Genomic DNA, 144,179 nt, shown 5'->3' on the forward strand with positions numbered 1-144,179 from the left:
CGTTGATATTTCTTGTTAGTTTAGATACCGTCGCGAAGAGAAATCTAGGGTTATTCTTGTTGTTTTCTATTAGTGTCGAATAGTATGCGGCTCTAGCTTTTATTAGGGCATGTTTATATTTGACTATGGCGTCTTTCCATGTGATTCTAAACACTTCTAGTGAGGTGGATTTCCATTTTCGCTCCGCTGCTCGAGCTGCCTGTTTTAGAAGACGAGTGTGTTCGTCATACCATGGTGATAGCTTTTTCTCCCTAATTAATTTTGTTTTAATTGGAGCTACACTGTCTAAGGTATTGCTGAGTGTGGAATAAAACTGTTGTGTTGCCTGTTCCAATTCATTGGGCTGCAGTGGCATAGTGTTCGGTAGCTCCGGCAGTAAGTTTATAAATGTTGCTGCAGTGTCGGATGTAATAGTGCGCGTGGTTTTTGTATGGCGCATCTGATGTACATTGTATAAAGTAATTTCATATATTAGTAAGAAATGATCTGAAATGGCGTCATTTTGGGGGATGACTGCCAGATGTTCTATGTTTAATCCGTAAGTAAGTATTAAGTCTAAGGTGTGTTTACAGCGGTGGGTAGGCCCTGTCACATTTTGGGCTATACCTACTGAATCTAGTATGGAGTCGAACGCAATTTTCAGTGGGTCTGATTCATTTTCATAATGAATGTTGAAATCACCCACAATTACAAATCTCTCGATGGTTAAGACTAGTTCCGAAAGAAACTCAGCAAATTCCTGAAGAAATTCTGAGTAGGGACCCGGCGGTCGATAGATGGTCACTAATTTAAGCTTTGTTTTATTGCCTATAAGATTATTGCCTATTTCACCTATCAAAGCCTCGAATGAGTTAATAGAGGTGGTTGGTTTTACAGTAATACCTATGTCTGTGTCATATATTGTGGCTACTCCACCTCCACGCCCTGTGATACGGGGCTGATGAACATAACTGTATCCAGGAGGAGCTGCTTCATTAAAACTTACATATTCGCCTACTCTAGCCCATGTTTCTGTTAAACAGAGTGCATTTAGTCTGTTATCTGAGATTATTTCGTTTACTATCACAGCTTTTGATGCAAGCGATCTAATGTTTAAAAGTCCTAGCCTTAGCTTAATATTGCTGCTCACTTCATGTTGATTATTTAATTTAATTTTAATTAGATTTTTAAAACATATCGCCCTGTTATTCTTATACCTGCCATGGCTAACAGACACAGTCTCAATGGTTTGGTAGTTAGGGAAGTAAGTTCTACTTAGCTGATTTGCGTGGTTTGTTGTGGCTGGTCAGGCCCGACGTAGCACGTCCTCGATGTTCCTGGAGAGGACTGCCGAGCCTAGGCGACTGGGGTGAAGTCCATCTCGGCGGTAGAGTGATGGACGCTCTCGGAAACTCTCCCAGTTGTCGACGTAGTCCACGCCGGCGCTGCTACAGGTGTCCCGGAGCCAGCTGTGGAGACAGAAAAGACGACTGTATGACTCGCACCCTCGCCGGAACGTTGGAAGCGGACCGGAGACAACAAGCCTGGCCGACGTCTTCTTCCGCGCGGTGTCCAGAAGCGAGCGGTAGTGCTCCTTCAGGATCTCGCTGCGCCGGGCGAAGGTGTCGACAGCCCCCACGTGAAGCGCCTGGAAAACATGACACAGTGGGGGTTCTTTTAGCGCCTGGCAGGTGAATCTTTACGTGTCGTGTTATCGAGTCGCCGATAACAAGGATACCGCCCTTATTCTTCTTCGGTGCCGGCGCTGGTGAGGGTGGTGTCGGACGCAGGGGTGAGGGCGAGGCGGAGGACCTGGAGCTGAGCACCTCGAACGGATTCGCAGAGGAGAAGTCCGGCTGAGGTAGGGGTGACGACGCCGGCTGCCTTCCGCGTCCTCGCTGGCGCTCCCAGCCTGGTGCCCGGGTCAAGATGGCGGTCGCGCTGAGTCGCCGTGACGAGGGAGTGGAGACGGCCGAGTAGGCAGCGTCGCGGGCGGCCTCGAGCCTGGTCTTCTCCTGGGTGAGCTCCGCTTGCTTCTCCAGAAGACGCTGGATCTGCCGACCCAACTTGTCCAGCTCCGAGCCGAGCTTGACGAGAGCCCGTTCCTCCGCGGTAGCCATGAAAAACAGGGGAGACAAAACAGAGGGAGAAAGAAAGAAACAGGGGGAGAAAACAGAGGGAGAAAAAAGAGACGAGAAAACAGAAACGAGATAAAATAATCAGATGTCGGTAAGTGTATTATACTGATTTAGAATTGTAGTGTTTAATGTAAGTGTATTAGGCTATAGCTAAGCTATGCTAATGTGATACGTGAATCCGCGTTTGCGTGCGAGCGTGCTGCCGTGCGCCGGTGAAAACAGGAAACAGGAGTGTCGTCATCTGAACACAGAAGCAGGTGCAGAGACCACAGACACTGATCAGTCAGAGCATGGGTAATGCATTGTGGTAGCGAAATCTTATTTTTGCACAGGGAAAAATGGAATAATGTTTGAAGAGTTAATGTAGAACTAGAATATATGTAATATAGGACTATTCTGTTTCCTAAAATATATTTAGGTTAATATACTTTTTGGCATACCGTCCTCGAAACATATATGAATTTGCAGCGCTTTATATACTGCACATACGGTCTAAACCCGGTTGCCAGATTCGCCGTTTTCACTCCAAATTGGGCTTGTTTGAAACTCCTTCAAAGTTTTTCGTTTTTGGGCTACTTTTCACTTGGCCCACCGCGGGACTTACAAGTCAACAATAACAATCCATGGCGATATAATACTTAAATAGTCTCAATTTTAACACTCTAACACTTTGGGCTACTTTTGGCTTCTGACGGGCGCATTTTACACTGACTGAATATTTATGTAGGACCTGCCAACCCTGGCCACACTTCGCTCGTGTTGACTGCAAGTGCACCAACTTATCAGTCCACAGAGACAAGCTGGAGCCTTACAAGTGATTGGAAGCTCTTCTAACCAATACTTTACTTCCTTCTGAAGCTAACCAGCCCTCATTTGCCACGATTGCTCAATTATATTTTTTTATTGAGCCCTCGGAAAGTCGCGCTTCATTTCCAATGTGGGTCCGCTAGCATAGCAACATAAGCTAACCTTTGCTAACCTAAGCCAAGCTCCCCAGAACACACTATTCGGCGAAACTGAAGCAGTCGTGGATTATTTTGTTCGTTTTTATTCTGATTGTGGATACTTTTGAACATAAACCGATAACTTTTTATGGAATATATGAGCAATTTTCGGCATTTTCGCCAACCCGGAAGTGAGACCGTACACCCGCTACGATGCGACTCGGTGTACTCGTGAGTAAAAATTGATAATTTTTCATAAGCGATATTGTACAAAATATATATTCTAATACTGTCTATAATCTAATGTTTAGTATTGGAGCTTTTGAGTGCTGGAGTACTCTGTATCGTGTCGGATGCTACCGGAGTTGGCTACGGTAGCTTGCATAGCCTGTCGGACTATATTGGACATAAATGTCATATCATATAACGTTCATAATTGGACATGGAATTTATTCATTGGAATTTTCTGGTCTTTCTGTAATATGTGCAACGTTGTTGTTTGAAATAGCTCATCGGTTTCGTGTATGGAATTTGTTAGCATGTTGGCTTGGTTGGCCAAGGGTGTGTACTGGCTGTGGCATACATTGGAATGTTGAACTTGACATTCCTTGGAACAAAGTGGAATAACTTTGCAATGCTTGCATGGATTTGCTCCATTTTTTCTGTGTTATTAGAAAAGACCATAGCGAAATATATTTCAAATTTATAGACTGAATGGAATGGAGCTATGTGAATATACATGCTTGTGATGCTCAAGGTCAAGTGCATTTCTGACATTCCTGGCATATTAGCATCTGTAATAGAGGTTCTAAAATAAAACAAACCAAGGAATATGGTATTGAAGTGAATCAATATGTTCCCCCAACTGTCTACTTCAGTTTGAGCCATGAATTATCATTTCCCTATATGTACAACTTGAGATATCTAGTTTTATAGTGGACTATGTCGGGAATCTGAGGAATTTTAAAAATGGCCGCCTGGAATGTGTGCACAATAGAGTTAAAATGATCTAAAAAGGTGAGCTTCTGAACAAAAATACTGGATATGACTGATTAGTTTTTGATCAGTGTATCTTAATAATCCATCTACTGTCTTTGCAGGTTTGCAACCTACAACCACCTGATGGCCTTCTGGGAACTGATTGAACCTGCAACACATCAGATGATACGGGTCACCAACTCCAAACCTACATTTCTTTTAGGGTCTGTCTGCATTTGGATGCCCAAAGACAAAGTACAGGCCTACCTGCCAGAGGAGTTTGGGAATTTTCAGGACACACAAGTTATCCTGGATTGTACAGAGCTCTGCTGCCAAACACCATCATCCCTGCTGTTACAGAGTGAAGTCTTTTCCAATTATAAGTCTCATTGTACCTTCAAGGCCTTAATTGGAATGGCACCCCATGGTGCCATAACCTTTGTGTCTGGACTCTATGCTGGGTCTATTAGTGACAGGGAGATGTTCAGACAGTCAGGAATTATTCCTCTACTTACCCCTGACATGGCAATAATGGTGGATAAGGGCTTCCTGGTAGACGATCTTGTACCATGTAAGATCCACAGGCCAGTTTTCCTGAAAAGGTGCACACGAATGTCTGCACATGACGTAAAACACACACAGTCCGTAGCCAGGCTCAGGGTACATGTTGAACGGTGCATCCGACGAGTAAAGGAGCACAAATTGTTTGACACCGTCATCCCCATGTCTATTTCAGGCAGCATAAATCAGCTATTTACTGTATCTTGTCTGCTTGTGAACTATCAGAATGGACCACTTGTAAAGACATGGAGCAAATTTTAGAATGTATGCATTTAAATATCGAAAATATGTAAATATGTTTTGATGCTTTAATATTACTGGTCTTAATAACCTGCTGTAATAAACCTTGGCTTGGAGAATCAAAAATCCTTCTCATATTTTTTTTATGTCTGCACTTAAAGGAAGACATAAAAACAGTGGAATTAATGCATTGACAGAAAAAACAAACAAATCACTTCTTAATGAACAACAGATAATTAATCTGACACTATACAGGTAATCATTGTATTTATGTTTTACTGCAAACACTTTTGTATGTAATGGTAAAAGAAAAAATGATCCGCTTTTTCTCTAATGGTGTGCATCACTTCTTGATTTTTGTAAACTCGCTCAACTAGTGTGTCCTCCTGAGCACACACAACAAAATCACACCATTCTAAACCAGTCAAGAGGATCTGTCCCTGAACTTGCCAGCAGTACTTGTGTTGCCTCCGAAGTTTCAAAGCACCGCTTGACATTTTCAGATAGGGGCAGTCCACATAACTCTGAATGTTGGGGCATTTGACTTCTAAGAGTCCAAATGGTGGATTCTCAGAGGGATCGAAGATTACTCCATCAGGGGAACAACCCAGCCATGGAGCATCAGGGTGAATGACAAACCCACATGGTGAATAATTCACATTTTTCAGAATGCAGTACTCTTGAACTGCAACTGGCTCCATATGAATTCCTCCCCTCATGTCCTTGGTCTGGACAGTTCCCCTGTAGATTCTCTCTGCCAAATTATCTGCAGAAGTATGTCCTCGAACATGGTTTGCCTCATGGAAACGTGTAGATCAGGCATGTCAAACTCAGTTTGGCTGTGGGGCCGGATCCAGACCTTCTGTTCTTAGGTGAGCCGGATCAGTAACTACAAATCAACTCCAAATATTTCGCTTTATTTTTCAGTACTATGCTTTATCATTCAGCCTACATTTTATAATCATGGATGAAAAGGGATCTTTTCTAAGCACAACACATTAAAACAATGAAAAAAAAAAAGATTTTCATGTTTGACGGTGAATGTGTTAACAACTGGTTTATTTTAACAGTTGAGTGAATGCAGTTTTATACCTGAAGCAACTCACCACATTAACAAACTCAAGTGGGAGCTATGAAAAAAATATTTTCGCCTTAATAGACATACTGCTTTGAAATAAATAAAAAAAGAAATACAAATAAAAGTTATAGCAGTGCATGGGTAATAAAATTAGACTACATCAGATCAAACTACTAGGCTGGGCCTACTGAAGCTGAGAACATACTGCACAATATTAATTATCTTTAATATGAAACCAGATGAATCTTATTTTTAATGATCTGTATTCATGAGTGCAAACAAATTTCGTGTCATCACACTTTTTTTCTCTCTCTCTCACTGCATTCCTGCAGTCTACTTGCTGCTGCTGGCTCCTGTAACTTGGCATCTTTTTGCCTTCACAAGTGCATCGATATTAGGTGTCAAATCCTGAGTAGCAGCACATTTAACAATGTCATTCAAGTGTTTATTTGTTAACCTTGAGCGCTGCTTTGTTTTATTATTGTTCATTACAGAGAACACCTGTTCACAAAGATAAGTAGTCCCAAACATGGATAGAACTTATGCAGCCATGGCTGTTAATTTGGGGTAACCTGGCACGAGATATTGATAAAACGTATTCAATTCCACGGACCCAAATTTATCCTTCATAGCAGAATCGCTTCATAGCGGAATTGCATCCTTTGACTGAAGCTTTAACTCGTGTCAGTGCTGCATGCTGTCATTTACTTTCCTCTAGCGACCAGAGAGAGCTTTTGATTTGTATTCATTTTTTAAAAATCACAACTTTTGATAGAAATGAGCTAGAGACTTGATTCATTTTTTGACATACTCAGAAATTTATGCCGGGCCGTATTAAATAATCCAACGGGCCGGGTCCGGCCCGCGGGGCCCTATCTTTCACATGCCTGCTCTACATCTTACTCTCATCTTTCTCAGACCATGCCATTCTTCACATCAACTCTGCTCCTGTCTTGCAGCTTCAATCCTCTGCCCCATGCTCAATCACACTTCCAGGGACTTAACATGCACTTCTTCCTCTTCTCACAAAACATACGCACATTCTCATCGTCCCAGCCTATAGTTTTCCATAGCAAGGGGTGCTTCACTGGGGGCACCTGGGATGTTCACAATTTCTCTCACTGCTGCTGGCTTATCATGGAATCAAACCACACTCCCTGCCTCTACAGGCCCAAAAGCACATTCAACTAATGGGACTGCAGTTCACATACCCATTGTTGCAACCAGAGGGGCAATTACAGGACTAAAACTTCTTATAGACCTCTCACACTCTTAGCATGGCAACATTGGGCATTTCTCCATCCAACGCTTTATAATGTCAACTTCTGAAAAATATTAAAAGCAAAAACGTGTATAACCATTAAATCAAATTACTGCCACAATATAATCTAAACTTCATTACACATCACATGGATCAAAGGTAATATTTTTTTATTTTTTTATTTGCCTTTATTTAACCAGGTTAGTCCCTTGAGATACAAGATCTCTTTTACAAGAGAGACCTGGCCAAGAGAGACCGAGCAGCAGCACAAATTACAACATTCAAGATACATTCAAAATCTCACATAAAATTTATTAAAACACGCACACACAGATGATCTGGACCTGACTGATTTTATCAGAGTCTTAAATCTGTTCAAAGAAACAAGGTCCTTGATTTTTATATCAGCCTGTAACCGGTTCCATGTGTATGGAGCAGCAAAACTAAAAGCAGTCTTTCCTAGCTCTGTTCGAGCTCTAGCACTAGGACTACCACCATTTTAATTCCAAACTTTTCTACCTGGCCTCCACCAGGGGGCAGTTCTGGGGACATTTGCATCCCATTAGGCCACCCTTTGTTATGCACATGCAGCCATTATAGGTAGACGGGGAGTGGGTGGAGGGGGGGGGGGGTGATCAGTTCATTGTTCTGCTGGATGTGTTCACTGACTCAGATAGAGAAGAAAAAACTCTGGAGATTGAGGGAGATTGTCTTTGTGTTTGGATGAATATGGATGTCCAATGTAGCAGCAGTTGGTGAACCATTGCAGTGGTTATTTGAGCTGTGTTTTTTCTGCCCTTCCCTTTTTATAATAAAAATAATAATCTTTATTTCTATAGCACCTTTCATACATTCATGCAACTCAAAGTGCTAAAAACTACTGAAAATAAGGTTTGTGGGTGTATATGTGTGTGAGGGTGTATGTGTGTGTGGGTGTATATGTGTTTGGGTGAATATGGATGTCCAATGTAGCAGCAGTTGGTGAACCATTGCAGTGGTCATTTGAGCTGTGTTTTTTTCTGCCCTTCCCTTTATATAATAAATAATAATAATAATCTTTATTTCTATAGCACCTTTCATACATTCATGCAACTCAAAGTGCTAAAAACTACTGAAAATAAGGTTAAAAAATTACTTTTCTCTCCCCCTCATTTCTATCCTGTCCTGTATGGTCCACCTGTATGGCCCCCATTCTTTGTTATGCACATCACAGCCCAGCTGAACGCCATCCCATGAACGGAGAGCCAACTGCTTTTTCCAGAAGGAAAGTGACTAGTCGCTTGCAAAGTTTCCTCTGTTTCATCTCTTTGGAGATACTTCAGACCATACAGGAGTGGACTGTCCAGCATGCACGCCAGACACAGCAAGAGCAAGAAAACTGGTTCATGGCCATCCCTGAACTAATGGCGTTCATCGCAATCCTCATCCTGCGAGGGATTGTCCGCCTTCCAGCGGTGCATGACGCATGGTCTGCAAAACTGGGAGTGCCCTCCATCATGAAGATAATGTCGCGAAACCGCTTTCAGGACATCATGCGGCACCTACGCTTTGACGACAAGGACACACGCCATGAACGAGCTGCAACTGACCGGTTTGCTGCAATTTCTAATATTTGGAAATCTTTCGTTGGCAACTGCATCACTTCGTACCACCCAGGAAGGCATATCACCATAGATGAGCAACTTTTCCCATCCAAGACCCGTTGCTGTTTTCTTCAGTATATAGCCACAAAACCAGACAAGTTTGGGATAAAGTTCTGGGTGGCATGTGACCTGAAAACCAAGTACGTATCCAACATCATCCCATATCTTGGCAAAGACTCCAGTCGTCCCACAGGGGAAAGACTGTCAGAAAATGTGGTGATGAAGCTCATGGAACCATTTATGGACAAAGGAAGAACTGTTACCACAGACAATTTTTTCACCTCACTGTCACTAGCAAGGCAGTTGCTGGGCCGGAAGACCACCCTCCTTGGCACAGTAAACAGGATTCGTCGTGAGCTTCCAGACTCTGCCAAAAAGACTTTGGTCCGTGAGGAATTCAGCACACAGGTGTTTTCAACCTCTGGTGCCACACTGACCGTTTACGCACCCAAACGTAGAAAGACTGTCTGCATCATCAGTAGCATGCACAGTACGGTGGAGACTGGGAACACACAAAAAAAAAGCCAAACACAATCACTGACTACAACTCCCTAAAATGTGGTGTGGATATAATGGACCAGATGGTACGAAAGTACACTGTGCGTTGCGGAACACGGCGTTGGCCAGTCACTGTGTTTTATAATATGATTGACATTGCAGCACTGAATGCCTATGTGCTTTTTCAAGCATGCACTGGGGTAAAGGAGAGATGGTCTGAGTTTTTGGTCAATCTTACAGAAGAGCTTGCACAGGCTCATGTGGCAGCCAAGGAGGTGGCCAAGGAAAAGGCTCAGCAGCAGCAACCACCCACACCTGACACAGGGAAAAGGGCATGGTGCCAGGTCAAGTGTTGTTGCAAAAGTAACCGTGCCACTAATCGTTGTGTGTCTTGTGATAGGTTCACATGTGGCAAGTGCAGAAAGGAGATGATGTGGCAGTGCCAGGTGTGTGCAGAATATTCATAGGTGTATTTATATATACACCTATATACCAATAAAGCTAACTTGAATATAAATTTCTGGCAATGTTGACTTTTTTTGGGGGTGGGGGGTGGCTTCACCAATTCACCTTCACCTTGTTCCAGAGGACCATTTCTTCTGGACCTGCATATTCCCACCTCCACCCCTCCCCATACAAACACACAAACAGTACTCCTACATTTAGAATCAATGTAATGGCCTCATTTTCATAACACTGGTATGGCTGAACAGGCTACTCTCTGTGTGGTGATGGTGGTGGTACAGAATTGTTTTCTGATCCTTACATAAAAATAAAGTCCTCCAAAGAAAGTGTGGGGGGGTGGAGGTAGGCCAAAAAAAGAGAGTAGGGAGAGAAAAGTAAATTTTCTATTTTTGTTTGCCAGTTATGGCTGTTGTGTTTTTGAAAGAGACACACTGCAAAAAGTACCATCTTGATAAGTTAAAATTGCTCAAGAATATTATTCTATTTCAAGTAGCTGAGGGTTTTTTGTATAAATTTATGTAAAAATATCTTTAACTATACCTATTGACAGTTTTAACTACTTAAAATAAGGTTAAAAAATCAGAGCCATTTGAATAATCAATATGCCACTATAATTCAAATATTATGTTTGTGTCAATTTCACATTATTTCAACCTTCCACAAATCAAATCTCAAACATGGTCCTGAGTTGAGCAGACTTCTGCCAAGAGAGGTTGCAGTCTCATGAGGCAGCCAAGGGTGTGTATTGAAAGGTGTGTCAACAGCAACCACCCACAGCTGACACACACCTCATTTACATAACACTGGAGGTAAGAAGGGCTTATCACACCTGCCAAGAGACCAAGAGTCTAGTTGGGACACTGTCGAAAGCAGGCGGCTTGGTAGTTCTAGTGGGGTACTGTCGAAAGCAGGCGGCTTGGTAGTTCTAGTGCTAGGAACAGCAAGTTGCAAAAACTCACTCGAACGAAGACTGAGCAGACTTTGCCTTCTATTCAGAAGACAACATAAATAATTAGGCAAATTCCCAATTAGTGCTTTGTAAATAAAAACATACCAATGTGCAAAACGTCGTGCCTGCAACGAAGTCCAATTCACTTTTGTATATAACAAACAATGATGAGTAAGAGGTCGACAGTTTGTTATAAATCGCAAAGCACTATGATACACACTGTCCAGTATGCTCAAACAGTGCACAGGAGCATTCATATACAAAATATCTCCATAATCTAATACAGGCATGAACGTTGCTTCAACTAACTTCTTTTTTACAATAAAAGAAAAACAAGATTTATTTCTATAATAAAAACCTAACAAAAGTCTAAGCTTTTTAATTAGATGTTGAATATAAGGTTTAAAAGATAACTTATATATATATATAATCTAACCTCACACAGTCAGCAGTTGAATTCCTTGGTTTTCAAACCTCCATTTCTCCAACGGGTCCCGGCTTCACACCCTAAAAGTAGTGACACATTTAGCACTGTTTTAATGGTGGCTACATATGGATGAACATACATGTGACATACAAACTGACATGCTAGGTAACTCGCTGCTCGGTGTCTGTGCAGCTTTGGACTGGGGGTACAGCAGGAATATCTAGCTAGGGTTAGGGTTAGGGTTAGAATAAATATTGAAGGTGTGGTCATCTCCAATCACACCCTTCACTAATCACATTGACTAAATCTATAGCATCAATAAAACATGGTATTTGGTGCCCAAGCTTTTGCATGTGCCTACATATTTTATCTCTCTACCTTCAGTGAATTAAAGTGGATGTGTACAGTCAACTAATTTGGGAAACTTTACCTGACTTATTTATTTTTGCTCAATTACTGCTGTTCAATAAAATGTTAACAGATATTTTAATATATTTTTTCTCCTTAGATGGTGTTAAAACACTCGAGCCCTGTCATTTTGGTGAGCACCCATTGCTCCTGTGTGGCAGGATGTGCCCTGTGCAATCATTTGGTTGCCCTTCTTTATCAGACTGCACACTATTCTCAGTTAGGTGAGGATCCAACTTGTAAGCTATGTGCAGGAAGTGGTACATTGAAGCACATCCTGTCGGCATGCAAGGTGAGTTTGTCACAGGGACGTTATACATGGAGGCATAATCAGGTACTTAAATCACTGGCAGGTGCACTTGATAAGAAGCGGTTGGAAGTTAGTGGCATGCCAGTTGCTAGTTCCAATAGAGTAATTAGGTTTGTGTGTGAGGGGCAGCATAGCAAGGAGCCAGCACAGGTTTCAAAAGTTGGCGATAAGTGGGCTGATGCAAGAGATTGGAAACTGTTGGTTGATGTAGGCTGTAAATTGCAGGTTCCAGAGTGTATTGTTGTCACAAACTTGAGGCCAGATGTTGTGTTGTACTCTGAAAGTAAGAGGATAGTGTATTTCATAGAGCTAACTGTTCCATTTGAGGACGAAGTTGATGCAGCATATGAAAGGAAAAGGTTGAAGTATGCAGATTTGGTGGCTGAGGTAAGAGAGCGGGGCTGGCAAGCATATATTAGACCTGTAGAGGTAGGGGCTAGGGGTTTCGTGGCGAAGTCTGCCACAAGACTACTGGCTGAGTTTGGATTTAGAGGCTGTGTGATGAGAGCAGTGGTAAAGGAGTTGTCAGAGGTAGCTGAGAGATCTAGTCAGTGGGTGTGGCTAAGAAGGGCTGAGGGTAGGTGGGGTAAGGATAGTACTTGAAGAGATAAATTGTTTGGTGGGTGTGATGTTGAGATATGGGTAGGATTGTCACTTGGCTTTTCCGATATCCGTCGGGTAGCAGGGTTGTTGGTAATTTTGCGATGGGCTACATTGTGAGCTTGGAGGGGGGTGGGTCTGGGACGCCAGACTCCACTGATGAGCCTTCTGGAGGTGTTGGGGGCTCAATTCATCGAAACACCAACGAAGGGAGGTGCCTTCCTGATGACCCCAAGGAAAAGCTTGCAAGGTATTGTGTGTGTCCATGTCACTTTGTTTTGAAGGTCAGTCCAGGTTTGTTTTGTGGTCTGAGTACTTGGCAGTTGAGGCAATGGACCATGAACATAGTGCGCTGTGCTTCTGGATCCTTGTCGAGCCAGTATCAGATTGTAGCTGCTGCTGTGTTCTGTTCAAGCAACTAGTGTGTGCATTGGGTGTGTGAAATCTATCTTGTCCAGTAGTATTGTGTAGGTATTATTAGATCATGGTTGTTGGTTGGTTAATACATCCTAGCCAAGCCTGTTGCATGACTCCGGATGTTAGGTGCAGGATTTATCATCTTCCTGTTTTATGTTACTTGTAAATAAAAACATACCAATGTGCAAAACGTCGTGCCTGCAACGAAGTCCAATTCACTTTTGTATATAACAAACAATGATGAGTAAGAGGTCGACAGTTTGTTATAAATCGCAAAGCACTATGATACACACTGTCCAGTATGCTCAAACAGTGCACAGGAGCATTCATATACAAAATATCTCCATAATCTAATACAGGCATGAACGTTGCTTCAACTAACTTCTTTTTTACAATAAAAGAAAAACAAGATTTATTTCTATAATAAAAACCTAACAAAAGTCTAAGCTTTTTAATTAGATGTTGAATATAAGGTTTAAAAGATAACTTATATATATATATAATCTAACCTCACACAGTCAGCAGTTGAATTCCTTGGTTTTCGAACCTCCATTTCTCCAACGGGTCCCGGCTTCACACCCTAAAAGTAGGGACACATTTAGCACTGTTTTAATGGTGGCTACATATGGATGAACATACATGTGACATACAAACTGACATGCTAGGTAACTCGCTGCTCGGTGTCTGTGCAGCTTTGGACTGGGGGTACAGCAGGAATATCTAGCTGAGAATAGTGTGCAGTCTGATAAAGAAGGGCAACCAAATGATTGCACAGGGCACATCCTGCCACACAGGAGCAATGGGTGCTCACCAAAATGACAGGGCTCGAGTGTTTTAACACCATCTAAGGAGAAAAAATATATTAAAATATCTGTTAACATTTTATTGAACAGCAGTAATTGAGCAAAAATAAATAAGTCAGGTAAAGTTTCCCAAATTAGTTGACTGTACACATCCACTTTAATTCACTGAAGGTAGAGAGATAAAATATGTAGGCACATGCAAAAGCTTGGGCACCAAATACCATGTTTTATTGATGCTATAGATTTAGTCAATGTGATTAGTGAAGGGTGTGATTGGAGATGACCACACCTTCAATATTTAATCAGCTTTGCTTATATTATGGCAGTAATCTGATGTAGTGGTTATACACTTCTATACACTTATACATTAAAGGAGTGGTTCCCAAACGTTTTCTGCCGTGCCCCCCATTAATAGATGAGAATAATTTTGCGCCCCCCACTGCGCCCAATATTTTGTTGAGTGAGAACAGGATATTTTGTTTTGCCAGAACAGGAACAACTGTATGTGAAGTCCCTGGAAGTCTTATTCAGCAAAGACCACAGGATTAAGGCTGCTTTTGCTTCTTTAGTTCAGACTGCCATATTTAAATATCTTGCGATAAAACAGTAATTGTTATGACTGATTAGTGCATGTTTGTACATACATACATACATACATACATATATACACAAACACTTGTGTGTGTGTGTAACCATTGATCCTACTCTCAAGTCATGTGGCTTTTCACTTTTCCTCATAGACCTATGACAAACTGCCCTCACGCGGACCTCTCCTGTCACCTTGTTTTTCATTGACACTGTGCAGGGGGGAAGATGAATAAAAAATATAGCCGCAAGCGGCAATTGGCGGGTTCACACACGAATAGGCCTCTTGGCCTCAATAGGCAGAGGCCCAAAAGGTCCTTTAGACCCTAAATGTGAAAAGAAGCTATTTGAGTGGAAAAAAATGCACAAATAAATCAATGTGCAAAAAAAGGTTCAATTAGGGCACTAAAGGCCCAAAAGGATCAAAATAATGTGTATTGGGAAATTGAGTCAGATCACAGAACTAAATCACAATGCTGAGATCAGCTTTGTGTGTGTTTGTGTGGTGTTTCATGTAATAGTTTTCAGTCAGTTCCGGAATATGGCCACTAGATGGAGGCCAAGTACTACCATACTGATATCTCATTAATCTCAGTAATGAAATAGGACATTTTGGTGACTTAAAGGTTAATTTCTGGTCAGACAGTGTACTTTATTAAAAAAAAAAAAAGATTCAGTTGAGGCAGTAAAGACACAAAAGGTTCAAAATAAATTGTATTGGCAAAATGATTTAGATCACAGAACTAAATCACATGCTGAGATCAGCTTTGTGTGTGTGTTTGTGTGGTATTTCATGTGAGAAATAGTTTTCAGTCCATTTCGATGTTTGGCCACTAGATGGAGCCCAAGTACTACCATACTGATATCTCATTAATCTCAGTAATGCAATATGACATTTTGGTGAATTAAAAGGTTCATTTCTGGTCAGGCAGTGCACTTTTTGTTATAAGATGCAATTGCAATGTTATAGAACTTATTGATCTGGATCATACAAGACCAATTACTTGTCTGTATTCTGCATAACAAGATTGCAGCATGAGTTTTTATGTTTTCTTAGGTTTTTGGGTACTGTAGCGCCCCCGACAGGCCAATTTGAACCAAACTTGGCATACCTCACAAGGACTTCAGGATATAAAAGCCTTTCAAATTGGGAGTTGATTGCATACATGGTTTATGAGTTATAGCAATATAGGTCATATATGGCATGGCCACAATGATATAATGGGGAAATGGACCAATCAGATAAATAAAAATCCAACATTTTTTTAATCAGTTTTTACCTACAGAGTCTACTGATTATGCTCATAGCAATTTTTCCATAATTGGATCAAATTCCTATGACTAGTTTGTAAATAGCTATTTTCAAACAATAGATGAATGTGACAAAAGTATGCATTTTTTAATAGGACTTGTAATTGCAAAGTTGTCAGGTCTACTGCAAGGAATAAAAAGAAACAAGTTGCATGTTCCTAAGTGAAAATTTGGAGGAGTTATGCATGATTTTCACAAATAGCGCCACCTAGTGGCCAAATGTTTTAAAACTGCACAGCATGACACATAGTCCTGGGATATGCACAGTGGTGAGGTTTCATGTTGTTTGGCCAATGGTAAGTCTGTCAAATGGCCAATTAATTCAAATAAAAATTAATTGGCTCATGGCGGCCATGTTTTTTGAGTGATGATGTCATCATTGTGTGTCTTGATATCACTTGGGCCCCTGATGATGCCTGTAAAGTTTTGGCTTGATGTGACTAACGGTTTCTGAGATACAGTTTTTCCCATGTTATAGCGCCCCCTATTGGACAATCGTGGCCAGCTTTGACCTATGACCTCGGAGTCATGTGCCCTAACAACTGTTAAAATTTTATGAAGATCCGTCAAAGCGTTGCTGAGATATGGCTGTTTAAGTAAATTTGGCCACGCCTTGGAGCTATTGATTGACATGTGACAACCAGACTGTATGCAAATCTCAAAATGTTTTTAAGCATCTTTGATAATGAGATTCTCCTGAATATTTTGACACCAAGGTTGTGGTGATCCGATGAAAAACCAGGGACTAGTATAAAAAAGTAGGTTTTGCATATTATGCAAATTAGCAAAAAATCTAAGTAGGCGGAGCTTAATGGTTCTTGAGGCTTTTTTGTTTGTCTGAAGCCAAGGAATGCACCTGAAGTGGAATTTTGTGTCTAGGCCCTACGGTTTGGGAGATATGGACCAAAACGCAAAATGGTGCGCTATAGCGCCACCATCAGGCCAATGTGGGTCTCTGTGCTTTGGCACGGTCTCGCAAAGAGACTACACCATTCTGCCAAGTTTAGTGTCTCTGGGCCTTACGGTCTAGGCTGCAGTATGCGTTTTATGCGGAGAAAAATAATAATAATAAGAAAGAAATATAGCCGCAAGCGGCAATTGGCGGGTTCACACACGAATAGGCCTCTTGGCCTCAATAGGCAGAGGCCCAAAAGGTCCTTTAGACCCTAAATGTGAAAAGAAGCTATTTGAGTGGAAAAAAATGCACAAATAAATCAATGTGCAAAAAAAGGTTCAATTAGGGCACTAAAGGCCCAAAAGGATCAAAATAATGTGTATTGGGAAATTGAGTCAGATCACAGAACTAAATCACAATGCTGAGATCAGCTTTGTGTGTGTTTGTGTGGTGTTTCATGTAATAGTTTTCAGTCAGTTCCGGAATATGGCCACTAGATGGAGGCCAAGTACTACCATACTGATATCTCATTAATCTCAGTAATGAAATAGGACATTTTGGAGACTTAAAGGTTAATTTCTGGTCAGGCAGTGTACTTTATTTTTTAAAAAAAAGATTCAGTTGAGGCAGTAAAGACACAAAAGGTTCAAAATAAATTGTATTGGCAAAATGATTTAGATCACAGAACTAAATCACATGCTGAGATCAGCTTTGTGTGTGTGTTTGTGTGGTATTTCATGTGAGAAATAGTTTTCAGTCCATTTCGATGTTTGGCCACTAGATGGAGCCCAAGTACTACCATACTGATATCTCATTAATCTCAGTAATGCAATATGACATTTTGGTGAATTAAAAGGTTCATTTCTGGTCAGGCAGTGCACTTTTTGTTATAAGATGCAATTGCAATGTTATAGAACTTATTGATCTGGATCATACAAGACCAATTACTTGTCTGTATTCTGCATAACAAGATTGCAGCATGAGTTTTTATGTTTTCTTAGGTTTTTGGGTACTGTAGCGCCCCCGACAGGCCAATTTGAACCAAACTTGGCATACCTCACAAGGACTTCAGGATATAAAAGCCTTTCAAATTGGGAGTTGATTGCATACATGGTTTATGAGTTATAGCAATATAGGTCATATATGGCATGGCCACAATGATATAATGGGGAAATGGACCAATCAGATAAATAAAAATCCAACATTTTTTTAATCAGTTTTTACCTACAGAGTCTACTGATTATGCTCATAGCAATTTTTCCATAATTGGATCAAATTCCTATGACTAGTTTGTAAATAGCTATTTTCAAACAATAGATGAATGTGACAAAAGTATGCATTTTTTAATAGGACTTGTAATTGCAAAGTTGTCAGGTCTACTGCAAGGAATAAAAAGAAACAAGTTGCATGTTCCTAAGTGAAAATTTGGAGGAGTTATGCATGATTTTCACAAGTAGCGCCACCTAGTGGCCAAATGTTTCAAAACTGCACAGCATGACACATAGTCCTGAGATATGCACAGTGGTGAGGTTTCATGTTGTTTGGCCAATGGTAAGTCTGTCAAATGGCCAATTAATTCAAATAAAAATTAATTGGCTCATGGCGGCCATGTTTTTTGAGTGATGATGTCATCATTGTGTGTCTTGATATCACTTGGGCCCCTGATGATGCCTGTAAAGTTTTGGCTTGATGTGACTAATGGTTTCTGAGATACAGTTTTTCCCATGTTATAGCGCCCCCTATTGGACAATCGTGGCCAGCTTTGACCTATGACCTCGGAGTCATGTGCCCTAACAACTGTTAAAATTTTATGAAGATCCGTCAAAGCGTTGCTGAGATATGGCTGTTTAAGTAAATTTGGCCACGCCTTGGAGCTATTGATTGACATGTGACAACCAGTCTGTATGCAAATCTCAAAATGTTTTTAAGCACCTTTGATAATGAGATTCTCCTGAATATTTTGACACCAAGATTGTGGTGATCGGATGAAAATCCAGGGACTAGTATAAAAAAGTAGGTTTTGCATATTATGCAAATTAGCAAAAAATCTAAGTAGGCGGAGCTTAATGGTTCTTGAGGCTTTTTTGTTTGGCTTGAGCCAAGGAATCCCTCAGAAGTGGAATTTTGTTTCTAGGCCCTACGGTTTGGGAGATATGGACCAAAACGCAAAATGGTGCGCTATAGCGCCACCATCAGGCCAATGTGGGTCTCTGTGCTTTAGCACGGTCTCGCAAAGAGACTACACCATTCTGCCAAGTTTGGTGTCTCTGGGCCTTACGGTCTAGGCTGCAGTATGCGTTTTATGCGGAGAAAAATAATAATAAGAAGAAATATAGCCGCAAGCGGCAATTGGCGGGTTCACACACGAATAGGCCACTTGGCTTCAATAGGCAATAGACCCAATAGGTCCTTTAGACCCAAAAGAAGCTGTTTGAGTGGAAAAAATGCACAAATAAATCAATGTGCAAAAAAATGTTCAATTGGGGCACTAAAGGCCCAAAAGGATCAAAATAATGTGTATTGGCAAAATGATTCAAATCACAGAACTAAATCACATGCTGAGATCAGCTTTGTGTGTGTGTTTGTGTGGTATTTCATGTGAGAAATAGTTTTCAGTCCGTTCCGATGTTTGGCCACTAGATGGAGCCCAAGTACTACCATACTGATATCTCATTAATCTCAGTAATGCAATATGACATTTTGGTGAATTAAAAGGTTCATTTCTGGTCAGGCAGTGCACTTTTTGTTATAAGATGCAATTGCAATGTTATAGAACTTATTGATCTGGATCATACAAGACCAATTACTTGTCTGTATTCTGCATAACAAGATTGCAGCATGAGTTTTTATGTTTTCTTAGGTTTTTGGGTACTGTAGCGCCCCCGACAGGCCAATTTGAACCAAACTTGGCATACCTCACAAGGACTTCAGGATATAAAAGCCTTTCAAATTGGGAATTGATTGCATACATGGTTTATGAGTTATAGCAATATAGGTCATATATGGCATGGCCACAATGATATAATGGGAAAATGGACCAATCAGAAAAATAAAAATCCAACATTTTTTTACTCAGTTTTTACCTACAGAGTCTACTGATTATGCTCATAGCAATTTTTCCATAATTGGATCAAATTCCTATGACTAGTTTGTAAATAGCTATTTTCAAACAATAGATAAATGTGACAAAAGTATGCATTTTTTAATAGGACTTGTAATGGCAAAGTTGTCAGGTCTACTGCAAGGAATCAAACAAATCAAGTTGCATGTTCCTAAGTGAAAATTTGGATGAGTTATGCATGATTTTCACAAATAGCGCCACCTAGTGTCCAAATGTTTCAAAACTGCACAGCATGACACATAGTCCTGAGATATGCACAGTGGTGAGGTTTCATGTTGTTTGGCCAATGGTAAGTCTGTCAAATGGCCAATTATTTCAAATAAAAATTAATTGGCTCATGGCGGCCATGTTTTTTGAGTGATGATGTCATCATTGTGTGTCTTGATATCACTTGGGGCCCTGATGATGCCTGTAAAGTTTTGGCTTGATGTGACTAATGGTTTCTGAGAAACAGTTTTTCCCATGTTATAGCGCCCCCTATTGGACAATCGTGGCCAGCTTTGACCTATGACCTCGGAGTCATGTGCCCTAACAACTGTTAAAATTTTATGAAGATCGGTCAAAGCGTTGCTGAGATATGGCTGTTTAAGTAAATTTGGCCACGCCTTGGAGCTATTGATTGACATGTGACAACCAGACTGTATGCAAATCTCAAAATGTTTTTAAGCAACTTTGATAATGAGATTCTCCTGAATATTTTGACACCAAGGTTGTGGTGATCGGATGAAAATCCAGGGACTAGTATAAAAAAGTAGGTTTTGCATATTATGCAAATTAGCAAAAAATCTAAGTAGGCGGAGCTTAATGGTTCTTGAGGCTTTTTTGTTTGGCTTGAGCCAAGGAATCCCTCGGAAGTGGAATTTTGTTTTTAGGCCCTACGGTTTGGGAGATATGGACCAAAACGCAAAATGGTGCGCTATAGCGCCACCATCAGGCCAATGTGGGTCTCTGTGCTTTAGCACGGTCTCGCAAAGAGACTACACCATTCTGCCAAGTTTGGTCTCCCTGGGCCTTACGGTCTAGGCTGCAGTATGCGTTTTATCAGTAGAAAAATAATAATAAGAAAGAAAGAAAGAAAGAAAGAAAAAACCCGACAATAACAATAGGTTTCCCACACTGTGTGTGTGAACCCTAAATATAGCCGCAAGCGGCAATTGGCGGGTTCACACACGAATAGGCCACTTGGCTTCAATAGGCAATAGACCCAATAGGTCCTTTAGACCCAAAAGAAGCTGTTTGAGTGGAAAAAATGCACAAATAAATCAATGTGCAAAAAAATGTTCAATTGGGGCACTAAAGGCCCAAAAGGATCAAAATAATGTGTATTGGCAAAATGATTCAAATCACAGAACTAAATCACATGCTGAGATTAGCTTTGTGTGTGTGTTTGTGTGGTATTTCATGTGAGAAATAGTTTTCAGTCCGTTCCGATGTTTGGCCACTAGATGGAGCCCAAGTACTACCATACTGATATCTCATTAATCTCAGTAATGCAATATGACATTTTGGTGAATTAAAAGGTTCATTTCTGGTCAGGCAGTGCACTTTTTGTTATAAGATGCAATTGCAATGTTATAGAACTTATTGATCTGGACAATACAAGACCAATTACTTGTCTGTATTCTGCATAACAAGATTGCAGCATGAGTTTTTATGTTTTCTTAGGTTTTTGGGTACTGTAGCGCCCCCGACAGGCCAATTTGAACCAAACTTGGCATACCTCACAAGGACTTCAGGATATAAAAGCCTTTCAAATTGGGAATTGATTGCATACATGGTTTATGAGTTATAGCAATATAGGTCATATATGGCATGGCCACAATGATATAATGGGAAAATGGACCAATCAGAAAAATAAAAATCCAACATTTTTTTACTCAGTTTTTACCTACAGAGTCTACTGATTATGCTCATAGCAATTTTTCCATAATTGGATCAAATTCCTATGACTAGTTTGTAAATAGCTATTTTCAAACAATAGATGAATGTGACAAAAGTATGCATTTTTTAATAGGACTTGTAATTGCAAAGTTGTCAGGTCTACTGCAAGGAATAAAATGAAACAAGCTGCATGTTCGTAAGTGAAAATTTGGAGGAGTTATGCATGATTTTCACAAATAGCGCCACCTAGTGGCCATATGATTTAAAACTGCACAGCATGACACATAGTCCTGAGATATGCACAGTGGTGAGGTTTCATGTTGTTTGGCCAATGGTAAGTCTGTCAAATGGCCAATTATTTCAAATAAAAATTAATTGGCTCATGGCGGCCATGTTTTTTGAGTGATGATGTCATCATTGTGTGTCTTGATATCACTTGGGCCCCTGATGATGCCTGTAAAGTTTTGGCTTGATGTGACTAATGGTTTCTGAGATACAGTTTTTCCCATGTTATAGCGCCCCCTATTGGACAATCGAGGCCAGCTTTGACCTATGACCTCGGAGTCATGTGCCCTAACAACTGTTAAAATTTTATGAAGATCCGTCAAAGCGTTGCTGAGATATGGCTGTTTAAGTAAATTTGGCCACGCCTTGGAGCTATTGATTGACATGTGACAACCAGACTGTATGCAAATATCAAAATGTTTTTAAGCAACTTTGATAATGAGATTCTCCTGAATATTTTGACACCAAGGTTGTGGTGATCCGATGAAAAACCAAGGAGTAGTAGGAAAAAGTAGGTTTTGCATATTATGCAAATTAGCAAAAAATCTAAGTAGGCGGAGCTTAATGGTTCTTGAGGCTTTTTTGTTTGGCTTGAGCCAAGGAATCCATCAGAAGTGGAATTTTGTTTCTAGGCCCTACGGTTTGGGAGATATGGACCAAAACGCAAAATGGTGCGCTATAGCGCCACCATCAGGCCAATGTGGGTCTCTGTGCTTTAGCATGGTCTCGCAAAGAGACTACACCATCCTGCCAAGTTTGGTCTCCCTGGGCCTTACGGTCTAGGCTGCAGTATGCGTTTTATCAGTAGAAAAATAATAATAAATATAGCCGCAAGCGGCAATTGGCGGGTTCACACACGAATAGGCCTCTTGGCCTCAATAGGCAGAGGCCCAAAAGGTCCTTTAGACCCTAAATGTGAAAAGAAGCTATTTGAGTGGAAAAAAATGCACAAATAAATCAATGTGCAAAAAAAGGTTCAATTAGGGCACTAAAGGCCCAAAAGGATCAAAATAATGTGTATTGGGAAATTGAGTCAGATCACAGAACTAAATCACAATGCTGAGATCAGCTTTGTGTGTGTTTGTGTGGTGTTTCATGTAATAGTTTTCAGTCAGTTCCGGAATATGGCCACTAGATGGAGGCCAAGTACTACCATACTGATATCTCATTAATCTCAGTAATGAAATAGGACATTTTGGAGACTTAAAGGTTAATTTCTGGTCAGGCAGTGTACTTTATTTTTAAAAAAAAAGATTCAGTTGAGGCAGTAAAGACACAAAAGGTTCAAAATAAATTGTATTGGCAAAATGATTTAGATCACAGAACTAAATCACATGCTGAGATCAGCTTTGTGTGTGTGTTTGTGTGGTATTTCATGTGAGAAATAGTTTTCAGTCCATTTCGATGTTTGGCCACTAGATGGAGCCCAAGTACTACCATACTGATATCTCATTAATCTCAGTAATGCAATATGACATTTTGGTGAATTAAAAGGTTCATTTCTGGTCAGGCAGTGCACTTTTTGTTATAAGATGCAATTGCAATGTTATAGAACTTATTGATCTGGATCATACAAGACCAATTACTTGTCTGTATTCTGCATAACAAGATTGCAGCATGAGTTTTTATGTTTTCTTAGGTTTTTGGGTACTGTAGCGCCCCCGACAGGCCAATTTGAACCAAACTTGGCATACCTCACAAGGACTTCAGGATATAAAAGCCTTTCAAATTGGGAGTTGATTGCATACATGGTTTATGAGTTATAGCAATATAGGTCATATATGGCATGGCCACAATGATATAATGGGGAAATGGACCAATCAGATAAATAAAAATCCAACATTTTTTTAATCAGTTTTTACCTACAGAGTCTACTGATTATGCTCATAGCAATTTTTCCATAATTGGATCAAATTCCTATGACTAGTTTGTAAATAGCTATTTTCAAACAATAGATGAATGTGACAAAAGTATGCATTTTTTAATAGGACTTGTAATTGCAAAGTTGTCAGGTCTACTGCAAGGAATAAAAAGAAACAAGTTGCATGTTCCTAAGTGAAAATTTGGAGGAGTTATGCATGATTTTCACAAGTAGCGCCACCTAGTGGCCAAATGTTTCAAAACTGCACAGCATGACACATAGTCCTGAGATATGCACAGTGGTGAGGTTTCATGTTGTTTGGCCAATGGTAAGTCTGTCAAATGGCCAATTAATTCAAATAAAAATTAATTGGCTCATGGCGGCCATGTTTTTTGAGTGATGATGTCATCATTGTGTGTCTTGATATCACTTGGGCCCCTGATGATGCCTGTAAAGTTTTGGCTTGATGTGACTAATGGTTTCTGAGATACAGTTTTTCCCATGTTATAGCGCCCCCTATTGGACAATCGTGGCCAGCTTTGACCTATGACCTCGGAGTCATGTGCCCTAACAACTGTTAAAATTTTATGAAGATCCGTCAAAGCGTTGCTGAGATATGGCTGTTTAAGTAAATTTGGCCACGCCTTGGAGCTATTGATTGACATGTGACAACCAGTCTGTATGCAAATCTCAAAATGTTTTTAAGCACCTTTGATAATGAGATTCTCCTGAATATTTTGACACCAAGATTGTGGTGATCGGATGAAAATCCAGGGACTAGTATAAAAAAGTAGGTTTTGCATATTATGCAAATTAGCAAAAAATCTAAGTAGGCGGAGCTTAATGGTTCTTGAGGCTTTTTTGTTTGGCTTGAGCCAAGGAATCCCTCAGAAGTGGAATTTTGTTTCTAGGCCCTACGGTTTGGGAGATATGGACCAAAACGCAAAATGGTGCGCTATAGCGCCACCATCAGGCCAATGTGGGTCTCTGTGCTTTAGCACGGTCTCGCAAAGAGACTACACCATTCTGCCAAGTTTGGTGTCTCTGGGCCTTACGGTCTAGGCTGCAGTATGCGTTTTATGCGGAGAAAAATAATAATAAGAAGATTAGACCCAAAAGAAGCTGTTTGAGTGGAAAAAATGCACAAATAAATCAATGTGCAAAAAAATGTTCAATTGGGGCACTAAAGGCCCAAAAAGGATCAAAATAATGTGTATTGGCAAAATGATTCAAATCACAGAACTAAATCACATGCTGAGATCAGCTTTGTGTGTGTGTTTGTGTGGTATTTCATGTGAGAAATAGTTTTCAGTCCGTTCCGATGTTTGGCCACTAGATGGAGCCCAAGTACTACCATACTGATATCTCATTAATCTCAGTAATGCAATATGACATTTTGGTGAATTAAAAGGTTCATTTCTGGTCAGGCAGTGCACTTTTTGTTATAAGATGCAATTGCAATGTTATAGAACTTATTGATCTGGACAATACAAGACCAATTACTTGTCTGTATTCTGCATAACAAGATTGCAGCATGAGTTTTTATGTTTTCTTAGGTTTTTGGGTACTGTAGCGCCCCCGACAGGCCAATTTGGACCAAACTTGGCGTACCTCACAAGGACTTCAGGATATAAAAGCCTTTCAAATTGGGAATTGATTGCATACATGGTTTATGAGTTATAGCAATATAGGTCATATATGGCATGGCCACAATGATATAATGGGAAAATGGACCAATCAGAAAAATAAAAATCCAACATTTTTTTACTCAGTTTTTACCTACAGAGTCTACTGATTATGCTCATAGCAATTTTTCCATAATTGGATCAAATTCCTATGACTAGTTTGTAAATAGCTATTTTCAAACAATAGATGAATGTGACAAAAGTATGCATTTTTTAATAGGACTTGTAATTGCAAAGTTGTCAGGTCTACTGCAAGGAATAAAATGAAACAAGCTGCATGTTCCTAAGTGAAAATTTGGAGGAGTTATGCATGATTTTCACAAATAGCGCCACCTAGTGGCCATATGTTTTAAAACTGCACAGCATGACACATAGTCCTGAGATATGCACAGTGGTGAGGTTTCATGTTGTTTGGCCAATGGTAAGTCTGTCAAATGGCCAATTATTTCAAATAAAAATTAATTGGCTCATGGCGGCCATGTTTTTTGAGTGATGATGTCATCATTGTGTGTCTTGATATCACTTGGGCCCCTGATGATGCCTGTAAAGTTTTGGCTTGATGTGACTAATGGTTTCTGAGATACAGTTTTTCCCATGTTATAGCGCCCCCTATTGGACAATCGAGGCCAGCTTTGACCTATGACCTCGGAGTCATGTGCCCTAACAACTGTTAAAATTTTATGAAGATCCGTCAAAGCGTTGCTGAGATATGGCTGTTTAAGTAAATTTGGCCACTCCTTGGATCTATTGATTGACATGTGACAACCAGACTGTATGCAAATCTCAAAATGTTTTTAAGCAACTTTGATAATGAGATTCTCCTGAATATTTTGACACCAAGGTTGTGGTGATCCGATGAAAAACCAAGGAGTAGTAGGAAAAAGTAGGTTTTGCATATTATGCAAATTAGCAAAAAATCTAAGTAGGCGGAGCTTAATGGTTCTTGAGGCTTTTTTGTTTGTCTGGAGCCAAGGAATGCACCTGAAGTGGAATTTTGTTTCTAGGACCTACGGGGTGGGAGATATGAACCCAAACGCAAAATGCTGCGCTATAGCGCCACCATCAGGCCAATTTGGGTGTCTGTACTTAAGCACGGTCCCGCAAACAGACTACACCAGTCTGCCAAGTTTGGTCTCCCTGGGCCTTACGGTCTAGGCTGCAGTATGCGTTTTATGCGGAGAAAAATAATAATAAATATAGCCGCAAGCGGCAATTGGCGGGTTCACACACGAATAGGCCACTTGGCTTCAATAGGCAATAGACCCAATAGGTCCTTTAGACCCAAAAGAAGCTGTTTGAGTGGAAAAAATGCACAAATAAATCAATGTGCAAAAAAAGGTTCAATTGGGGCACTAAAGGCCCAAAAGGATCAAAATAATGTGTATTGGGAAATTGAGTCAGATCACAGAACTAAATCACATGCTGAGATCAGCTTTGTGTGTGTGTTTGTGTGGTGTTTCATGTGAGCAATAGTTTTCAGTCCGTTCCGATGTTTGGCCACTAGATGGAGCCCAAGTACTACCATACTGATATCTCATTAATCTCAGTAATGCAATATGACATTTTGGTGAATTAAAAGGTTCATTTCTGGTCAGGCAATGCACTTTTTGTTATAAGATGCAATTGCAATGTTATAGAACTTATTGATCTGGATCATACAAGACCAATTACTTGTCTGTATTCTGCATAACAAGATTGCAGCATGAGTTTTTATGTTTTCTTAGGTTTTTGGGTACTGTAGCGCCCCCGACAGGCCAATTTGAACCAAACTTGGCATACCTCACAAGGACTTCAGGATATAAAAGCCTTTCAAATTGGGAGTTGATTGCATACATGGTTTATGAGTTATAGCAATATAGGTCATATATGGCATGGCCACAATGATATAATGGGGAAATGGACCAATCAGATAAATAAAAATCCAACATTTTTTTAATCAGTTTTTACCTACAGAGTCTACTGATTATGCTCATAGCAATTTTTCCATAATTGGATCAAATTCCTATGACTAGTTTGTAAATAGCTATTTTCAAACAATAGATGAATGTGACAAAAGTATGCATTTTTTAATAGGACTTGTAATTGCAAAGTTGTCAGGTCTACTGCAAGGAATAAAAAGAAACAAGTTGCATGTTCCTAAGTGAAAATTTGGAGGAGTTATGCATGATTTTCACAAATAGCGCCACCTAGTGGCCAAATGTTTTAAAACTGCACAGCATGACACATAGTCTTGGGATATGCACAGTGGTGAGGTTTCATGTTGTTTGGCCAATGGTAAGTCTGTCAAATGGCCAATTAATTCAAATAAAAATTAATTGGCTCATGGCGGCCATGTTTTTTGAGTGATGATGTCATCATTGTGTGTCTTGATATCACTTGGGCCCCTGATGATGCCTGTAAAGTTTTGGCTTGATGTGACTTATGGTTTCTGAGATACAGTTTTTCCCATGTTATAGCGCCCCCTATTGGACAATCGTGGCCAGCTTTGACGTATGACCTCGTAGTCATGTGCCCTAACAACGGTTAAAATTTTATGAAGATCGGTCAAAGCGTTGCTGAGATATGGCTGTTTAAGTAAATTTGGCCACGCCTTGGAGCTATTGATTGACATGTGACAACCAGACTGTATGCAAATCTCAAAATGTTTTTAAGCAACTTTGATAATGAGACTCTCCTGAATATTTTGACACCAAGCTTGTGGTGATCCGATGAAAAACCACGGACTAGTATAAAAAAGTAGGTTTTGCATATTATGCAAATTAGCAAAAAATCTAAGTAGGCGGAGCTTAATGGTTCTTGAGGCTTTTTTGTTTGGCTTGAGCCAAGGAATCCATCAGAAGTGGAATTTTGTTTCTAGGCCCTACGGTTTGGGAGATATGGGCCAAAACGCAAAATGGTGCGCTATAGCGCCACCATCAGGCCAATGTGGGTCTCTGTGCTTTAGCACGGTCTCGCAAAGAGACTACACCATTCTGCCAAGTTTGGTGTCTCTGGGCCTTACGGTCTAGGCTGCAGTATGCGTTTTATGCGGAGAAAAATAATAATAATAATAAGAAGAAAAAACCCGACAATTACAATAGGTTTCCCACACTACGTGTGTGAACCCTAAATATAGCCGCAAGCGGCAATTGGCGGGTTCACACACGAATAGGCCACTTGGCTTCAATAGGCAATAGACCCAATAGGTCCTTTAGACCCAAAAGAAGCTGTTTGAGTGGAAAAAATGCACAAATAAATCAATGTGCAAAAAAATGTTCAATTGGGGCACTAAAGGCCCAAAAGGATCAAAATAATGTGTATTGGCAAAATGATTCAAATCACAGAACTAAATCACATGCTGAGATCAGCTTTGTGTGTGTGTTTGTGTGGTATTTCATGTGAGAAATAGTTTTCAGTCCATTCCGATGTTTGGCCACTAGATGGAGCCCAAGTACTACCATAGTGATATCTCATTAATCTCAGTAATGCAATATGACATTTTGGTGAATTAAAAGGTTCATTTCTGGTCAGGCAGTGCACTTTTTGTTATAAGATGCAATTGCAATGTTATAGAACTTATTGATCTGGATCATACAAGACCAATTACTTGTCTGTATTCTGCATAACAAGATTGCAGCATGAGTTTTTATGTTTTCTTAGGTTTTTGGGTACTGTAGCGCCCCCGACAGGCCAATTTGAACCAAACTTGGCATACCTCACAAGGACTTCAGGATATAAAAGCCTTTCAAATTGGGAATTGATTGCATACATGGTTTATGAGTTATAGCAATATAGGTCATATATGGCATGGCCACAATGATATAATGGGAAAATGGACCAATCAGAAAAATAAAAATCCAACATTTTTTTACTCAGTTTTTACCTACAGAGTCTACTGATTATGGTCATAGCAATTTTTCCATAATTGGATCAAATTCCTATGACTAGTTTGTAAATAGCTATTTTCAAACAATAGATGAATGTGACAAAAGTATGCATTTTTTAATAGGACTTGTAATTGCAAAGTTGTCAAGTCTACTGCAAGGAATAAAATGAAACAAGTTGCATGTTCCTAAGTGAAAATTTGGAGGAGTTATGCATGATTTTCACAAATAGCGCCACCTAGTGGCCAAATGTTTTAAAACTGCACAGCATGACACATAGTCCTGGGATATGCACAGTGGTGAGGTTTCATGTTGTTTGGCCAATGGTAAGTCTGTCAAATGGCCAATTAATTCAAATAAAAATTAATTGGCTCATGGCGGCCATGTTTTTTGAGTGATGATGTCATCATTGTGTGTCTTGATATCACTTGGGCCCATGATGATGCCTGTAAAGTTTTGGCTTGATGTGACTTATGGTTTCTGAGATACAGTTTTTCCCATGTTATAGCGCCCCCTATTGGACAATCGTGGCCAGCTTTGACGTATGACCTCGTAGTCATGTGCCCTAACAACGGTTAAAATTTTATGAAGATCGGTCAAAGCGTTGCTGAGATATGGCTGTTTAAGTAAATTTGGCCACGCCTTGGAGCTATTGATTGACATGTGACAACCAGACTGTATGCAAATCTCAAAATGTTTTTAAGCAACTTTGATAATGAGACTCTCCTGAATATTTTGACACCAAGCTTGTGGTGATCCGATGAAAAACCAGGGACTAGTATAAAAAAGTAGGTTTTGCATATTATGCAAATTAGCAAAAAATCTAAGTAGGCGGAGCTTAATGGTTCTTGAGGCTTTTTTGTTTGGCTTGAGCCAAGGAATCCATCAGAAGTGGAATTTTGTTTCTAGGCCCTACGGTTTGGGAGATATGGGCCAAAACGCAAAATGGTGCGCTATAGCGCCACCATCAGGCCAATGTGGGTCTCTGTGCTTTAGCACGGTCTCGCAAAGAGACTACACCATTCTGCCAAGTTTGGTGTCTCTGGGCCTTACGGTCTAGGCTGCAGTATGCGTTTTATGCGGAGAAAAATAATAATAATAATAATAAGAAGAAAAAACCCGACAATTACAATAGGTTTCCCACACTACGTGTGTGAACCCTAATAATAAGAAAGAAAGAAAGAAAGAAGAAAAATCCTAACAATAACAATAGGTTTCCCACACTACGTGTGTGAACCCTAATAAGAAAGAAAGAAAAAACCCGACAATAACAATAGGTTTCCCACACTGTGTGTGTGAACCCTAAAAAAGAAAGAAAAATCTGAGCAATTACAATAGGTTTCCCACACTATGTGTGTGAACCCTAAAAAACCCGACAATTACAATAGGTTTCCCACACTACGTGTGTGAACCCTAATAAAAATTTAATGATATGCTACTTACACAGCAGCTTCATAGTTAGCTAGCTAAAACAAACATCTCAATAGTAAGTAATAGCTTCTGGTCTGTCAAGGTAAATTTATTGATACAATCACTAACGTTAACATGGATACGAGGAAGCGTTTGCTAACCAAACTTTATTAGATGCAGCACAATATAACTAAAAAAAGATGCCTTAATTGTCAAATTTGATCAAGCCAGTCCAAAGATATTCAGTTAGCTCGTTAGTTTCCTGTTTACTTCCTAGAATCGTCAGCGGGCGTCATATGCCGACTTGAAGCTGATTGGTTTATGCAAAATAGTAATGCATTGTGGTAGCGAAATCTTATTTTTGCACAGGGAAAAATGGAATAATGTTTGAAGAGTTAATGTAGAACTAGAATATATGTAATATAGGACTATTCTGTTTCCTAAAATATATTTAGGTTAATATACTTTTTGGCATACCGTCCTCGAAACGTATATGAATTTGCAGCGCTTTATATACTGCACATACGGTCTAAACCCGGTTGCCAGATTCGCCGTTTTCACTCCAAATTGGGCTTGTTTGAAACTCCTTCAAAGTTTTTCGTTTTTGGGCTACTTTTCACTTGGCCCACCGCGGGACTTACAAGTCAACAATAACAATCCATGGCGATGTAATACTTAAATAGTCTCAATTTTAACACTCTAACACTTTGGGCTACTTTTGGCTTCTGACGGGCGCATTTTACACTGACTGAATATTTATGTAGGACCTGCCAACCCTGGCCACACTTCGCTCGTGTTCACTGCAAGTGCACCAACTTATCAGTCCACAGAGACAAGCTGGAGCCTTACAAGTGATTGGAAGCTCTTCTAACCAATACTTTACTTCCTTCTGAAGCTAACCAGCCCTCATTTGCCACGATTGCTCAATTATATTTTTTTATTGAGCCCTCGGAAAGTCGCGCTTCATTTCCAATGTGGGTCCGCTAGCATAGCAACATAAGCTAACCTTTGCTAACCTAAGCCAAGCTCCCCAGAACACACTATTCGGCGAAACTGAAGCAGTCGTGGATTATTTTGTTCGTTTTTATTCTGATTGTGGATACTTTTGAACATAAACCGATAACTTTTTATGGAATATATGAGCAATTTTCGGCATTTTCGCCAACCCGGAAGTGAGACCGTACACCCGCTACGACGCGACTCGGTGTACTCGTGAGTAAAAATTGATAATTTTTCATAAGCGATATTGTACAAAATATATATTCTAATACTGTCTATAATCTAATGTTTAGTATTGGAGCTTTTGAGTGCTGGAGTACTCTGTATCGTGTCGGATGCTACCGGAGTTGGCTACGGTAGCTTGCATAGCCTGTCGGACTATATTGGACATAAATGTCACATCATATAACGTTCATAATTGGACATGGAATTTATTCATTGGAATTTTCTGGTCTTTCTGTAATATGTGCAACGTTGTTGTTTGAAATAGCTCATCGGTTTCGTGTATGGAATTTGTTAGCATGTTGGCTTGGTTGGCCAAGGGTGTGTACTGGCTGTGGCATACATTGGAATGTTGAACTTGACATTCCTTGGAACAAAGTGGAATAACTTTGCAATGCTTGCATGGATTTGCTCCATTTTTTCTGTGTTATTAGAAAAGACCATAGCGAAATATATTTCAAATTTATAGACTGAATGGAATGGAGCTATGTGAATATACATGCTTGTGATGCTCAAGGTCAAGTGCATTTCTGACATTCCTGGCATATTAGCATCTGTAATAGAGGTTCTAAAATAAAACAAACCAAGGAATATGGTATTGAAGTGAATCAATATGTTCCCCCAACTGTCTACTTCAGTTTGAGCCATGAATTATCATTTCCCTATATGTACAACTTGAGATATCTAGTTTTATAGTGGACTATGTCGGGAATCTGAGGAATTTTAAAAATGGCCGCCTGGAATGTGTGCACAATAGAGTTAAAATGATCTAAAAAGGTGAGCTTCTGAACAAAAATACTGGATATGACTGATTAGTTTTTGATCAGTGTATCTTAATAATCCATCTACTGTCTTTGCAGGTTTGCAACCTACAACCACCTGATGGCCTTCTGGGAACTGATTGAACCTGCAACACATCAGATGATACGGGTCACCAACTCCAAACCTACATTTCTTTTAGGGTCTGTCTGCATTTGGATGCCCAAAGACAAAGTACAGGCCTACCTGCCAGAGGAGTTTGGGAATTTTCAGGACACACAAGTTATCCTGGATTGTACAGAGCTCTGCTGCCAAACACCATCATCCCTGCTGTTACAGAGTGAAGTCTTTTCCAATTATAAGTCTCATTGTACCTTCAAGGCCTTAATTGGAATGGCACCCCATGGTGCCATAACCTTTGTGTCTGGACTCTATGCTGGGTCTATTAGTGACAGGGAGATGTTCAGACAGTCAGGAATTATTCCTCTACTTACCCCTGACATGGCAATAATGGTGGATAAGGGCTTCCTGGTAGACGATCTTGTACCATGTAAGATCCACAGGCCAGTTTTCCTGAAAAGGTGCACACGAATGTCTGCACATGACGTAAAACACACACAGTCCGTAGCCAGGCTCAGGGTACATGTTGAACGGTGCATCCGACGAGTAAAAGAGCACAAATTGTTTGACACCGTCATCCCCATGTCTATTTCAGGCAGCATAAATCAGCTATTTACTGTATCTTGTCTGCTTGTGAACTATCAGAATGGACCACTTGTAAAGACATGGAGCAAATTTTAGAATGTATGCATTTAAATATCGAAAATATGTAAATATGTTTTGATGCTTTAATATTACTGGTCTTAATAACCTGCTGTAATAAACCTTGGCTTGGAGAATCAAAAATCCTTCTCATATTTTTTTTATGTCTGCACTTAAAGGAAGACATAAAAACAGTGGAATTAATGCATTGACAGAAAAAACAAACAAATCACTTCTTAATGAACAACAGATAATTAATCTGACACTATACAGGTAATCATTGTATTTATGTTTTACTGCAAACACTTTTGTATGTAATGGTAAAAGAAAAAATGATCCGCTTTTTCTCTAATGGTGTGCATCACTTCTTGATTTTTGTAAACTCGCTCAACTAGTGTGTCCTCCTGAGCACACACAACAAAATCACACCATTCTAAACCAGTCAAGAGGATCTGTCCCTGAACTTGCCAGCAGTACTTGTGTTGCCTCCGAAGTTTCAAAGCACCGCTTGACATTTTCAGATAGGGGCAGTCAGGGGCAGTCCACATAACTCTGAATGTTGGGGCATTTGACTTCTAAGAGTCCAAATGGTGGATTCTCAGAGGGATCGAAGATTACTCCATCAGGGGAACAACCCAGCCATGGAGCATCAGGGTGAATGACAAACCCACATGGTGAATAATTCACATTTTTCAGAATGCAGTACTCTTGAACTGCAACTGGCTCCATATGAATTCCTCCCCTCATGTCCTTGGTCTGGACAGTTCCCCTGTAGATTCTCTCTGCCAAATTATCTGCAGAAGTATGTCCTCGAACATGGTTTGCCTCATGGAAACGTGTAGATCAGGCATGTCAAACTCAGTTTGGCTGTGGGGCCGGATCCAGACCTTCTGTTCTTAGGTGAGCCGGATCAGTAACTACAAATCAACTCCAAATATTTCGCTTTATTTTTCAGTACTATGCTTTATCATTCAGCCTACATTTTATAATCATGGATGAAAAGGGATCTTTTCTAAGCACAACACATTAAAACAATGAAAAAAAAAAAGATTTTCATGTTTGACGGTGAATGTGTTAACAACTGGTTTATTTTAACAGTTGAGTGAATGCAGTTTTATACCTGAAGCAACTCACCACATTAACAAACTCAAGTGGGAGCTATGAAAAAAACATTTTCGCCTTAATAGTCATACTGCTTTGAAATAAATAAAAAAAGAAATACAAATAAAAGTTATAGCAGTGCATGGGTAATAAAATTAGACTACATCAGATCAAACTACTAGGCTGGGCCTACTGAAGCTGAGAACATACTGCACAATATTAATTATCTTTAATATGAAACCAGATGAATCTTATTTTTAATGATCTGTATTCATGAGTGCAAACAAATTTCGTGTCATCACACTTTTTTTCTCTCTCTCTCACTGCATTCCTGCAGTCTACTTGCTGCTGCTGGCTCCTGTAACTTGGCATCTTTTTGCCTTCACAAGTGCATCGATATTAGGTGTCAAATCCTGAGTAGCAGCACATTTAACAATGTCATTCAAGTGTTTATTTGTTAACCTTGAGCGCTGCTTTGTTTTATTATTGTTCATTACAGAGAACACCTGTTCACAAAGATAAGTAGTCCCAAACATGGATAGAACTTATGCAGCCATGGCTGTTAATTTGGGGTAACCTGGCACGAGATATTGATAAAACGTATTCAATTCCACGGACCCAAATTTATCCTTCATAGCAGAATCGCTTCATAGCGGAATTGCATCCTTTGACTGAAGCTTTAACTCGTGTCAGTGCTGCATGCTGTCATTTACTTTCCTCTAGCGACCAGAGAGAGCTTTTGATTTGTATTCATTTTTTAAAAATCACAACTTTTGATAGAAATGAGCTAGAGACTTGATTCATTTTTTGACATACTCAGAAATTTATGCCGGGCCGTATTAAATAATCCAACGGGCCGGGTCCGGCCCGCGGGGCCCTATCTTTCACATGCCTGCTCTACATCTTACTCTCATCTTTCTCAGACCATGCCATTCTTCACATCAACTCTGCTCCTGTCTTGCAGCTTCAATCCTCTGCCCCATGCTCAATCACACTTCCAGGGACTTAACATGCACTTCTTCCTCTTCTCACAAAACATACGCACATTCTCATCGTCCCAGCCTATAGTTTTCCATAGCAAGGGGTGCTTCACTGGGGGCACCTGGGATGTTCACAATTTCTCTCACTGCTGCTGGCTTATCATGGAATCAAACCACACTCCCTGCCTCTACAGGCCCAAAAGCACATTCAACTAATGGGACTGCAGTTCACATACCCATTGTTGCAACCAGAGGGGCAATTACAGGACTAAAACTTCTTATAGACCTCTCACACTCTTAGCATGGCAACATTGGGCATTTCTCCATCCAACGCTTTATAATGTCAACTTCTGAAAAATATTAAAAGCAAAAACGTGTATAACCATTAAATCAAATTACTGCCACAATATAATCTAAACTTCATTACACATCACATGGATCAAAGGTAATATTTTTTTATTTTTTTATTTGCCTTTATTTAACCAGGTTAGTCCCTTGAGATACAAGATCTCTTTTACAAGAGAGACCTGGCCAAGAGAGACCGAGCAGCAGCACAAATTACAACATTCAAGATACATTCAAAATCTCACATAAAATTTATTAAAACACGCACACACAGATGATCTGGACCTGACTGATTTTATCAGAGTCTTAAATCTGTTCAAAGAAACAAGGTCCTTGATTTTTATATCAGCCTGTAACCGGTTCCATGTGTATGGAGCAGCAAAACTAAAAGCAGTCTTTCCTAGCTCTGTTCGAGCTCTAGGAACAGCAAGTTGCAAAAACTCACTCGAACGAAGACTGAGCAGACTTTGCCTTCTATTCAGAAGACAACATAAATAATTAGGCAAATTCCCAATTAGTGCTTTGTAAATAAAAACATACCAATGTGCAAAACGTCGTGCCTGCAACGAAGTCCAATTCACTTTTGTATATAACAAACAATGATGAGTAAGAGGTCGACAGTTTGTTATAAATCGCAAAGCACTATGATACACACTGTCCAGTATGCTCAAACAGTGCACAGGAGCATTCATATACAAAATATCTCCATAATCTAATACAGGCATGAACGTTGCTTCAACTAACTTCTTTTTTACAATAAAAGAAAAACAAGATTTATTTCTATAATAAAAACCTAACAAAAGTCTAAGCTTTTTAATTAGATGTTGAATATAAGGTTTAAAAGATAACTTATATATATATATAATCTAACCTCACACAGTCAGCAGTTGAATTCCTTGGTTTTCGAACCTCCATTTCTCCAACGGGTCCCGGCTTCACACCCTAAAAGTAGTGACACATTTAGCACTGTTTTAATGGTGGCTACATATGGATGAACATACATGTGACATACAAACTGACATGCTAGGTAACTCGCTGCTCGGTGTCTGTGCAGCTTTGGACTGGGGGTACAGCAGGAATATCTAGCTGAGAATAGTGTGCAGTCTGATAAAGAAGGGCAACCAAATGATTGCACAGGGCACATCCTGCCACACAGGAGCAATGGGTGCTCACCAAAATGACAGGGCTCGAGTGTTTTAACACCATCTAAGGAGAAAAAATATATTAAAATATCTGTTAACATTTTATTGAACAGCAGTAATTGAGCAAAAATAAATAAGTCAGGTAAAGTTTCCCAAATTAGTTGACTGTACACATCCACTTTAATTCACTGAAGGTAGAGAGATAAAATATGTAGGCACATGCAAAAGCTTGGGCACCAAATACCATGTTTTATTGATGCTATAGATTTAGTCAATGTGATTAGTGAAGGGTGTGATTGGAGATGACCACACCTTCAATATTTATTCTAACCCTAACCCTAACCCTAGTTAGGTGAGGATCCAACTTGTAAGCTATGTGCAGGAAGTGGTACATTGAAGCACATCCTGTCGGCATGCAAGGTGAGTTTGTCACAGGGACGTTATACATGGAGGCATAATCAGGTACTTAAATCACTGGCAGGTGCACTTGATAAGAAGCGGTTGGAAGTTAGTGGCATGCCAGTTGCTAGTTCCAATAGAGTAATTAGGTTTGTGTGTGAGGGGCAGCATAGCAAGGAGCCAGCACAGGTTTCAAAAGTTGGCGATAAGTGGGCTGATGCAAGAGATTGGAAACTGTTGGTTGATGTAGGCTGTAAATTGCAGGTTCCAGAGTGTATTGTTGTCACAAACTTGAGGCCAGATGTTGTGTTGTACTCTGAAAGTAAGAGGATAGTGTATTTCATAGAGCTAACTGTTCCATTTGAGGACGAAGTTGATGCAGCATATGAAAGGAAAAGGTTGAAGTATGCAGATTTGGTGGCTGAGGTAAGAGAGCGGGGCTGGCAAGCATATATTAGACCTGTAGAGGTAGGGGCTAGGGGTTTCGTGGCGAAGTCTGCCACAAGACTACTGGCTGAGTTTGGATTTAGAGGCTGTGTGATGAGAGCAGTGGTAAAGGAGTTGTCAGAGGTAGCTGAGAGATCTAGTCAGTGGGTGTGGCTAAGAAGGGCTGAGGGTAGGTGGGGTAAGGATAGTACTTGAAGAGATAAATTGTTTGGTGGGTGTGATGTTGAGATATGGGTAGGATTGTCACTTGGCTTTTCCGATATCCGTCGGGTAGCAGGGTTGTTGGTAATTTTGCGATGGGCTACATTGTGAGCTTGGAGGGGGGTGGGTCTGGGACGCCAGACTCCACTGATGAGCCTTCTGGAGGTGTTGGGGGCTCAATTCATCGAAACACCAACGAAGGGAGGTGCCTTCCTGATGACCCCAAGGAAAAGCTTGCAAGGTATTGTGTGTGTCCATGTCACTTTGTTTTGAAGGTCAGTCCAGGTTTGTTTTGTGGTCTGAGTACTTGGCAGTTGAGGCAATGGACCATGAACATAGTGCGCTGTGCTTCTGGATCCTTGTCGAGCCAGTATCAGATTGTAGCTGCTGCTGTGTTCTGTTCAAGCAACTAGTGTGTGCATTGGGTGTGTGAAATCTATCTTGTCCAGTAGTATTGTGTAGGTATTATTAGATCATGGTTGTTGGTTGGTTAATACATCCTAGCCAAGCCTGTTGCATGACTCCGGATGTTAGGTGCAGGATTTATCATCTTCCTGTTTTATGTTACTTGTAAATAAAAACATACCAATGTGCAAAACGTCGTGCCTGCAACGAAGTCCAATTCACTTTTGTATATAACAAACAATGATGAGTAAGAGGTCGACAGTTTGTTATAAATCGCAAAGCACTATGATACACACTGTCCAGTATGCTCAAACAGTGCACAGGAGCATTCATATACAAAATATCTCCATAATCTAATACAGGCATGAACGTTGCTTCAACTAACTTCTTTTTTACAATAAAAGAAAAACAAGATTTATTTCTATAATAAAAACCTAACAAAAGTCTAAGCTTTTTAATTAGATGTTGAATATAAGGTTTAAAAGATAACTTATATATAACCTCACACAGTCAGCAGTTGAATTCCTTGGTTTTCGAACCTCCATTTCTCCAACGGGTCCCGGCTTCACACCCTAAAAGTAGGGACACATTTAGCACTGTTTTAATGGTGGCTACATATGGATGAACATACATGTGACATACAAACTGACATGCTAGGTAACTCGCTGCTCGGTGTCTGTGCAGCTTTGGACTGGGGGTACAGCAGGAATATCTAGCTGAGAATAGTGTGCAGTCTGATAAAGAAGGGCAACCAAATGATTGCACAGGGCACATCCTGCCACACAGGAGCAATGGGTGCTCACCAAAATGACAGGGCTCGAGTGTTTTAACACCATCTAAGGAGAAAAAATATATTAAAATATCTGTTAACATTTTATTGAACAGCAGTAATTGAGCAAAAATAAATAAGTCAGGTAAAGTTTCCCAAATTAGTTGACTGTACACATCCACTTTAATTCACTGAAGGTAGAGAGATAAAATATGTAGGCACATGCAAAAGCTTGGGCACCAAATACCATGTTTTATTGATGCTATAGATTTAGTCAATGTGATTAGTGAAGGGTGTGATTGGAGATGACCACACCTTCAATATTTAATCAGCTTTGCTTATATTATGGCAGTAATCTGATGTAGTGGTTATACACTTCTATACACTTATACATTAAAGGAGTGGTTCCCAAACGTTTTCTGCCGTGCCCCCCATTAATAGATGAGAATAATTTTGCGCCCCCCACTGCGCCCAATATTTTGTTGAGTGAGAACAGGATATTTTGTTTTGCCAGAACAGGAACAACTGTATGTGAAGTCCCTGGAAGTCTTATTCAGCAAAGACCACAGGATTAAGGCTGCTTTTGCTTCTTTAGTTCAGACTGCCATATTTAAATATCTTGCGATAAAACAGTAATTGTTATGACTGATTAGTGCATGTTTGTACATACATACATACATACATACATATATACACAAACACTTGTGTGTGTGTGTAACCATTGATCCTACTCTCAAGTCATGTGGCTTTTCACTTTTCCTCATAGACCTATGACAAACTGCCCTCACGCGGACCTCTCCTGTCACCTTGTTTTTCATTGACACTGTGCAGGGGGGAAGATGAATAAAAATAAAAATTTAATGATATGCTACTTACACAGCAGCTTCATAGTTAGCTAGCTAAAACAAACATCTCAATAGTAAGTAATAGCTTCTGGTCTGTCAAGGTAAATTTATTGATACAATCACTAACGTTAACATGGATACGAGGAAGCGTTTGCTAACCAAACTTTATTAGATGCAGCACAATATAACTAAAAAAAGATGCCTTAATTGTCAAATTTGATCAAGCCAGTCCAAAGATATTCAGTTAGCTCGTTAGTTTCCTGTTTACTTCCTAGAATCGTCAGCGGGCGTCATATGCCGACTTGAAGCTGATTGGTTTATGCAAAATAGTAATGCATTGTGGTAGCGAAATCTTATTTTTGCACAGGGAAAAATGGAATAATGTTTGAAGAGTTAATGTAGAACTAGAATATATGTAATATAGGACTATTCTGTTTCCTAAAATATATTTAGGTTAATATACTTTTTGGCATACCGTCCTCGAAACATATATGAATTTGCAGCGCTTTATATACTGCACATACGGTCTAAACCCGGTTGCCAGATTCGCCGTTTTCACTCCAAATTGGGCTTGTTTGAAACTCCTTCAAAGTTTTTCGTTTTTGAGCTACTTTTCACTTGGCCCACCGCGGGACTTACAAGTCAACAATAACAATCCATGGCGATGTAATACTTAAATAGTCTCAATTTTAACACTCTAACACTTTGGGCTACTTTTGGCTTCTGACGGGCGCATTTTACACTGACTGAATATTTATGTAGGACCTGCCAACCCTGGCCACACTTCGCTCGTGTTGACTGCAAGTGCACCAACTTATCAGTCCACAGAGACAAGCTGGAGCCTTACAAGTGATTGGAAGCTCTTCTAACCAATACTTTACTTCCTTCTGAAGCTAACCAGCCCTCATTTGCCACGATTGCTCAATTATATTTTTTTATTGAGCCCTCGGAAAGTCGCGCTTCATTTCCAATGTGGGTCCGCTAGCATAGCAACATAAGCTAACCTTTGCTAACCTAAGCCAAGCTCCCCAGAACACACTATTCGGCGAAACTGAAGCAGTCGTGGATTATTTTGTTCGTTTTTATTCTGATTGTGGATACTTTTGAACATAAACCGATAACTTTTTATGGAATATATGAGCAATTTTCGGCATTTTCGCCAACCCGGAAGTGAGACCGTACACCCGCTACGACGCGACTCGGTGTACTCGTGAGTAAAAATTGATAATTTTTCATAAGCGATATTGTACAAAATATATATTCTAATACTGTCTATAATCTAATGTTTAGTATTGGAGCTTTTGAGTGCTGGAGTACTCTGTATCGTGTCGGATGCTACCGGAGTTGGCTACGGTAGCTTGCATAGCCTGTCGGACTATATTGGACATAAATGTCATATCATATAACGTTCATAATTGGACATGGAATTTATTCATTGGAATTTTCTGGTCTTTCTGTAATATGTGCAACGTTGTTGTTTGAAATAGCTCATCGGTTTCGTGTATGGAATTTGTTAGCATGTTGGCTTGGTTGGCTAAGGGTGTGTACTGGCTGTGGCATACATTGGAATGTTGAACTTGACATTCCTTGGAACAAAGTGGAATAACTTTGCAATGCTTGCATGGATTTGCTCCATTTTTTCTGTGTTATTAGAAAAGACAATAGCGAAATATATTTCAAATTTATAGACTGAATGGAATGGAGCTATGTGAATATACATGCTTGTGATGCTCAAGGTCAAGTGCATTTCTGACATTCCTGGCATATTAGCATCTGTAATAGAGGTTCTAAAATAAAACAAACCAAGGAATATGGTATTGAAGTGAATCAATATGTTCCCCCAACTGTCTACTTCAGTTTGAGCCATGAATTATCATTTCCCTATATGTACAACTTGAGATATCTAGTTTTATAGTGGACTATGTCGGGAATCTGAGGAATTTTAAAAATGGCCGCCTGGAATGTGTGCACAATAGAGTTAAAATGATCTAAAAAGGTGAGCTTCTGAACAAAAATACTGGATATGACTGATTAGTTTTTGATCAGTGTATCTTAATAATTCATCTACTGTCTTTGCAGGTTTGCAACCTACAACCACCTGATGGCCTTCTGGGAACTGATTGAACCTGCAACACATCAGATGATACGGGTCACCAACTCCAAACCTACATTTCTTTTAGGGTCTGTCTGCATTTGGATGCCCAAAGACAAAGTACAGGCCTACCTGCCAGAGGAGTTTGGGAATTTTCAGGACACACAAGTTATCCTGGATTGTACAGAGCTCTGCTGCCAAACACCATCATCCCTGCTGTTACAGAGTGAAGTCTTTTCCAATTATAAGTCTCATTGTACCTTCAAGGCCTTAATTGGAATGGCACCCCATGGTGCCATAACCTTTGTGTCTGGACTCTATGCTGGGTCTATTATGGCGCATTTCCACTAGGGCCTGCTTGGCGCGGTACGGTTCGGTACGGGTCGATTCGCAACGGAACGGTACGGTCGCGTTGTGTTTCCATTACAATGGTGAACCACCCCAATGTGGGTGGAGTCGCTGTTGGCGCGCGGGTTGTAGTGTCGTGACATCATTTGTATACGACCACAACACCGGTCGACGCCCCTTAACACATAGCATTATTGTATCTTATTTATCTTTATCTTCATTATTGTATGTGATTGCTCTAATTATTGATAATAATTTGGTATTACTCAAACAGGCTGAACACACCCTGCATAAAAAGCATCAGTCATACAATCAAATCAAATCAAACTTTATTATGAAATATAGATATTTAAAGTACAACATATGTAAATAATATAGTTATAGTTTTAAAAAAGTGCAAAAAGCAAATATATACGTATAGCTTTATATGAAATAAATATTTATAGTACTACAAGCAACATTTTGTGTGCTTTTACTGGCGTCTGTCTCGCATGGTGTTCACAAGTTCGCCAAGCACCCCGAGGAAAGCCCGGTTGAAGGAAACATTTTCCGCCAACTCCGCTCGCCTCGTCAGTGGAAGGGGAATCTTGAACGTAAAAAATAACAAATATTAAACACAAGTATTCCCGTGAAAGCAACAACAATATAGCGTAACTGCACAAAATGTGTAGCACGTCATCGCTGCTCATGCTTTGTTTATGGCTACAGCTAACTAGCAAGGCTAAGAGCTAGCTATTGTACAGTAGTGACTGTGGTGGTAACATTAACTACAAACACAGCTCTAAATTCCTGCGTTTACAATAGATGCGTTCATATTACGTTCATATTACATCTTTTACGAGCCTAGTAGTAAAACTGTGAAATCACAATACACTCACCATTCTCTGTGGCCTCCAGCACCGACATTGTCCAGCACGTTTTCTCTTCCGTTACTGGCTGGCCGGTGACCGTATATGACATCCGTTTGCTGGAACCATATCCAGTCTTTGCGGTTTGCTCCGCTGCGTCCATTATGGTCCTTCACCGCCCGGTAATCGCGTTAAGCTTTTTTAGCTTGGACCGACCGGCACTGCTGAACGGACCGCTGGTAGCCATGAGTGGCCATTAGCGCGGAAACCTCGCTAAAAACCTTTACATTTCTAGTGGCCCCGTCCAGTTCGCCCTGGATTTTTTGATCGCTGATTATTAACAGAAAGGTTTGTACCTCGGCGTTTGACCAGGGAACAGACTTCGCTCCTTGGGTTTTAAAAATGGTTGAGGAGTCCATAGCATAGCGGAGGAGTCGCTCTCCTGACGCAACCTGTGACGACACTCCCTGGCCAATCAGTGTCATGCTGTTACTCCACGTCACAGAACTGTACCGCTTCGGGACGGTTAGAACCTCGAGTGAGTCGGTACGAAAAAAGTACCCAAAGGGGCCGGCTCACAGGGTACTGGTACTAATGGAAACACTCACAAACCGACCCGTATCGAACCGTACCGCGCCAAGCAGGCCCTAGTGGAAATGCGCCATTAGTGACAGGGAGATGTTCAGACAGTCAGGAATTATTCCTCTACTTACCCCTGACATGGCAATAATGGTGGATAAGGGCTTCCTGGTAGACGATCTTGTACCATGTAAGATCCACAGGCCAGTTTTCCTGAAAAGGTGCACACGAATGTCTGCACATGACGTAAAACACACACAGTCCGTAGCCAGGCTCAGGGTACATGTTGAACGGTGCATCCGACGAGTAAAGGAGCACAAATTGTTTGACACCGTCATCCCCATGTCTATTTCAGGCAGCATAAATCAGCTATTTACTGTATCTTGTCTGCTTGTGAACTATCAGAATGGACCACTTGTAAAGACATGGAGCAAATTTTAGAATGTATGCATTTAAATATCGAAAATATGTAAATATGTTTTGATGCTTTAATATTACTGGTCTTAATAACCTGCTGTAATAAACCTTGGCTTGGAGAATCAAAAATCCTTCTCATATTTTTTTTATGTCTGCACTTAAAGGAAGACATAAAAACAGTGGAATTAATGCATTGACAGAAAAAACAAACAAATCACTTCTTAATGAACAACAGATAATTAATCTGACACTATACAGGTAATCATTGTATTTATGTTTTACTGCAAACACTTTTGTATGTAATGGTAAAAGAAAAAATGATCCGCTTTTTCTCTAATGGTGTGCATCACTTCTTGATTTTTGTAAACTCGCTCAACTAGTGTGTCCTCCTGAGCACACACAACAAAATCACACCATTCTAAACCAGTCAAGAGGATCTGTCCCTGAACTTGCCAGCAGTACTTGTGTTGCCTCCGAAGTTTCAAAGCACCGCTTGACATTTTCAGATAGGGGCAGTCCACATAACTCTGAATGTTGGGGCATTTGACTTCTAAGAGTCCAAATGGTGGATTCTCAGAGGGATCGAAGATTACTCCATCAGGGGAACAACCCAGCCATGGAGCATCAGGGTGAATGACAAACCCACATGGTGAATAATTCACATTTTTCAGAATGCAGTACTCTTGAACTGCAACTGGCTCCATATGAATTCCTCCCCTCATGTCCTTGGTCTGGACAGTTCCCCTGTAGATTCTCTCTGCCAAATTATCTGCAGAAGTATGTCCTCGAACATGGTTTGCCTCATGGAAACGTGTAGATCAGGCATGTCAAACTCAGTTTGGCTGTGGGGCCGGATCCAGACCTTCTGTTCTTAGGTGAGCCGGATCAGTAACTACAAATCAACTCCAAATATTTCGCTTTATTTTTCAGTACTATGCTTTATCATTCAGCCTACATTTTATAATCATGGATGAAAAGGGATCTTTTCTAAGCACAACACATTAAAACAATGAAAAAAAAAAAGATTTTCATGTTTGACGGTGAATGTGTTAACAACTGGTTTATTTTAACAGTTGAGTGAATGCAGTTTTATACCTGAAGCAACTCACCACATTAACAAACTCAAGTGGGAGCTATGAAAAAAATATTTTCGCCTTAATAGTCATACTGCTTTGAAATAAATAAAAAAAGAAATACAAATAAAAGTTATAGCAGTGCATGGGTAATAAAATTAGACTACATCAGATCAAACTACTAGGCTGGGCCTACTGAAGCTGAGAACATACTGCACAATATTAATTATCTTTAATATGAAACCAGATGAATCTTATTTTTAATGATCTGTATTCATGAGTGCAAACAAATTTCGTGTCATCACACTTTTTTTCTCTCTCTCTCACTGCATTCCTGCAGTCTACTTGCTGCTGCTGGCTCCTGTAACTTGGCATCTTTTTGCCTTCACAAGTGCATCGATATTAGGTGTCAAATCCTGAGTAGCAGCACATTTAACAATGTCATTCAAGTGTTTATTTGTTAACCTTGAGCGCTGCTTTGTTTTATTATTGTTCATTACAGAGAACACCTGTTCACAAAGATAAGTAGTCCCAAACATGGATAGAACTTATGCAGCCATGGCTGTTAATTTGGGGTAACCTGGCACGAGATATTGATAAAACGTATTCATTTCCACGGACCCAAATTTATCCTTCATAGCAGAATCGCTTCATAGCGGAATTGCATCCTTTGACTGAAGCTTTAACTCGTGTCAGTGCTGCATGCTGTCATTTACTGCCCTCTAGTGACCAGAGAGAGCATTTGATTTGTATTCATTTTTTTTTTATCACAACTTTTGATAGAAATGAGCTAGAGACTTGCTTCATTTTTTGACATACTCAGAAATTTATGCCGGGCCGTATTAAATAATCCAACGGGCCGGGTCCGGCCCGCGGGGCCCTATCTTTCACATGCCTGCTCTACATCTTACTCTCATCTTTCTCAGACCATGCCATTCTTCACATCAACTCTGCTCCTGTCTTGCAGCTTCAATCCTCTGCCCCATGCTCAATCACACTTCCAGGGACTTAACATGCACTTCTTCCTCTTCTCACAAAACATACGCACATTCTCATCGTCCCAGCCTATAAATTAGTAGACATTGCCTCTTGGATGGCAGCTCACCACCTAAAGCTTAACCCAAGCAAGACAGAGATGCTGTACATCCCTGCAAGAGCCAGTCCTCATCGTGATCTTTCTATCTCATTCGAGAACACCGTGATCACTCCATCCATGGAAGCGCGTAGCCTTGGTGTAGTTGTCGACAATCAGCTCTCCTTCACGGCCCACGTTGCTAACACAACACGATCATGCAGATTCGCCCTTCACAACATTCGGAGGATTCGGCCATTTCTCTCTAGGGAGGCCACTCAGGTCCTTGTCCAGTCCCTTGTTATCTCAAGACTGGACTACTGCAACTCCCTACTGGCTGGTCTTCCTATGCATGCCATCAAACCCCTGCAACTGATCCAGAACGCTGCAGCTCGGTTGGTCTTCAACCTTCCCAAGTTCAGCCATGTCACTCCCTTGCTGTCCTCCCTCCACTGGCTTCCGGTAGCTGCCCGCATCAAATATAAAACCCTGGTGCTGGCCTACAAAGCAAAGAATGGTCCAGCTCCTCCTTACTTGATGGCCATGGTAAAACCCAGATGCATACCTAGAGCCCTCCGCGCCTCAAGTATGTCTCGTCTTGACCCTCCATCATCCAGGACACATGGGAGACAAGCATCCAGACTTTTCTCTGTCCTGGCTCCAAGGTGGTGGAATGAACTTCCCTTGTGTGTCCGAACATCGGAGTCACTTGCTGTCTTCAGACGCCGACTGAAGACCCACCTCTTTCAAGTGCACTTTGCATAATTATGCTTTGTCTATTGTACTTTATCGTCTCTTTCCTCAGGTATTGTGCATAATTGGGTTATAGGAATTGTTTACTGTCTTTTTCCTCAGGGGATGTGTATATTCAGGTATAATTGTTAGGTATCATTTGACTTTCGTCTAGTGGTTTTTCCAGCTTAGAGTACCTTGTGTTCAGGACTATCTATTCTACCTTGGAGATTCCAAGCAACTACATAGCACTTTTGTAAGTCGCTCTGGATAAGAGCGTCTGCTAAATGCCATAAATGTAAATGTAAATGTAGTTTTCGATAGCAAGGGGTGCTTCAGTGGGGGCACCTGGGATGTTCACAATTTCTCTCACTGCTGCTGGCTTATCATGGAATCAAACCACACTCCCTGCCTCTACAGGCCCAAAAGCACATTCAACTAATGGGACTGCAGTTCACATGCCCATTGTTGTAACCAGAGGGGCAATTACAGGACTAAAACTTCTTATAGACCTCTCACACTCTTAGCATGGCAACATTGGGCATTTCTCCATCCAACGCTTTATAATGTCAACTTCTGAAAAATATTAAAAGCAAAAACGTGTATAACCATTAAATCAAATTACTGCCACAATATAATCTAAACTTCATTACACATCACATGGATCAAAGGTTATATTTTTTAATTTTTTTATTTGCCTTTATTTAACCAGGTTAGTCCCTTGAGATACAAGATCTCTTTTACAAGAGAGACCTGGCCAAGAGAGACCGAGCAGCAGCACAAATTACAACATTCAAGATACATTCAAAATCTCACATAAAATTTATTAAAACACGCACACACAGATGATCTGGACCTGACTGATTTTATCAGAGTCTTAAATCTGTTCAAAGAAACAAGGTCCTTGATTTTTATATCAGCCTGTAACCGGTTCCATGTGTATGGAGCAGCAAAACTAAAAGCAGTCTTTCCTAGCTCTGTTCGAGCTCTAGGAACAGCAAGTTGCAAAAACTCACTCGAACGAAGACTGAGCAGACTTTGCCTTCTATTCAGAAGACAACATAAATAATTAGGCAAATTCCCAATTAGTGCTTTGTAAATAAAAACATACCAATGTGCAAAACGTCGTGCCTGCAACGAAGTCCAATTCACTTTTGTATATAACAAACAATGATGAGTAAGAGGTCGACAGTTTGTTATAAATCGCAAAGCACTATGATACACACTGTCCAGTATGCTCAAACAGTGCACAGGAGCATTCATATACAAAATATCTCCATAATCTAATACAGGCATGAACGTTGCTTCAACTAACTTCTTTTTTACAATAAAAGAAAAACAAGATTTATTTCTATAATAAAAACCTAACAAAAGTCTAAGCTTTTTAATTAGATGTTGAATATAAGGTTTAAAAAATAACTTATATATATATATATATATATATATATATATATATATATATATAACCTCACACAGTCAGCAGTTGAATTCCTTGGTTTTCAAACCTCCATTTCTCCAACGGGTCCCGGCTTCACACCCTAAAAGTAGGGACACATTTAGCACTGTTTTAATGGTGGCTACATATGGATGAACATACATGTGACATACAAACTGACATGCTAGGTAACTCGCTGCTCGGTGTCTGTGCAGCTTTGGACTGGGGGTACAGCAGGAATATCTAGCTGAGAATAGTGTGCAGTCTGATAAAGAAGGGCAACCAAATGATTGCACAGGGCACATCCTGCCACACAGGAGCAATGGGTGCTCACCAAAATGACAGGGCTCGAGTGTTTTAACACCATCTAAGGAGAAAAAATATATTAAAATATCTGTTAACATTTTATTGAACAGCAGTAATTGAGCAAAAATAAATAAGTCAGGTAAAGTTTCCCAAATTAGTTGACTGTACACATCCACTTTAATTCACTGAAGGTAGAGAGATAAAATATGTAGGCACATGCAAAAGCTTGGGCACCAAATACCATGTTTTATTGATGCTATAGATTTAGTCAATGTGATTAGTGAAGGGTGTGATTGGAGATGACCACACCTTCAATATTTAATCAGCTTTGCTTATATTATGGCAGTAATCTGATGTAGTGGTTATACACTTCTATACACTTATACATTAAAGGAGTGGTTCCCAAACGTTTTCTGCCGTGCCCCCCATTAATAGATGAGAATAATTTTGCGCCCCCCACTGCGCCCAATATTTTGTTGAGTGAGAACAGGATATTTTGTTTTGCCAGAACAGGAACAACTGTATGTGAAGTCCCTGGAAGTCTTATTCAGCAAAGACCACAGGATTAAGGCTGCTTTTGCTTCTTTAGTTCAGACTGCCATATTTAAATATCTTGCGAAAAAACAGTAATTGTTATGACTGATTAGTGCATGTTTGTACATACATACATACATACATATATACACAAACACTTTTGTGTGTGTGTAACCATTGATCCTACTCTCAAGTCATGTGGCTTTTCACTTTTCCTCATAGACCTATGACAAACTGCCCTCACGCGGACCTCTCCTGTCACCTTGTTTTTCATTGACACTGTGCAGGGGGGAAGATGAATAAAAATAAAAATGTAATGATATGCTACTTACACAGCAGCTTCATAGTTAGCTAGCTAAAACAAACATCTCAATAGTAAGTAATAGCTTCTGGTCTGTCAAGGTAAATTTATTGATACAATCACTAACGTTAACATGGATACGAGGAAGCGTTTGCTAACCATACTTTATTAGATGCAGCACAATATACTCTCATCTTTCTCAGACCATGCCATTCTTCACATCAACTCTGCTCCTGTGTTGCAGCTTCAATCCTCTGCCCCATGCTCAATCACACTTCCAGGGACTTAACATGCACTTCTTCCTCTTCTCACAAAACATACGCACATTCTCATCGTCCCAGCCTATAGTTTTCGATAGCAAGGGGTGCTTGACTGGGGGCACCTGGGATGTTCACAATTTCTCTCACTGCTGCTGGCTTATCATGGAATCAAACCACACTCCCTGCCTCTACAGGCCCAAAAGCACATTCAACTAATGGGACTGCAGTTCACATGCCCATTGTTGTAACCAGAGGGGCAATTACAGGACTAAAACTTCTTATAGACCTCTCACACTCTTAGCATGGCAACATTGGGCATTTCTCCATCCAACGCTTTATAATGTCAACTTCTGAAAAATATTAAAAGCAAAAACGTGTATAACCATTAAATCAAATTACTGCCACAATATAATCTAAACTTCATTACACATCACATGGATCAAAGGTTATATTTTTTAATTTTTTTATTTGCCTTTATTTAACCAGGTTAGTCCCTTGAGATACAAGATCTCTTTTACAAGAGAGACCTGGCCAAGAGAGACCGAGCAGCAGCACAAATTACAACATTCAAGATACATTCAAAATCTCACATAAAATTTATTAAAACACGCACACACAGATGATCTGGACCTGACTGATTTTATCAGAGTCTTAAATCTGTTCAAAGAAACAAGGTCCTTGATTTTTATATCAGCCTGTAACCGGTTCCATGTGTATGGAGCAGCAAAACTAAAAGCAGTCTTTCCTAGCTCTGTTCGAGCTCTAGGAACAGCAAGTTGCAAAAACTCACTCGAACGAAGACTGAGCAGACTTTGCCTTCTATTCAGAAGACAACATAAATAATTAGGCAAATTCCCAATTAGTGCTTTGTAAATAAAAACATACCAATGTGCAAAACGTCGTGCCTGCAACGAAGTCCAATTCACTTTTGTATATAACAAACAATGATGAGTAAGAGGTCGACAGTTTGTTATAAATCGCAAAGCACTATGATACACACTGTCCAGTATGCTCAAACAGTGCACAGGAGCATTCATATACAAAATATCTCCATAATCTAATACAGGCATGAACGTTGCTTCAACTAACTTCTTTTTTACAATAAAAGAAAAACAAGATTTATTTCTATAATAAAAACCTAACAAAAGTCTAAGCTTTTTAATTAGATGTTGAATATAAGGTTTAAAAAATAACTTATATATATATATATATATATATATATATATATATATATATATATATAACCTCACACAGTCAGCAGTTGAATTCCTTGGTTTTCAAACCTCCATTTCTCCAACGGGTCCCGGCTTCACACCCTAAAAGTAGGGACACATTTAGCACTGTTTTAATGGTGGCTACATATGGATGAACATACATGTGACATACAAACTGACATGCTAGGTAACTCGCTGCTCGGTGTCTGTGCAGCTTTGGACTGGGGGTACAGCAGGAATATCTAGCTGAGAATAGTGTGCAGTCTGATAAAGAAGGGCAACCAAATGATTGCACAGGGCACATCCTGCCACACAGGAGCAATGGGTGCTCACCAAAATGACAGGGCTCGAGTGTTTTAACACCATCTAAGGAGAAAAAATATATTAAAATATCTGTTAACATTTTATTGAACAGCAGTAATTGAGCAAAAATAAATAAGTCAGGTAAAGTTTCCCAAATTAGTTGACTGTACACATCCACTTTAATTCACTGAAGGTAGAGAGATAAAATATGTAGGCACATGCAAAAGCTTGGGCACCAAATACCATGTTTTATTGATGCTATAGATTTAGTCAATGTGATTAGTGAAGGGTGTGATTGGAGATGACCACACCTTCAATATTTAATCAGCTTTGCTTATATTATGGCAGTAATCTGATGTAGTGGTTATACACTTCTATACACTTATACATTAAAGGAGTGGTTCCCAAACGTTTTCTGCCGTGCCCCCCATTAATAGATGAGAATAATTTTGCGCCCCCCACTGCGCCCAATATTTTGTTGAGTGAGAACAGGATATTTTGTTTTGCCAGAACAGGAACAACTGTATGTGAAGTCCCTGGAAGTCTTATTCAGCAAAGACCACAGGATTAAGGCTGCTTTTGCTTCTTTAGTTCAGACTGCCATATTTAAATATCTTGCGAAAAAACAGTAATTGTTATGACTGATTAGTGCATGTTTGTACATACATACATACATACATATATACACAAACACTTTTGTGTGTGTGTAACCATTGATCCTACTCTCAAGTCATGTGGCTTTTCACTTTTCCTCATAGACCTATGACAAACTGCCCTCACGCGGACCTCTCCTGTCACCTTGTTTTTCATTGACACTGTGCAGGGGGGAAGATGAATAAAAATAAAAATGTAATGATATGCTACTTACACAGCAGCTTCATAGTTAGCTAGCTAAAACAAACATCTCAATAGTAAGTAATAGCTTCTGGTCTGTCAAGGTAAATTTATTGATACAATCACTAACGTTAACATGGATACGAGGAAGCGTTTGCTAACCATACTTTATTAGATGCAGCACAATATACTCTCATCTTTCTCAGACCATGCCATTCTTCACATCAACTCTGCTCCTGTGTTGCAGCTTCAATCCTCTGCCCCATGCTCAATCACACTTCCAGGGACTTAACATGCACTTCTTCCTCTTCTCACAAAACATACGCACATTCTCATCGTCCCAGCCTATAGTTTTCGATAGCAAGGGGTGCTTGACTGGGGGCACCTGGGATGTTCACAATTTCTCTCACTGCTGCTGGCTTATCATGGAATCAAACCACACTCCCTGCCTCTACAGGCCCAAAAGCACATTCAACTAATGGGACTGCAGTTCACATGCCCATTGTTGCAACCAGAGGGGCAATTACAGGACTAAAACTTCTTATAGACCTCTCACACTCTTAGCATGGCAACATTGGGCATTTCTCCATCCAACGCTTTATAATGTGAACTTCTGAAAAATATTAAAAGCAAAAACGTGTATAACCATTTAATCAAATTACTGCCACAATATAATCTAAACTTCATTACACATCACATGGATCAAAGGTAATATTTTTTTATTTTTTTATTTGCCTTTATTTAACCAGGTTAGTCCCTTGAGATACAAGATCTCTTTTACAAGAGAGACCTGGCCAAGAGAGACCGAGCAGCAGCACAAATTACAACATTCAAGATACATTCAAAATCTCACATAAAATTTATTAAAACACGCACACACAGATGATCTGGACCTGACTGATTTTATCAGAGTCTTAAATCTGTTCAAAGAAACAAGGTCCTTGATTTTTATATCAGCCTGTAACCGGTTCCATGTGTATGGAGCAGCAAAACTAAAAGCAGTCTTTCCTAGCTCTGTTCGAGCTCTAGGAACAGCAAGTTGCAAAAACTCACTCGAACGAAGACTGAGCAGACTTTGCCTTCTATTCAGAAGACAACATAAATAATTAGGCAAATTCCCAATTAGTGCTTTGTAAATAAAAACATACCAATGTGCAAAACGTCGTGCCTGCAACGAAGTCCAATTCACTTTTGTATATAACAAACAATGATGAGTAAGAGGTCGACAGTTTGTTATAAATCGCAAAGCACTATGATACACACTGTCCAGTATGCTCAAACAGTGCACAGGAGCATTCATATACAAAATATCTCCATAATCTAATACAGGCATGAACGTTGCTTCAACTAACTTCTTTTTTACAATAAAAGAAAAACAAGATTTATTTCTATAATAAAAACCTAACAAAAGTCTAAGCTTTTTAATTAGATGTTGAATATAAGGTTTAAAAGATAACTTTTATATATATATATATATATATATATATATATATATATATATATATATATATATATATATATATATAACCTCACACAGTCAGCAGTTGAATTCCTTGGTTTTCAAACCTCCATTTCTCCAACGGGTCCCGGCTTCACACCCTAAAAGTAGGGACACATTTAGCACTGTTTTAATGGTGGCTACATATGGATGAACATACATGTGACATACAAACTGACATGCTAGGTAACTCGCTGCTCGGTGTCTGTGCAGCTTTGGACTGGGGGTACAGCAGGAATATCTAGCTGAGAATAGTGTGCAGTCTGATAAAGAAGGGCAACCAAATGATTGCACAGGGCACATCCTGCCACACAGGAGCAATGGGTGCTCACCAAAATGATAGGGCTCGAGTGTTTTAACACCATCTAAGGAGAAAAAATATATTAAAATATCTGTTAACATTTTATTGAACAGCAGTAATTGAGCAAAAATAAATAAGTCAGGTAAAGTTTCCCAAATTAGTTGACTGTACACATCCACTTTAATTCACTGAAGGTAGAGAGATAAAATATGTAGGCACATGCAAAAGCTTGGGCACCAAATACCATGTTTTATTGATGCTATAGATTTAGTCAATGTGATTAGTGAAGGGTGTGATTGGAGATGACCACACCTTCAATATTTAATCAGCTTTGCTTATATTATGGCAGTAATCTGATGTAGTGGTTATACACTTCTATACACTTATACATTAAAGGAGTGGTTCCCAAACGTTTTCTGCCGTGCCCCCCATTAATAGATGAGAATAATTTTGCGCCCCCCACTGCGCCCAATATTTTGTTGAGTGAGAACAGGATATTTTGTTTTGCCAGAACAGGAACAACTGTATGTGAAGTCCCTGGAAGTCTTATTCAGCAAAGACCACAGGATTAAGGCTGCTTTTGCTTCTTTAGTTCAGACTGCCATATTTAAATATCTTGCGAAAAAACAGTAATTGTTATGACTGATTAGTGCATGTTTGTACATACATACATACATACATATATACACAAACACTTTTGTGTGTGTGTAACCATTGATCCTACTCTCAAGTCATGTGGCTTTTCACTTTTCCTCATAGACCTATGACAAACTGCCCTCACGCGGACCTCTCCTGTCACCTTGTTTTTCATTGACACTGTGCAGGGGGGAAGATGAATAAAAATAAAAATTTAATGATATGCTACTTACACAGCAGCTTCATAGTTAGCTAGCTAAAACAAACATCTCAATAGTAAGTAATAGCTTCTGGTCTGTCAAGGTAAATTTATTGATACAATCACTAACGTTAACATGGATACGAGGAAGCGTTTGCTAACCATACTTTATTAGATGCAGCACAATATACTCTCATCTTTCTCAGACCATGCCATTCTTCACATCAACTCTGCTCCTGTGTTGCAGCTTCAATCCTCTGCCCCATGCTCAATCACACTTCCAGGGACTTAACATGCACTTCTTCCTCTTCTCACAAAACATACGCACATTCTCATCGTCCCAGCCTATAGTTTTCGATAGCAAGGGGTGCTTGACTGGGGGCACCTGGGATGTTCACAATTTCTCTCACTGCTGCTGGCTTATCATGGAATCAAACCACACTCCCTGCCTCTACAGGCCCAAAAGCACATTCAACTAATGGGACTGCAGTTCACATGCCCATTGTTGCAACCAGAGGGGCAATTACAGGACTAAAACTTCTTATAGACCTCTCACACTCTTAGCATGGCAACATTGGGCATTTCTCCATCCAACGCTTTATAATGTGAACTTCTGAAAAATATTAAAAGCAAAAACGTGTATAACCATTTAATCAAATTACTGCCACAATATAATCTAAACTTCATTACACATCACATGGATCAAAGGTAATATTTTTTTATTTTTTTATTTGCCTTTATTTAACCAGGTTAGTCCCTTGAGATACAAGATCTCTTTTACAAGAGAGACCTGGCCAAGAGAGACCGAGCAGCAGCACAAATTACAACATTCAAGATACATTCAAAATCTCACATAAAATTTATTAAAACACGCACACACAGATGATCTGGACCTGACTGATTTTATCAGAGTCTTAAATCTGTTCAAAGAAACAAGGTCCTTGATTTTTATATCAGCCTGTAACCGGTTCCATGTGTATGGAGCAGCAAAACTAAAAGCAGTCTTTCCTAGCTCTGTTCGAGCTCTAGGAACAGCAAGTTGCAAAAACTCACTCGAACGAAGACTGAGCAGACTTTGCCTTCTATTCAGAAGACAACATAAATAATTAGGCAAATTCCCAATTAGTGCTTTGTAAATAAAAACATACCAATGTGCAAAACGTCGTGCCTGCAACGAAGTCCAATTCACTTTTGTATATAACAAACAATGATGAGTAAGAGGTCGACAGTTTGTTATAAATCGCAAAGCACTATGATACACACTGTCCAGTATGCTCAAACAGTGCACAGGAGCATTCATATACAAAATATCTCCATAATCTAATACAGGCATGAACGTTGCTTCAACTAACTTCTTTTTTACAATAAAAGAAAAACAAGATTTATTTCTATAATAAAAACCTAACAAAAGTCTAAGCTTTTTAATTAGATGTTGAATATAAGGTTTAAAAGATAACTTATATATATATATATATATATATATATATATATATATATATATATATATATATATATATATATAACCTCACACAGTCAGCAGTTGAATTCCTTGGTTTTCGAACCTCCATTTCTCCAACGGGTCCCGGCTTCACACCCTAAAAGTAGGGACACATTTAGCACTGTTTTAATGGTGGCTACATATGGATGAACATACATGTGACATACAAACTGACATGCTAGGTAACTCACTGCTCGGTGTCTGTGCAGCTTTGGACTGGGGGTACAGCAGGAATATCTAGCTGAGAATAGTGTGCAGTCTGATAAAGAAGGGCAACCAAATGATTGCACAGGGCACATCCTGCCACACAGGAGCAATGGGTGCTCACCAAAATGACAGGGCTCGAGTGTTTTAACACCATCTAAGGAGAAAAAATATATTAAAATATCTGTTAACATTTTATTGAACAGCAGTAATTGAGCAAAAATAAATAAGTCAGGTAAAGTTTCCCAAATTAGTTGACTGTACACATCCACTTTAATTCACTGAAGGTAGAGAGATAAAATATGTAGGCACATGCAAAAGCTTGGGCACCAAATACCATGTTTTATTGATGCTATAGATTTAGTCAATGTGATTAGTGAAGGGTGTGATTGGAGATGACCACACCTTCAATATTTAATCAGCTTTGCTTATATTATGGCAGTAATCTGATGTAGTGGTTATACACTTCTATACACTTATACATTAAAGGAGTGGTTCCCAAACGTTTTCTGCCGTGCCCCCCATTAATAGATGAGAATAATTTTGCGCCCCCCACTGCGCCCAATATTTTGTTGAGTGAGAACAGGATATTTTGTTTTGCCAGAACAGGAACAACTGTATGTGAAGTCCCTGGAAGTCTTATTCAGCAAAGACCACAGGATTAAGGCTGCTTTTGCTTCTTTAGTTCAGACTGCCATATTTAAATATCTTGCGAAAAAACAGTAATTGTTATGACTGATTAGTGCATGTTTGTACATACATACATACATACATATATACACAAACACTTTTGTGTGTGTGTAACCATTGATCCTACTCTCAAGTCATGTGGCTTTTCACTTTTCCTCATAGACCTATGACAAACTGCCCTCACGCGGACCTCTCCTGTCACCTTGTTTTTCATTGACACTGTGCAGGGGGGAAGATGAATAAAAATAAAAATTTAATGATATGCTACTTACACAGCAGCTTCATAGTTAGCTAGCTAAAACAAACATCTCAATAGTAAGTAATAGCTTCTGGTCTGTCAAGGTAAATTTATTGATACAATCACTAACGTTAACATGGATACGAGGAAGCGTTTGCTAACCATACTTTATTAGATGCAGCACAATATACTCTCATCTTTCTCAGACCATGCCATTCTTCACATCAACTCTGCTCCTGTGTTGCAGCTTCAATCCTCTGCCCCATGCTCAATCACACTTCCAGGGACTTAACATGCACTTCTTCCTCTTCTCACAAAACATACGCACATTCTCATCGTCCCAGCCTATAGTTTTCGATAGCAAGGGGTGCTTGACTGGGGGCACCTGGGATGTTCACAATTTCTCTCACTGCTGCTGGCTTATCATGGAATCAAACCACACTCCCTGCCTCTACAGGCCCAAAAGCACATTCAACTAATGGGACTGCAGTTCACATGCCCATTGTTGCAACCAGAGGGGCAATTACAGGACTAAAACTTCTTATAGACCTCTCACACTCTTAGCATGGCAACATTGGGCATTTCTCCATCCAACGCTTTATAATGTGAACTTCTGAAAAATATTAAAAGCAAAAACGTGTATAACCATTTAATCAAATTACTGCCACAATATAATCTAAACTTCATTACACATCACATGGATCAAAGGTAATATATATTTTTTTTTTTATTTGCCTTTATTTAACCAGGTTAGTCCCTTGAGATACAAGATCTCTTTTACAAGAGAGACCTGGCCAAGAGAGACCGAGCAGCAGCACAAATTACAACATTCAAGATACATTCAAAATCTCACATAAAATTTATTAAAACACGCACACACAGATGATCTGGACCTGACTGATTTTATCAGAGTCTTAAATCTGTTCAAAGAAACAAGGTCCTTGATTTTTATATCAGCCTGTAACCGGTTCCATGTGTATGGAGCAGCAAAACTAAAAGCAGTCTTTCCTAGCTCTGTTCGAGCTCTAGGAACAGCAAGTTGCAAAAACTCACTCGAACGAAGACTGAGCAGACTTTGCCTTCTATTCAGAAGACAACATAAATAATTAGGCAAATTCCCAATTAGTGCTTTGTAAATAAAAACATACCAATGTGCAAAACGTCGTGCCTGCAACGAAGTCCAATTCACTTTTGTATATAACAAACAATGATGAGTAAGAGGTCGACAGTTTGTTATAAATCGCAAAGCACTATGATACACACTGTCCAGTATGCTCAAACAGTGCACAGGAGCATTCATATACAAAATATCTCCATAATCTAATACAGGCATGAACGTTGCTTCAACTAACTTCTTTTTTACAATAAAAGAAAAACAAGATTTATTTCTATAATAAAAACCTAACAAAAGTCTAAGCTTTTTAATTAGATGTTGAATATAAGGTTTAAAAGATAACTTATATATATATATATATATATATATATATATATATATATATATATATATATATATATATATATATATATATATAACCTCACACAGTCAGCAGTTGAATTCCTTGGTTTTCGAACCTCCATTTCTCCAACGGGTCCCGGCTTCACACCCTAAAAGTAGGGACACATTTAGCACTGTTTTAATGGTGGCTACATATGGATGAACATACATGTGACATACAAACTGACATGCTAGGTAACTCGCTGCTCGGTGTCTGTGCAGCTTTGGACTGGGGGTACAGCAGGAATATCTAGCTGAGAATAGTGTGCAGTCTGATAAAGAAGGGCAACCAAATGATTGCACAGGGCACATCCTGCCACACAGGAGCAATGGGTGCTCACCAAAATGACAGGGCTCGAGTGTTTTAACACCATCTAAGGAGAAAAAATATATTAAAATATCTGTTAACATTTTATTGAACAGCAGTAATTGAGCAAAAATAAATAAGTCAGGTAAAGTTTCCCAAATTAGTTGACTGTACACATCCACTTTAATTCACTGAAGGTAGAGAGATAAAATATGTAGGCACATGCAAAAGCTTGGGCACCAAATACCATGTTTTATTGATGCTATAGATTTAGTCAATGTGATTAGTGAAGGGTGTGATTGGAGATGACCACACCTTCAATATTTAATCAGCTTTGCTTATATTATGGCAGTAATCTGATGTAGTGGTTATACACTTCTATACACTTATACATTAAAGGAGTGGTTCCCAAACGTTTTCTGCCGTGCCCCCCATTAATAGATGAGAATAATTTTGCGCCCCCCACTGCGCCCAATATTTTGTTGAGTGAGAACAGGATATTTTGTTTTGCCAGAACAGGAACAACTGTATGTGAAGTCCCTGGAAGTCTTATTCAGCAAAGACCACAGGATTAAGGCTGCTTTTGCTTCTTTAGTTCAGACTGCCATATTTAAATATCTTGCGAAAAAACAGTAATTGTTATGACTGATTAGTGCATGTTTGTACATACATACATACATACATATATACACAAACACTTTTGTGTGTGTGTAACCATTGATCCTACTCTCAAGTCATGTGGCTTTTCACTTTTCCTCATAGACCTATGACAAACTGCCCTCACGCGGACCTCTCCTGTCACCTTGTTTTTCATTGACACTGTGCAGGGGGGAAGATGAATAAAAATAAAAATTTAATGATATGCTACTTACACAGCAGCTTCATAGTTAGCTAGCTAAAACAAACATCTCAATAGTAAGTAATAGCTTCTGGTCTGTCAAGGTAAATTTATTGATACAATCACTAACGTTAACATGGATACGAGGAAGCGTTTGCTAACCATACTTTATTAGATGCAGCACAATATACTCTCATCTTTCTCAGACCATGCCATTCTTCACATCAACTCTGCTCCTGTGTTGCAGCTTCAATCCTCTGCCCCATGCTCAATCACACTTCCAGGGACTTAACATGCACTTCTTCCTCTTCTCACAAAACATACGCACATTCTCATCGTCCCAGCCTATAGTTTTCGATAGCAAGGGGTGCTTGACTGGGGGCACCTGGGATGTTCACAATTTCTCTCACTGCTGCTGGCTTATCATGGAATCAAACCACACTCCCTGCCTCTACAGGCCCAAAAGCACATTCAACTAATGGGACTGCAGTTCACATGCCCATTGTTGCAACCAGAGGGGCAATTACAGGACTAAAACTTCTTATAGACCTCTCACACTCTTAGCATGGCAACATTGGGCATTTCTCCATCCAACGCTTTATAATGTGAACTTCTGAAAAATATTAAAAGCAAAAACGTGTATAACCATTTAATCAAATTACTGCCACAATATAATCTAAACTTCATTACACATCACATGGATCAAAGGTAATATTTTTTTATTTTTTTATTTGCCTTTATTTAACCAGGTTAGTCCCTTGAGATACAAGATCTCTTTTACAAGAGAGACCTGGCCAAGAGAGACCGAGCAGCAGCACAAATTACAACATTCAAGATACATTCAAAATCTCACATAAAATTTATTAAAACACGCACACACAGATGATCTGGACCTGACTGATTTTATCAGAGTCTTAAATCTGTTCAAAGAAACAAGGTCCTTGATTTTTATATCAGCCTGTAACCGGTTCCATGTGTATGGAGCAGCAAAACTAAAAGCAGTCTTTCCTAGCTCTGTTCGAGCTCTAGGAACAGCAAGTTGCAAAAACTCACTCGAACGAAGACTGAGCAGACTTTGCCTTCTATTCAGAAGACAACATAAATAATTAGGCAAATTCCCAATTAGTGCTTTGTAAATAAAAACATACCAATGTGCAAAACGTCGTGCCTGCAACGAAGTCCAATTCACTTTTGTATATAACAAACAATGATGAGTAAGAGGTCGACAGTTTGTTATAAATCGCAAAGCACTATGATACACACTGTCCAGTATGCTCAAACAGTGCACAGGAGCATTCATATACAAAATATCTCCATAATCTAATACAGGCATGAACGTTGCTTCAACTAACTTCTTTTTTACAATAAAAGAAAAACAAGATTTATTTCTATAATAAAAACCTAACAAAAGTCTAAGCTTTTTAATTAGATGTTGAATATAAGGTTTAAAAGATAACTTATATATATATATATATATATATATATATATATATATATATATATATATATATATATATATATATATATATATATATATATAACCTCACACAGTCAGCAGTTGAATTCCTTGGTTTTCGAACCTCCATTTCTCCAACGGGTCCCGGCTTCACACCCTAAAAGTAGGGACACATTTAGCACTGTTTTAATGGTGGCTACATATGGATGAACATACATGTGACATACAAACTGACATGCTAGGTAACTCGCTGCTCGGTGTCTGTGCAGCTTTGGACTGGGGGTACAGCAGGAATATCTAGCTGAGAATAGTGTGCAGTCTGATAAAGAAGGGCAACCAAATGATTGCACAGGGCACATCCTGCCACACAGGAGCAATGGGTGCTCACCAAAATGACAGGGCTCGAGTGTTTTAACACCATCTAAGGAGAAAAAATATATTAAAATATCTGTTAACATTTTATTGAACAGCAGTAATTGAGCAAAAATAAATAAGTCAGGTAAAGTTTCCCAAATTAGTTGACTGTACACATCCACTTTAATTCACTGAAGGTAGAGAGATAAAATATGTAGGCACATGCAAAAGCTTGGGCACCAAATACCATGTTTTATTGATGCTATAGATTTAGTCAATGTGATTAGTGAAGGGTGTGATTGGAGATGACCACACCTTCAATATTTAATCAGCTTTGCTTATATTATGGCAGTAATCTGATGTAGTGGTTATACACTTCTATACACTTATACATTAAAGGAGTGGTTCCCAAACGTTTTCTGCCGTGCCCCCCATTAATAGATGAGAATAATTTTGCGCCCCCCACTGCGCCCAATATTTTGTTGAGTGAGAACAGGATATTTTGTTTTGCCAGAACAGGAACAACTGTATGTGAAGTCCCTGGAAGTCTTATTCAGCAAAGACCACAGGATTAAGGCTGCTTTTGCTTCTTTAGTTCAGACTGCCATATTTAAATATCTTGCGAAAAAACAGTAATTGTTATGACTGATTAGTGCATGTTTGTACATACATACATACATACATATATACACAAACACTTTTGTGTGTGTGTAACCATTGATCCTACTCTCAAGTCATGTGGCTTTTCACTTTTCCTCATAGACCTATGACAAACTGCCCTCACGCGGACCTCTCCTGTCACCTTGTTTTTCATTGACACTGTGCAGGGGGGAAGATGAATAAAAATAAAAATTTAATGATATGCTACTTACACAGCAGCTTCATAGTTAGCTAGCTAAAACAAACATCTCAATAGTAAGTAATAGCTTCTGGTCTGTCAAGGTAAATTTATTGATACAATCACTAACGTTAACATGGATACGAGGAAGCGTTTGCTAACCATACTTTATTAGATGCAGCACAATATACTCTCATCTTTCTCAGACCATGCCATTCTTCACATCAACTCTGCTCCTGTGTTGCAGCTTCAATCCTCTGCCCCATGCTCAATCACACTTCCAGGGACTTAACATGCACTTCTTCCTCTTCTCACAAAACATACGCACATTCTCATCGTCCCAGCCTATAGTTTTCGATAGCAAGGGGTGCTTGACTGGGGGCACCTGGGATGTTCACAATTTCTCTCACTGCTGCTGGCTTATCATGGAATCAAACCACACTCCCTGCCTCTACAGGCCCAAAAGCACATTCAACTAATGGGACTGCAGTTCACATGCCCATTGTTGCAACCAGAGGGGCAATTACAGGACTAAAACTTCTTATAGACCTCTCACACTCTTAGCATGGCAACATTGGGCATTTCTCCATCCAACGCTTTATAATGTGAACTTCTGAAAAATATTAAAAGCAAAAACGTGTATAACCATTTAATCAAATTACTGCCACAATATAATCTAAACTTCATTACACATCACATGGATCAAAGGTAATATTTTTTTATTTTTTTATTTGCCTTTATTTAACCAGGTTAGTCCCTTGAGATACAAGATCTCTTTTACAAGAGAGACCTGGCCAAGAGAGACCGAGCAGCAGCACAAATTACAACATTCAAGATACATTCAAAATCTCACATAAAATTTATTAAAACACGCACACACAGATGATCTGGACCTGACTGATTTTATCAGAGTCTTAAATCTGTTCAAAGAAACAAGGTCCTTGATTTTTATATCAGCCTGTAACCGGTTCCATGTGTATGGAGCAGCAAAACTAAAAGCAGTCTTTCCTAGCTCTGTTCGAGCTCTAGGAACAGCAAGTTGCAAAAACTCACTCGAACGAAGACTGAGCAGACTTTGCCTTCTATTCAGAAGACAACATAAATAATTAGGCAAATTCCCAATTAGTGCTTTGTAAATAAAAACATACCAATGTGCAAAACGTCGTGCCTGCAACGAAGTCCAATTCACTTTTGTATATAACAAACAATGATGAGTAAGAGGTCGACAGTTTGTTATAAATCGCAAAGCACTATGATACACACTGTCCAGTATGCTCAAACAGTGCACAGGAGCATTCATATACAAAATATCTCCATAATCTAATACAGGCATGAACGTTGCTTCAACTAACTTCTTTTTTACAATAAAAGAAAAACAAGATTTATTTCTATAATAAAAACCTAACAAAAGTCTAAGCTTTTTAATTAGATGTTGAATATAAGGTTTAAAAGATAACTTATATATATATATATATATATATATATATATATATATATATATATATATATATATATATATATATAACCTCACACAGTCAGCAGTTGAATTCCTTGGTTTTCGAACCTCCATTTCTCCAACGGGTCCCGGCTTCACACCCTAAAAGTAGGGACACATTTAGCACTGTTTTAATGGTGGCTACATATGGATGAACATACATGTGACATACAAACTGACATGCTAGGTAACTCGCTGCTCGGTGTCTGTGCAGCTTTGGACTGGGGGTACAGCAGGAATATCTAGCTGAGAATAGTGTGCAGTCTGATAAAGAAGGGCAACCAAATGATTGCACAGGGCACATCCTGCCACACAGGAGCAATGGGTGCTCACCAAAATGACAGGGCTCGAGTGTTTTAACACCATCTAAGGAGAAAAAATATATTAAAATATCTGTTAACATTTTATTGAACAGCAGTAATTGAGCAAAAATAAATAAGTCAGGTAAAGTTTCCCAAATTAGTTGACTGTACACATCCACTTTAATTCACTGAAGGTAGAGAGATAAAATATGTAGGCACATGCAAAAGCTTGGGCACCAAATACCATGTTTTATTGATGCTATAGATTTAGTCAATGTGATTAGTGAAGGGTGTGATTGGAGATGACCACACCTTCAATATTTAATCAGCTTTGCTTATATTATGGCAGTAATCTGATGTAGTGGTTATACACTTCTATACACTTATACATTAAAGGAGTGGTTCCCAAACGTTTTCTGCCGTGCCCCCCATTAATAGATGAGAATAATTTTGCGCCCCCCACTGCGCCCAATATTTTGTTGAGTGAGAACAGGATATTTTGTTTTGCCAGAACAGGAACAACTGTATGTGAAGTCCCTGGAAGTCTTATTCAGCAAAGACCACAGGATTAAGGCTGCTTTTGCTTCTTTAGTTCAGACTGCCATATTTAAATATCTTGCGATAAAACAGTAATTGTTATGACTGATTAGTGCATGTTTGTACATACATACATACATACATATATACACAAACACTTGTGTGTGTGTGTAACCATTGATCCTACTCTCAAGTCATGTGGCTTTTCACTTTTCCTCATAGACCTATGACAAACTGCCCTCACGCGGACCTCTCCTGTCACCTTGTTTTTCATTGACACTGTGCAGGGGGGAAGATGAATAAAAATAAAAATTTAATGATATGCTACTTACACAGCAGCTTCATAGTTAGCTAGCTAAAACAAACATCTCAATAGTAAGTAATAGCTTCTGGTCTGTCAAGGTAAATTTATTGATACAATCACTAACGTTAACATGGATACGAGGAAGCGTTTGCTAACCAAACTTTATTAGATGCAGCACAATATAACTAAAAAAAGATGCCTTAATTGTGAAATTTGATCAAGCCAGTCCAAAGATATTCAGTTAGCTCGTTAGTTTCCTGTTTACTTCCTAGAATCGTCAGCGGGCGTCATATGCCGACTTGAAGCTGATTGGTTTATGCAAAATAGTAATGCATTGTGGTAGCGAAATCTTATTTTTGCACAGGGAAAAATGGAATAATGTTTGAAGAGTTAATGTAGAACTAGAATATATGTAATATAGGACTATTCTGTTTCCTAAAATATATTTAGGTTAATATACTTTTTGGCATACCGTCCTCGAAACATATATGAATTTGCAGCGCTTTATATACTGCACATACGGTCTAAACTCGGTTGCCAGATTCGCCGTTTTCACTCCAAATTGGGCTTGTTTGAAACTCCTTCAAAGTTTTTCGTTTTTGGGCTACTTTTCACTTGGCCCACCGCGGGACTTACAAGTCAACAATAACAATCCATGGCGATATAATACTTAAATAGTCTCAATTTTAACACTCTAACACTTTGGGCTACTTTTGGCTTCTGACGGGCGCATTTTACACTGACTGAATATTTATGTAGGACCTGCCAACCCTGGCCACACTTCGCTCGTGTTGACTGCAAGTGCACCAACTTATCAGTCCACAGAGACAAGCTGGAGCCTTACAAGTGATTGGAAGCTCTTCTAACCAATACTTTACTTCCTTCTGAAGCTAACCAGCCCTCATTTGCCACGATTGCTCAATTATATTTTTTTATTGAGCCCTCGGAAAGTCGCGCTTCATTTCCAATGTGGGTCCGCTAGCATAGCAACATAAGCTAACCTTTGCTAACCTAAGCCAAGCTCCCCAGAACACACTATTCGGCGAAACTGAAGCAGTCGTGGATTATTTTGTTCGTTTTTATTCTGATTGTGGATACTTTTGAACATAAACCGATAACTTTTTATGGAATATATGAGCAATTTTCGGCATTTTCGCCAACCCGGAAGTGAGACCGTACACCCGCTACGACGCGACTCGGTGTACTCGTGAGTAAAAATTGATAATTTTTCATAAGCGATATTGTACAAAATATATATTCTAATACTGTCTATAATCTAATGTTTAGTATTGGAGCTTTTGAGTGCTGGAGTACTCTGTATCGTGTCGGATGCTACCGGAGTTGGCTACGGTAGCTTGCATAGCCTTATGGACTATATTGGACATAAATGTCATATCATATAACGTTCATAATTGGACATGGAATTTATTCATTGGAATTTTCTGGTCTTTCTGTAATATGTGCAACGTTGTTGTTTGAAATAGCTCATCGGTTTCGTGTATGGAATTTGTTAGCATGTTGGCTTGGTTGGCTAAGGGTGTGTACTGGCTGTGGCATACATTGGAATGTTGAACTTGACATTCCTTGGAACAAAGTGGAATAACTTTGCAATGCTTGCATGGATTTGCTCCATTTTTTCTGTGTTATTAGAAAAGACCATAGCGAAATATATTTCAAATTTATAGACTGAATGGAATGGAGCTATGTGAATATACATGCTTGTGATGCTCAAGGTCAAGTGCATTTCTGACATTCCTGGCATATTAGCATCTGTAATAGAGGTTCTAAAATAAAACAAACCAAGGAATATGGTATTGAAGTGAATCAATATGTTCCCCCAACTGTCTACTTCAGTTTGAGCCATGAATTATCATTTCCCTATATGTACAACTTGAGATATCTAGTTTTATAGTGGACTATGTCGGGAATCTGAGGAATTTTAAAAATGGCCGCCTGGAATGTGTGCACAATAGAGTTAAAATGATCTAAAAAGGTGAGCTTCTGAACAAAAATACTGGATATGACTGATTAGTTTTTGATCAGTGTATCTTAATAATCCATCTACTGTCTTTGCAGGTTTGCAACCTACAACCACCTGATGGCCTTCTGGGAACTGATTGAACCTGCAACACATCAGATGATACGGGTCACCAACTCCAAACCTACATTTCTTTTAGGGTCTGTCTGCATTTGGATGCCCAAAGACAAAGTACAGGCCTACCTGCCAGAGGAGTTTGGGAATTTTCAGGACACACAAGTTATCCTGGATTGTACAGAGCTCTGCTGCCAAACACCATCATCCCTGCTGTTACAGAGTGAAGTCTTTTCCAATTATAAGTCTCATTGTACCTTCAAGGCCTTAATTGGAATGGCACCCCATGGTGCCATAACCTTTGTGTCTGGACTCTATGCTGGGTCTATTAGTGACAGGGAGATGTTCAGACAGTCAGGAATTATTCCTCTACTTACCCCTGACATGGCAATAATGGTGGATAAGGGCTTCCTGGTAGACGATCTTGTACCATGTAAGATCCACAGGCCAGTTTTCCTGAAAAGGTGCACACAAATGTCTGCACATGACGTAAAACACACACAGTCCGTAGCCAGGCTCAGGGTACATGTTGAACGGTGCATCCGACGAGTAAAGGAGCACAAATTGTTTGACACCGTCATCCCCATGTCTATTTCAGGCAGCATAAATCAGCTATTTACTGTATCTTGTCTGCTTGTGAACTATCAGAATGGACCACTTGTAAAGACATGGAGCAAATTTTAGAATGTATGCATTTAAATATCGAAAATATGTAAATATGTTTTGATGCTTTAATATTACTGGTCTTAATAACCTGCTGTAATAAACCTTGGCTTGGAGAATCAAAAATCCTTCTCATATTTTTTTTTATGTCTGCACTTAAAGGAAGACATAAAAACAGTGGAATTAATGCATTGACAGAAAAAACAAACAAATCACTTCTTAATGAACAACAGATAATTAATCTGACACTATACAGGTAATCATTGTATTTATGTTTTACTGCAAACACTTTTGTATGTAATGGTAAAAGAAAAAATGATCCGCTTTTTCTCTAATGGTGTGCATCACTTCTTGATTTTTGTAAACTCGCTCAACTAGTGTGTCCTCCTGAGCACACACAACAAAATCACACCATTCTAAACCAGTCAAGAGGATCTGTCCCTGAACTTGCCAGCAGTACTTGTGTTGCCTCCGAAGTTTCAAAGCACCGCTTGACATTTTCAGATAGGGGCAGTCCACATAACTCTGAATGTTGGGGCATTTGACTTCTAAGAGTCCAAATGGTGGATTCTCAGAGGGATCGAAGATTACTCCATCAGGGGAACAACCCAGCCATGGAGCATCAGGGTGAATGACAAACCCACATGGTGAATAATTCACATTTTTCAGAATGCAGTACTCTTGAACTGCAACTGGCTCCATATGAATTCCTCCCCTCATGTCCTTGGTCTGGACAGTTCCCCTGTAGATTCTCTCTGCCAAATTATCTGCAGAAGTATGTCCTCGAACATGGTTTGCCTCATGGAAACGTGTAGATCAGGCATGTCAAACTCAGTTTGGCTGTGGGGCCGGATCCAGACCTTCTGTTCTTAGGTGAGCCGGATCAGTAACTACAAATCAACTCCAAATATTTCGCTTTATTTTTCAGTACTATGCTTTATCATTCAGCCTACATTTTATAATCATGGATGAAAAGGGATCTTTTCTAAGCACAACACATTAAAACAATGAAAAAAAAAAAGATTTTCATGTTTGACGGTGAATGTGTTAACAACTGGTTTATTTTAACAGTTGAGTGAATGCAGTTTTATACCTGAAGCAACTCACCACATTAACAAACTCAAGTGGGAGCTATGAAAAAAATATTTTCGCCTTAATAGTCATACTGCTTTGAAATAAATAAAAAAAGAAATACAAATAAAAGTTATAGCAGTGCATGGGTAATAAAATTAGACTACATCAGATCAAACTACTAGGCTGGGCCTACTGAAGCTGAGAACATACTGCACAATATTAATTATCTTTAATATGAAACCAGATGAATCTTATTTTTAATGATCTGTATTCATGAGTGCAAACAAATTTCGTGTCATCACACTTTTTTTCTCTCTCTCTCACTGCATTCCTGCAGTCTACTTGCTGCTGCTGGCTCCTGTAACTTGGCATCTTTTTGCCTTCACAAGTGCATCGATATTAGGTGTCAAATCCTGAGTAGCAGCACATTTAACAATGTCATTCAAGTGTTTATTTGTTAACCTTGAGCGCTGCTTTGTTTTATTATTGTTCATTACAGAGAACACCTGTTCACAAAGATAAGTAGTCCCAAACATGGATAGAACTTATGCAGCCATGGCTGTTAATTTGGGGTAACCTGGCACGAGATATTGATAAAACGTATTCATTTCCACGGACCCAAATTTATCCTTCATAGCAGAATCGCTTCATAGCGGAATTGCATCCTTTGACTGAAGCTTTAACTCGTGTCAGTGCTGCATGCTGTCATTTACTGCCCTCTAGTGACCAGAGAGAGCATTTGATTTGTATTCATTTTTTTTTAATCACAACTTTTGATAGAAATGAGCTAGAGACTTGCTTCATTTTTTGACATACTCAGAAATTTATGCCGGGCCGTATTAAATAATCCAACGGGCCGGGTCCGGCCCGCGGGGCCCTATCTTTCACATGCCTGCTCTACATCTTACTCTCATCTTTCTCAGACCATGCCATTCTTCACATCAACTCTGCTCCTGTCTTGCAGCTTCAATCCTCTGCCCCATGCTCAATCACACTTCCAGGGACTTAACATGCACTTCTTCCTCTTCTCACAAAACATACGCACATTCTCATCGTCCCAGCCTATAAATTAGTAGACATTGCCTCTTGGATGGCAGCTCACCACCTAAAGCTTAACCCAAGCAAGACAGAGATGCTGTACATCCCTGCAAGAGCCAGTCCTCATCGTGATCTTTCTATCTCATTCGAGAACACCGTGATCACTCCATCCATGGAAGCGCGTAGCCTTGGTGTAGTTGTCGACAATCAGCTCTCCTTCACGGCCCACGTTGCTAACACAACACGATCATGCAGATTCGCCCTTCACAACATTCGGAGGATTCGGCCATTTCTCTCTAGGGAGGCCACTCAGGTCCTTGTCCAGTCCCTTGTTATCTCAAGACTGGACTACTGCAACTCCCTACTGGCTGGTCTTCCTATGCATGCCATCAAACCCCTGCAACTGATCCAGAACGCTGCAGCTCGGTTGGTCTTCAACCTTCCCAAGTTCAGCCATGTCACTCCCTTGCTGTCCTCCCTCCACTGGCTTCCGGTAGCTGCCCGCATCAAATATAAAACCCTGGTGCTGGCCTACAAAGCAAAGAATGGTCCAGCTCCTCCTTACTTGATGGCCATGGTAAAACCCAGATGCATACCTAGAGCCCTCCGCGCCTCAAGTATGTCTCGTCTTGACCCTCCATCATCCAGGACACATGGGAGACAAGCATCCAGACTTTTCTCTGTCCTGGCTCCAAGGTGGTGGAATGAACTTCCCTTGTGTGTCCGAACATCGGAGTCACTTGCTGTCTTCAGACGCCGACTGAAGACCCACCTCTTTCAAGTGCACTTTGCATAATTATGCTTTGTCTATTGTACTTTATCGTCTCTTTCCTCAGGTATTGTGCATAATTGGGTTATAGGAATTGTTTACTGTCTTTTTCCTCAGGGGATGTGTATATTCAGGTATAATTGTTAGGTATCATTTGACTTTCGTCTAGTGGTTTTTCCAGCTTAGAGTACCTTGTGTTCAGGACTATCTATTCTACCTTGGAGATTCCAAGCAACTACATAGCACTTTTGTAAGTCGCTCTGGATAAGAGCGTCTGCTAAATGCCATAAATGTAAATGTAAATGTAGTTTTCGATAGCAAGGGGTGCTTCAGTGGGGGCACCTGGGATGTTCACAATTTCTCTCACTGCTGCTGGCTTATCATGGAATCAAACCACACTCCCTGCCTCTACAGGCCCAAAAGCACATTCAACTAATGGGACTGCAGTTCACATGCCCATTGTTGTAACCAGAGGGGCAATTACAGGACTAAAACTTCTTATAGACCTCTCACACTCTTAGCATGGCAACATTGGGCATTTCTCCATCCAACGCTTTATAATGTCAACTTCTGAAAAATATTAAAAGCAAAAACGTGTATAACCATTAAATCAAATTACTGCCACAATATAATCTAAACTTCATTACACATCACATGGATCAAAGGTTATATTTTTTAATTTTTTTATTTGCCTTTATTTAACCAGGTTAGTCCCTTGAGATACAAGATCTCTTTTACAAGAGAGACCTGGCCAAGAGAGACCGAGCAGCAGCACAAATTACAACATTCAAGATACATTCAAAATCTCACATAAAATTTATTAAAACACGCACACACAGATGATCTGGACCTGACTGATTTTATCAGAGTCTTAAATCTGTTCAAAGAAACAAGGTCCTTGATTTTTATATCAGCCTGTAACCGGTTCCATGTGTATGGAGCAGCAAAACTAAAAGCAGTCTTTCCTAGCTCTGTTCGAGCTCTAGGAACAGCAAGTTGCAAAAACTCACTCGAACGAAGACTGAGCAGACTTTGCCTTCTATTCAGAAGACAACATAAATAATTAGGCAAATTCCCAATTAGTGCTTTGTAAATAAAAACATACCAATGTGCAAAACGTCGTGCCTGCAACGAAGTCCAATTCACTTTTGTATATAACAAACAATGATGAGTAAGAGGTCGACAGTTTGTTATAAATCGCAAAGCACTATGATACACACTGTCCAGTATGCTCAAACAGTGCACAGGAGCATTCATATACAAAATATCTCCATAATCTAATACAGGCATGAACGTTGCTTCAACTAACTTCTTTTTTACAATAAAAGAAAAACAAGATTTATTTCTATAATAAAAACCTAACAAAAGTCTAAGCTTTTTAATTAGATGTTGAATATAAGGTTTAAAAGATAACTTATATATATATATATATATATATATATATATATATATATATATATATATATATAACCTCACACAGTCAGCAGTTGAATTCCTTGGTTTTCAAACCTCCATTTCTCCAACGGGTCCCGGCTTCACACCCTAAAAGTAGGGACACATTTAGCACTGTTTTAATGGTGGCTACATATGGATGAACATACATGTGACATACAAACTGACATGCTAGGTAACTCGCTGCTCGGTGTCTGTGCAGCTTTGGACTGGGGGTACAGCAGGAATATCTAGCTGAGAATAGTGTGCAGTCTGATAAAGAAGGGCAACCAAATGATTGCACAGGGCACATCCTGCCACACAGGAGCAATGGGTGCTCACCAAAATGACAGGGCTCGAGTGTTTTAACACCATCTAAGGAGAAAAAATATATTAAAATATCTGTTAACATTTTATTGAACAGCAGTAATTGAGCAAAAATAAATAAGTCAGGTAAAGTTTCCCAAATTAGTTGACTGTACACATCCACTTTAATTCACTGAAGGTAGAGAGATAAAATATGTAGGCACATGCAAAAGCTTGGGCACCAAATACCATGTTTTATTGATGCTATAGATTTAGTCAATGTGATTAGTGAAGGGTGTGATTGGAGATGACCACACCTTCAATATTTAATCAGCTTTGCTTATATTATGGCAGTAATCTGATGTAGTGGTTATACACTTCTATACACTTATACATTAAAGGAGTGGTTCCCAAACGTTTTCTGCCGTGCCCCCCATTAATAGATGAGAATAATTTTGCGCCCCCCACTGCGCCCAATATTTTGTTGAGTGAGAACAGGATATTTTGTTTTGCCAGAACAGGAACAACTGTATGTGAAGTCCCTGGAAGTCTTATTCAGCAAAGACCACAGGATTAAGGCTGCTTTTGCTTCTTTAGTTCAGACTGCCATATTTAAATATCTTGCGAAAAAACAGTAATTGTTATGACTGATTAGTGCATGTTTGTACATACATACATACATACATATATACACAAACACTTTTGTGTGTGTGTAACCATTGATCCTACTCTCAAGTCATGTGGCTTTTCACTTTTCCTCATAGACCTATGACAAACTGCCCTCACGCGGACCTCTCCTGTCACCTTGTTTTTCATTGACACTGTGCAGGGGGGAAGATGAATAAAAATAAAAATTTAATGATATGCTACTTACACAGCAGCTTCATAGTTAGCTAGCTAAAACAAACATCTCAATAGTAAGTAATAGCTTCTGGTCTGTCAAGGTAAATTTATTGATACAATCACTAACGTTAACATGGATACGAGGAAGCGTTTGCTAACCATACTTTATTAGATGCAGCACAATATACTCTCATCTTTCTCAGACCATGCCATTCTTCACATCAACTCTGCTCCTGTGTTGCAGCTTCAATCCTCTGCCCCATGCTCAATCACACTTCCAGGGACTTAACATGCACTTCTTCCTCTTCTCACAAAACATACGCACATTCTCATCGTCCCAGCCTATAGTTTTCGATAGCAAGGGGTGCTTGACTGGGGGCACCTGGGATGTTCACAATTTCTCTCACTGCTGCTGGCTTATCATGGAATCAAACCACACTCCCTGCCTCTACAGGCCCAAAAGCACATTCAACTAATGGGACTGCAGTTCACATGCCCATTGTTGTAACCAGAGGGGCAATTACAGGACTAAAACTTCTTATAGACCTCTCACACTCTTAGCATGGCAACATTGGGCATTTCTCCATCCAACGCTTTATAATGTCAACTTCTGAAAAATATTAAAAGCAAAAACGTGTATAACCATTAAATCAAATTACTGCCACAATATAATCTAAACTTCATTACACATCACATGGATCAAAGGTTATATTTTTTAATTTTTTTATTTGCCTTTATTTAACCAGGTTAGTCCCTTGAGATACAAGATCTCTTTTACAAGAGAGACCTGGCCAAGAGAGACCGAGCAGCAGCACAAATTACAACATTCAAGATACATTCAAAATCTCACATAAAATTTATTAAAACACGCACACACAGATGATCTGGACCTGACTGATTTTATCAGAGTCTTAAATCTGTTCAAAGAAACAAGGTCCTTGATTTTTATATCAGCCTGTAACCGGTTCCATGTGTATGGAGCAGCAAAACTAAAAGCAGTCTTTCCTAGCTCTGTTCGAGCTCTAGGAACAGCAAGTTGCAAAAACTCACTCGAACGAAGACTGAGCAGACTTTGCCTTCTATTCAGAAGACAACATAAATAATTAGGCAAATTCCCAATTAGTGCTTTGTAAATAAAAACATACCAATGTGCAAAACGTCGTGCCTGCAACGAAGTCCAATTCACTTTTGTATATAACAAACAATGATGAGTAAGAGGTCGACAGTTTGTTATAAATCGCAAAGCACTATGATACACACTGTCCAGTATGCTCAAACAGTGCACAGGAGCATTCATATACAAAATATCTCCATAATCTAATACAGGCATGAACGTTGCTTCAACTAACTTCTTTTTTACAATAAAAGAAAAACAAGATTTATTTCTATAATAAAAACCTAACAAAAGTCTAAGCTTTTTAATTAGATGTTGAATATAAGGTTTAAAAGATAACTTATATATATATATATATATATATATATATATATATATATATATATATATATATATATATAACCTCACACAGTCAGCAGTTGAATTCCTTGGTTTTCAAACCTCCATTTCTCCAACGGGTCCCGGCTTCACACCCTAAAAGTAGGGACACATTTAGCACTGTTTTAATGGTGGCTACATATGGATGAACATACATGTGACATACAAACTGACATGCTAGGTAACTCGCTGCTCGGTGTCTGTGCAGCTTTGGACTGGGGGTACAGCAGGAATATCTAGCTGAGAATAGTGTGCAGTCTGATAAAGAAGGGCAACCAAATGATTGCACAGGGCACATCCTGCCACACAGGAGCAATGGGTGCTCACCAAAATGACAGGGCTCGAGTGTTTTAACACCATCTAAGGAGAAAAAATATATTAAAATATCTGTTAACATTTTATTGAACAGCAGTAATTGAGCAAAAATAAATAAGTCAGGTAAAGTTTCCCAAATTAGTTGACTGTACACATCCACTTTAATTCACTGAAGGTAGAGAGATAAAATATGTAGGCACATGCAAAAGCTTGGGCACCAAATACCATGTTTTATTGATGCTATAGATTTAGTCAATGTGATTAGTGAAGGGTGTGATTGGAGATGACCACACCTTCAATATTTAATCAGCTTTGCTTATATTATGGCAGTAATCTGATGTAGTGGTTATACACTTCTATACACTTATACATTAAAGGAGTGGTTCCCAAACGTTTTCTGCCGTGCCCCCCATTAATAGATGAGAATAATTTTGCGCCCCCCACTGCGCCCAATATTTTGTTGAGTGAGAACAGGATATTTTGTTTTGCCAGAACAGGAACAACTGTATGTGAAGTCCCTGGAAGTCTTATTCAGCAAAGACCACAGGATTAAGGCTGCTTTTGCTTCTTTAGTTCAGACTGCCATATTTAAATATCTTGCGAAAAAACAGTAATTGTTATGACTGATTAGTGCATGTTTGTACATACATACATACATACATATATACACAAACACTTTTGTGTGTGTGTAACCATTGATCCTACTCTCAAGTCATGTGGCTTTTCACTTTTCCTCATAGACCTATGACAAACTGCCCTCACGCGGACCTCTCCTGTCACCTTGTTTTTCATTGACACTGTGCAGGGGGGAAGATGAATAAAAATAAAAATTTAATGATATGCTACTTACACAGCAGCTTCATAGTTAGCTAGCTAAAACAAACATCTCAATAGTAAGTAATAGCTTCTGGTCTGTCAAGGTAAATTTATTGATACAATCACTAACGTTAACATGGATACGAGGAAGCGTTTGCTAACCATACTTTATTAGATGCAGCACAATATACTCTCATCTTTCTCAGACCATGCCATTCTTCACATCAACTCTGCTCCTGTGTTGCAGCTTCAATCCTCTGCCCCATGCTCAATCACACTTCCAGGGACTTAACATGCACTTCTTCCTCTTCTCACAAAACATACGCACATTCTCATCGTCCCAGCCTATAGTTTTCGATAGCAAGGGGTGCTTGACTGGGGGCACCTGGGATGTTCACAATTTCTCTCACTGCTGCTGGCTTATCATGGAATCAAACCACACTCCCTGCCTCTACAGGCCCAAAAGCACATTCAACTAATGGGACTGCAGTTCACATGCCCATTGTTGCAACCAGAGGGGCAATTACAGGACTAAAACTTCTTATAGACCTCTCACACTCTTAGCATGGCAACATTGGGCATTTCTCCATCCAACGCTTTATAATGTGAACTTCTGAAAAATATTAAAAGCAAAAACGTGTATAACCATTTAATCAAATTACTGCCACAATATAATCTAAACTTCATTACACATCACATGGATCAAAGGTAATATTTTTTTATTTTTTTATTTGCCTTTATTTAACCAGGTTAGTCCCTTGAGATACAAGATCTCTTTTACAAGAGAGACCTGGCCAAGAGAGACCGAGCAGCAGCACAAATTACAACATTCAAGATACATTCAAAATCTCACATAAAATTTATTAAAACACGCACACACAGATGATCTGGACCTGACTGATTTTATCAGAGTCTTAAATCTGTTCAAAGAAACAAGGTCCTTGATTTTTATATCAGCCTGTAACCGGTTCCATGTGTATGGAGCAGCAAAACTAAAAGCAGTCTTTCCTAGCTCCGTTCGAGCTCTAGGAACAGCAAGTTGCAAAAACTCACTCGAACGAAGACTGAGCAGACTTTGCCTTCTATTCAGAAGACAACATAAATAATTAGGCAAATTCCCAATTAGTGCTTTGTAAATAAAAACATACCAATGTGCAAAACGTCGTGCCTGCAACGAAGTCCAATTCACTTTTGTATATAACAAACAATGATGAGTAAGAGGTCGACAGTTTGTTATAAATCGCAAAGCACTATGATACACACTGTCCAGTATGCTCAAACAGTGCACAGGAGCATTCATATACAAAATATCTCCATAATCTAATACAGGCATGAACGTTGCTTCAACTAACTTCTTTTTTACAATAAAAGAAAAACAAGATTTATTTCTATAATAAAAACCTAACAAAAGTCTAAGCTTTTTAATTAGATGTTGAATATAAGGTTTAAAAGATAACTTATATATATATATATATATATATATATATATATATATATATATATATATATATATATATATAACCTCACACAGTCAGCAGTTGAATTCCTTGGTTTTCGAACCTCCATTTCTCCAACGGGTCCCGGCTTCACACCCTAAAAGTAGGGACACATTTAGCACTGTTTTAATGGTGGCTACATATGGATGAACATACATGTGACATACAAACTGACATGCTAGGTAACTCGCTGCTCGGTGTCTGTGCAGCTTTGGACTGGGGGTACAGCAGGAATATCTAGCTGAGAATAGTGTGCAGTCTGATAAAGAAGGGCAACCAAATGATTGCACAGGGCACATCCTGCCACACAGGAGCAATGGGTGCTCACCAAAATGACAGGGCTCGAGTGTTTTAACACCATCTAAGGAGAAAAAATATATTAAAATATCTGTTAACATTTTATTGAACAGCAGTAATTGAGCAAAAATAAATAAGTCAGGTAAAGTTTCCCAAATTAGTTGACTGTACACATCCACTTTAATTCACTGAAGGTAGAGAGATAAAATATGTAGGCACATGCAAAAGCTTGGGCACCAAATACCATGTTTTATTGATGCTATAGATTTAGTCAATGTGATTAGTGAAGGGTGTGATTGGAGATGACCACACCTTCAATATTTAATCAGCTTTGCTTATATTATGGCAGTAATCTGATGTAGTGGTTATACACTTCTATACACTTATACATTAAAGGAGTGGTTCCCAAACGTTTTCTGCCGTGCCCCCCATTAATAGATGAGAATAATTTTGCGCCCCCCACTGCGCCCAATATTTTGTTGAGTGAGAACAGGATATTTTGTTTTGCCAGAACAGGAACAACTGTATGTGAAGTCCCTGGAAGTCTTATTCAGCAAAGACCACAGGATTAAGGCTGCTTTTGCTTCTTTAGTTCAGACTGCCATATTTAAATATCTTGCGATAAAACAGTAATTGTTATGACTGATTAGTGCATGTTTGTACATACATACATACATACATACATATATACACAAACACTTGTGTGTGTAACCATTGATCCTACTCTCAAGTCATGTGGCTTTTCACTTTTCCTCATAGACCTATGACAAACTGCCCTCACGCGGACCTCTCCTGTCACCTTGTTTTTCATTGACACTGTGCAGGGGGGAAGATGAATAAAAATAAAAATTTAATGATATGCTACTTACACAGCAGCTTCATAGTTAGCTAGCTAAAACAAACATCTCAATAGTAAGTAATAGCTTCTGGTCTGTCAAGGTAAATTTATTGATACAATCACTAACGTTAACATGGATACGAGGAAGCGTTTGCTAACCAAACTTTATTAGATGCAGCACAATATAACTAAAAAAAGATGCCTTAATTGTGAAATTTGATCAAGCCAGTCCAAAGATATTCAGTTAGCTCGTTAGTTTCCTGTTTACTTCCTAGAATCGTCAGCGGGCGTCATATGCCGACTTGAAGCTGATTGGTTTATGCAAAATAGTAATGCGTTGTGGTAGCGAAATCTTATTTTTGCACAGGGAAAAATGGAATAATGTTTGAAGAGTTAATGTAGAACTAGAATATATGTAATATAGGACTATTCTGTTTCCTAAAATATATTTAGGTTAATATACTTTTTGGCATACCGTCCTCGAAACATATATGAATTTGCAGCGCTTTATATACTGCACATACGGTCTAAACTCGGTTGCCAGATTCGCCGTTTTCACTCCAAATTGGGCTTGTTTGAAACTCCTTCAAAGTTTTTCGTTTTTGGGCTACTTTTCACTTGGCCCACCGCGGGACTTACAAGTCAACAATAACAATCCATGGCGATATAATACTTAAATAGTCTCAATTTTAACACTCTAACACTTTGGGCTACTTTTGGCTTCTGACGGGCGCATTTTACACTGACTGAATATTTATGTAGGACCTGCCAACCCTGGCCACACTTCGCTCGTGTTGACTGCAAGTGCACCAACTTATCAGTCCACAGAGACAAGCTGGAGCCTTACAAGTGATTGGAAGCTCTTCTAACCAATACTTTACTTCCTTCTGAAGCTAACCAGCCCTCATTTGCCACGATTGCTCAATTATATTTTTTTATTGAGCCCTCGGAAAGTCGCGCTTCATTTCCAATGTGGGTCCGCTAGCATAGCAACATAAGCTAACCTTTGCTAACCTAAGCCAAGCTCCCCAGAACACACTATTCGGCGAAACTGAAGCAGTCGTGGATTATTTTGTTCGTTTTTATTCTGATTGTGGATACTTTTGAACATAAACCGATAACTTTTTATGGAATATATGAGCAATTTTCGGCATTTTCGCCAACCCGGAAGTGAGACCGTACACCCGCTACGACGCGACTCGGTGTACTCGTGAGTAAAAATTGATAATTTTTCATAAGCGATATTGTACAAAATATATATTCTAATACTGTCTATAATCTAATGTTTAGTATTGGAGCTTTTGAGTGCTGGAGTACTCTGTATCGTGTCGGATGCTACCGGAGTTGGCTACGGTAGCTTGCATAGCCTTATGGACTATATTGGACATAAATGTCATATCATATAACGTTCATAATTGGACATGGAATTTATTCATTGGAATTTTCTGGTCTTTCTGTAATATGTGCAACGTTGTTGTTTGAAATAGCTCATCGGTTTCGTGTATGGAATTTGTTAGCATGTTGGCTTGGTTGGCTAAGGGTGTGTACTGGCTGTGGCATACATTGGAATGTTGAACTTGACATTCCTTGGAACAAAGTGGAATAACTTTGCAATGCTTGCATGGATTTGCTCCATTTTTTCTGTGTTATTAGAAAAGACCATAGCGAAATATATTTCAAATTTATAGACTGAATGGAATGGAGCTATGTGAATATACATGCTTGTGATGCTCAAGGTCAAGTGCATTTCTGACATTCCTGGCATATTAGCATCTGTAATAGAGGTTCTAAAATAAAACAAACCAAGGAATATGGTATTGAAGTGAATCAATATGTTCCCCCAACTGTCTACTTCAGTTTGAGCCATGAATTATCATTTCCCTATATGTACAACTTGAGATATCTAGTTTTATAGTGGACTATGTCGGGAATCTGAGGAATTTTAAAAATGGCCGCCTGGAATGTGTGCACAATAGAGTTAAAATGATCTAAAAAGGTGAGCTTCTGAACAAAAATACTGGATATGACTGATTAGTTTTTGATCAGTGTATCTTAATAATCCATCTACTGTCTTTGCAGGTTTGCAACCTACAACCACCTGATGGCCTTCTGGGAACTGATTGAACCTGCAACACATCAGATGATACGGGTCACCAACTCCAAACCTACATTTCTTTTAGGGTCTGTCTGCATTTGGATGCCCAAAGACAAAGTACAGGCCTACCTGCCAGAGGAGTTTGGGAATTTTCAGGACACACAAGTTATCCTGGATTGTACAGAGCTCTGCTGCCAAACACCATCATCCCTGCTGTTACAGAGTGAAGTCTTTTCCAATTATAAGTCTCATTGTACCTTCAAGGCCTTAATTGGAATGGCACCCCATGGTGCCATAACCTTTGTGTCTGGACTCTATGCTGGGTCTATTAGTGACAGGGAGATGTTCAGACAGTCAGGAATTATTCCTCTACTTACCCCTGACATGGCAATAATGGTGGATAAGGGCTTCCTGGTAGACGATCTTGTACCATGTAAGATCCACAGGCCAGTTTTCCTGAAAAGGTGCACACAAATGTCTGCACATGACGTAAAACACACACAGTCCGTAGCCAGGCTCAGGGTACATGTTGAACGGTGCATCCGACGAGTAAAGGAGCACAAATTGTTTGACACCGTCATCCCCATGTCTATTTCAGGCAGCATAAATCAGCTATTTACTGTATCTTGTCTGCTTGTGAACTATCAGAATGGACCACTTGTAAAGACATGGAGCAAATTTTAGAATGTATGCATTTAAATATCGAAAATATGTAAATATGTTTTGATGCTTTAATATTACTGGTCTTAATAACCTGCTGTAATAAACCTTGGCTTGGAGAATCAAAAATCCTTCTCATATTTTTTTTTATGTCTGCACTTAAAGGAAGACATAAAAACAGTGGAATTAATGCATTGACAGAAAAAACAAACAAATCACTTCTTAATGAACAACAGATAATTAATCTGACACTATACAGGTAATCATTGTATTTATGTTTTACTGCAAACACTTTTGTATGTAATGGTAAAAGAAAAAATGATCCGCTTTTTCTCTAATGGTGTGCATCACTTCTTGATTTTTGTAAACTCGCTCAACTAGTGTGTCCTCCTGAGCACACACAACAAAATCACACCATTCTAAACCAGTCAAGAGGATCTGTCCCTGAACTTGCCAGCAGTACTTGTGTTGCCTCCGAAGTTTCAAAGCACCGCTTGACATTTTCAGATAGGGGCAGTCCACATAACTCTGAATGTTGGGGCATTTGACTTCTAAGAGTCCAAATGGTGGATTCTCAGAGGGATCGAAGATTACTCCATCAGGGGAACAACCCAGCCATGGAGCATCAGGGTGAATGACAAACCCACATGGTGAATAATTCACATTTTTCAGAATGCAGTACTCTTGAACTGCAACTGGCTCCATATGAATTCCTCCCCTCATGTCCTTGGTCTGGACAGTTCCCCTGTAGATTCTCTCTGCCAAATTATCTGCAGAAGTATGTCCTCGAACATGGTTTGCCTCATGGAAACGTGTAGATCAGGCATGTCAAACTCAGTTTGGCTGTGGGGCCGGATCCAGACCTTCTGTTCTTAGGTGAGCCGGATCAGTAACTACAAATCAACTCCAAATATTTCGCTTTATTTTTCAGTACTATGCTTTATCATTCAGCCTACATTTTATAATCATGGATGAAAAGGGATCTTTTCTAAGCACAACACATTAAAACAATGAAAAAAAAAAAGATTTTCATGTTTGACGGTGAATGTGTTAACAACTGGTTTATTTTAACAGTTGAGTGAATGCAGTTTTATACCTGAAGCAACTCACCACATTAACAAACTCAAGTGGGAGCTATGAAAAAAATATTTTCGCCTTAATAGTCATACTGCTTTGAAATAAATAAAAAAAGAAATACAAATAAAAGTTATAGCAGTGCATGGGTAATAAAATTAGACTACATCAGATCAAACTACTAGGCTGGGCCTACTGAAGCTGAGAACATACTGCACAATATTAATTATCTTTAATATGAAACCAGATGAATCTTATTTTTAATGATCTGTATTCATGAGTGCAAACAAATTTCGTGTCATCACACTTTTTTTCTCTCTCTCTCACTGCATTCCTGCAGTCTACTTGCTGCTGCTGGCTCCTGTAACTTGGCATCTTTTTGCCTTCACAAGTGCATCGATATTAGGTGTCAAATCCTGAGTAGCAGCACATTTAACAATGTCATTCAAGTGTTTATTTGTTAACCTTGAGCGCTGCTTTGTTTTATTATTGTTCATTACAGAGAACACCTGTTCACAAAGATAAGTAGTCCCAAACATGGATAGAACTTATGCAGCCATGGCTGTTAATTTGGGGTAACCTGGCACGAGATATTGATAAAACGTATTCATTTCCACGGACCCAAATTTATCCTTCATAGCAGAATCGCTTCATAGCGGAATTGCATCCTTTGACTGAAGCTTTAACTCGTGTCAGTGCTGCATGCTGTCATTTACTGCCCTCTAGTGACCAGAGAGAGCATTTGATTTGTATTCATTTTTTTTTAATCACAACTTTTGATAGAAATGAGCTAGAGACTTGCTTCATTTTTTGACATACTCAGAAATTTATGCCGGGCCGTATTAAATAATCCAACGGGCCGGGTCCGGCCCGCGGGGCCCTATCTTTCACATGCCTGCTCTACATCTTACTCTCATCTTTCTCAGACCATGCCATTCTTCACATCAACTCTGCTCCTGTCTTGCAGCTTCAATCCTCTGCCCCATGCTCAATCACACTTCCAGGGACTTAACATGCACTTCTTCCTCTTCTCACAAAACATACGCACATTCTCATCGTCCCAGCCTATAAATTAGTAGACATTGCCTCTTGGATGGCAGCTCACCACCTAAAGCTTAACCCAAGCAAGACAGAGATGCTGTACATCCCTGCAAGAGCCAGTCCTCATCGTGATCTTTCTATCTCATTCGAGAACACCGTGATCACTCCATCCATGGAAGCGCGTAGCCTTGGTGTAGTTGTCGACAATCAGCTCTCCTTCACGGCCCACGTTGCTAACACAACACGATCATGCAGATTCGCCCTTCACAACATTCGGAGGATTCGGCCATTTCTCTCTAGGGAGGCCACTCAGGTCCTTGTCCAGTCCCTTGTTATCTCAAGACTGGACTACTGCAACTCCCTACTGGCTGGTCTTCCTATGCATGCCATCAAACCCCTGCAACTGATCCAGAACGCTGCAGCTCGGTTGGTCTTCAACCTTCCCAAGTTCAGCCATGTCACTCCCTTGCTGTCCTCCCTCCACTGGCTTCCGGTAGCTGCCCGCATCAAATATAAAACCCTGGTGCTGGCCTACAAAGCAAAGAATGGTCCAGCTCCTCCTTACTTGATGGCCATGGTAAAACCCAGATGCATACCTAGAGCCCTCCGCGCCTCAAGTATGTCTCGTCTTGACCCTCCATCATCCAGGACACATGGGAGACAAGCATCCAGACTTTTCTCTGTCCTGGCTCCAAGGTGGTGGAATGAACTTCCCTTGTGTGTCCGAACATCGGAGTCACTTGCTGTCTTCAGACGCCGACTGAAGACCCACCTCTTTCAAGTGCACTTTGCATAATTATGCTTTGTCTATTGTACTTTATCGTCTCTTTCCTCAGGTATTGTGCATAATTGGGTTATAGGAATTGTTTACTGTCTTTTTCCTCAGGGGATGTGTATATTCAGGTATAATTGTTAGGTATCATTTGACTTTCGTCTAGTGGTTTTTCCAGCTTAGAGTACCTTGTGTTCAGGACTATCTATTCTACCTTGGAGATTCCAAGCAACTACATAGCACTTTTGTAAGTCGCTCTGGATAAGAGCGTCTGCTAAATGCCATAAATGTAAATGTAAATGTAGTTTTCGATAGCAAGGGGTGCTTCAGTGGGGGCACCTGGGATGTTCACAATTTCTCTCACTGCTGCTGGCTTATCATGGAATCAAACCACACTCCCTGCCTCTACAGGCCCAAAAGCACATTCAACTAATGGGACTGCAGTTCACATGCCCATTGTTGTAACCAGAGGGGCAATTACAGGACTAAAACTTCTTATAGACCTCTCACACTCTTAGCATGGCAACATTGGGCATTTCTCCATCCAACGCTTTATAATGTCAACTTCTGAAAAATATTAAAAGCAAAAACGTGTATAACCATTAAATCAAATTACTGCCACAATATAATCTAAACTTCATTACACATCACATGGATCAAAGGTTATATTTTTTAATTTTTTTATTTGCCTTTATTTAACCAGGTTAGTCCCTTGAGATACAAGATCTCTTTTACAAGAGAGACCTGGCCAAGAGAGACCGAGCAGCAGCACAAATTACAACATTCAAGATACATTCAAAATCTCACATAAAATTTATTAAAACACGCACACACAGATGATCTGGACCTGACTGATTTTATCAGAGTCTTAAATCTGTTCAAAGAAACAAGGTCCTTGATTTTTATATCAGCCTGTAACCGGTTCCATGTGTATGGAGCAGCAAAACTAAAAGCAGTCTTTCCTAGCTCTGTTCGAGCTCTAGGAACAGCAAGTTGCAAAAACTCACTCGAACGAAGACTGAGCAGACTTTGCCTTCTATTCAGAAGACAACATAAATAATTAGGCAAATTCCCAATTAGTGCTTTGTAAATAAAAACATACCAATGTGCAAAACGTCGTGCCTGCAACGAAGTCCAATTCACTTTTGTATATAACAAACAATGATGAGTAAGAGGTCGACAGTTTGTTATAAATCGCAAAGCACTATGATACACACTGTCCAGTATGCTCAAACAGTGCACAGGAGCATTCATATACAAAATATCTCCATAATCTAATACAGGCATGAACGTTGCTTCAACTAACTTCTTTTTTACAATAAAAGAAAAACAAGATTTATTTCTATAATAAAAACCTAACAAAAGTCTAAGCTTTTTAATTAGATGTTGAATATAAGGTTTAAAAGATAACTTATATATATATATATATATATATATATATATATATATATATATATATATATATATATATAACCTCACACAGTCAGCAGTTGAATTCCTTGGTTTTCAAACCTCCATTTCTCCAACGGGTCCCGGCTTCACACCCTAAAAGTAGGGACACATTTAGCACTGTTTTAATGGTGGCTACATATGGATGAACATACATGTGACATACAAACTGACATGCTAGGTAACTCGCTGCTCGGTGTCTGTGCAGCTTTGGACTGGGGGTACAGCAGGAATATCTAGCTGAGAATAGTGTGCAGTCTGATAAAGAAGGGCAACCAAATGATTGCACAGGGCACATCCTGCCACACAGGAGCAATGGGTGCTCACCAAAATGACAGGGCTCGAGTGTTTTAACACCATCTAAGGAGAAAAAATATATTAAAATATCTGTTAACATTTTATTGAACAGCAGTAATTGAGCAAAAATAAATAAGTCAGGTAAAGTTTCCCAAATTAGTTGACTGTACACATCCACTTTAATTCACTGAAGGTAGAGAGATAAAATATGTAGGCACATGCAAAAGCTTGGGCACCAAATACCATGTTTTATTGATGCTATAGATTTAGTCAATGTGATTAGTGAAGGGTGTGATTGGAGATGACCACACCTTCAATATTTAATCAGCTTTGCTTATATTATGGCAGTAATCTGATGTAGTGGTTATACACTTCTATACACTTATACATTAAAGGAGTGGTTCCCAAACGTTTTCTGCCGTGCCCCCCATTAATAGATGAGAATAATTTTGCGCCCCCCACTGCGCCCAATATTTTGTTGAGTGAGAACAGGATATTTTGTTTTGCCAGAACAGGAACAACTGTATGTGAAGTCCCTGGAAGTCTTATTCAGCAAAGACCACAGGATTAAGGCTGCTTTTGCTTCTTTAGTTCAGACTGCCATATTTAAATATCTTGCGAAAAAACAGTAATTGTTATGACTGATTAGTGCATGTTTGTACATACATACATACATACATATATACACAAACACTTTTGTGTGTGTGTAACCATTGATCCTACTCTCAAGTCATGTGGCTTTTCACTTTTCCTCATAGACCTATGACAAACTGCCCTCACGCGGACCTCTCCTGTCACCTTGTTTTTCATTGACACTGTGCAGGGGGGAAGATGAATAAAAATAAAAATTTAATGATATGCTACTTACACAGCAGCTTCATAGTTAGCTAGCTAAAACAAACATCTCAATAGTAAGTAATAGCTTCTGGTCTGTCAAGGTAAATTTATTGATACAATCACTAACGTTAACATGGATACGAGGAAGCGTTTGCTAACCATACTTTATTAGATGCAGCACAATATACTCTCATCTTTCTCAGACCATGCCATTCTTCACATCAACTCTGCTCCTGTGTTGCAGCTTCAATCCTCTGGCCCATGCTCAATCACACTTCCAGGGACTTAACATGCACTTCTTCCTCTTCTCACAAAACATACGCACATTCTCATCGTCCCAGCCTATAGTTTTGGATAGCAAGGGGTGCTTCAGTGGGGGCACCTGGGATGTTCACAATTTCTCTCACTGCTGCTGGCTTATCATGGAATGAAACCACACTCCCTGCCTCTACAGGCCCAAAAGCACATTCAACTAATGGGACTGCAGTTCACATGCCCATTGTTGTAACCAGAGGGGCAATTACAGGACTAAAACTTCTTATAGACCTCTGACACTCTTAGCATGGCAACATTGGGCATTTCTCCATCCAACGCTTTATAATGTGAACTTCTGAAAAATATTAAAAGCAAAAACGTGTGTAACCATTAAATCAAATTACTGCCACAATATAATCTAAACTTCATTACACATCACATGGATCAAAGGTAATATTTTTTTATTTTTTTATTTGCCTTTATTTAACCAGGTTAGTCCCTTGAGATACAAGATCTCTTTTACAAGAGAGACCTGGCCAAGAGAGACCGAGCAGCAGCACAAATTACAACATTCAAGATACATTCAAAATCTCACATAAAATTTATTAAAACACGCACACATAGATGATCTGGACCTGACTGATTTTATCAGAGTCTTAAATCTGTTCAAAGAAACAAGGTCCTTGATTTTTATATCAGCCTGTAACCGGTTCCATGTGTATGGAGCAGCAAAACTAAAAGCAGTCTTTCCTAGCTCTGTTCGAGCTCTAGGAACAGCAAGTTGCAAAAACTCACTCGAACGAAGACTGAGCAGACTTTGCCTTCTATTCAGAAGACAACATAAATAATTAGGCAAATTCCCAATTAGTGCTTTGTAAATAAAAACATACCAATGTGCAAAACGTCGTGCCTGCAACGAAGTCCAATTCACTTTTGTATATAACAAACAATGATGAGTAAGAGGTCGACAGTTTGTTATAAATCGCAAAGCACTATGATACACACTGTCCAGCGGTGGTGTGCACACATAGACATCAGGTGGTGCTAAAGCACCACCAACTCTGCCCTTTATCATCAAAAGTGCCCTTTTGAAACTTCGGTTTTTTTTTAAATCATTTTAATGAGGTCGGTTTGAAATGATCTTTTGAAAACCTGAGCGATTAAAAACAATGCCCTGACATGAGCCACTACCTCGCACACACCCGACCTCTCTCTTCTTTAACACCAGATGCGCTGCAGCAGCAGTTCAGTTCAGCGAATGGAAGGAAGCGTCTTCAGCACAACACACACGGTCACAGATAGACTTCTTCTCCCGTGCCCCACCAGCCAGGTCACATACACATCAAGTCAAATCGTACCGTTTGCCCTCTAAGCCCAACGTGAAATCATTTTGTTGTGCAGTAAAATGTCTCATACAGCACCAAAGCATGTAATGCCACACACTCTTGGGCTTATGATAAAGGATGAGGGCCCTCTCTGTGGATGTCGGAAAGGCTCCAGGCATGAATGCATGTTAATGTGCACACTTTATCCGATTAAAGTGCACTCTTGGGCTTATGATAAAGGATGAGGGCCCTCTCTGTGGATGTCAGAAAGGCTCCAGGCCTGTAGGCCTGCAATGGCAGACACTTTATCCGACTAAAGGTCACACTGCGGCTTAAGAGAGTAGGTTGAGGTGCCTCTCTCTGGTAGTGATGGGACATCTGAAGCGAGGCTTCGAGACGTGTACCGAGTAAAAAGGGGGCGTGTCCGATGAAGCCCCGCTTCGGAGCTTGTGTCATATTGAGCAAAATCACGTGATCAGCAACAAACGAGGCCTCGCATTACATCGGCCACGTCATTGCTTCATTTTGCGTATCGTTTTTCTAAATAAAAGCGCTATGAACCCTGTTGCTTCGTGTGTTGTAGTAGGTGGTTAAATTTAAAATCTGGAACGTTCAAAATTCTTTTTGTTTGATCAGGATGTACATCAGATTCACACATCAAAAACAGACTAAAAACCATTGGAAGAGGCAAACCTTATTTGTAATGTTAAAAACATTTTACATTTGGCAGACGCCCTTATCCAGAGCGACTTACATTTTATCTCATTTTTATATAAGTGAGCAATTAAGGGGTTAAGCGGGACTTCAGTCATGGCCTCAGGTCTGGGGATTGAACCCATGACCCTCCGGTTACAAGACCAGTTCTCTAACCACTTCCCTTTCCTAACCACCAGGTCATGACTGCCAAACCAGATCTAGAACCCCCAAGAAACAATTATTTTAAACACATTCTGTTTTTTTTTATCAGTTTCTAACTCAAAATATTCAGTCTGCCTCAACAATCACTTAATTCCCAATATAGTAAAGTACAACATATCTTCATTGTCAAATAAGTCAATGACATACAAGAAAACCCAACACAACCACTAATGGTCAAGGATTAGATTGGCTACAAATCATTTTAATAATTAAAACATGACTATTAAGTATGATTTAATTTATTCTTCTGTTACTAAACATGAGTTTGATTGAAACTTTGTGACAATATTGCATTTACAAATTTTTGAAAGTATGATCCAACTGAATGACGAGGCTGTTACAGTTTCACCAGCAGATGTCACTAGTGAGTGATCAATGAAGCATCGAGTAATGAACCTTTTTGCAAAGCAAAGGGTTGGAAAGCTCCATTGCTTCAAGAGGCTTCATTTGCCCATCACTACTCTCTGGATGATGAACAATGCGGAGTTGCCTCATCTACAGATGAACCAGGCATGTTAATGTGCACACTTTATCCGATTAAAGTGCACATTTGGGCTTATGATAAAGGATGAGGGCCCTATGTGTGGATGTTATGAGCATGGGGTAAACTTTAGGTCTTTTGAGGCAAGGATAAAATGTACAATGTCAATGCGCAGTTGCCTCTACAATTTATATTTCAAATCCGAGTTTGTCATCTGTCCACAGAATGTGATTTCGGATACACTAGCTGTCTGGTAAAAAAAAATTACTTGGTTTCAGGTATTTGACTAAGAGATATCTTGCTGGGAAAAAAAGGTGGAATTGGGATTTGAACCCATGTAGCTCCTGCACTTCGCTTCTAATTGGGAGCATGTGGCTCAACACGTTGAGCTACCAGAGAAGACATGAACATAGGGAAAACTTTAGGTCTTTTGAGGCAAGGATAAAATGTACAATTTCAATGCGCAGTTGCCTCTACAATTTATATTTCAAATCCGAGTTTGTCATCTGTCCACAGAATGTGATTTCGGATACACTAGCTGTCTGGTAAAAAAAAATTACTTGGTTTCAGGTATTTGACTAAGAGATATCTTGCTGGGAAAAAAGGTGGAAGTGGGATTTGAACCCATGTAGCTGCTGTACATTGCTTCTAACTGGAAGCATGTGGCTCAACACGCTGAGCTACCAGAGAAGACATGAACATAGGGAAAACTTTAGGTCTTTTGAGGCAAGGATAAAATGTACAATGTCAATGCGCAGTTGCCTCTACAATTTATATTTCAAATCCGAGTTTGTCATCTGTCCACAGAATGTGATTTCGGATACACTAGCTGTCTGGTAAAAAAAAATTACTTGGTTTCAGATATTTGACTAAGAGATATCTTGCTGGGAAAAAAAGATGGAAGTGGGATTTGAACCCATGTAGCTCCTGTACATTGCTTCTAATTGGAAGCATGTGGCTCAACACGTTGAGCTACCAGAGAAGACATGAACATTGGGTAAACTTTAGGTCTTTTGAGGCAAGGATAAAATGTACAATGTCAATGCGCAGTTGCCTCTACAATTTATATTTCAAATCCGAGTTTGTCATCTGTCCACAGAATGTGATTTCGGATACACTAGCTGTCTGGTAAAAAAAAAATTACTTGGTTTCAGGTATTAAACTAAGAGATATCCTGCTGGGAAAAAAAGGTGGAAGTGGGATTTGAACCCATGTAGCTGCTGTACATTGCTTCTAATTGGAAGCATGTGGCTCAACACGTTGAGCTACCAGAGAAGACATGAACATAGGGAAAACTTTAGGTCTTTTGAGGCAAGGATAAAATGTACAATGTCAATGCGCAGTTGCCTCTACAATTTATATTTCAAATCCGAGTTTGTCATCTGTCCACAGAATGTGATTTCGGATACACTAGCTGTCTGGTAAAAAAAAAATTACTTGGTTTCAGGTATTTGACTAAGAGATATCTTGCTGGGAAAAAAAGGTGGAAGTGGGATTTGAACCCATGTAGCTGCTGTACATTGCTTCTAATTGGAAGCATGTGGCTCAACACGTTGAGCTACCAGAGAAGACATGAACATAGGGAAAACTTTAGGTCTTTTGAGGCAAGGATAAAATGTACAATGTCAATGCGCAGTTGCCTCTACAATTTATATTTCAAATCCGAGTTTGTCATCTGTCCACAGAATGTGATTTCGGATACACTAGCTGTCTGGTAAAAAAAAAATTACTTGGTTTCAGGTATTTGACTAAGAGATATCTTGCTGGGAAAAAAAGGTGGAAGTGGGATTTGAACCCATGTAGCTCCTGTACATTGCTTCTAATTGGAAGCATGTGGCTCAACACGTTGAGCTACCAGAGAAGACATGAACATAGGGTAAACTTTAGGTCTTTTGAGGCAAGGATAAAATGTACAATGTCAATGCGCAGTTGCCTCTACAATTTATATTTCAAATCCGAGTTTGTCATCTGTCCACAGAATGTGATTTCGGATACACTAGCTGTCTGGTAAAAAAAAATTACTTGGTATTTGACTAAGAGATATCTTGCTGGGAAAAAAAGGTGGAAGTGGGATTTGAACCCATGTAGCTGCTGTACATTGCTTCTAACTGGAAGCATGTGGCTCAACACGCTGAGCTACCAGAGAAGACATGAACATAGGGAAAACTTTAGGTCTTTTGAGGCAAGGATAAAATGTACAATGTCAATGCGCAGTTGCCTCTACAATTTATATTTCAAATCCGAGTTTGTCATCTGTCCACAGAATGTGATTTCGGATACACTAGCTGTCTGGTAAAAAAAAAATTACTTGGTTTCAGGTATTAAACTAAGAGATATCCTGCTGGGAAAAAAAGGTGGAAGTGGGATTTGAACCCATGTAGCTGCTGTACATTGCTTCTAATTGGAAGCATGTGGCTCAACACGTTGAGCTACCAGAGAAGACATGAACATAGGGAAAACTTTAGGTCTTTTGAGGCAAGGATAAAATGTACAATGTCAATGCGCAGTTGCCTCTACAATTTATATTTCAAATCCGAGTTTGTCATCTGTCCACAGAATGTGATTTCGGATACACTAGCTGTCTGGTAAAAAAAAAATTACTTGGTTTCAGGTATTTGACTAAGAGATATCTTGCTGGGAAAAAAAGGTGGAAGTGGGATTTGAACCCATGTAGCTGCTGTACATTGCTTCTAATTGGAAGCATGTGGCTCAACACGTTGAGCTACCAGAGAAGACATGAACATAGGGAAAACTTTAGGTCTTTTGAGGCAAGGATAAAATGTACAATGTCAATGCGCAGTTGCCTCTACAATTTATATTTCAAATCCGAGTTTGTCATCTGTCCACAGAATGTGATTTCGGATACACTAGCTGTCTGGTAAAAAAAAATTACTTGGTTTCAGGTATTTGACTAAGAGATATCTTGCTGGGAAAAAAAGGTGGAAGTGGGATTTGAACCCATGTAGCTCCTGTACATTGCTTCTAATTGGAAGCATGTGGCTCAACACGAGCTACCAGAGAAGACATGAACATAGGGTAAACTTTAGGTCTTTTGAGGCAAGGATAAAATGTACAATGTCAATGCACAGTTGCCTCTACAATTTATATTTCAAATCCGAGTTTGTCATCTGTCCACAGAATGTGATTTCGGATACACTAGCTGTCTGGTAAAAAAAAATTACTTGGTTTCAGGTATTTGACTAAGAGATATCTTGCTGGGAAAAAAAGGTGGAATTGGGATTTGAACCCATGTAGCTCCTGCACTTCGCTTCTAATTGGGAGCATGTGGCTCAACACGTTGAGCTACCAGAGAAGACATGAACATAGGGAAAACTTTAGGTCTTTTGAGGCAAGGATAAAATGTACAATTTCAATGCGCAGTTGCCTCTACAATTTATATTTCAAATCCGAGTTTGTCATCTGTCCACAGAATGTGATTTCGGATACACTAGCTGTCTGGTAAAAAAAAATTACTTGGTTTCAGGTATTTGACTAAGAGATATCTTGCTGGGAAAAAAGGTGGAAGTGGGATTTGAACCCATGTAGCTGCTGTACATTGCTTCTAACTGGAAGCATGTGGCTCAACACGCTGAGCTACCAGAGAAGACATGAACATAGGGAAAACTAGGTCTTTTGAGGCAAGGATAAAATGTACAATGTCAATGCGCAGTTGCCTCTACAATTTATATTTCAAATCCGAGTTTGTCATCTGTCCACAGAATGTGATTTCGGATACACTAGCTGTCTGGTAAAAAAAAATTACTTGGTTTCAGATATTTGACTAAGAGATATCTTGCTGGGAAAAAAAGGTGGAAGTGGGATTTGAACCCATGTAGCTCCTGTACATTGCTTCTAATTGGAAGCATGTGGCTCAACACGTTGAGCTACCAGAGAAGACATGAACATTGGGTAAACTTTAGGTCTTTTGAGGCAAGGATAAAATGTACAATGTCAATGCGCAGTTGCCTCTACAATTTATATTTCAAATCCGAGTTTGTCATCTGTCCACAGAATGTGATTTCGGATACACTAGCTGTCTGGTAAAAAAAAATTACTTGGTTTCAGGTATTAAACTAAGAGATATCCTGCTGGGAAAAAAAGGTGGAAGTGGGATTTGAACCCATGTAGCTGCTGTACATTGCTTCTAATTGGAAGCATGTGGCTCAACACGTTGAGCTACCAGAGAAGACATGAACATAGGGAAAACTTTAGGTCTTTTGAGGCAAGGATAAAATGTACAATGTCAATGCGCAGTTGCCTCTACAATTTATATTTCAAATCCGAGTTTGTCATCTGTCCACAGAATGTGATTTCGGATACACTAGCTGTCTGGTAAAAAAAAAATTACTTGGTTTCAGGTATTTGACTAAGAGATATCTTGCTGGGAAAAAAAGGTGGAAGTGGGATTTGAACCCATGTAGCTGCTGTACATTGCTTCTAATTGGAAGCATGTGGCTCAACACGTTGAGCTACCAGAGAAGACATGAACATAGGGAAAACTTTAGGTCTTTTGAGGCAAGGATAAAATGTACAATGTCAATGCGCAGTTGCCTCTACAATTTATATTTCAAATCCGAGTTTGTCATCTGTCCACAGAATGTGATTTCGGATACACTAGCTGTCTGGTAAAAAAAAAATTACTTGGTTTCAGGTATTTGACTAAGAGATATCTTGCTGGGAAAGAAAGGTGGAAGTGGGATTTGAACCCATGTAGCTCCTGTACATTGCTTCTAATTGGAAGCATGTGGCTCAACACGTTGAGCTACCAGAGAAGACATGAACATAGGGTAAACTTTAGGTCTTTTGAGGCAAGGATAAAATGTACAATGTCAATGCGCAGTTGCCTCTACAATTTATATTTCAAATCCGAGTTTGTCATCTGTCCACAGAATGTGATTTCGGATACACTAGCTGTCTGGTAAAAAAAAATTACTTGGTATTTGACTAAGAGATATCTTGCTGGGAAAAAAAGGTGGAAGTGGGATTTGAACCCATGTAGCTGCTGTACATTGCTTCTAACTGGAAGCATGTGGCTCAACACGCTGAGCTACCAGAGAAGACATGAACATAGGGAAAACTTTAGGTCTTTTGAGGCAAGGATAAAATGTACAATGTCAATGCGCAGTTGCCTCTACAATTTATATTTCAAATCCGAGTTTGTCATCTGTCCACAGAATGTGATTTCGGATACACTAGCTGTCTGGTAAAAAAAAAATTACTTGGTTTCAGGTATTAAACTAAGAGATATCCTGCTGGGAAAAAAAGGTGGAAGTGGGATTTGAACCCATGTAGCTGCTGTACATTGCTTCTAATTGGAAGCATGTGGCTCAACACGTTGAGCTACCAGAGAAGACATGAACATAGGGAAAACTTTAGGTCTTTTGAGGCAAGGATAAAATGTACAATGTCAATGCGCAGTTGCCTCTACAATTTATATTTCAAATCCGAGTTTGTCATCTGTCCACAGAATGTGATTTCGGATACACTAGCTGTCTGGTAAAAAAAAATTACTTGGTATTTGACTAAGAGATATCTTGCTGGGAAAAAAAGGTGGAAGTGGGATTTGAACCCATGTAGCTGCTGTACATTGCTTCTAACTGGAAGCATGTGGCTCAACACGCTGAGCTACCAGAGAAGACATGAACATAGGGAAAACTTTAGGTCTTTTGAGGCAAGGATAAAATGTACAATGTCAATGCGCAGTTGCCTCTACAATTTATATTTCAAATCCGAGTTTGTCATCTGTCCACAGAATGTGATTTCGGATACACTAGCTGTCTGGTAAAAAAAAAATTACTTGGTTTCAGGTATTAAACTAAGAGATATCCTGCTGGGAAAAAAAGGTGGAAGTGGGATTTGAACCCATGTAGCTGCTGTACATTGCTTCTAATTGGAAGCATGTGGCTCAACACGTTGAGCTACCAGAGAAGACATGAACATAGGGAAAACTTTAGGTCTTTTGAGGCAAGGATAAAATGTACAATGTCAATGCGCAGTTGCCTCTACAATTTATATTTCAAATCCGAGTTTGTCATCTGTCCACAGAATGTGATTTCGGATACACTAGCTGTCTGGTAAAAAAAAAATTACTTGGTTTCAGGTATTTGACTAAGAGATATCTTGCTGGGAAAAAAAGGTGGAAGTGGGATTTGAACCCATGTAGCTGCTGTACATTGCTTCTAATTGGAAGCATGTGGCTCAACACGTTGAGCTACCAGAGAAGACATGAACATAGGGAAAACTTTAGGTCTTTTGAGGCAAGGATAAAATGTACAATGTCAATGCGCAGTTGCCTCTACAATTTATATTTCAAATCCGAGTTTGTCATCTGTCCACAGAATGTGATTTCGGATACACTAGCTGTCTGGTAAAAAAAAATTACTTGGTTTCAGGTATTTGACTAAGAGATATCTTGCTGGGAAAAAAAGGTGGAAGTGTGATTTGAACCCATGTAGCTCCTGTACATTGCTTCTAATTGGAAGCATGTGGCTCAACACGTTGAGCTACCAGAGAAGACATGAACATAGGGTAAACTTTAGGTCTTTTGAGGCAAGGATAAAATGTACAATGTCAATGCACAGTTGCCTCTACAATTTATATTTCAAATCCGAGTTTGTCATCTGTCCACAGAATGTGATTTCGGATACACTAGCTGTCTGGTAAAAAAAAATTACTTGGCTTCAGGTATTTGACTAAGAGATATCTTGCTGGGAAAAAAAGGTGGAATTGGGATTTGAACCCATGTAGCTCCTGCACTTCGCTTCTAATTGGGAGCATGTGGCTCAACACGTTGAGCTACCAGAGAAGACATGAACATAGGGAAAACTTTAGGTCTTTTGAGGCAAGGATAAAATGTACAATTTCAATGCGCAGTTGCCTCTACAATTTATATTTCAAATCCGAGTTTGTCATCTGTCCACAGAATGTGATTTCGGATACACTAGCTGTCTGGTAAAAAAAAATTACTTGGTTTCAGGTATTTGACTAAGAGATATCTTGCTGGGAAAAAAGGTGGAAGTGGGATTTGAACCCATGTAGCTGCTGTACATTGCTTCTAACTGGAAGCATGTGGCTCAACACGCTGAGCTACCAGAGAAGACATGAACATAGGGAAAACTTTAGGTCTTTTGAGGCAAGGATAAAATGTACAATGTCAATGCGCAGTTGCCTCTACAATTTATATTTCAAATCCGAGTTTGTCATCTGTCCACAGAATGTGATTTCGGATACACTAGCTGTCTGGTAAAAAAAAATTACTTGGTTTCAGATATTTGACTAAGAGATATCTTGCTGGGAAAAAAAGGTGGAAGTGGGATTTGAACCCATGTAGCTCCTGTACATTGCTTCTAATTGGAAGCATGTGGCTCAACACGTTGAGCTACCAGAGAAGACATGAACATTGGGTAAACTTTAGGTCTTTTGAGGCAAGGATAAAATGTACAATGTCAATGCGCAGTTGCCTCTACAATTTATATTTCAAATCCGAGTTTGTCATCTGTCCACAGAATGTGATTTCGGATACACTAGCTGTCTGGTAAAAAAAAATTACTTGGTTTCAGGTATTAAACTAAGAGATATCCTGCTGGGAAAAAAAGGTGGAAGTGGGATTTGAACCCATGTAGCTGCTGTACATTGCTTCTAATTGGAAGCATGTGGCTCAACACGTTGAGCTACCAGAGAAGACATGAACATAGGGAAAACTTTAGGTCTTTTGAGGCAAGGATAAAATGTACAATGTCAATGCGCAGTTGCCTCTACAATTTATATTTCAAATCCGAGTTTGTCATCTGTCCACAGAATGTGATTTCGGATACACTAGCTGTCTGGTAAAAAAAAATTACTTGGTTTCAGGTATTTGACTAAGAGATATCTTGCTGGGAAAAAAAGGTGGAAGTGGGATTTGAACCCATGTAGCTGCTGTACATTGCTTCTAATTGGAAGCATGTGGCTCAACACGTTGAGCTACCAGAGAAGACATGAACATAGGGAAAACTTTAGGTCTTTTGAGGCAAGGATAAAATGTACAATGTCAATGCGCAGTTGCCTCTACAATTTATATTTCAAATCCGAGTTTGTCATCTGTCCACAGAATGTGATTTCGGATACACTAGCTGTCTGGTAAAAAAAAAATTACTTGGTTTCAGGTATTTGACTAAGAGATATCTTGCTGGGAAAGAAAGGTGGAAGTGGGATTTGAACCCATGTAGCTCCTGTACATTGCTTCTAATTGGAAGCATGTGGCTCAACACGTTGAGCTACCAGAGAAGACATGAACATAGGGTAAACTTTAGGTCTTTTGAGGCAAGGATAAAATGTACAATGTCAATGCGCAGTTGCCTCTACAATTTATATTTCAAATCCGAGTTTGTCATCTGTCCACAGAATGTGATTTCGGATACACTAGCTGTCTGGTAAAAAAAAATTACTTGGTATTTGACTAAGAGATATCTTGCTGGGAAAAAAAGGTGGAAGTGGGATTTGAACCCATGTAGCTGCTGTACATTGCTTCTAACTGGAAGCATGTGGCTCAACACGCTGAGCTACCAGAGAAGACATGAACATAGGGAAAACTTTAGGTCTTTTGAGGCAAGGATAAAATGTACAATGTCAATGCGCAGTTGCCTCTACAATTTATATTTCAAATCCGAGTTTGTCATCTGTCCACAGAATGTGATTTCGGATACACTAGCTGTCTGGTAAAAAAAAAATTACTTGGTTTCAGGTATTAAACTAAGAGATATCCTGCTGGGAAAAAAAGGTGGAAGTGGGATTTGAACCCATGTAGCTGCTGTACATTGCTTCTAATTGGAAGCATGTGGCTCAACACGTTGAGCTACCAGAGAAGACATGAACATAGGGAAAACTTTAGGTCTTTTGAGGCAAGGATAAAATGTACAATGTCAATGCGCAGTTGCCTCTACAATTTATATTTCAAATCCGAGTTTGTCATCTGTCCACAGAATGTGATTTCGGATACACTAGCTGTCTGGTAAAAAAAAAATTACTTGGTTTCAGGTATTTGACTAAGAGATATCTTGCTGGGAAAAAAAGGTGGAAGTGGGATTTGAACCCATGTAGCTGCTGTACATTGCTTCTAATTGGAAGCATGTGGCTCAACACGTTGAGCTACCAGAGAAGACATGAACATAGGGAAAACTTTAGGTCTTTTGAGGCAAGGATAAAATGTACAATGTCAATGCGCAGTTGCCTCTACAATTTATATTTCAAATCCGAGTTTGTCATCTGTCCACAGAATGTGATTTCGGATACACTAGCTGTCTGGTAAAAAAAAATTACTTGGTTTCAGGTATTTGACTAAGAGATATCTTGCTGGGAAAAAAAGGTGGAAGTGGGATTTGAACCCATGTAGCTCCTGTACATTGCTTCTAATTGGAAGCATGTGGCTCAACACGTTGAGCTACCAGAGAAGACATGAACATAGGGTAAACTTTAGGTCTTTTGAGGCAAGGATAAAATGTACAATGTCAATGCACAGTTGCCACTACAATTTATATTTCAAATCCGAGTTTGTCATCTGTCCACAGAATGTGATTTCGGATACACTAGCTGTCTGGTAAAAAAAAATTACTTGGTTTCAGGTATTTGACAAAGAGATATCTTGCTGGGAAAAAAAAGGTGGAAGTGGGATTTGAACCCATGTAGCTCCAGCACGTCGCTTCTAATTGGGAGCATGTGGCTCAACACGTTGAGCTACCAGAGAAGACATGAAGACAGGGTAAACTTTAGGTCTTTTGAGGCAAGGATAAAATGTACAATGTCAATGTGCAGTTGCCTCTACAATTTATATTTCAAATCCGAGTTTGTCATCTGTCCACAGAATGTGATTTCGGATACACTAGCTGTCTGGTAAAAAAAAATTACTTGGTTTCAGGTATTTGACAAAGAGATATCTTGCTGGGAAAAAAAGGTGGAAGTGGGATTTGAACCCATGTAGCTCCTGCACTTCACTTCTAATTGGGAGCATGTGGCTCAACACGTTGAGCTACCAGAGAAGACATGAAGACAGGGTAAACTTTAGGTCTTTTGAGGCAAGGATAAAATGTACAATGTCAATGCGCAGTTGCCTCTACAATTTATATTTCAAATCCGAGTTTGTCATCTGTCCACAGAATGTGATTTCGGATTCACTAGCTGTCTGGTAAAAAAAAATTACTTGGTTTCAGGTATTTGACTAAGAGATATCTTGCTGGGAAAAAGAGGTGGAAGTGGGATTTGAACCCATGTAGCTCCTGCACTTCGCTTCTAATTGGGAGCATGTGGCTCAACACGTTGAGCTACCTGAGAAGATATGAACATAGGGTAAACTTTAGGTCTTTTGAGGCAAGGATAAAATGTACAATGTCAATGCGCAGTTGCCTCTACAATTTATATTTCAAATCCGAGTGTGTCATCTGTCCACAGAATGTGATTTCGGATACACTAGCTGTCTGGTAAAAAAAAAAAAACTTGGTTTCAGGTATTTGACTAAGAGATATCTTGCTGGGAAAAAAAGGTGGAAGTGGGATTTGAACCCATGTAGCTCCTGCACTTTGCTTCTAATTGGGAGCATGCGGCTCAACACGTTGAGCTACCAGAGAAGACATGAAGACAGGGTAAATTTTAGGTCTTTTGAGGCAAGGATAAAATGTACAATGTCAATGCGCAGTTGCCTCTACAATTTATATTTCAAATCCGAGTTTGTCATCTGTCCACAGAATGTGATTTCGGATACACTAGCTGTCTGGTAAAAAAAAATTACTTGGTTTCAGGTATTTGACTAAGAGATATCTTGCTGGGAAAAAAAGGTGGAAGTGGGATTTGAACTCATGTAGCTCCTGCACTTTGCTTCTAATTGGGAGCATGTAGCTCAACACGGTGAGCTACCAGAGAAGACATGAATGTGAGGTAAACTTTAGGTCTTTTGAGGCAAGGATAAAATGTACAATGTCAATGCGCAGTTGCCTCTACAATTTATATTTCAAATCCGAGTTTGTCATCTGTCCACAGAATGTGATTTCGGATACACTAGCTGTCTGGTAAAAAAAAATTACTTGGTTTCAGGTATTTGACTAAGAGATATCTTGCTGGGAAAAAAAGGTGGAAGTGGTATTTGAACCCATGTAGCTCCTGCACTTCGCTTCTAATTGGGAGCATGTGGATCAACACGTTGAGCTACCAGAGAAGACATGAAGATAGGGTAAACTTTAGGTCTTTTGAGGCAAGGATAAAATGTACAATGTCAATGCGCAGTTGCCTCTACAATTTATATTTCAAATCCGAGTTTGTCATCTGTCCACAGAATGTGATTTCGGATACACTAGCTGTCTGTTAAAAAAAAAATTACTTGGTTTCAGGTATTTGACTAAGAGATATCTTGCTGGGAAAAAAAGGTAAAAGTGGGATATGAACCCATGTAGCTCCTGCACTTCACTTCTAATTGGGAGCATGTGGCTCAACACGTTGAGCTACCAGAGAAGACATGAAGACAGGGTAAACTTTAGGTCTTTTGAGGCAAGGATAAAATGTACAATGTCAATGTGCAGTTGCCTCTACAATTTATATTTCAAATCCGAGTTTGTCATCTGTCCACAGAATGTGATTTCGGATACACTAGCTGTCTGGTAAAAAAAAATTACTTGGTTTCAGGTATTTGACAAAGAGATATCTTGCTGGGAAAAAAAGGTGGAAGTGGGATTTGAACCCATGTAGCTCCTGCACTTCACTTCTAATTGGGAGCATGTGGCTCAACACGTTGAGCTACCAGAGAAGACATGAAGACAGGGTAAACTTTAGGTCTTTTGAGGCAAGGATAAAATGTACAATGTCAATGCGCAGTTGCCTCTACAATTTATATTTCAAATCCGAGTTTGTCATCTGTCCACAGAATGTGATTTCGGATTCACTAGCTGTCTGGTAAAAAAAAATTACTTGGTTTCAGGTATTTGACTAAGAGATATCTTGCTGGGAAAAAGAGGTGGAAGTGGGATTTGAACCCATGTAGCTCCTGCACTTCGCTTCTAATTGGGAGCATGTGGCTCAACACGTTGAGCTACCTGAGAAGATATGAACATAGGGTAAACTTTAGGTCTTTTGAGGCAAGGATAAAATGTACAATGTCAATGCGCAGTTGCCTCTACAATTTATATTTCAAATCCGAGTGTGTCATCTGTCCACAGAATGTGATTTCGGATACACTAGCTGTCTGGTAAAAAAAAAAAAAACTTGGTTTCAGGTATTTGACTAAGAGATATCTTGCTGGGAAAAAAAGGTGGAAGTGGGATTTGAACCCATGTAGCTCCTGCACTTTGCTTCTAATTGGGAGCATGCGGCTCAACACGTTGAGCTACCAGAGAAGACATGAAGACAGGGTAAATTTTAGGTCTTTTGAGGCAAGGATAAAATGTACAATGTCAATGCGCAGTTGCCTCTACAATTTATATTTCAAATCCGAGTTTGTCATCTGTCCACAGAATGTGATTTCGGATACACTAGCTGTCTGGTAAAAAAAAATTACTTGGTTTCAGGTATTTGACTAAGAGATATCTTGCTGGGAAAAAAAGGTGGAAGTGGGATTTGAACTCATGTAGCTCCTGCACTTTGCTTCTAATTGGGAGCATGTAGCTCAACACGGTGAGCTACCAGAGAAGACATGAATGTGAGGTAAACTTTAGGTCTTTTGAGGCAAGGATAAAATGTACAATGTCAATGCGCAGTTGCCTCTACAATTTATATTTCAAATCCGAGTTTGTCATCTGTCCACAGAATGTGATTTCGGATACACTAGCTGTCTGGTAAAAAAAAATTACTTGGTTTCAGGTATTTGACTAAGAGATATCTTGCTGGGAAAAAAAGGTGGAAGTGGTATTTGAACCCATGTAGCTCCTGCACTTCGCTTCTAATTGGGAGCATGTGGATCAACACGTTGAGCTACCAGAGAAGACATGAAGATAGGGTAAACTTTAGGTCTTTTGAGGCAAGGATAAAATGTACAATGTCAATGCGCAGTTGCCTCTACAATTTATATTTCAAATCCGAGTTTGTCATCTGTCCACAGAATGTGATTTCGGATACACTAGCTGTCTGTTAAAAAAAAAATTACTTGGTTTCAGGTATTTGACTAAGAGATATCTTGCTGGGAAAAAAAGGTAAAAGTGGGATATGAACCCATGTAGCTCCTGCACTTCACTTCTAATTGGGAGCATGTGGCTCAACACGTTGAGCTACCAGAGAAGACATGAAGACAGGGTAAACTTTAGGTCTTTTTAGGCAAGGATAAAATGTACAATGTCAATGCGCAGTTGCCTCTACAATTTATATTTCAAATCCGAGTTTGTCATCTGTCCACAGAATGTGATTTCGGATACACTAGCTGTCTGGTAAAAAAAAATTACTTGGTTTCAGGTATTTGACTAAGAGATATCTTGCTGGGAAAAAAAGGTGGAAGTGGGATTTGAACCCATGTAGCTCCTGCACTTGGCTTCTAATTGGGAGCATGTGGCTCAACACGTTGAGCTACCAGAGAAGACATGAACATAGGGTAAACTTTAGGTCTTTTGAGGCAAGGATAAAATGTACAATGTCAATGTGCAGTTGCCTCTACAATTTATATTTCAAATCCGAGTTTGTCATCTGTCCACAGAATGTGATTTCGGATACACTAGCTGTCTGTTAAAAAAAAATTACTTGGTTTCAGGTATTTGACTAAGAGATATCTTGCTGGGAAAAAAAGGTGGAAGTGGGATTTGAACCCATGTAGCTCATGCACTTCGCTTCTAATTGGGAGCATGTGGCTCAACACGTTGAGCTACCAGAGAAGACATGAAGACAGGGTAAACTTTAGGTCTTTTGAGGCAAGGATAAAATGTACAATGTCAATGCGCAGTTGCCTCTACAATTTATATTTCAAATCCGAGTTTGTCATCTGTCCACAGAATGTGATTTCGGATACACTAGCTGTCTGGTAAAAAAAAATTACTTGGTTTCAGGTATTTGACTAAGAGATATCTTGCTGGGAAAATAAGGTGGAAGTGGGATTGAACCCATGTAGCTCCTGCACTTCGCTTCTAATTGGGAGCATATGGCTCAACACGTTGAGCTACCAGAGAAGACATGAAGACAGGGTAAACTTTAGGTCTTTTGAGGCAAGGATAAAATGTACAATGTCAATGCGCAGTTGCCTCTACAATTTATATTTCAAATCCGAGTTTGTCATCTGTCCACAGAATGTGATTTCGGATACACTAGCTGTCTGGTAAAAATAATTACTTGGTTTCAGGTATTTGACAAAGAGATATCTTGCTGGGAAAAACAGGTGGAAGTGGGATTTGAACCCATGTAGCTCCTGCACTTCACTTCTAATTGGGAGCATGTGGCTCAACACGTTGAGCTACCAGAGAAGACATGAAGACAGGGTAAACTTTAGGTCTTTTGAGGCAAGGATAAAATGTATAATGTCAATGCGCAGTTGCCTCTACAATTTATATTTCAAATCCGAGTTTGTCATCTGTCCACAGAATGTGATTTCGGATACACTAGCTGTCTGGTAAAAAAAAATTACTTGGTTTCAGGTATTTGACAAAGAGATATCTTGCTGGGAAAAAAAGGTGGAAGTGGGATTTGAACCCATGTAGCTCCTGCACTTCACTTCTAATTGGGAGCATGTGGCTCAACACGTTGAGCTACCAGAGAAGACATGAAGACAGGGTAAACTTTAGGTCTTTTGAGGCAAGGATAAAATGTACAATGTCAATGCGCAGTTGCCTCTACAATTTATATTTCAAATCCGAGTTTGTCATCTGTCCACAGAATGTGATTTCGGATTCACTAGCTGTCTGGTAAAAAAAAATTACTTGGTTTCAGGTATTTGACTAAGAGATATCTTGCTGGGAAAAAGAGGTGGAAGTGGGATTTGAACCCATGTAGCTCCTGCACTTCACTTCTAATTGGGAGCATGTGGGTCAACACGTTGAGCTACCTGAGAAGATATGAACATAGGGTAAACTTTAGGTCTTTTGAGGCAAGGATAAAATGTACAATGTCAATGCGCAGTTGCCTCTACAATTTATATTTCAAATCCGAGTGTGTCATCTGTCCACAGAATGTGATTTAGGATACACTAGCTGTCTGGTAAAAAAAAAATTACTTGGTTTCAGGTATTTGACTAAGAGATATCTTGCTGGGAAAAAAAGGTGGAAGTGGGATTTGAACCCATGTAGCTCCTGTACATTGCTTCTAATTGGAAGCATGTGGCTCAACACGTTGAGCTACCAGAGAAGACATGAACATAGGGTAAACTTTAGGTCTTTTGAGGCAAGGATAAAATGTACAATGTCAATGCACAGTTGCCTCTACAATTTATATTTCAAATCCGAGTTTGTCATCTGTCCACAGAATGTGATTTCGGATACACTAGCAGTCTGGTAAAAAAAAATTACTTGGTTTCAGGTATTTGACAAACAGATATCTTGCTGGGAAAAAAAGGTGGAAGTGGGATTTGAACCCATGTAGCTCCTGCACTTCACTTCTAATTGGGAGCATGTGGCTCAACACGTTGAGCTACCAGAGAAGACATGAAGACAGGGTAAACTTTAGGTCTTTTGAGGCAAGGATAAAATGTACAATGTCAATGCGCAGTTGCCTCTACAATTTATATTTCAAATCCGAGTTTGTCATCTGTCCACAGAATGTGATTTCGGATTCACTAGCTGTCTGGTAAAAAAAAATTACTTGGTTTCAGGTATTTGACTAAGAGATATCTTGCTGGGAAAAAGAGGTGGAAGTGGGATTTGAACCCATGTAGCTCCTGCACTTCGCTTCTAATTGGGAGCATGTGGCTCAACACGTTGAGCTACCTGAGAAGATATGAACATAGGGTAAACTTTAGGTCTTTTGAGGCAAGGATAAAATGTACAATGTCAATGCGCAGTTGCCTCTACAATTTATATTTCAAATCCGAGTGTGTCATCTGTCCACAGAATGTGATTTCGGATACACTAGCTGTCTGGTAAAAAAAAAAAAAACTTGGTTTCAGGTATTTGACTAAGAGATATCTTGCTGGGAAAAAAAGGTGGAAGTGGGATTTGAACCCATGTAGCTCCTGCACTTTGCTTCTAATTGGGAGCATGCGGCTCAACACGTTGAGCTACCAGAGAAGACATGAAGACAGGGTAAATTTTAGGTCTTTTGAGGCAAGGATAAAATGTACAATGTCAATGCGCAGTTGCCTCTACAATTTATATTTCAAATCCGAGTTTGTCATCTGTCCACAGAATGTGATTTCGGATACACTAGCTGTCTGGTAAAAAAAAATTACTTGGTTTCAGGTATTTGACTAAGAGATATCTTGCTGGGAAAAAAAGGTGGAAGTGGGATTTGAACTCATGTAGCTCCTGCACTTTGCTTCTAATTGGGAGCATGTAGCTCAACACGGTGAGCTACCAGAGAAGACATGAATGTGAGGTAAACTTTAGGTCTTTTGAGGCAAGGATAAAATGTACAATGTCAATGCGCAGTTGCCTCTACAATTTATATTTCAAATCCGAGTTTGTCATCTGTCCACAGAATGTGATTTCGGATACACTAGCTGTCTGGTAAAAAAAAATTACTTGGTTTCAGGTATTTGACTAAGAGATATCTTGCTGGGAAAAAAAGGTGGAAGTGGTATTTGAACCCATGTAGCTCCTGCACTTCGCTTCTAATTGGGAGCATGTGGATCAACACGTTGAGCTACCAGAGAAGACATGAAGATAGGGTAAACTTTAGGTCTTTTGAGGCAAGGATAAAATGTACAATGTCAATGCGCAGTTGCCTCTACAATTTATATTTCAAATCCGAGTTTGTCATCTGTCCACAGAATGTGATTTCGGATACACTAGCTGTCTGTTAAAAAAAAAATTACTTGGTTTCAGGTATTTGACTAAGAGATATCTTGCTGGGAAAAAAAGGTAAAAGTGGGATATGAACCCATGTAGCTCCTGCACTTCACTTCTAATTGGGAGCATGTGGCTCAACACGTTGAGCTACCAGAGAAGACATGAAGACAGGGTAAACTTTAGGTCTTTTTAGGCAAGGATAAAATGTACAATGTCAATGCGCAGTTGCCTCTACAATTTATATTTCAAATCCGAGTTTGTCATCTGTCCACAGAATGTGATTTAGGATACACTAGCTCTCTGGTAAAAAAAAAATTACTTGGTTTCAGGTATTTGACTAAGAGATATCTTGCTGGGAAAAAAAGGTGGAAGTGGGATTTGAACCCATGTAGCTCCTGCACTTCGCTTCTAATTGGGAGCATGTGGCTCAACACGTTGAGCTACCTGAGAAGATATGAAAATAGGGTAAACTTTAGGTCTTTTGAGGCAAGGATAAAATGTACAATGTCAATGCGCAGTTGCCTCTACAATTTATATTTCAAATCCGAGTTTGTCATCTGTCCACAGAATGTGATTTCGGATACACTAGCTGTCTGGTAAAAAAAAATTACTTGGTTTCAGGTATTTGACTAAGAGATATCTTGCTGGGAAAAAAAGGTGGAAGTGGGATTTGAACCCATGTAGCTCCTGCACTTCGCTTCTAATTGGGAGCATGTGGCTCAACACGTTGAGCTACCTGAGAAGATATGAAAATAGGGTAAACTTTAGGTCTTTTGAGGCAAGGATAAAATGTACAATGTCAATGCGCAGTTGCCTCTACAATTTATATTTCAAATCCGAGTTTGTCATCTGTCCACAGAATGTGATTTCGTATACACTAGCTGTCTGGTAAAAAAAAAAAATTACTTGGTTTCAGGTATTTGACTAAGAGATATCTTGCTGGGAAAAAAAGGTGGAAGTGGGATTTGAACCCATGTAGCTCCTGCACTTCACTTCTAATTGGGAGCATGTGGCTCAACACGTTGAGCTACCAGAGAAGACATGAAGACAGGGTAAACTTTAGGTCTTTTGAGGCAAGGATAAAATGTACAATGTCAATGCGCAGTTGCCTCTACAATTTATATTTCAAATCCGAGTTTGTCATCTGTCCACAGAATGTGATTTCGGATACACTAGCTGTCTGGTAAAAATAATTACTTGGTTTCAGGTATTTGACAAAGAGATATCTTGCTGGGAAAAACAGGTGGAAGTGGGATTTGAACCCATGTAGCTCCTGCACTTCACTTCTAATTGGGAGCATGTGGCTCAACACGTTGAGCTACCAGAGAAGACATGAAGACAGGGTAAACTTTAGGTCTTTTGAGGCAAGGATAAAATGTATAATGTCAATGCGCAGTTGCCTCTACAATTTATATTTCAAATCCGAGTTTGTCATCTGTCCACAGAATGTGATTTCGGATACACTAGCTGTCTGGTAAAAAAAAATTACTTGGTTTCAGGTATTTGACAAAGAGATATCTTGCTGGGAAAAAAAGGTGGAAGTGGGATTTGAACCCATGTAGCTCCTGCACTTCACTTCTAATTGGGAGCATGTGGCTCAACACGTTGAGCTACCAGAGAAGACATGAAGACAGGGTAAACTTTAGGTCTTTTGAGGCAAGGATAAAATGTACAATGTCAATGCGCAGTTGCCTCTACAATTTATATTTCAAATCCGAGTTTGTCATCTGTCCACAGAATGTGATTTCGGATTCACTAGCTGTCTGGTAAAAAAAAATTACTTGGTTTCAGGTATTTGACTAAGAGATATCTTGCTGGGAAAAAGGTGGAAGTGGGATTTGAACCCATGTAGCTCCTGCACTTCACTTCTAATTGGGAGCATGTGGGTCAACACGTTGAGCTACCTGAGAAGATATGAACATAGGGTAAACTTTAGGTCTTTTGAGGCAAGGATAAAATGTACAATGTCAATGCGCAGTTGCCTCTACAATTTATATTTCAAATCCGAGTGTGTCATCTGTCCACAGAATGTGATTTAGGATACACTAGCTGTCTGGTAAAAAAAAAATTACTTGGTTTCAGGTATTTGACTAAGAGATATCTTGCTGGGAAAAAAAGGTGGAAGTGGGATTTGAACCCATGTAGCTCCTGTACATTGCTTCTAATTGGAAGCATGTGGCTCAACACGTTGAGCTACCAGAGAAGACATGAACATAGGGTAAACTTTAGGTCTTTTGAGGCAAGGATAAAATGTACAATGTCAATGCACAGTTGCCTCTACAATTTATATTTCAAATCCGAGTTTGTCATCTGTCCACAGAATGTGATTTCGGATACACTAGCTGTCTGGTAAAAAAAAATTACTTGGTTTCAGGTATTTGACAAAGAGATATCTTGCTGGGAAAAAAAGGTGGAAGTGGGATTTGAACCCATGTAGCTCCAGCACGTCACTTCTAATTGGGAGCATGTGGCTCAACACGTTGAGCTACCAGAGAAGACATGAAGACAGGGTAAACTTTAGGTCTTTTGAGGCAAGGATAAAATGTACAATGTCAATGTGCAGTTGCCTCTACAATTTATATTTCAAATCCGAGTTTGTCATCTGTCCACAGAATGTGATTTCGGATACACTAGCTGTCTGGTAAAAAAAAATTACTTGGTTTCAGGTATTTGACAAAGAGATATCTTGCTGGGAAAAAAAGGTGGAAGTGGGATTTGAACCCATGTAGCTCCTGCACTTCACTTCTAATTGGGAGCATGTGGCTCAACACGTTGAGCTACCAGAGAAGACATGAAGACAGGGTAAACTTTAGGTCTTTTGAGGCAAGGATAAAATGTACAATGTCAATGCGCAGTTGCCTCTACAATTTATATTTCAAATCCGAGTTTGTCATCTGTCCACAGAATGTGATTTCGGATTCACTAGCTGTCTGGTAAAAAAAAATTACTTGGTTTCAGGTATTTGACTAAGAGATATCTTGCTGGGAAAAAGAGGTGGAAGTGGGATTTGAACCCATGTAGCTCCTGTACATTGCTTCTAATTGGAAGCATGTGGCTCAACACGTTGAGCTACCAGAGAAGACATGAACATAGGGTAAACTTTAGGTCTTTTGAGGCAAGGATAAAATGTACAATGTCAATGCACAGTTGCCTCTACAATTTATATTTCAAATCCGAGTTTGTCATCTGTCCACAGAATGTGATTTCGGATACACTAGCTGTCTGGTAAAAAAAAATTACTTGGTTTCAGGTATTTGACAAAGAGATATCTTGCTGGGAAAAAAAGGTGGAAGTGGGATTTGAACCCATGTAGCTCCAGCACGTCACTTCTAATTGGGAGCATGTGGCTCAACACGTTGAGCTACCAGAGAAGACATGAAGACAGGGTAAACTTTAGGTCTTTTGAGGCAAGGATAAAATGTACAATGTCAATGCGCAGTTGCCTCTACAATTTATATTTCAAATCCGAGTTTGTCATCTGTCCACAGAATGTGATTTCGGATACACTAGCTGTCTGGTAAAAATAATTACTTGGTTTCAGGTATTTGACAAAGAGATATCTTGCTGGGAAAAACAGGTGGAAGTGGGATTTGAACCCATGTAGCTCCTGCACTTCACTTCTAATTGGGAGCATGTGGCTCAACACGTTGAGCTACCAGAGAAGACATGAAGACAGGGTAAACTTTAGGTCTTTTGAGGCAAGGATAAAATGTATAATGTCAATGCGCAGTTGCCTCTACAATTTATATTTCAAATCCGAGTTTGTCATCTGTCCACAGAATGTGATTTCGGATACACTAGCTGTCTGGTAAAAAAAAAATTACTTGGTTTCAGGTATTTGACAAAGAGATATCTTGCTGGGAAAAAAAGGTGGAAGTGGGATTTGAACCCATGTAGCTCCTGCACTTCACTTCTAATTGGGAGCATGTGGCTCAACACGTTGAGCTACCAGAGAAGACATGAAGACAGGGTAAACTTTAGGTCTTTTGAGGCAAGGATAAAATGTACAATGTCAATGCGCAGTTGCCTCTACAATTTATATTTCAAATCCGAGTTTGTCATCTGTCCACAGAATGTGATTTCGGATTCACTAGCTGTCTGGTAAAAAAAAATTACTTGGTTTCAGGTATTTGACTAAGAGATATCTTGCTGGGAAAAAGAGGTGGAAGTGGGATTTGAACCCATGTAGCTCCTGCACTTCACTTCTAATTGGGAGCATGTGGGTCAACACGTTGAGCTACCTGAGAAGATATGAACATAGGGTAAACTTTAGGTCTTTTGAGGCAAGGATAAAATGTACAATGTCAATGCGCAGTTGCCTCTACAATTTATATTTCAAATCCGAGTGTGTCATCTGTCCACAGAATGTGATTTAGGATACACTAGCTGTCTGGTAAAAAAAAAATTACTTGGTTTCAGGTATTTGACTAAGAGATATCTTGCTGGGAAAAAAAGGTGGAAGTGGGATTTGAACCCATGTAGCTCCTGTACATTGCTTCTAATTGGAAGCATGTGGCTCAACACGTTGAGCTACCAGAGAAGACATGAACATAGGGTAAACTTTAGGTCTTTTGAGGCAAGGATAAAATGTACAATGTCAATGCACAGTTGCCTCTACAATTTATATTTCAAATCCGAGTTTGTCATCTGTCCACAGAATGTGATTTCGGATACACTAGCTGTCTGGTAAAAAAAAATTACTTGGTTTCAGGTATTTGACAAAGAGATATCTTGCTGGGAAAAAAAGGTGGAAGTGGGATTTGAACCCATGTAGCTCCAGCACGTCACTTCTAATTGGGAGCATGTGGCTCAACACGTTGAGCTACCAGAGAAGACATGAAGACAGGGTAAACTTTAGGTCTTTTGAGGCAAGGATAAAATGTACAATGTCAATGTGCAGTTGCCTCTACAATTTATATTTCAAATCCGAGTTTGTCATCTGTCCACAGAATGTGATTTCGGATACACTAGCTGTCTGGTAAAAAAAAATTACTTGGTTTCAGGTATTTGACAAAGAGATATCTTGCTGGGAAAAAAAGGTGGAAGTGGGATTTGAACCCATGTAGCTCCTGCACTTCACTTCTAATTGGGAGCATGTGGCTCAACACGTTGAGCTACCAGAGAAGACATGAAGACAGGGTAAACTTTAGGTCTTTTGAGGCAAGGATAAAATGTACAATGTCAATGCGCAGTTGCCTCTACAATTTATATTTCAAATCCGAGTTTGTCATCTGTCCACAGAATGTGATTTCGGATTCACTAGCTGTCTGGTAAAAAAAAATTACTTGGTTTCAGGTATTTGACTAAGAGATATCTTGCTGGGAAAAAGAGGTGGAAGTGGGATTTGAACCCATGTAGCTCCTGCACTTCGCTTCTAATTGGGAGCATGTGGCTCAACACGTTGAGCTACCTGAGAAGATATGAACATAGGGTAAACTTTAGGTCTTTTGAGGCAAGGATAAAATGTACAATGTCAATGCGCAGTTGCCTCTACAATTTATATTTCAAATCCGAGTGTGTCATCTGTCCACAGAATGTGATTTCGGATACACTAGCTGTCTGGTAAAAAAAAAAAACTTGGTTTCAGGTATTTGACTAAGAGATATCTTGCTGGGAAAAAAAGGTGGAAGTGGGATTTGAACCCATGTAGCTCCTGCACTTTGCTTCTAATTGGGAGCATGCGGCTCAACACGTTGAGCTACCAGAGAAGACATGAAGACAGGGTAAATTTTAGGTCTTTTGAGGCAAGGATAAAATGTACAATGTCAATGCGCAGTTGCCTCTACAATTTATATTTCAAATCCGAGTTTGTCATCTGTCCACAGAATGTGATTTCGGATACACTAGCTGTCTGGTAAAAAAAAATTACTTGGTTTCAGGTATTTGACTAAGAGATATCTTGCTGGGAAAAAAAGGTGGAAGTGGGATTTGAACTCATGTAGCTCCTGCACTTTGCTTCTAATTGGGAGCATGTAGCTCAACACGGTGAGCTACCAGAGAAGACATGAATGTGAGGTAAACTTTAGGTCTTTTGAGGCAAGGATAAAATGTACAATGTCAATGCGCAGTTGCCTCTACAATTTATATTTCAAATCCGAGTTTGTCATCTGTCCACAGAATGTGATTTTGGATACACTAGCTGTCTGGTAAAAAAAAATTACTTGGTTTCAGGTATTTGACTAAGAGATATCTTGCTGGGAAAAAAAGGTGGAAGTGGTATTTGAACCCATGTAGCTCCTGCACTTCGCTTCTAATTGGGAGCATGTGGATCAACACGTTGAGCTACCAGAGAAGACATGAAGATAGGGTAAACTTTAGGTCTTTTGAGGCAAGGATAAAATGTACAATGTCAATGCGCAGTTGCCTCTACAATTTATATTTCAAATCCGAGTTTGTCATCTGTCCACAGAATGTGATTTCGGATACACTAGCTGTCTGTTAAAAAAAAAATTACTTGGTTTCAGGTATTTGACTAAGAGATATCTTGCTGGGAAAAAAAGGTAAAAGTGGGATATGAACCCATGTAGCTCCTGCACTTCACTTCTAATTGGGAGCATGTGGCTCAACACGTTGAGCTACCAGAGAAGACATGAAGACAGGGTAAACTTTAGGTCTTTTTAGGCAAGGATAAAATGTACAATGTCAATGCGCAGTTGCCTCTACAATTTATATTTCAAATCCGAGTTTGTCATCTGTCCACAGAATGTGATTTAGGATACACTAGCTCTCTGGTAAAAAAAAAATTACTTGGTTTTAGGTATTTGACTAAGAGATATCTTGCTGGGAAAAAAAGGTGGAAGTGGGATTTGAACCCATGTAGCTCCTGCACTTTGCTTCTAATTGGGAGCATGCGGCTCAACACGTTGAGCTACCAGAGAAGACATGAAGACAGGGTAAATTTTAGGTCTTTTGAGGCAAGGATAAAATGTACAATGTCAATGCGCAGTTGCCTCTACAATTTATATTTCAAATCCGAGTTTGTCATCTGTCCACAGAATGTGATTTCGGATACACTAGCTGTCTGGTAAAAAAAAATTACTTGGTTTCAGGTATTTGACTAAGAGATATCTTGCTGGGAAAAAAAGGTGGAAGTGGGATTTGAACCCATGTAGCTCCTGCACTTCGCTTCTAATTGGGAGCATGTGGCTCAACACGTTGAGCTACCTGAGAAGATATGAAAATAGGGTAAACTTTAGGTCTTTTGAGGCAAGGATAAAATGTACAATGTCAATGCGCAGTTGCCTCTACAATTTATATTTCAAATCCGAGTTTGTCATCTGTCCACAGAATGTGATTTCGGATACACTAGCTGTCTGGTAAAAAAAAAAATTACTTGGTTTCAGGTATTTGACTAAGAGATATCTTGCTGGGAAAAAAAGGTGGAAGTGGGATTTGAACCCATGTAGCTCCTGCACTTCGCTTCTAATTGGGAGCATGTGGCTCAACACGTTGAGCTACCTGAGAAGATATGAAAATAGGGTAAACTTTAGGTCTTTTGAGGCAAGGATAAAATGTACAATGTCAATGCGCAGTTGCCTCTACAATTTATATTTCAAATCCGAGTTTGTCATCTGTCCACAGAATGTGATTTCGGATACACTAGCTGTCTGGTAAAAAAAAAAATTACTTGGTTTCAGGTATTTGACTAAGAGATATCTTGCTGGGAAAAAAAGGTGGAAGTGGGATTTGAACCCATGTAGCTCCTGCACTTCACTTCTAATTGGGAGCATGTGGCTCAACACGTTGAGCTACCAGAGAAGACATGAAGACAGGGTAAACTTTAGGTCTTTTGAGGCAAGGATAAAATGTACAATGTCAATGCGCAGTTGCCTCTACAATTTATATTTCAAATCCGAGTTTGTCATCTGTCCACAGAATGTGATTTCGGATACACTAGCTGTCTGGTAAAAAAAAATTACTTGGTTTCAGGTATTTGACTAAGAGATATCTTGCTGGGAAAAAAAAGGTGGAAGTGGGATTGAACCCATGTAGCTCCTGCACTTCGCTTCTAATTGGGAGCATATGGCTCAACACGTTGAGCTACCAGAGAAGACATGAAGACAGGGTAAACTTTAGGTCTTTTGAGGCAAGGATAAAATGTACAATGTCAATGCGCAGTTGCCTCTACAATTTATATTTCAAATCCGAGTTTGTCATCTGTCCACAGAATGTGATTTCGGATACACTAGCTGTCTGGTAAAAATAATTACTTGGTTTCAGGTATTTGACAAAGAGATATCTTGCTGGGAAAAACAGGTGGAAGTGGGATTTGAACCCATGTAGCTCCTGCACTTCACTTCTAATTGGGAGCATGTGGCTCAACACGTTGAGCTACCAGAGAAGACATGAAGACAGGGTAAACTTTAGGTCTTTTGAGGCAAGGATAAAATGTATAATGTCAATGCGCAGTTGCCTCTACAATTTATATTTCAAATCCGAGTTTGTCATCTGTCCACAGAATGTGATTTCGGATACACTAGCTGTCTGGTAAAAAAAAAAAATTACTTGGTTTCAGGTATTTGACTAAGAGATATCTTGCTGGGAAAAAAAGGTGGAAGTGGGATTTGAACCCATGTAGCTCCTGCACTTCACTTCTAATTGGGAGCATGTGGCTCAACACGTTGAGCTACCAGAGAAGACATGAAGACAGGGTAAACTTTAGGTCTTTTGAGGCAAGGATAAAATGTACAATGTCAATGCGCAGTTGCCTCTACAATTTATATTTCAAATCCGAGTTTGTCATCTGTCCACAGAATGTGATTTCGGATACACTAGCTGTCTGGTAAAAAAAAATTACTTGGTTTCAGGTATTTGACTAAGAGATATCTTGCTGGGAAAAAAAAGGTGGAAGTGGGATTGAACCCATGTAGCTCCTGCACTTCGCTTCTAATTGGGAGCATATGGCTCAACACGTTGAGCTACCAGAGAAGACATGAAGACAGGGTAAACTTTAGGTCTTTTGAGGCAAGGATAAAATGTACAATGTCAATGCGCAGTTGCCTCTACAATTTATATTTCAAATCCGAGTTTGTCATCTGTCCACAGAATGTGATTTCGGATACACTAGCTGTCTGGTAAAAATAATTACTTGGTTTCAGGTATTTGACAAAGAGATATCTTGCTGGGAAAAACAGGTGGAAGTGGGATTTGAACCCATGTAGCTCCTGCACTTCACTTCTAATTGGGAGCATGTGGCTCAACACGTTGAGCTACCAGAGAAGACATGAAGACAGGGTAAACTTTAGGTCTTTTGAGGCAAGGATAAAATGTATAATGTCAATGCGCAGTTGCCTCTACAATTTATATTTCAAATCCGAGTTTGTCATCTGTCCACAGAATGTGATTTCGGATACACTAGCTGTCTGGTAAAAAAAAATTACTTGGTTTCAGGTATTTGACAAAGAGATATCTTGCTGGGAAAAAAAGGTGGAAGTGGGATTTGAACCCATGTAGCTCCTGCACTTCACTTCTAATTGGGAGCATGTGGCTCAACACGTTGAGCTACCAGAGAAGACATGAAGACAGGGTAAACTTTAGGTCTTTTGAGGCAAGGATAAAATGTACAATGTCAATGCGCAGTTGCCTCTACAATTTATATTTCAAATCCGAGTTTGTCATCTGTCCACAGAATGTGATTTCGGATTCACTAGCTGTCTGGTAAAAAAAAATTACTTGGTTTCAGGTATTTGACTAAGAGATATCTTGCTGGGAAAAAGAGGTGGAAGTGGGATTTGAACCCATGTAGCTCCTGCACTTCACTTCTAATTGGGAGCATGTGGGTCAACACGTTGAGCTACCTGAGAAGATATGAACATAGGGTAAACTTTAGGTCTTTTGAGGCAAGGATAAAATGTACAATGTCAATGCGCAGTTGCCTCTACAATTTATATTTCAAATCCGAGTGTGTCATCTGTCCACAGAATGTGATTTAGGATACACTAGCTGTCTGGTAAAAAAAAAATTACTTGGTTTCAGGTATTTGACTAAGAGATATCTTGCTGGGAAAAAAAGGTGGAAGTGGGATTTGAACCCATGTAGCTCCTGTACATTGCTTCTAATTGGAAGCATGTGGCTCAACACGTTGAGCTACCAGAGAAGACATGAACATAGGGTAAACTTTAGGTCTTTTGAGGCAAGGATAAAATGTACAATGTCAATGCACAGTTGCCTCTACAATTTATATTTCAAATCCGAGTTTGTCATCTGTCCACAGAATGTGATTTCGGATACACTAGCTGTCTGGTAAAAAAAAATTACTTGGTTTCAGGTATTTGACAAAGAGATATCTTGCTGGGAAAAAAGGTGGAAGTGGGATTTGAACCCATGTAGCTCCAGCACGTCACTTCTAATTGGGAGCATGTGGCTCAACACGTTGAGCTACCAGAGAAGACATGAAGACAGGGTAAACTTTAGGTCTTTTGAGGCAAGGATAAAATGTACAATGTCAATGTGCAGTTGCCTCTACAATTTATATTTCAAATCCGAGTTTGTCATCTGTCCACAGAATGTGATTTCGGATACACTAGCTGTCTGGTAAAAAAAATTACTTGGTTTCAGGTATTTGACAAAGAGATATCTTGCTGGGAAAAAAAGGTGGAAGTGGGATTTGAACCCATGTAGCTCCTGCACTTCACTTCTAATTGGGAGCATGTGGCTCAACACGTTGAGCTACCAGAGAAGACATGAAGACAGGGTAAACTTTAGGTCTTTTGAGGCAAGGATAAAATGTACAATGTCAATGCGCAGTTGCCTCTACAATTTATATTTCAAATCCGAGTTTGTCATCTGTCCACAGAATGTGATTTCGGATTCACTAGCTGTCTGGTAAAAAAAAATTACTTGGTTTCAGGTATTTGACTAAGAGATATCTTGCTGGGAAAAAGAGGTGGAAGTGGGATTTGAACCCATGTAGCTCCTGCACTTCGCTTCTAATTGGGAGCATGTGGCTCAACACGTTGAGCTACCTGAGAAGATATGAACATAGGGTAAACTTTAGGTCTTTTGAGGCAAGGATAAAATGTACAATGTCAATGCGCAGTTGCCTCTACAATTTATATTTCAAATCCGAGTGTGTCATCTGTCCACAGAATGTGATTTCGGATACACTAGCTGTCTGGTAAAAAAAAAAAACTTGGTTTCAGGTATTTGACTAAGAGATATCTTGCTGGGAAAAAAAGGTGGAAGTGGGATTTGAACCCATGTAGCTCCTGCACTTTGCTTCTAATTGGGAGCATGCGGCTCAACACGTTGAGCTACCAGAGAAGACATGAAGACAGGGTAAATTTTAGGTCTTTTGAGGCAAGGATAAAATGTACAATGTCAATGCGCAGTTGCCTCTACAATTTATATTTCAAATCCGAGTTTGTCATCTGTCCACAGAATGTGATTTCGGATACACTAGCTGTCTGGTAAAAAAAAATTACTTGGTTTCAGGTATTTGACTAAGAGATATCTTGCTGGGAAAAAAAGGTGGAAGTGGGATTTGAACTCATGTAGCTCCTGCACTTTGCTTCTAATTGGGAGCATGTAGCTCAACACGGTGAGCTACCAGAGAAGACATGAATGTGAGGTAAACTTTAGGTCTTTTGAGGCAAGGATAAAATGTACAATGTCAATGCGCAGTTGCCTCTACAATTTATATTTCAAATCCGAGTTTGTCATCTGTCCACAGAATGTGATTTCGGATACACTAGCTGTCTGGTAAAAAAAAATTACTTGGTTTCAGGTATTTGACTAAGAGATATCTTGCTGGGAAAAAAAGGTGGAAGTGGTATTTGAACCCATGTAGCTCCTGCACTTCGCTTCTAATTGGGAGCATGTGGATCAACACGTTGAGCTACCAGAGAAGACATGAAGATAGGGTAAACTTTAGGTCTTTTGAGGCAAGGATAAAATGTACAATGTCAATGCGCAGTTGCCTCTACAATTTATATTTCAAATCCGAGTTTGTCATCTGTCCACAGAATGTGATTTCGGATACACTAGCTGTCTGTTAAAAAAAAAATTACTTGGTTTCAGGTATTTGACTAAGAGATATCTTGCTGGGAAAAAAAGGTAAAAGTGGGATATGAACCCATGTAGCTCCTGCACTTCACTTCTAATTGGGAGCATGTGGCTCAACACGTTGAGCTACCAGAGAAGACATGAAGACAGGGTAAACTTTAGGTCTTTTTAGGCAAGGATAAAATGTACAATGTCAATGCGCAGTTGCCTCTACAATTTATATTTCAAATCCGAGTTTGTCATCTGTCCACAGAATGTGATTTAGGATACACTAGCTCTCTGGTAAAAAAAAAATTACTTGGTTTTAGGTATTTGACTAAGAGATATCTTGCTGGGAAAAAAAGGTGGAAGTGGGATTTGAACCCATGTAGCTCCTGCACTTTGCTTCTAATTGGGAGCATGCGGCTCAACACGTTGAGCTACCAGAGAAGACATGAAGACAGGGTAAATTTTAGGTCTTTTGAGGCAAGGATAAAATGTACAATGTCAATGCGCAGTTGCCTCTACAATTTATATTTCAAATCCGAGTTTGTCATCTGTCCACAGAATGTGATTTCGGATACACTAGCTGTCTGGTAAAAAAAAATTACTTGGTTTCAGGTATTTGACTAAGAGATATCTTGCTGGGAAAAAAAGGTGGAAGTGGGATTTGAACCCATGTAGCTCCTGCACTTCGCTTCTAATTGGGAGCATGTGGCTCAACACGTTGAGCTACCTGAGAAGATATGAAAATAGGGTAAACTTTAGGTCTTTTGAGGCAAGGATAAAATGTACAATGTCAATGCGCAGTTGCCTCTACAATTTATATTTCAAATCCGAGTTTGTCATCTGTCCACAGAATGTGATTTCGGATACACTAGCTGTCTGGTAAAAAAAAAAATTACTTGGTTTCAGGTATTTGACTAAGAGATATCTTGCTGGGAAAAAAAGGTGGAAGTGGGATTTGAACCCATGTAGCTCCTGCACTTCGCTTCTAATTGGGAGCATGTGGCTCAACACGTTGAGCTACCTGAGAAGATATGAAAATAGGGTAAACTTTAGGTCTTTTGAGGCAAGGATAAAATGTACAATGTCAATGCGCAGTTGCCTCTACAATTTATATTTCAAATCCGAGTTTGTCATCTGTCCACAGAATGTGATTTAGGATACACTAGCTCTCTGGTAAAAAAAAAATTACTTGGTTTTAGGTATTTGACTAAGAGATATCTTGCTGGGAAAAAAAGGTGGAAGTGGGATTTGAACCCATGTAGCTCCTGCACTTCACTTCTAATTGGGAGCATGTGGCTCAACACGTTGAGCTACCAGAGAAGACATGAAGACAGGGTAAACTTTAGGTCTTTTGAGGCAAGGATAAAATGTACAATGTCAATGCGCAGTTGCCTCTACAATTTATATTTCAAATCCGAGTTTGTCATCTGTCCACAGAATGTGATTTCGGATACACTAGCTGTCTGGTAAAAAAAAATTACTTGGTTTCAGGTATTTGACTAAGAGATATCTTGCTGGGAAAAAAAAGGTGGAAGTGGGATTGAACCCATGTAGCTCCTGCACTTCGCTTCTAATTGGGAGCATATGGCTCAACACGTTGAGCTACCAGAGAAGACATGAAGACAGGGTAAACTTTAGGTCTTTTGAGGCAAGGATAAAATGTACAATGTCAATGCGCAGTTGCCTCTACAATTTATATTTCAAATCCGAGTTTGTCATCTGTCCACAGAATGTGATTTCGGATACACTAGCTGTCTGGTAAAAATAATTACTTGGTTTCAGGTATTTGACAAAGAGATATCTTGCTGGGAAAAACAGGTGGAAGTGGGATTTGAACCCATGTAGCTCCTGCACTTCACTTCTAATTGGGAGCATGTGGCTCAACACGTTGAGCTACCAGAGAAGACATGAAGACAGGGTAAACTTTAGGTCTTTTGAGGCAAGGATAAAATGTATAATGTCAATGCGCAGTTGCCTCTACAATTTATATTTCAAATCCGAGTTTGTCATCTGTCCACAGAATGTGATTTCGGATACACTAGCTGTCTGGTAAAAAAAAATTACTTGGTTTCAGGTATTTGACAAAGAGATATCTTGCTGGGAAAAAAAGGTGGAAGTGGGATTTGAACCCATGTAGCTCCTGCACTTCACTTCTAATTGGGAGCATGTGGCTCAACACGTTGAGCTACCAGAGAAGACATGAAGACAGGGTAAACTTTAGGTCTTTTGAGGCAAGGATAAAATGTACAATGTCAATGCGCAGTTGCCTCTACAATTTATATTTCAAATCCGAGTTTGTCATCTGTCCACAGAATGTGATTTCGGATTCACTAGCTGTCTGGTAAAAAAAAATTACTTGGTTTCAGGTATTTGACTAAGAGATATCTTGCTGGGAAAAAGAGGTGGAAGTGGGATTTGAACCCATGTAGCTCCTGCACTTCACTTCTAATTGGGAGCATGTGGGTCAACACGTTGAGCTACCTGAGAAGATATGAACATAGGGTAAACTTTAGGTCTTTTGAGGCAAGGATAAAATGTACAATGTCAATGCGCAGTTGCCTCTACAATTTATATTTCAAATCCGAGTGTGTCATCTGTCCACAGAATGTGATTTAGGATACACTAGCTGTCTGGTAAAAAAAAAATTACTTGGTTTCAGGTATTTGACTAAGAGATATCTTGCTGGGACAAAAAGGTGGAAGTGGGATTTGAACCCATGTAGCTCCTGTACATTGCTTCTAATTGGAAGCATGTGGCTCAACACGTTGAGCTACCAGAGAAGACATGAACATAGGGTAAACTTTAGGTCTTTTGAGGCAAGGATAAAATGTACAATGTCAATGCACAGTTGCCTCTACAATTTATATTTCAAATCCGAGTTTGTCATCTGTCCACAGAATGTGATTTCGGATACACTAGCAGTCTGGTAAAAAAAAATTACTTGGTTTCAGGTATTTGACAAACAGATATCTTGCTGGGAAAAAAAGGTGGAAGTGGGATTTGAACCCATGTAGCTCCAGCACGTCGCTTCTAATTGGGAGCATGTGGCTCAACACGTTGAGCTACCAGAGAAGACATGAAGACAGGGTAAACTTTAGGTCTTTTGAGGCAAGGATAAAATGTACAATGTCAATGTGCAGTTGCCTCTACAATTTATATTTCAAATCCGAGTTTGTCATCTGTCCACAGAATGTGATTTCGGATACACTAGCTGTCTGGTAAAAAAAAATTACTTGGTTTCAGGTATTTGACAAAGAGATATCTTGCTGGGAAAAAAAGGTGGAAGTGGGATTTGAACCCATGTAGCTCCTGCACTTCACTTCTAATTGGGAGCATGTGGCTCAACACGTTGAGCTACCAGAGAAGACATGAAGACAGGGTAAACTTTAGGTCTTTTGAGGCAAGGATAAAATGTACAATGTCAATGCGCAGTTGCCTCTACAATTTATATTTCAAATCCGAGTTTGTCATCTGTCCACAGAATGTGATTTCGGATTCACTAGCTGTCTGGTAAAAAAAAATTACTTGGTTTCAGGTATTTGACTAAGAGATATCTTGCTGGGAAAAAGAGGTGGAAGTGGGATTTGAACCCATGTAGCTCCTGCACTTCGCTTCTAATTGGGAGCATGTGGCTCAACACGTTGAGCTACCTGAGAAGATATGAACATAGGGTAAACTTTAGGTCTTTTGAGGCAAGGATAAAATGTACAATGTCAATGCGCAGTTGCCTCTACAATTTATATTTCAAATCCGAGTGTGTCATCTGTCCACAGAATGTGATTTCGGATACACTAGCTGTCTGGTAAAAAAAAAAAAAACTTGGTTTCAGGTATTTGACTAAGAGATATCTTGCTGGGAAAAAAAGGTGGAAGTGGGATTTGAACCCATGTAGCTCCTGCACTTTGCTTCTAATTGGGAGCATGCGGCTCAACACGTTGAGCTACCAGAGAAGACATGAAGACAGGGTAAATTTTAGGTCTTTTGAGGCAAGGATAAAATGTACAATGTCAATGCGCAGTTGCCTCTACAATTTATATTTCAAATCCGAGTTTGTCATCTGTCCACAGAATGTGATTTCGGATACACTAGCTGTCTGGTAAAAAAAAATTACTTGGTTTCAGGTATTTGACTAAGAGATATCTTGCTGGGAAAAAAAGGTGGAAGTGGGATTTGAACTCATGTAGCTCCTGCACTTTGCTTCTAATTGGGAGCATGTAGCTCAACACGGTGAGCTACCAGAGAAGACATGAATGTGAGGTAAACTTTAGGTCTTTTGAGGCAAGGATAAAATGTACAATGTCAATGCGCAGTTGCCTCTACAATTTATATTTCAAATCCGAGTTTGTCATCTGTCCACAGAATGTGATTTCGGATACACTAGCTGTCTGGTAAAAAAAAATTACTTGGTTTCAGGTATTTGACTAAGAGATATCTTGCTGGGAAAAAAAGGTGGAAGTGGTATTTGAACCCATGTAGCTCCTGCACTTCGCTTCTAATTGGGAGCATGTGGATCAACACGTTGAGCTACCAGAGAAGACATGAAGATAGGGTAAACTTTAGGTCTTTTGAGGCAAGGATAAAATGTACAATGTCAATGCGCAGTTGCCTCTACAATTTATATTTCAAATCCGAGTTTGTCATCTGTCCACAGAATGTGATTTCGGATACACTAGCTGTCTGTTAAAAAAAAAATTACTTGGTTTCAGGTATTTGACTAAGAGATATCTTGCTGGGAAAAAAAGGTAAAAGTGGGATATGAACCCATGTAGCTCCTGCACTTCACTTCTAATTGGGAGCATGTGGCTCAACACGTTGAGCTACCAGAGAAGACATGAAGACAGGGTAAACTTTAGGTCTTTTTAGGCAAGGATAAAATGTACAATGTCAATGCGCAGTTGCCTCTACAATTTATATTTCAAATCCGAGTTTGTCATCTGTCCACAGAATGTGATTTAGGATACACTAGCTGTCTGGTAAAAAAAAATTACTTGGTTTCAGGTATTTGACTAAGAGATATCTTGCTGGGAAAAAAAAGGTGGAAGTGGGATTGAACCCATGTAGCTCCTGCACTTCGCTTCTAATTGGGAGCATATGGCTCAACACGTTGAGCTACCAGAGAAGACATGAAGACAGGGTAAACTTTAGGTCTTTTGAGGCAAGGATAAAATGTACAATGTCAATGCGCAGTTGCCTCTACAATTTATATTTCAAATCCGAGTTTGTCATCTGTCCACAGAATGTGATTTCGGATACACTAGCTGTCTGGTAAAAATAATTACTTGGTTTCAGGTATTTGACAAAGAGATATCTTGCTGGGAAAAACAGGTGGAAGTGGGATTTGAACCCATGTAGCTCCTGCACTTCACTTCTAATTGGGAGCATGTGGCTCAACACGTTGAGCTACCAGAGAAGACATGAAGACAGGGTAAACTTTAGGTCTTTTGAGGCAAGGATAAAATGTATAATGTCAATGCGCAGTTGCCTCTACAATTTATATTTCAAATCCGAGTTTGTCATCTGTCCACAGAATGTGATTTCGGATACACTAGCTGTCTGGTAAAAAAAAATTACTTGGTTTCAGGTATTTGACAAAGAGATATCTTGCTGGGAAAAAAAGGTGGAAGTGGGATTTGAACCCATGTAGCTCCTGCACTTCACTTCTAATTGGGAGCATGTGGCTCAACACGTTGAGCTACCAGAGAAGACATGAAGACAGGGTAAACTTTAGGTCTTTTGAGGCAAGGATAAAATGTACAATGTCAATGCGCAGTTGCCTCTACAATTTATATTTCAAATCCGAGTTTGTCATCTGTCCACAGAATGTGATTTCGGATTCACTAGCTGTCTGGTAAAAAAAAATTACTTGGTTTCAGGTATTTGACTAAGAGATATCTTGCTGGGAAAAAGAGGTGGAAGTGGGATTTGAACCCATGTAGCTCCTGCACTTCACTTCTAATTGGGAGCATGTGGGTCAACACGTTGAGCTACCTGAGAAGATATGAACATAGGGTAAACTTTAGGTCTTTTGAGGCAAGGATAAAATGTACAATGTCAATGCGCAGTTGCCTCTACAATTTATATTTCAAATCCGAGTGTGTCATCTGTCCACAGAATGTGATTTAGGATACACTAGCTGTCTGGTAAAAAAAAAATTACTTGGTTTCAGGTATTTGACTAAGAGATATCTTGCTGGGAAAAAAAGGTGGAAGTGGGATTTGAACCCATGTAGCTCCTGTACATTGCTTCTAATTGGAAGCATGTGGCTCAACACGTTGAGCTACCAGAGAAGACATGAACATAGGGTAAACTTTAGGTCTTTTGAGGCAAGGATAAAATGTACAATGTCAATGCACAGTTGCCTCTACAATTTATATTTCAAATCCGAGTTTGTCATCTGTCCACAGAATGTGATTTCGGATACACTAGCTGTCTGGTAAAAAAAAATTACTTGGTTTCAGGTATTTGACAAAGAGATATCTTGCTGGGAAAAAAAGGTGGAAGTGGGATTTGAACCCATGTAGCTCCAGCACGTCACTTCTAATTGGGAGCATGTGGCTCAACACGTTGAGCTACCAGAGAAGACATGAAGACAGGGTAAACTTTAGGTCTTTTGAGGCAAGGATAAAATGTACAATGTCAATGTGCAGTTGCCTCTACAATTTATATTTCAAATCCGAGTTTGTCATCTGTCCACAGAATGTGATTTCGGATACACTAGCTGTCTGGTAAAAAAAAATTACTTGGTTTCAGGTATTTGACAAAGAGATATCTTGCTGGGAAAAAAAGGTGGAAGTGGGATTTGAACCCATGTAGCTCCTGCACTTCACTTCTAATTGGGAGCATGTGGCTCAACACGTTGAGCTACCAGAGAAGACATGAAGACAGGGTAAACTTTAGGTCTTTTGAGGCAAGGATAAAATGTACAATGTCAATGCGCAGTTGCCTCTACAATTTATATTTCAAATCCGAGTTTGTCATCTGTCCACAGAATGTGATTTCGGATTCACTAGCTGTCTGGTAAAAAAAAATTACTTGGTTTCAGGTATTTGACTAAGAGATATCTTGCTGGGAAAAAGAGGTGGAAGTGGGATTTGAACCCATGTAGCTCCTGCACTTCGCTTCTAATTGGGAGCATGTGGCTCAACACGTTGAGCTACCTGAGAAGATATGAACATAGGGTAAACTTTAGGTCTTTTGAGGCAAGGATAAAATGTACAATGTCAATGCGCAGTTGCCTCTACAATTTATATTTCAAATCCGAGTGTGTCATCTGTCCACAGAATGTGATTTCGGATACACTAGCTGTCTGGTAAAAAAAAAAAACTTGGTTTCAGGTATTTGACTAAGAGATATCTTGCTGGGAAAAAAAGGTGGAAGTGGGATTTGAACCCATGTAGCTCCTGCACTTTGCTTCTAATTGGGAGCATGCGGCTCAACACGTTGAGCTACCAGAGAAGACATGAAGACAGGGTAAATTTTAGGTCTTTTGAGGCAAGGATAAAATGTACAATGTCAATGCGCAGTTGCCTCTACAATTTATATTTCAAATCCGAGTTTGTCATCTGTCCACAGAATGTGATTTCGGATACACTAGCTGTCTGGTAAAAAAAAATTACTTGGTTTCAGGTATTTGACTAAGAGATATCTTGCTGGGAAAAAAAGGTGGAAGTGGGATTTGAACTCATGTAGCTCCTGCACTTTGCTTCTAATTGGGAGCATGTAGCTCAACACGGTGAGCTACCAGAGAAGACATGAATGTGAGGTAAACTTTAGGTCTTTTGAGGCAAGGATAAAATGTACAATGTCAATGCGCAGTTGCCTCTACAATTTATATTTCAAATCCGAGTTTGTCATCTGTCCACAGAATGTGATTTCGGATACACTAGCTGTCTGGTAAAAAAAAATTACTTGGTTTCAGGTATTTGACTAAGAGATATCTTGCTGGGAAAAAAAGGTGGAAGTGGTATTTGAACCCATGTAGCTCCTGCACTTCGCTTCTAATTGGGAGCATGTGGATCAACACGTTGAGCTACCAGAGAAGACATGAAGATAGGGTAAACTTTAGGTCTTTTGAGGCAAGGATAAAATGTACAATGTCAATGCGCAGTTGCCTCTACAATTTATATTTCAAATCCGAGTTTGTCATCTGTCCACAGAATGTGATTTCGGATACACTAGCTGTCTGTTAAAAAAAAAATTACTTGGTTTCAGGTATTTGACTAAGAGATATCTTGCTGGGAAAAAAAGGTAAAAGTGGGATATGAACCCATGTAGCTCCTGCACTTCACTTCTAATTGGGAGCATGTGGCTCAACACGTTGAGCTACCAGAGAAGACATGAAGACAGGGTAAACTTTAGGTCTTTTTAGGCAAGGATAAAATGTACAATGTCAATGCGCAGTTGCCTCTACAATTTATATTTCAAATCCGAGTTTGTCATCTGTCCACAGAATGTGATTTAGGATACACTAGCTCTCTGGTAAAAAAAAAATTACTTGGTTTTAGGTATTTGACTAAGAGATATCTTGCTGGGAAAAAAAGGTGGAAGTGGGATTTGAACCCATGTAGCTCCTGCACTTTGCTTCTAATTGGGAGCATGCGGCTCAACACGTTGAGCTACCAGAGAAGACATGAAGACAGGGTAAATTTTAGGTCTTTTGAGGCAAGGATAAAATGTACAATGTCAATGCGCAGTTGCCTCTACAATTTATATTTCAAATCCGAGTTTGTCATCTGTCCACAGAATGTGATTTCGGATACACTAGCTGTCTGGTAAAAAAAAATTACTTGGTTTCAGGTATTTGACTAAGAGATATCTTGCTGGGAAAAAAAGGTGGAAGTGGGATTTGAACCCATGTAGCTCCTGCACTTCGCTTCTAATTGGGAGCATGTGGCTCAACACGTTGAGCTACCTGAGAAGATATGAAAATAGGGTAAACTTTAGGTCTTTTGAGGCAAGGATAAAATGTACAATGTCAATGCGCAGTTGCCTCTACAATTTATATTTCAAATCCGAGTTTGTCATCTGTCCACAGAATGTGATTTCGGATACACTAGCTGTCTGGTAAAAAAAAAAATTACTTGGTTTCAGGTATTTGACTAAGAGATATCTTGCTGGGAAAAAAAGGTGGAAGTGGGATTTGAACCCATGTAGCTCCTGCACTTCGCTTCTAATTGGGAGCATGTGGCTCAACACGTTGAGCTACCTGAGAAGATATGAAAATAGGGTAAACTTTAGGTCTTTTGAGGCAAGGATAAAATGTACAATGTCAATGCGCAGTTGCCTCTACAATTTATATTTCAAATCCGAGTTTGTCATCTGTCCACAGAATGTGATTTAGGATACACTAGCTCTCTGGTAAAAAAAAAATTACTTGGTTTTAGGTATTTGACTAAGAGATATCTTGCTGGGAAAAAAAGGTGGAAGTGGGATTTGAACCCATGTAGCTCCTGCACTTCACTTCTAATTGGGAGCATGTGGCTCAACACGTTGAGCTACCAGAGAAGACATGAAGACAGGGTAAACTTTAGGTCTTTTGAGGCAAGGATAAAATGTACAATGTCAATGCGCAGTTGCCTCTACAATTTATATTTCAAATCCGAGTTTGTCATCTGTCCACAGAATGTGATTTCGGATACACTAGCTGTCTGGTAAAAAAAAATTACTTGGTTTCAGGTATTTGACTAAGAGATATCTTGCTGGGAAAAAAAAGGTGGAAGTGGGATTGAACCCATGTAGCTCCTGCACTTCGCTTCTAATTGGGAGCATATGGCTCAACACGTTGAGCTACCAGAGAAGACATGAAGACAGGGTAAACTTTAGGTCTTTTGAGGCAAGGATAAAATGTACAATGTCAATGCGCAGTTGCCTCTACAATTTATATTTCAAATCCGAGTTTGTCATCTGTCCACAGAATGTGATTTCGGATACACTAGCTGTCTGGTAAAAATAATTACTTGGTTTCAGGTATTTGACAAAGAGATATCTTGCTGGGAAAAACAGGTGGAAGTGGGATTTGAACCCATGTAGCTCCTGCACTTCACTTCTAATTGGGAGCATGTGGCTCAACACGTTGAGCTACCAGAGAAGACATGAAGACAGGGTAAACTTTAGGTCTTTTGAGGCAAGGATAAAATGTATAATGTCAATGCGCAGTTGCCTCTACAATTTATATTTCAAATCCGAGTTTGTCATCTGTCCACAGAATGTGATTTCGGATACACTAGCTGTCTGGTAAAAAAAAATTACTTGGTTTCAGGTATTTGACAAAGAGATATCTTGCTGGGAAAAAAAGGTGGAAGTGGGATTTGAACCCATGTAGCTCCTGCACTTCACTTCTAATTGGGAGCATGTGGCTCAACACGTTGAGCTACCAGAGAAGACATGAAGACAGGGTAAACTTTAGGTCTTTTGAGGCAAGGATAAAATGTACAATGTCAATGCGCAGTTGCCTCTACAATTTATATTTCAAATCCGAGTTTGTCATCTGTCCACAGAATGTGATTTCGGATTCACTAGCTGTCTGGTAAAAAAAAATTACTTGGTTTCAGGTATTTGACTAAGAGATATCTTGCTGGGAAAAAGAGGTGGAAGTGGGATTTGAACCCATGTAGCTCCTGCACTTCACTTCTAATTGGGAGCATGTGGGTCAACACGTTGAGCTACCTGAGAAGATATGAACATAGGGTAAACTTTAGGTCTTTTGAGGCAAGGATAAAATGTACAATGTCAATGCGCAGTTGCCTCTACAATTTATATTTCAAATCCGAGTGTGTCATCTGTCCACAGAATGTGATTTAGGATACACTAGCTGTCTGGTAAAAAAAAAATTACTTGGTTTCAGGTATTTGACTAAGAGATATCTTGCTGGGAAAAAAAGGTGGAAGTGGGATTTGAACCCATGTAGCTCCTGTACATTGCTTCTAATTGGAAGCATGTGGCTCAACACGTTGAGCTACCAGAGAAGACATGAACATAGGGTAAACTTTAGGTCTTTTGAGGCAAGGATAAAATGTACAATGTCAATGCACAGTTGCCTCTACAATTTATATTTCAAATCCGAGTTTGTCATCTGTCCACAGAATGTGATTTCGGATACACTAGCAGTCTGGTAAAAAAAAATTACTTGGTTTCAGGTATTTGACAAACAGATATCTTGCTGGGAAAAAAAGGTGGAAGTGGGATTTGAACCCATGTAGCTCCAGCACGTCGCTTCTAATTGGGAGCATGTGGCTCAACACGTTGAGCTACCAGAGAAGACATGAAGACAGGGTAAACTTTAGGTCTTTTGAGGCAAGGATAAAATGTACAATGTCAATGTGCAGTTGCCTCTACAATTTATATTTCAAATCCGAGTTTGTCATCTGTCCACAGAATGTGATTTCGGATACACTAGCTGTCTGGTAAAAAAAAATTACTTGGTTTCAGGTATTTGACAAAGAGATATCTTGCTGGGAAAAAAAGGTGGAAGTGGGATTTGAACCCATGTAGCTCCTGCACTTCACTTCTAATTGGGAGCATGTGGCTCAACACGTTGAGCTACCAGAGAAGACATGAAGACAGGGTAAACTTTAGGTCTTTTGAGGCAAGGATAAAATGTACAATGTCAATGCGCAGTTGCCTCTACAATTTATATTTCAAATCCGAGTTTGTCATCTGTCCACAGAATGTGATTTCGGATTCACTAGCTGTCTGGTAAAAAAAAATTACTTGGTTTCAGGTATTTGACTAAGAGATATCTTGCTGGGAAAAAGAGGTGGAAGTGGGATTTGAACCCATGTAGCTCCTGCACTTCGCTTCTAATTGGGAGCATGTGGCTCAACACGTTGAGCTACCTGAGAAGATATGAACATAGGGTAAACTTTAGGTCTTTTGAGGCAAGGATAAAATGTACAATGTCAATGCGCAGTTGCCTCTACAATTTATATTTCAAATCCGAGTGTGTCATCTGTCCACAGAATGTGATTTCGGATACACTAGCTGTCTGGTAAAAAAAAAAAAAACTTGGTTTCAGGTATTTGACTAAGAGATATCTTGCTGGGAAAAAAAGGTGGAAGTGGGATTTGAACCCATGTAGCTCCTGCACTTTGCTTCTAATTGGGAGCATGCGGCTCAACACGTTGAGCTACCAGAGAAGACATGAAGACAGGGTAAATTTTAGGTCTTTTGAGGCAAGGATAAAATGTACAATGTCAATGCGCAGTTGCCTCTACAATTTATATTTCAAATCCGAGTTTGTCATCTGTCCACAGAATGTGATTTCGGATACACTAGCTGTCTGGTAAAAAAAAATTACTTGGTTTCAGGTATTTGACTAAGAGATATCTTGCTGGGAAAAAAAGGTGGAAGTGGGATTTGAACTCATGTAGCTCCTGCACTTTGCTTCTAATTGGGAGCATGTAGCTCAACACGGTGAGCTACCAGAGAAGACATGAATGTGAGGTAAACTTTAGGTCTTTTGAGGCAAGGATAAAATGTACAATGTCAATGCGCAGTTGCCTCTACAATTTATATTTCAAATCCGAGTTTGTCATCTGTCCACAGAATGTGATTTCGGATACACTAGCTGTCTGGTAAAAAAAAATTACTTGGTTTCAGGTATTTGACTAAGAGATATCTTGCTGGGAAAAAAAGGTGGAAGTGGTATTTGAACCCATGTAGCTCCTGCACTTCGCTTCTAATTGGGAGCATGTGGATCAACACGTTGAGCTACCAGAGAAGACATGAAGATAGGGTAAACTTTAGGTCTTTTGAGGCAAGGATAAAATGTACAATGTCAATGCGCAGTTGCCTCTACAATTTATATTTCAAATCCGAGTTTGTCATCTGTCCACAGAATGTGATTTCGGATACACTAGCTGTCTGTTAAAAAAAAAATTACTTGGTTTCAGGTATTTGACTAAGAGATATCTTGCTGGGAAAAAAAGGTAAAAGTGGGATATGAACCCATGTAGCTCCTGCACTTCACTTCTAATTGGGAGCATGTGGCTCAACACGTTGAGCTACCAGAGAAGACATGAAGACAGGGTAAACTTTAGGTCTTTTTAGGCAAGGATAAAATGTACAATGTCAATGCGCAGTTGCCTCTACAATTTATATTTCAAATCCGAGTTTGTCATCTGTCCACAGAATGTGATTTAGGATACACTAGCTCTCTGGTAAAAAAAAAATTACTTGGTTTTAGGTATTTGACTAAGAGATATCTTGCTGGGAAAAAAAGGTGGAAGTGGGATTTGAACCCATGTAGCTCCTGCACTTTGCTTCTAATTGGGAGCATGCGGCTCAACACGTTGAGCTACCAGAGAAGACATGAAGACAGGGTAAACTTTAGGTCTTTTGAGGCAAGGATAAAATGTACAATGTCAATGCGCAGTTGCCTCTACAATTTATATTTCAAATCCGAGTTTGTCATCTGTCCACAGAATGTGATTTCGGATTCACTAGCTGTCTGGTAAAAAAAAATTACTTGGTTTCAGGTATTTGACTAAGAGATATCTTGCTGGGAAAAAGAGGTGGAAGTGGGATTTGAACCCATGTAGCTCCTGCACTTCGCTTCTAATTGGGAGCATGTGGCTCAACACGTTGAGCTACCAGAGAAGACATGAAGACAGGGTAAACTTTAGGTCTTTTTAGGCAAGGATAAAATGTACAATGTCAATGCGCAGTTGCCTCTACAATTTATATTTCAAATCCGAGTTTGTCATCTGTCCACAGAATGTGATTTAGGATACACTAGCTCTCTGGTAAAAAAAAAATTACTTGGTTTTAGGTATTTGACTAAGAGATATCTTGCTGGGAAAAAAAGGTGGAAGTGGGATTTGAACCCATGTAGCTCCTGCACTTTGCTTCTAATTGGGAGCATGCGGCTCAACACGTTGAGCTACCAGAGAAGACATGAAGACAGGGTAAATTTTAGGTCTTTTGAGGCAAGGATAAAATGTACAATGTCAATGCGCAGTTGCCTCTACAATTTATATTTCAAATCCGAGTTTGTCATCTGTCCACAGAATGTGATTTCGGATACACTAGCTGTCTGGTAAAAAAAAATTACTTGGTTTCAGGTATTTGACTAAGAGATATCTTGCTGGGAAAAAAAGGTGGAAGTGGGATTTGAACCCATGTAGCTCCTGCACTTCGCTTCTAATTGGGAGCATGTGGCTCAACACGTTGAGCTACCTGAGAAGATATGAAAATAGGGTAAACTTTAGGTCTTTTGAGGCAAGGATAAAATGTACAATGTCAATGCGCAGTTGCCTCTACAATTTATATTTCAAATCCGAGTTTGTCATCTGTCCACAGAATGTGATTTCGGATACACTAGCTGTCTGGTAAAAAAAAATTACTTGGTTTCAGGTATTTGACTAAGAGATATCTTGCTGGGAAAAAAAGGTGGAAGTGGGATTTGAACCCATGTAGCTCCTGCACTTCGCTTCTAATTGGGAGCATGTGGCTCAACACGTTGAGCTACCTGAGAAGATATGAAAATAGGGTAAACTTTAGGTCTTTTGAGGCAAGGATAAAATGTACAATGTCAATGCGCAGTTGCCTCTACAATTTATATTTCAAATCCGAGTTTGTCATCTGTCCACAGAATGTGATTTCGGATACACTAGCTGTCTGGTAAAAATAATTACTTGGTTTCAGGTATTTGACAAAGAGATATCTTGCTGGGAAAAACAGGTGGAAGTGGGATTTGAACCCATGTAGCTCCTGCACTTCACTTCTAATTGGGAGCATGTGGCTCAACACGTTGAGCTACCAGAGAAGACATGAAGACAGGGTAAACTTTAGGTCTTTTGAGGCAAGGATAAAATGTACAATGTCAATGCGCAGTTGCCTCTACAATTTATATTTCAAATCCGAGTTTGTCATCTGTGCACAGAATGTGATTTCGGATTCACTAGCTGTCTGGTAAAAAAAAATTACTTGGTTTCAGGTATTTGACTAAGAGATATCTTGCTGGGAAAAAAGGTGGAAGTGGGATTTGAACCCATGTAGCTCCAGCACTTCGCTTCTAATTGGGAGCATGTGGCTCAACACGTTGAGCTACCAGAGAAGACATGAAGACAGGGTAAACTTTAGGTCTTTTGAGGCAAGGATAAAATGTACAATGTCAATGCGCAGTTGCCTCTACAATTTATATTTCAAATCCGAGTTTGTCATCTGTCCACAGAATGTGATTTCGGATTCACTAGCTGTCTGGTAAAAAAAAATTACTTGGTTTCAGGTATTTGACTAAGAGATATCTTGCTGGGAAAAAGAGGTGGAAGTGGGATTTGAACCCATGTAGCTCCTGCACTTCACTTCTAATTGGGAGCATGTGGGTCAACACGTTGAGCTACCTGAGAAGATATGAACATAGGGTAAACTTTAGGTCTTTTGAGGCAAGGATAAAATGTACAATGTCAATCAATCAATCAATCAAATTTTATTTATATAGCGCTTTTTACAACAGTTGTTGTCACAAAGCAGCTTTACAAGTGCCGAGTCCTAGCCCCCAGTGAGCAAGCCAAAGGCGACAGTGGCAAGGAAAAACTCCCTAGTTTTTTTGCATGAGGAAGAAACCTTGAGAGGAACCAAGACTCAGGGGGGGAACCCATCCTCCTCTGGCCGACACCGGTCACCATGACAACAACAACAATATAGACAGAATGTAGACAGAATGTAAAAGATGCAATAATGTCCATTTAGACCGAAAAAGATGTAATAATGTCCATCATGGTGTAGGCATCCGGTTAGGCAGGAGGTGGCCGGCCAGGATGGATCGCTTGTCTCTCCTCATCTCATTATTCCTCAAGCAGGCGGGCAGCCATGTGGAGAAATGAAACAGGGAAAATTAGCTCTGTATGAGGACATATACGGGACAGGTAAAATTATAAACATTTCTGGAGTGTGGCAGCAACTCCGGCACTAAGTTAAATTATTACAGCCTAGCTAAAAAAAGGCAGAACCAGAAGGTAACATAGGCTTGGGGGCATTCTGAGACAATGGCATCCGTCCACTGCACTGTCAACAAACTTGAGTGACCACGAGCAGTGACAGGATGACAGCACCAGCACCCCAGTCTACCATAAAACCCTTCGTCTATGAACCCCTGGATCTGTACCTTTATCTAAGGGGGATATTAATTATCAAACGCTAGACTAAATAAGTGGGTTTTCAACCTAGATTTAAAGATTGTGACTGTGTCAGAGTCCCGGACACATTTAGGAAGATTATTCCAAAGCTGGGGGGCCTTATAAGAAAAGGCTCTTCCCCCTGCTGTTACCTTGTTAATTTGTGGAACTAATAACAGACCAGCACCCTGTGATCTTAGTTGACGTGGGGGTTCATAGTAGGAAATAAGTTCCTGGAGGTATTCAGGAGCAAGCCCGTGTAGTGCTTTGTATGCTAATAATAGAATTTTAAAATCAATACGAAATTTAACTGGGAGCCAATGCAGGGCTGATAGGACTGGTCTAATATGCTGAAATTTTCTAGTTCTGGTCAGAACTCTAGCTGCGGCATTTTGAACTACTTGAAGTTTATTTAGATTCTTATTTGAACATCCTGACAGTAGTGAATTGCAGTAGTCTAGTCTAGAGCTAACAAAGGCGTGCACCAATTTTTCTGCATCATCCTGTGATAATGCATTTCTTAATTTGGCAATGTTGCGGAGATGTAGAAAAGCTATCCTAGTAGTATTATCTATATATTTATCAAATGATAGGTCGGAGTCGAGTATGACGCCTAGGTTTTTGGCTACTGTGCCAGGTGTAATGGGACAGTCTGCAAGATTAAGCATTAAATTAGGAATTTTCTGTCTTGCGGCCTTAGGGCCCACAAGGAGAACTTCTGTTTTGTCCTCATTTAATTGTAGGAAGTTTAGAGACATCCAGCATTTAATATCTCTTACACAGGCCTCAATTTTTCCTAAACTGTCAATGCGCAGTTGCCTCTACAATTTATATTTCAAATCCGAGTGTGTCATCTGTCCACAGAATGTGATTTAGGATACACTAGCTGTCTGGTAAAAAAAAATTACTTGGTTTCAGGTATTTGACAAAGAGATATCTTGCTGGGAAAAAAAGGTGGAAGTGGGATTTAAACCCATGTAGCTCCTGCACTTCACTTCTAATTGAGAGCATGTGGCTCAACACGTTGAGCTACCAGAGAAGACATGAAGACAGGGTAAACTTTAGGTCTTTTGAGGCAAGGATAAAATGTACAATGTCAATGCGCAGTTGCCTCTACAATTTATATTTCAAATCCGAGTTTGTCATCTGTCCACAGAATGTGATTTCGGATTCACTAGCTGTCTGGTAAAAAAAAATTACTTGGTTTCAGGTATTTGACTAAGAGATATCTTGCTGGGAAAAAGAGGTGGAAGTGGGATTTGAACCCATGTAGCTCCTGCACTTCACTTCTAATTGGGAGCATGTGGGTCAACACGTTGAGCTACCTGAGAAGATATGAACATAGGGTAAACTTTAGGTCTTTTGAGGCAAGGATAAAATGTACAATGTCAATGCGCAGTTGCCTCTACAATTTATATTTCAAATCCGAGTGTGTCATCTGTCCACAGAATGTGATTTCGGATACACTAGCTGTCTGGTAAAAAAAAAAAAAAACTTGGTTTCAGGTATTTGACTAAGAGATATCTTGCTGGGAAAAAAAGGTGGAAGTGGGATTTGAACCCATGTAGCTCCTGCACTTTGCTTCTAATTGGGAGCATGCGGCTCAACACATTGAGCTACCAGAGAAGACATGAAGACAGGGTAAACTTTAGGTCTTTTGAGGCAAGGATAAAATGTACAATGTCAATGCGCAGTTGCCTCTACAATTTATATTTCAAATCCGAGTTTGTCATCTGTCCACAGAATGTGATTTCGGATTCACTAGCTGTCTGGTAAAAAAAAATTACTTGGTTTCAGGTATTTGACTAAGAGATATCTTGCTGGGAAAAAAAGGTAGAAGTGGGATTTGAACCCATGTAGCTCCAGCACTTCGCTTCTAATTGGGAGCATGCAGCTCAACACATTGAGCTACCAGAGAAGACATGAAGACAGGGTAAACTTTAGGTCTTTTGAGGCAAGGATAAAATGTACAATGTCAATGCGCAGTTGCCTCTACAATTTATATTTCAAATCCGAGTTTGTCATCTGTCCACAGAATGTGATTTCGGATTCACTAGCTGTCTGGTAAAAAAAAATTACTTGGTTTCAGGTATTTGACTAAGAGATATCTTGCTGGGAAAAAGAGGTGGAAGTGGGATTTGAACCCATGTAGCTCCTGCACTTCACTTCTAATTGGGAGCATGTGGGTCAACACGTTGAGCTACCTGAGAAGATATGAACATAGGGTAAACTTTAGGTCTTTTGAGGCAAGGATAAAATGTACAATGTCAATGCGCAGTTGCCTCTACAATTTATATTTCAAATCTGAGTGTGTCATCTGTCCACAGAATGTGATTTAGGATACACTAGCTGTCTGGTAAAAAAAAAATTACTTGGTTTCAGGTATTTGACTAAGAGATATCTTGCTGGGAAAAAAAGGTGGAAGTGGGATTTGAACCCATGTAGCTCCTGCACTTCGCTTCTAATTGGGAGCATATGGCTCAACACGTTGAGCTACCAGAGAAGACATGAAGACAGGGTAAACTTTAGGTCTTTTGAGGCAAGGATAAAATGTACAATGTCAATGCGCAGTTGCCTCTACAATTTATATTTCAAATCCGAGTTTGTCATCTGTGCACAGAATGTGATTTCGGATTCACTAGCTGTCTGGTAAAAAAAAATTACTTGGTTTCAGGTATTTGACTAAGAGATATCTTGCTGGGAAAAAAGGTGGAAGTGGGATTTGAACCCATGTAGCTCCAGCACTTCGCTTCTAATTGGGAGCATGTGGCTCAACACGTTGAGCTACCAGAGAAGACATGAAGACAGGGTAAACTTTAGGTCTTTTGAGGCAAGGATAAAATGTACAATGTCAATGCGCAGTTGCCTCTACAATTTATATTTCAAATCCGAGTTTGTCATCTGTCCACAGAATGTGATTTCGGATTCACTAGCTGTCTGGTAAAAAAAAATTACTTGGTTTCAGGTATTTGACTAAGAGATATCTTGCTGGGAAAAAGAGGTGGAAGTGGGATTTGAACCCATGTAGCTCCTGCACTTCACTTCTAATTGGGAGCATGTGGGTCAACACGTTGAGCTACCTGAGAAGATATGAACATAGGGTAAACTTTAGGTCTTTTGAGGCAAGGATAAAATGTACAATGTCAATCAATCAATCAATCAAATTTTATTTATATAGCGCTTTTTACAACAGTTGTTGTCACAAAGCAGCTTTACAAGTGCCGAGTCCTAGCCCCCAGTGAGCAAGCCAAAGGCGACAGTGGCAAGGAAAAACTCCCTAGTTTTTTTGCATGAGGAAGAAACCTTGAGAGGAACCAAGACTCAGGGGGGGAACCCATCCTCCTCTGGCCGACACCGGTCACCATGACAACAACAACAATATAGACAGAATGTAGACAGAATGTAAAAGATGCAATAATGTCCATTTAGACCGAAAAAGATGTAATAATGTCCATCATGGTGTAGGCATCCGGTTAGGCAGGAGGTGGCCGGCCAGGATGGATCGCTTGTCTCTCCTCATCTCATTATTCCTCAAGCAGGCGGGCAGCCATGTGGAGAAATGAAACAGGGAAAATTAGCTCTGTATGAGGACATATACGGGACAGGTAAAATTATAAACATTTCTGGAGTGTGGCAGCAACTCCGGCACTAAGTTAAATTATTACAGCCTAGCTAAAAAAAGGCAGAACCAGAAGGTAACATAGGCTTGGGGGCATTCTGAGACAATGGCATCCGTCCACTGCACTGTCAACAAACTTGAGTGACCACGAGCAGTGACAGGATGACAGCACCAGCACCCCAGTCTACCATAAAACCCTTCGTCTATGAACCCCTGGATCTGTACCTTTATCTAAGGGGGATATTAATTATCAAACGCTAGACTAAATAAGTGGGTTTTCAACCTAGATTTAAAGATTGTGACTGTGTCAGAGTCCCGGACACATTTAGGAAGATTATTCCAAAGCTGGGGGGCCTTATAAGAAAAGGCTCTTCCCCCTGCTGTTACCTTGTTAATTTGTGGAACTAATAACAGACCAGCACCCTGTGATCTTAGTTGACGTGGGGGTTCATAGTAGGAAATAAGTTCCTGGAGGTATTCAGGAGCAAGCCCGTGTAGTGCTTTGTATGCTAATAATAGAATTTTAAAATCAATACGAAATTTAACTGGGAGCCAATGCAGGGCTGATAGGACTGGTCTAATATGCTGAAATTTTCTAGTTCTGGTCAGAACTCTAGCTGCGGCATTTTGAACTACTTGAAGTTTATTTAGATTCTTATTTGAACATCCTGACAGTAGTGAATTGCAGTAGTCTAGTCTAGAGCTAACAAAGGCGTGCACCAATTTTTCTGCATCATCCTGTGATAATGCATTTCTTAATTTGGCAATGTTGCGGAGATGTAGAAAAGCTATCCTAGTAGTATTATCTATATATTTATCAAATGATAGGTCGGAGTCGAGTATGACGCCTAGGTTTTTGGCTACTGTGCCAGGTGTAATGGGACAGTCTGCAAGATTAAGCATTAAATTAGGAATTTTCTGTCTTGCGGCCTTAGGGCCCACAAGGAGAACTTCTGTTTTGTCCTCATTTAATTGTAGGAAGTTTAGAGACATCCAGCATTTAATATCTCTTACACAGGCCTCAATTTTTCCTAAACTGTCAATGCGCAGTTGCCTCTACAATTTATATTTCAAATCCGAGTGTGTCATCTGTCCACAGAATGTGATTTAGGATACACTAGCTGTCTGGTAAAAAAAAATTACTTGGTTTCAGGTATTTGACAAAGAGATATCTTGCTGGGAAAAAAAGGTGGAAGTGGGATTTAAACCCATGTAGCTCCTGCACTTCACTTCTAATTGGGAGCATGTGGCTCAACACGTTGAGCTACCAGAGAAGACATGAAGACAGGGTAAACTTTAGGTCTTTTGAGGCAAGGATAAAATGTACAATGTCAATGCGCAGTTGCCTCTACAATTTATATTTCAAATCCGAGTTTGTCATCTGTCCACAGAATGTGATTTCGGATTCACTAGCTGTCTGGTAAAAAAAAATTACTTGGTTTCAGGTATTTGACTAAGAGATATCTTGCTGGGAAAAAGAGGTGGAAGTGGGATTTGAACCCATGTAGCTCCTGCACTTCACTTCTAATTGGGAGCATGTGGGTCAACACGTTGAGCTACCTGAGAAGATATGAACATAGGGTAAACTTTAGGTCTTTTGAGGCAAGGATAAAATGTACAATGTCAATGCGCAGTTGCCTCTACAATTTATATTTCAAATCCGAGTGTGTCATCTGTCCACAGAATGTGATTTCGGATACACTAGCTGTCTGGTAAAAAAAAAAAAAAACTTGGTTTCAGGTATTTGACTAAGAGATATCTTGCTGGGAAAAAAAGGTGGAAGTGGGATTTGAACCCATGTAGCTCCTGCACTTTGCTTCTAATTGGGAGCATGCGGCTCAACACATTGAGCTACCAGAGAAGACATGAAGACAGGGTAAACTTTAGGTCTTTTGAGGCAAGGATAAAATGTACAATGTCAATGCGCAGTTGCCTCTACAATTTATATTTCAAATCCGAGTTTGTCATCTGTCCACAGAATGTGATTTCGGATTCACTAGCTGTCTGGTAAAAAAAAATTACTTGGTTTCAGGTATTTGACTAAGAGATATCTTGCTGGGAAAAAAAGGTAGAAGTGGGATTTGAACCCATGTAGCTCCAGCACTTCGCTTCTAATTGGGAGCATGCAGCTCAACACATTGAGCTACCAGAGAAGACATGAAGACAGGGTAAACTTTAGGTCTTTTGAGGCAAGGATAAAATGTACAATGTCAATGCGCAGTTGCCTCTACAATTTATATTTCAAATCCGAGTTTGTCATCTGTCCACAGAATGTGATTTCGGATTCACTAGCTGTCTGGTAAAAAAAAATTACTTGGTTTCAGGTATTTGACTAAGAGATATCTTGCTGGGAAAAAGAGGTGGAAGTGGGATTTGAACCCATGTAGCTCCTGCACTTCACTTCTAATTGGGAGCATGTGGGTCAACACGTTGAGCTACCTGAGAAGATATGAACATAGGGTAAACTTTAGGTCTTTTGAGGCAAGGATAAAATGTACAATGTCAATGCGCAGTTGCCTCTACAATTTATATTTCAAATCCGAGTGTGTCATCTGTCCACAGAATGTGATTTAGGATACACTAGCTGTCTGGTAAAAAAAAAATTACTTGGTTTCAGGTATTTGACTAAGAGATATCTTGCTGGGAAAAAAAGGTGGAAGTGGGATTTGAACCCATGTAGCTCCTGCACTTCGCTTCTAATTGGGAGCATGTGGCTCAACACGTTGAGCTACCTGAGAAGATATGAACATAGGGTAAACTTTAGGTCTTTTGAGGCAAGGATAAAATGTACAATGTCAATGCGCAGTTGCCTCTACAATTTATATTTCAAATCCGAGTGTGTCATCTGTCCACAGAATGTGATTTCGGATACACTAGCTGTCTGGTAAAAAAAAAAAAAAACTTGGTTTCAGGTATTTGACTAAGAGATATCTTGCTGGGAAAAAAAGGTGGAAGTGGGATTTGAACCCATGTAGCTCCTGCACTTTGCTTCTAATTGGGAGCATGCGGCTCAACACATTGAGCTACCAGAGAAGACATGAAGACAGGGTAAACTTTAGGTCTTTTGAGGCAAGGATAAAATGTACAATGTCAATGCGCAGTTGCCTCTACAATTTATATTTCAAATCCGAGTTTGTCATCTGTCCACAGAATGTGATTTCGGATACACTAGCTGTCTGGTAAAAAAAAAATTACTTGGTTTTAGGTATTTGACTAAGAGATATCTTGCTGGGAAAAAAAGGTGGAAGTGGGATTTGAACCCATGTAGCTCCTGCACTTCGCTTCTAATTGGGAGCATGTGGCTCAACACGTTGAGCTACCTGAGAAGATATGAAAATAGGGTAAACTTTAGGTCTTTTGAGGCAAGGATAAAATGTACAATGTCAATGCGCAGTTGCCTCTACAATTTATATTTCAAATCCGAGTTTGTCATCTGTCCACAGAATGTGATTTCGGATACACTAGCTGTCTGGTAAAAAAAAAAATTACTTGGTTTCAGGTATTTGACTAAGAGATATCTTGCTGGGAAAAAAAGGTGGAAGTGGGATTTGAACCCATGTAGCTCCTGCACTTTGCTTCTAATTGGGAGCATGTGGCTCAACACGTTGAGCTACCAGAGAAGACATGAAGACAGGGTAAACTTTAGGTCTTTTGAGGCAAGGATAAAATGTACAATGTCAATGCGCAGTTGCCTCTACAATTTATATTTCAAATCCGAGTTTGTCATCTGTCCACAGAATGTGATTTCGGATACACTAGCTGTCTGGTAAAAAAAAATTACTTGGTTTCAGGTATTTGACTAAGAGATATCTTGCTGGGAAAAAAAGGTAGAAGTGGGATTTGAACCCATGTAGCTCCAGCACTTCGCTTCTAATTGGGAGCATGCAGCTCAACACATTGAGCTACCAGAGAAGACATGAAGACAGGGTAAACTTTAGGTCTTTTGAGGCAAGGATAAAATGTACAATGTCAATGCGCAGTTGCCTCTACAATTTATATTTCAAATCCGAGTTTGTCATCTGTCCACAGAATGTGATTTCGGATTCACTAGCTGTCTGGTAAAAAAAAATTACTTGGTTTCAGGTATTTGACTAAGAGATATCTTGCTGGGAAAAAGAGGTGGAAGTGGGATTTGAACCCATGTAGCTCCTGCACTTCACTTCTAATTGGGAGCATGTGGGTCAACACGTTGAGCTACCTGAGAAGATATGAACATAGGGTAAACTTTAGGTCTTTTGAGGCAAGGATAAAATGTACAATGTCAATGCGCAGTTGCCTCTACAATTTATATTTCAAATCCGAGTGTGTCATCTGTCCACAGAATGTGATTTAGGATACACTAGCTGTCTGGTAAAAAAAAAATTACTTGGTTTCAGGTATTTGACTAAGAGATATCTTGCTGGGAAAAAAAGGTGGAAGTGGGATTTGAACCCATGTAGCTCCTGCACTTCGCTTCTAATTGGGAGCATGTGGCTCAACACGTTGAGCTACCTGAGAAGATATGAACATAGGGTAAACTTTAGGTCTTTTGAGGCAAGGATAAAATGTACAATGTCAATGCGCAGTTGCCTCTACAATTTATATTTCAAATCCGAGTGTGTCATCTGTCCACAGAATGTGATTTCGGATACACTAGCTGTCTGGTAAAAAAAAAAAAAAACTTGGTTTCAGGTATTTGACTAAGAGATATCTTGCTGGGAAAAAAAGGTGGAAGTGGGATTTGAACCCATGTAGCTCCTGCACTTTGCTTCTAATTGGGAGCATGCGGCTCAACACATTGAGCTACCAGAGAAGACATGAAGACAGGGTAAACTTTAGGTCTTTTGAGGCAAGGATAAAATGTACAATGTCAATGCGCAGTTGCCTCTACAATTTATATTTCAAATCCGAGTTTGTCATCTGTCCACAGAATGTGATTTCGGATACACTAGCTGTCTGGTAAAAAAAAAATTACTTGGTTTTAGGTATTTGACTAAGAGATATCTTGCTGGGAAAAAAAGGTGGAAGTGGGATTTGAACCCATGTAGCTCCTGCACTTCGCTTCTAATTGGGAGCATGTGGCTCAACACGTTGAGCTACCTGAGAAGATATGAAAATAGGGTAAACTTTAGGTCTTTTGAGGCAAGGATAAAATGTACAATGTCAATGCGCAGTTGCCTCTACAATTTATATTTCAAATCCGAGTTTGTCATCTGTCCACAGAATGTGATTTCGGATACACTAGCTGTCTGGTAAAAAAAAAAATTACTTGGTTTCAGGTATTTGACTAAGAGATATCTTGCTGGGAAAAAAAGGTGGAAGTGGGATTTGAACCCATGTAGCTCCTGCACTTCGCTTCTAATTGGGAGCATGTGGCTCAACACGTTGAGCTACCAGAGAAGACATGAAGACAGGGTAAA

This window comes from Brachyhypopomus gauderio, unplaced genomic scaffold, assembly GCF_052324685.1.
Source record: "Brachyhypopomus gauderio isolate BG-103 unplaced genomic scaffold, BGAUD_0.2 sc174, whole genome shotgun sequence".
Classification (NCBI taxonomy): Eukaryota; Metazoa; Chordata; class Actinopteri; order Gymnotiformes; family Hypopomidae; genus Brachyhypopomus; species Brachyhypopomus gauderio.